The sequence below is a fragment of the Gymnoscopelus microlampas genome, assembly GCF_963454915.1.
Source record: "Gymnoscopelus microlampas genome assembly, chromosome: 5".
NCBI lineage: Eukaryota > Metazoa > Chordata > Actinopteri > Myctophiformes > Myctophidae > Gymnoscopelus > Gymnoscopelus microlampas.
The window spans coordinates 23,224,401-23,341,743 of NC_139942.1; the positions used below are offsets into that span (position 1 = coordinate 23,224,401).

The window sequence follows — 117,343 nt, forward strand, 5'->3', positions numbered from 1 at the left end:
GGGTCAAGCCTTAAGAATATATGCCCGTCGAAACCCCACAGAAGACTTCGCCGCCCTAAAAAATGAGGCCTTCCTACTAGACACTGAACATAGAAGAGAAGGGACTGCTGAAATCTTGTGCCATGCTGTTAAACCTGTCTCTATCCCAACACCCTCACAGGAATCTGAATGGAGAGAGAAACTGAAACAGGAGATTATGGAAGACGTCAAATCGCAAATGCAGGGGTTTACGCAGGAGCTCATGAAAGAGATCAGACCGCTCCTTCGACCCAACACCACCGATACACGACCTCGCGGTTCGCCTCCATCTGAACGACGCCGGGAGCCGTACCAACGCAACGAGTGGGATGAGGGAGGTAGGCCGATCTGTAGGAGCTGTAGGCAGTCTGGGCACATTGCTCGCTTTTGTAAATCTGACCCCAATCATTTAAACTAGTACGCCCTGTCGCCGAGGTCCGGGAGACAGGGGTGCAGCGCGCACTCGCCAGATCAAGGGCTAATGAAGTGTTTATTGGGGACTGTCCGACTATTGGGATCACTATGGGAGGAGTCCACTTAAGGGGGTTACTGGATACTGGGTCACAAGTCACATTAATGCAGCAAAGCTTATTTGAGGAAAAATTCTCACACCTAACGTTGGGAAATGGGCCCCTTGTTTTTAAATTACGCGCCGCTAATGGTCTTGACTTACCGTACACTGGCTATGCCATATTGGACCTAGAGCTGGAGGGAATGAAGATCCCAGGGAGAGGAGTTGTAATCGTGAAAGATGAACATTGTACTCAACCGCTGATTATTGGGATGAATGTCGTGAACGCTGTATGGCATGCCCTCTTTAAATGGCCTGGGAGGCCTGTGTTTCCATGTCAGCAGGGAAGGACGCTGTGGAAGGACGCATTCGCCACCTGTAGGAGGGTGGAGGCAGTGACGAACGAAGATGGGTCCATCGGTTATGTGTGGCCGGTCGGCCGGCGGAAGATTCGAATCCCCGCGCAGAGTGAAGTGATGATCTGGGGCCGCGCTTGGAGAGGACCAAATGGAGCGGACTACGAGGCCTTGATGGAAGCCTTGCCGGATGGAAAAGATTTGGGAGTGGCCCGTGCCCTCGTCACGGTGCGCCACGGACGTGTTCCCATACGAGTGTGCAACCCACACGCATATAGTCTGGTCCTGGACCGCCACCAGAAGCTGGGGAGGCTGTACCCGGTGGAAGAAGCGGATGTCCGAGGCGGCAGGGACCTGAGCCTGTCCCTGGGGACCGACGGAGAGGTGGAAGTGGCCGTAATCAGTGTGGAAGATGATGGACCACTGAAGACCCTGCCCGAAGAGATGGAAGTGTTGACGGAGCGTGATGACCTGCCGGAGGCGCAGAAGAGAGAGTTACACGAGATGTTGTGTCGGTGGAAGAAGGTGTTCGCCATCCATGACGAGGATTTCGGACGGACGGACGTCGTGCAACACCAGATACCGACCGGAGACGCGGCACCCATACGAGAGCGACACCGGCCGTTGCCGCCCTCCATGTACCGGGAGATGAAGACCCTCCTGAATGAGATGCTGGAGAAGGGAGTCATCAAGGAGAGTTGCAGTCCGTGGGCGGCACCTATCGTACTGGTCAAGAAGAAAGATGGCAGCTGGAGGTTCTGCGTCGACTACAGGAAACTTAACGCCGTGACGCACAAGGACGCCTTCCCCCTACCCAGGATAGAAGAGACGCTCACCAGCCTGACGAAGGCGCAATGGTTCTCCACGTTAGACCTGGCCAGCGGGTATTGGCAAGTAGGAATGGATCCCCGGGACCGGGAGAAGACCGCCTTTACGACCCCGCTGGGCCTGTTCGAGTTTCAACGCATGCCGTTCGGGCTTTGTAATGCGCCCGCGACGTTCCAGAGGCTGATGCAGCAGTGTCTGAGTGGTCAGGTGACAGAATCCTTGCTGGTATATCTTGATGACATTATAGTATATTCACCTGACTTCTCCTCTCATCTACAGCACCTCGAGCTCGTCTTCCAACGCCTGTGGAGACATGGACTGAAGCTGCGGTTAGACAAATGCAAACTTCTGCGGAGGGAAGTGCAATTTCTGGGCCATGTCGTGGACAAAGAGGGAGTGCGGCCCGATCCGGAGAAAGTGGTGGCAGTGCGGGACTGGACACCACCCTCAACGGTCCGCGAGGTCCGCGCGTTTCTAGGTCTAGCGGGTTACTATAGGCGTTTCGTGTCCTCTTTTGCTGCTATAGCACGACCCTTAAACAACTTATTGATAGGAATCCCAAATGACGTAAAATCCCACCAGTGTAAAGTCGAGTGGACTTCGGAGTGCCAGCGGGCGTTTGATGCGTTAAAGAGTGCCCTCACACAAGCCCCGGTGTTAGCGTATGCGGATTATACACAGCCTTTTGTGGTTTACACTGATGCGAGTGGCCGTGGGTTGGGAGCGGTTCTAGCCCAGGTCCAAGACGGTCACGAACGTGTAATAGCTTATGCAAGCCGCAGTCTCCACCCGACCGAGCAGAATGACGCAAATTATAGCTCGTTCAAATTGGAGCTTTTGGCCCTTAAATGGGCCGTGACCGAGAAGTTTAAAGATTATCTCACTGGCGCTCGATTCACAATATTCACGGACAATAACCCTGTTGCGCATCTCCAAACGGCTAGATTGGGAGCTGTGGAACAACGGTGGGCTGCTCAACTTGCGTCGTTTACTTTCGACATCAAGTATCGACCGGGCAAAAACAACGCCAACGCTGATGCCCTATCGCGGTTCCCAGTGCAGCCTGTAGATGTGGCGGCTGTACAATCGACGCCAGCAGCCCGGGAGGATGAGTGGAGAGAGACGCAGGATCGGGATCCAGATGTGCAGGTGGTGAAGAGGTGCGTGGAACGGGGGAGAGCCCCTAATATGGTGGAGAGGAAGAATTGGACTCGGGGAGCGCGGCAACTGTTACGCCAGTGGAACAAACTGATTATACGAAATCATGTGTTATATAGGAAGGTGACCGATCCTTATACCAAAGAACAATACTCACAGATCATTTGTCCAGGTTCACGCAGAGAGGAGGTATGGAGAGGAATCCACACGGCCGCGGCGCATGCTGGGTTGGAGAGGACCTTGGCCCAGCTGCGACGTCGGTTCTATTGGCCAGGCATGGAGGGAGCGGTGCGTCAGTTACAACAGGGTTGTGTCGCCTGCAGCCTGCAGAGGAACAGGTCAGAGCCTCGGGCCCCCTTACAACCCTTTGAAGTCTCATATCCACTAGAAGTAATAGCCATTGATTTCCTCACATTAGGTAGGCCTGCTGATGCGTGGCAAAACATTCTGGTAGCTACTGACTTATTCACCCGTTATAGTTGGGCGATTGCCACCCGAGACCAGACTGCGCACACCACTGTCCGTGCGTTATGGACGCATATTATCCAGCCGTTCGGCTGTCCGGCCCGGTTCCACTCAGATCGAGGCCCCAACTTCGAGTCCGAGTTAATGCACCATTTATGTCAGACTTATGGTATTGCAAAAAGTCGCACCACTCCGTACCACCCGGCTGGGAACGGTGGAGTGGAACGATTTAATCAGACATTACTGAACATGTTGCGATCACTAGACACTGATAAACAAGGAAGATGGAATGAGCACTTACCCGAGTTAGTTCATGCTTATAACAACACGATCCATAGTGCTACGGGTTATGCCCCCGCCTACTTAATGTTTGGCCGACATTTGAGGCGCCCTATAGATGTCCAGTTAGGAGTGCAGTCAGCGCAAGAGCGCATGGGAGTGGGTGGCTGGGTACAGGACCACCAACAGAGAATGGCGACAGCTTATAGGACCGCAGGGGAGAGGATGGGAGAAACGGCCAAGAGGAGAAAGCAGGTTTATGACCGTAGGGCCGGTATTACACCCCTATTACCAGGAGAGAGAGTGTGGATTCGAAATAGGAAGAGAGATGGCCAGGGGAAATTGAGTACGTGGTGGGACCCCGAGCCTTACGCAGTGATGGAACAGGTGGGAGCTACGGGGTTGGTGTACCGAGTCAGACCCGAGAAGGGGGGGCGAGAAAAGACCATACATAGAAATGCGTTGAAAGTGTGTGTAGCCCCCAGGTCGCCCCACGAGGACCCCCCAGCTGTAGTGCAGCCCGAGCAGGTAGAAGCAACAACGCCGCAGTATTATGGGTTTCTCTCCGTCCCGAGAGCACCAGATGAGCCACGGCGCTCGGGAAGAGCAAATATAGGCCAGCCACCCCAGAGGTATGGACATGATTAGGGACAGTTGCAGGGACTGGCAACGGAAAAGTGGGGGGGGATGTGACAGGGTCAAAGCAGGGGGGTGAAACCAAATTGTAACATTTTTTATTGATGATGAAAAACCTGTATTACGCACTTAAAAACATCATTCTCTTAACTATATTTCTGCACTGCATGTTTTATGGTTGACAATGTATTTCCCCCCGGTCCCCGAGCCACTTGACATTGGACTCCCCTATAGGCTGTGTGACATTGGCCTTGTGACAGCGGACGGCCAATGTCCCCAGGTCACGCTGGTGGCAGAGCGAATGAGGGCGGAGTAGGGTGTGGCCCACCTTATTCAAAAGTGAGCGCGAGCCACTTGCACAGGAGAGAGACAGGCATACAGGGCAGTGTGGAAGTGACAGCCAGAAGGGACGGTTGTGCACAGGAGGAGCAGACATACCACGGAGCAGAGGTGGGGAATACAGTGATCGCGGCACGTACCAAGCCACCAGCAGCGGACGGTGAGCAGACGGCGCAGTAGCAGCAGAGACGGGGAGGACAGACAGACGAACCAAGGAACGGAGGAGAGGTCCAGTGGCGATAACGTTGCGCGCTTCACACCCTCAAAGCCAGACGTACAGTCTGGCGGGCGAGTAAGTGTCCTTCTATGCAACGTTACCTTTATAAACCCACGGTCCTAAACCTCATATGTGAAATATACCTGAACAGATGAACTGGTTCTAGTTTCTATGATTGCAGGCAATACGCACGAAGACAAGAAGAGACAGTGATTCCTGGCCTAAACCCCCGCTCCAGTTAAACCCCATATAAGGACATTCCCACCTTTTGCATTGAACCGTGATGAGTATATGACATATAGCAATTGAATTGGCACTTGGCACTTTACTGCTTCAGTAATAGTTGGCACTTTAACGCTAAATTCATTATTTATTTGCTATAGTTTGCACAAGCCCTGTCTGTTTTTAGTGTTTGGTGATTGTCTGTATTCCTGTATTTTAGTTAGTTAGTGGGCGCATTAGGAGGTTGAGGTTTTAGAATTAGTGTTATATTTTGTTTATGCTTTTCAATATTTTATGGCTTATAGACGCCACTGTATTAGCTTAATAAAATAGATTACCTTTTTATACAAACCTGTTTCCGTCCAGCTTTCTCCAAGGGATATGTGTTGAAGTGTTGTTCTCATTTAAAAGTATTGTACTTACCTGGGTAAACTCGAACCTGTGAATAGCCTAAGAAAGAGTGTTACAGAGGACCCTACCTCTTAAATAAAAAGGTGGCGTAGTCTTGCAGTACCTAACAAACAGTATTATTCTCACAGTAATTACGCACCCCGCACTTTACCGTGCAACTGATATTTTATTGTTGTGAGTTTAATGTGTATTGTTATTTATTTATTATTGAGACAAAGTAAAGAGTGTCAGCATTCTAAAAAGAAGTGGCAAGTTACATGTGACAACCTGGCCACCGTCACATTTGTAGTGACTTTTTTTGGTCCCTAACAGTCATCGAGCTCTGGACTTAGTCAATTTATTTTTTCACCATTGTGTCACTACCGAAACGAAAGTTTGTCACTACCAAAACGAAAGTTAAATCCGAAAAAATCACTAAGTGTGGAGGCCAAAATCGTCCCCCCAAAAACCCGTTAGGAGTACGTTTCAGACAATTTAGAGTTGATTGGTAATTTTCGTTTCGGTAAAATTTATTTTACCGAAACGAAAATTACCAATCAACTCTAAATTTAACTTTCGTTTCGGTAGTGACAAACTTTCGTTCAGGTAGTGACACAATGGTGAAAAAATAAATGTATTTGTCTTGTTTGTTGTTCAAGTCAAAGCACCAGGAAGGCTGTATTTCTTGGCCAACAGTTAGCTCAGTGGGTTGAGATGCAGTATTCATGATCCAGAGGCCATGAGTTCAAATCCCACTGGTGTCTTTACTGTGATGCTTCCCTTTGCAGACTAACTTCTAGAAAAACAAGTTAAAACCACCAGGAAACCTGTAACTCTCAGCCAACAGCATAGCTCAACTGGTAGAGCGTCTGTCCAATAACATGACTTGACTTGACTTGAGTGGGTTCGATTCCCACTCGAGTCAAGTGTCCCCGCTAACTTGGGGCAACGGATAAATTGACTGATATCCTTAGTGATGCTCTCCTTTGCAGACTAACTTCTAGAAAAACAAGTTAAAACCACCAGGAAACCTGTAACTCTCAGCCAACAGCATAGCTCAACTGGAAGAGCGTCTGTCCAATAACATGACTTGACTTGACTTGAGTGGGTTAGATTCCCACTCGAGTCAAGTGTCCCCGCTAAGTGTCCCACACTCGAGTCAAGTCAAGTCATGTTATTGGACAGACGCTCTACCAGTTGAACTATGCTGTTGGCTGAGAGTTACAGGTTTCCTGGTGGTTTTAACTTGTTTTTCTAGAAGTTAGTCTGCAAAGAAAGCATCACTAACGTTATCAGTCAATTTATCCGTTGCCCCAAGTTAGCGGGGACACTTGACTCGAGTGGGAATCGAACCCACTCAAGTCAAGTCATGTTATTGGACAGACGCCCTACCAGTTGAGCTATGCTGTTGGCTGAGAGTTACAGGTTTCCTTGTGGTTTTAACTTGTTTTTCTAGAAGTTAGTCTGCAAAGGGAAGCATCACTAAGGATATCAGTCAATTTATCCGTTGCCCCAAGTTACCGGGGACACTTGACTCGAGTGGGAATCTAACCCACTCAAGTCAAGTCAAGTCATGTTATTGGACAGACGCTCTACCAGTTGAGCTATGCTGTTGGCTGAGAGTTACAGGTTTCCTGGTGGTTTTAACTTGTTTTTCTAGAAGTTAGTCTGCAAAGAAAGCATCACTAAGGATATCAGTCAATTTATCCGTTGCCCCAAGTTAGCGGGGACACTTGACTTGAGTGGGAATCGAACCCACTCAAGTCAAGTCAAGTCAAGTCATGTTATTGGACAGACGCTCTACCAGTTGAGCTATGCTGTTGGCTGAGAGTTACAGGTTTCCTGGTGGTTTTAACTTGTTTTTCTAGAAGTTAGTCTGCAAAGGGAAGCATCACAGTAAAGACACCAGTGGGATTTGAACTCATGGCCTCTGGATCATGAATACTGCGTCTCAACCCATTGAGCTAACTGTTGGCCAAGAAATACAGCCTTCCTGGTGCTTTGACTTGAACAACAAACAAGACAAATACATTTATTTTTTCACCATTGTGTCACTACCGAAACGAAAGTTTGTCACTACCGAAACGAAAATTAAATTTAGAGTTGATTGTTAATTTTCGTTTCGGTAAAATAAATTTTACCGAAACAAAAATTACCAATCAACTCTAAATTGTCTGAAACGTACTCCTAACAGTTTTTTGGGGGGACGATTTTGGCCTCCACTTAGTGATTTTTTCGGATTTAACTTTCGTTTCGGTAGTGACAAACTTTCGTTTCGGTAGTGACACAATGGTGAAAAAATAAATTTACTAAGTCCAGAGCTCGATGACTGTTAGGGACCAAAAAAAGTCACTACAAAGTACTACCAATCAACTCTAAATTGCCTAAAACATACTCCTAACAGGTTTTTGGGGGGACGATTTTGGCCTGCACACTTAGTGATTTTTTCGGATTTAACTTTCGTTTCGGTAAAATAAATTTTACCAAAACGAAAATTACCAATCAACTCTAAATTGCCTGAAACGTACTCCTAACAGGTTTTTGGGGGGACGATTTTGGCCTCCACACTTAGTGATTTTTTCGGATTTAACTTTCGTTTCGGTAAAATAAATTTACCAATCAACTCTAAATTGCCTAAAACGTACTCCTAACAGGTTTTTGGGGGGACGATTTTGGCCTGCACACTTAGTGATTTTTTCGGATTTAACTTTCGTTTCGGTAAAATAAATTTTACCGAAACGAAAATTACCAATCAACTCTAAATTGCCTGAAACGTACTCCTAACAGGTTTTTGGGGGGACGATTTTGGCCTCCACACTTAGTGATTTTTTCGGATTTAACTTTCGTTTCGGTAAAATAAATTTACCAATCAACTCTAAATTGCCTGAAACGTACTCCTAACAGGTTTTTGGGGGGACGATTTTGGCCTCCACACTTAGTGATTTTTTCGGATTTAACTTTCGTTTCGGTAAAATAAATTTACCAATCAACTCTAAATTGCCTGAAACGTACTCCTAACAGGTTTTTGGGGGGACGATTTTGGCCTCCACACTTAGTGATTTTTTCGGATTTAACTTTCGTTTCGGTAAAATAAATTTTACCGAAACGAAAATTACCAATCAACTCTAAATTGCCTGAAACGTACTCCTAACAGGTTTTTGGGGGGACGATTTTGGCCTCCACACTTAGTGATTTTTTCGGATTTAACTTTCGTTTCGGTAAAATAAATTTTACCGAAACGAAAATTACCAATCAACTCTAAATTGCCTGAAACGTACTCCTAACAGGTTTTTGGGAGGACGATTTTGGCCTCCACACTTAGTGATTTTTTCGGATTTAACTTTCGTTTCGGTAAACTAAATTTACCAATCAACTCTAAATTGCCTGAAACGTACTCCTAACAGGTTTTTTGGGGGACGATTTTGGCCTCCACACTTAGTGATTTTTTCGGATTTAACTTTCGTTTCGGTAAAATAAATTTTACAGAAACAAACAAAAATTACAAATCAACTCTAAATTGCCTGAAACGTACTCCTAACAGGTTTTTGGGGGGACGATTTTGGCCTCCACACTTAGTGATTTTTTCGCATTTAACTTTCGTTTCCAAACGAAAATTACCAATCAACTCTAAATTGCCTGAAACGTACTCCTAACAGGTTTTTGGGGGGACAATATTGGCCTCCACACTTAGTGATTTTTTCGGATTTAACTTTCGTTTCGGTAAAATAAATTTTACCGAAACGAAAATTACCAATCAACTCTAAATTGCCTGAAACGTACTCCTAACAGGTTTTTGGGAGGACGATTTTGAAAATCAGTAAGATAGACTTGAGAAGTGAATTCGAATTGAATCAGATTATACTAAGATACCTTCACAGGCCCTGGGGATCTTACTATAATCTGAGCTTCAAATTGGAAGTGAATATTTGAAAAATTGAGCAATATCTAATTTGGGGTCTGAAAGGAAAATCAGTAAAATAATTGTTTAAAAAGTGAATAGGAATAGAATGTGAGATTATACTAAGATCCCCTGACCGACATGCATGCTCGAGATTTTTTCTTTGAAATCATTTGTAGTTTTGGAGATATTTAACTTTAAGCGCCCCATGCATTGTTAATGCGGCAATGGACATTTAAAGGCAGGCTTACAACTGCATACTTACGCCTAGTAACCTCATTCATACTTTAAAATGTTCATCTTACTGTGGACATGTTTGCCTGGAAAGGAATATTTGAAATGTTGCATAGTTTTAGAATTGTACTCCTTTAAAAGTTCAGAGATTTATAATGGAGGCGGATGGAAGGTTTTGGGACCTCAAAAAAACACTTTCACCTAGAAACTCCATTCACAGTTCAAAAAATCCACCTTACTGTGGATATGCATCCTTGAGATGTTTTACTTCGAAATCATTTGTAGTTTTTGAAATATTTTTTCTTTAAGCGCCCAATACATTGTCAATAGCAATGGATATTTAAAGGGAAAAGGGTACAGACTTTTACAAGCTAATTTGACAGAATAAGTCAGAACCTCTGTGGTGCAATGGTTTAGATACTGGACTTGCAACCAGAAGGTTACCGGTTCAAATCCAACCAGGACAGGTTCCCAACTAATACCTGACTCTTGCCTTTATCTGAACTTTCACTGAAGAGCGTACAAGAGACCATAAAAAGTATGTACCATGGTGGAGCAGTGGGTAAGATTCAGGCCATGCATACTGAAGGTCCTGAGCTCAAATCCCGCAAGGACATCTTTGATTGATTGATTGAATATTTTATTAGGCAAAAGAATGTAAAACAACACATTTACATTTAAAATACTTTGTCTAACAGGTCCGTTCATAAAAGTCCTTGCGGACTTGTTTCCAATGAGGGCCTTTCTAACTTTTACTTGGGGCTTTTACCTTTATCTAATCTTTAAGAAAATTCCACGCAAGTCAACAGTACAGGTAAGGACCTCTGTGGTGCAGTGGTTTAGATACAGGACTTGCAACCAGAAGGTTCCCGGTTGAAATCCAACCAGCGCACTTTTCAAACTTTTACCCGACTCTTGCACCTTTATCTGATCTTTCACTGAAGAGCGTGCAAGAGACCACAGAAAGTATGAACATCAAATTTCTCTTTTGGGCCTTGAGTCTTGGGACTCAAGGCCCAAAAGAGAAATTTGATGTCTACTTGGATCTAATGCGTTCGACTCAAGACTCTTGAGTCTTGGGCCCTCTACTGGCCCTCTACTGGCAGTGACGTCACACTTCGGTGCTCTAATGTTGCATAGTTTCAGAATTGTACTCCTTTAAAGGAGTATATTTCTAAAACTATGAAACATTTCAAAGATTCCTTTTCAGGCAAACATGTCCACAGTAAGATGAACATTTTAAACTATGAATGAGGTTACTAGGCGTAAGTATGTAGTTGTAAGCCTGCCTTTAAATGTCCATTGCCGCATATTGACAATGCATGGGGCGCTTAAAGTTAAATATTTCCAAAACTACAAATGATTTCAAAGAAAAAACCTCAAGCATGCATGTCCACAGTAAGATGGAATTTTAAAATTGTGAATGGAGTTTCTATGTGAAAGTTTTTTTGAGTTGTTTTTTAGGTGCCAAAATCCTCCATCGACCTCCATTATACATTTCTGAACTTTTAAAGGAGTATATTTCTAAAACTATGAAACATTTCAAAGATTCCTTTTCAGGCAAACATGACTACACCACCCATTTTAAGCCTACCATCCTCCCACCTCATTAGACACCCTCCCACTGTAGGCCTATCATCCTTCCACCTCACTACACCACCCACCCACTATAGGCCTACCATCATTCCACCTCACCCCACAAACGCTTCACAAACACATTTTCGGCTGTTTTGACATTTCTGGGATGTGATCCAAGACCCCCTCTGTATAACAAAGTGAGGCACACATTTTGCCATAAGCATGTTTTAACTGTGTCTAGACAAATAATTTGACATCAGCAGTAGTGAAACCATCTGTAATTTAAGACATTTATAATTGAAACCACCACCAGAAATCATACTGTTTAAGTGCCTAAATTCCCCCAAATACAGACAAATGTTAAACTTCAATACACTATTTATGTAGATTTCATTTCTCAACGACTATTATCACAGGATAGTGGAAAACAAACTGAATTTCGATATCTGTTTTACTTTCCCACTTTTCCATGAATTATATTTCTTTTATGTGGTTCCTTTTGGGTTTATTTTCATATCCATAACCTGGAAAATTGTTCTCTCAACATGTTATTACAGGACAGTGAAAATGGGGATACTTTTCTCTGATGTAAACAGACATTTCCGTTCCATGTCATGTAAACCTGAGAAGAGGAATGGCCTTCTAAAACAGCCTGCCTGTAGACTCTCTGGAGCAAGATACGTCTGACAGGACATCCTGCTGGAGGCTGGAGGGCAGGTAGATCCCCACCGCAGCACAAACCTTACTCTTTTATCTTATGAGTAAACATATGAAATGTCGCACGTATTCCAATTTAAGACTTGTGCTCTTGGTGGCAAATCCATCTTATCAGCCCCAACATCTGAAACACTGTAGTGAATGTTTAGGAATTTGTGGCAAGCTACACATAACAGTTTTCAAAAGAAAACATCTAGTTTATATTCTGCCTGTTGTTGGAGGCGCAGATGCTAGTGAACTTCAAATCAAAGAAGGAGTTGAACTTCTTGCCCAGATATGGAACATGAACATAGCAAGTTTCACTTGACCTCACATTGTCCTCATCCCCTCCGGTCTGTACTGCATGTAATGTTGCCATTTTGCACTTACCCTCCATATGTCTGACTATGCAGTTGTTTATATTATTGTGTAGGCTTACTTAAAGCTAGAAATTGCTTTATATTTGACAAGTGTGTGACAACTTACCAAAGCAATGGCAGATGATTTTTTATGAATCAACAAAGATGTGTGGCTTGTACATCATCTTTTCAATTGTCCACTGACTATTTTTCCCGAGCACATTGAAATAATATACGTACTACTGCTCAGAAACACATCTGCTGTTGCTAACAGCACCGTCTTGTTCTACAATAAACATGTCAAGGTTTTACAACAAGCTCCCCTGACCAGCTGCGATGGGATGGTGAATTCAGATGTCTTTAAAGAAGGATGACGGGTCGGAGGATTGAGGAGTGGGGTTTAGAGGACCCGTGGAGGGGTGGACAACAACCGCCAAGAACACCCTGAATAATCTAAAGTCGGTCCAAGGAGGAAATATTCCTTCAACCTTTAAACTCAGTTGAGTGTTTTATGTTTTATAGCCTACATACTTCATATTTCACTGGTGTTTGCACATGAAATAAGAGTATTAAAAGAGAGGGTATGTATTGCCAATGAGTTTTGATGGGTCTGGTATTTCTTTCATGGAAAATAAAGACATAACTATCCATAAATAAACAGAAATATCAAATAATATGAATGGACATGAAACTGCATTCATGTATGCTGTTCACGGTCAGTGAGCTTCTCTTGTTTTACAGAAAGAAATGACATGTACATTTAAAAAATTCAGATTCACTCTGAAAGCTTGATTAACCATGTTCCTTACTCCTGTTCTTTGTAAGACTGTGGTGCCCCCTATTGTTGACCTGCTTAAATGGTCTTATCCTTAAAAGAAAAAAAAAGAGAGTGGGCAGTTCAGTTTTATTGTGATAGACTTCATAAAGCAGAGAAAGACAGTGAAGGCACTGGCAGAAATCAATATTAGGCCAGCTTGAGGTACAAGTGTGTTCGGAGCCAAGCTCCGTCACCCAGTAGTGGAGATTTTATATCGACATAATTATTTTTGTTTAATGTTTATATATAATTTTAAAGCTTTTAGTTTAGTTGTTTTCGTTTTTTGCTTCTATTTAGGCAAGACAGTGCAGAGAGACAGGACGTAGAGTGAAGGGAGAGAGGGAGAAAGGCATGCAACACATCTCCAGCCGGAATCAAACCAGAAACATTGCAATTATGTGGCCAACACACAATCCGGTCTCAACTTCTGGTGCATCCTAGTACAGCTACATAATTTCTAGCTTATATAACACCTGGGGAATTTTATAAATATTAATATAAACATATATATATATATATATATTTATATATGTATAAATAAAATGCATTTCCACTGCAAATTCATGTCAGAAAAAAAAAAAAACGAAAACGACTGATGTTAAGCTTTTACCGCACACTGTCAGAAGCTCTTCTAGAAGGGTCTCCCACAGGTATATTAAAATAATAGTAGACTTACACTCGCTCATAAATGCTCACATGGAATAATATATATTCATCTAGAAGACTGTGGCATATAATCATTATGTTTTACATTAACATCACTTACATGTGCATCAAGCGAATGGGCAATCACTCATGTTTTATTAATAGAAGCATAAGCATTCCTATAGGAAGACATATACATTATACACACACACACACACACACACACACACACACACACACACACACACACACACACACACACACACACACACACACACACACACACACACACACACACACACACACACACACACACACACACACACACACACACACACACACACACACACACACACACACACACACACACAACCACTGGGAGTGGTGGAATGGTGCTACTGTACTGTATGTAAATCCATTTTTCTGTGGTACCAGTAGTTGATCTAAGGCTAGAAATAAATAATATACAGTAACGCTTATGACTTTGAAATATATCTATTATGTCTAACACTTCCTTACCCACTCCCTCACTCCCTTCAGAACATTCCAGGAACTCAATTTAGCATTTTCATCAGTCTTTTATTAACTTCTCCCACGCGACCTAATCCTTTCTGACATGATTGTCCTCAGAGCGATGCCAAAACACTTTTAAGTCAACTGGAACCCATGACTCATTTACAGATGTGGCTTAAATAAACATGCTTCAACTTACAGGTGATAACAAGTCTTAAAAATGTGGTGTCTATGGCTGTAATTTCAGAATTCCACACTCCCTTAACGTCTGGTGAACTATATAATGAGAGGCGAGAAATGAAAGTGAGAAATGGACATAGAGTGGGCTGTGGTGATTTGTTCTCTGCTCTGGGAGAGGTATTCTTAATTATTATTTTTTTGCATTGGTTGCACTTGGCGAATGGACTTTTGGTGAATGGAATTTTGATATAATTAAATTAAGAACTAGAAGTATAGTATTTCAGGAGCTGTTGAAATGTATCCATGTAGTATATCCTTTTTAACTTTTACCACCACCTAATAATAATAACTCGAAGAAGCAGTTCCTAGAGAAACTGCTTGGGCTCGGTGAAAATAAAGAAAATATGTTTAGTATTTCAGAGGAATGTACCTTCAAATGTGCAACAAGTAGAAATAGCCATTGAGTAAAATAATTGATTTAAAAGCATAATTATATTTTAAAGATAATATTTGGGTACTTGTAACTTGTAAAGTTCAAAAGGTTTGAACAGAATAAGTGTTTGAGGTAGCTTTAGATGATGGTGCTGAAAGGAGGTGGTAACATTGAGTAATGACAAGGTAACGACAGACTGAACAAGGGCATGTGCAGGCGTTATCTGACCACTGAATTATGTCATATGTTAGATATTCACAGCGATCATCAGAACTATACAGATATTATATCAAGACTTCTTGGAATGCACTTTAAAACTACTGGTACCCACTGCCTACAGTCCTTGAGGACAATGCCCCACTATACCAAGTGCCCACCAATATCTTCCAAGTACGAAATGTTCATATGCAATGTATTTTTGGTTCAGAAACGTCATGCAAACTACCTGCCATAACCGATTTACTGAGCAGATATGGCCTCTTTCAACAGTCTACTAACTCAGTTACTTTTCCTGTAAGTCATAATTTATGTATTTTTAGATCATTTTCAAGACAAAGTGGTGAGATAGTCTGGACTGAAGGTTAGTATGTTGGAGGCAGTCTGTACAGCATGCTCAAGGCCAATGTGTCATTTCTTAATTGGTGCATAAGAAAACAAACATACAAAAATAAAGAAAATGAAATAGATTACAAAACTTGAGCCAATGAGTAAAATAAATATTCAACATCATATGCATTCTAGACTTCATAATCAAAGAACTGAAGTAGACAGATTATACATAGATTTACGGTCCCTACAGTATGTGTCTCTAAGCAACAAAACAGCTCTTTTTCGCAGCAGCCATTTTGACATGAAATAGTAGGGTAAACACAGGTGTTACCAATGAGACTAGAATGTTTTGTTTCATTCAGGTCAAACAGAGTCAGGGTGCCGCTATTGTCCTTGGATCACTGGAAAGGCTCTATTATAATAATTGAACCACCAATTGAATCATTGGTAACATCTGTGTTTACCATACTATTTCATGTCAATATGTAAAATATAAGTAATTAAAAAATAAAAATATTCCTGTGGTACACATACCCCAGCTTAGTCCAGTGGTGGACAACAAAGAATATACTCAAGTAAATACTTAAGTATTCTAAAGTAAAAATGACTTAATATTTTCTTCAATGAAAAAATAGTGAATATAGCAGATCGGCTATTTTCACTATATTTGAAATAGGGCTTAAGTAGTTAATTCATAATATACTTGTGTAAGTTTGGGTCACAAGAGTCCTTTCCTAGAAATGTTTAGTCCATAAGTACAATATTTCTATTTGAAATGTAGCGGAGTGAAAGTCAAATGCTTGCAAAAATAAAGGTACCGTCCGCCACTGCCTTAGTCACAAAAGTAATTCATCTTTTTATTGTCTGTCGAAACGGTTCACAGTTCCATTCTCCACAGACAAAGGCAGTGAAAGAGGTGTGGTTTGTTGTAAGTTGCCTTGACAACTTCAGTTGCAGAGAGAGAATAAAAACAACTTCCTCACTGTTACCAAGTGCACAGAACAGGACTCTGGTCAGGTGCATCTCATCGAGCTCTCCTCCCTTCTGCTCTAAACTTAACCAGATCTTTTTTTTCTCCTCCCTGTCATACCAGAGACACTTGAGAGAAATGGCTTTGAACACCACGTCTGAAGGCCCTTTGGAGAGACTGAGGCAGCGATGTCTGGCCAGGGGAGCTGCTGGGATCAAAGGGTTGGCAAGGCAAGTAAATCACAACAAATAACTTCTACCCATGTCTACCCATCCTCTGAAGCCAATAAATAGTGAAGTGAAGAGACAAAAACAAGGTAGTTATCAAATTTGAATCGACTATAATGCTTTATCTGATTAAACAGATTAAGACTACAGTTGCTGATCTGTATCACAGAGTTAACTGGAACAATTTGCTCCTCACAGGTCTCCGCCAGGCCAGGTAGTAGAAGTCAATCTTAGCCAATCAGGATGAAATATGAAAAATTTGATCCGTCTTGATGACATGACTATAGAGATAATGTGCACCGATTTGTGTGATGTTTGGACAAAATCTGTAGGAGTAATAGCAAGAAATGTTTTGCAAAAATCGGCCTGCTGATGGCCCTGTAATATTCCAATGTGAAAAGGGTGGCATTTCTTCCTCGACCTAGAGGGAATGTGCTTGCTAAGTTTCATGGAAATCGGGTGCTGCATTCATGATTTGAGGCATTTTGTTCAAAACATACTACTACTGCAAACTGCCTCCAGGGAGTGTGCGTGCACAGTTTCACGCCGATCAGTCCAACGGTGCCGGAGATTAGCTGTCCACAGACGGACGGATGAACACACACACACACACACACACACACACACACACACACACACACACACACACACACACACACACACACACACACACACACACACACACACACACACACACACACACACACACACACACACACACACACACACACACACACACACACACAGGACGCACGGACAGATAGGGGCGAATAGATAGTCGGCAAAAATCCAATCCTGTGTAAACAGAAGAAGCCCAGGCACCATTTTGAAGATGGAGTTGTGTGCAGTTAGTCTTTTTATGTCAGTGTTTCAGAGTGTTTTTATTTGCTTTTAGGCTCAAGGATCGCAATGTCTTTCAGTCAGTCTGCCCGTTCATCAATACAGCCAACTATTTGGTCCCAAACAACATAACTAGAATACTACTAATGAATTCTACTTTCATACTATACTAGCATACAAAATATCTCAAAATCTAATTGGTGGATTGCCATGAAACTTGTCCATCCAACACTTTGGTCCCAAAAAGACTATTACTGTATCTGGGGTGTTAGAGCAGCACAACCTCTAGGGACTAGTGGGGCTTGTAGACTCTTAAAGGGTTAGTTCAAATTTTTTGAGTATTTTCTGTAGGAAATACTTACTGTACCATTAATGTAGTGGTTGCAAAGGTATTAATTGATTGCCCGAGTCCCGTGGTCAGAGTTATGATCCGTTTCTGATAAATATGAATGTAGTTCCGGTAGATTAGTAGATTTGGTGGGGGCCGCTCATTAAAAATAAATACATTTAAAAAACTAGCGTCATTTGTATTGTTGACCTATTTCTACCATATAGAGCAGGTTTCGTTCAATTTCGACCCCTCTGTCACATGGTACTATTTTTTGTGTCATATATTTTGTGCGTGAGTAGGCTGCCGCGGCGCAGTGATTCTGGACACAAACATTAGTACCATGTGACAGAGGGGTCGAAATTGAATGAAACCTGCTCTATATGGTAGAAATAGGTCAACAATAAAAATGACGTTAGTTTTTTTAATTTATTTATTTTTAATGAGCGGCCCCCACCAAATCTACTAATCTACCGGAACTACTTCATATTTATCAGAAATGGACCATAACTCTGACCACAGGACTCGGGCAATCAATTAATACCTTTGCAACCACTACATTAATGGTAAGTATTTCCTACAGAGAATACTCAAAAATCTGAACTAACCCTTTAAGTCTTGTTTCGTTTACTTTACGTTTCTTTGTACAGTATTTTTCTTGTATTACCTAATTGTTTTATATAATTGGGGTTTGCTTGCTTGATTTTTTTTTTTAATTTTGTAACAATAAGTACTATGTAAATAAAATTATCTATGCAATTGTTTTTCTGGCAGGACCTTTCGTATCATGGATGATAATGGCAGTAAGTCCTTGGACCTCCACGAGTTCATCAAGGGTCTAAACGACTATGGTTTAGCAGTGGACATGGAAGAAGCACAACAGCTATTTGAGGCATTTGATAAGGACGGCAGTGGAACTATTGACTTCAATGAGTTTCTGAAAAATCTGAGGGTAGGTTAAATTGACATGTAAAACAAATCTTTGGCATCACCCAAAGAAGGTAAATGTCCATTTTAACTGGTATGTATGAGGTAGAACTTCAAGGATACTGTGAGTAATGGTGGTGCGGCTGTGAGACATTACTGGAAATTATTACATGGTGTGTAGGCCCTGCATATCACTGCATTCTGTGGTCTGCTATTTCTTGATAGCGGACTGCTGCTATGAATAACGGACCATTGCTATTTAGCCTTTTTTTGGTTATATTTTGTGCTGAATTATTGATTTTTCTAGTAAGTAGGTCTGTAATAAGCAAGATAATGAGCAGTGAGCTGGTCATTATTTCAAAAATAATCCCAGACAGGGTGATGCAGGATGCAGGTTTATTTTCCAATAATGACCGCCTCACTGAATATTATCCCACTTATTATACACAAAATATATTTATTAGCTTACAAGTTTCTGATTCCATAACAACTTAAACAGGGGCGGAGCAGCGATATTTAGAACAGTGGTCTGCTATCAAGAATTAATAGACAACTGAACGCTACGACTGACAAATCAGAATCGAACATTTGACAAAACCATGTAGTAATTACATTTAACTCACTTCCTGTGGTTAATGGGTCATTTTTGGTGACAGCCAAACCCAAGTTAGTTGGGTTTGAAATGTTCCTGTCTCTCTCTCACTGTCGCTATCGAAATAAAGGGTATAAAAAAATTAAATAAAACAAATCTGTGCTTTAATCTACTTCAGACTCCAGATCAACCAAACTTAAATTAAAGCAAACATTTGCTTTACAAGAGTTCCAACTTGTCTAGTATTCAAATATGTGCCCTATATCTGACTTGACCCATCGGCTAATCCAAGGACATTAAAACAAACCCTAGGAATTCTTTCAAACTTCTAATTAAACAAAGGTCTGATAAGAAAAAATGAGTCTACTCCATTTCATTGTCTCCATTAGTCAATGTCAGACACCAGGACAAAGGTGGTTCTAGAGGCCTTTAAGAAGCTGGATAAGACGGGAGACGGGGTGGTGACAGTGGCAGACCTGAGAGGGGTGTACAACGCAACACAGCACCCCAAGTACAAGAGTGCAGAGTGGACAGAAGACCAGGTGTTCCTCTGCTTCCTGGAAAACTTTGAATCTCCCAATGACAAAGATGGGAAGGTATACCAAATACTGCATACTGTCAATTGTGCTAATGATACTTGTTTGACGCAGATGTCAGTGACTTTTTCTTTTCTTTTTTGTAAAAATGTTATTTAGATAAACATGTTTCACATTTTACTAAAACATGACAGACAGATAATAGCAGTAAACAAAATGAAATAAAAAATACATTAAAAACTAAACAATAATACCCACCCACACACACCCTGAAAAGGTACAATACAGTTTACACATTAGCACTCATCAGGCCGTGGCCAGTCTGACAATTCAAGTCCCATACTCTTTAGGTCAAATAAGTAATTTGAAAGGCAACATGCAGTCTCGTGTCAAGTAAGTGAGATCAAACCCTGTTTACATTTAAATGTACCATATACGGAGTAGGATTTCCAGCTTGAAGTAGAATAAACGTATCATAAAATTACACCACTCAATCATTACTGATGGCAGAGCAGGTCTTTAACAACCACAAAGCCAGTTGCAAAGCGCCCATCCCTCTGGGTAACAGGATCTAAACAGCAGACACAACATGCCTCTGAGTTACCTTTACAATACCACGGATCACCATACTTTCCCCATGGGCTGTGAGTTCTGTAGATCAGTAGTCACTATATCCCATAGCGTTGACGGACAGCCATGCTGTGGTTTTAATGGTTGTTGGTGACTGTGGTGGTAGATGTGATTTGGGCTCTGCTTTGGGTGGAGATGGAGGAGTGACTCACAAGAGCAGTGTCAGGGTTAATTGACCAGCAGGTGTGTGTGTGTGTGTGTGTGTGTGTGTGTGTGTGTGTGTGAGAGAGAGAGAGAGAGAGAGAGAGAGAGAGAGAGAGAGAGAGAGAGAGAGAGAGAGAGAGAGAGAGAGAGAGAGAGAGAGAGAGAGAGAGCTCTCCTCATTGGATTAGTGTCCCAGCCTGAAAATGCATTTTATATTCAATTACTACTATCAGAACATGGAGCTATTTAACACTTATTAACAAAAATAGCACTTGCGCTACCTTTAAACGCATTACAAGCAGCATATATAAATATATCATTATCATTATTATATATGTCTGTCCGTCTGTCCAACACATCCGTCCCAATATGCCAAAAACTTCTGACTGGATGGCCATGAACTTTTCTATACACCTTTGTGCTCTCCAGATGTTTATCTGAGAAGAAATCCTACTGATGTAGTTGACCCCCTGCCCTTTCCTCTAGCTTCACCCTCTAGCACCACCCTCAGGCCAAAATTGACACATTTTCTCAAAATCTACTGGGCAGATTGTCATGACACTTGCTGAGCGCATTCTTCCCTGGAGAATGAACCCAACTAAATACTGGTGACCGACCCCATGGCCTTTCCTAGGGTATATTATTTTATTTCCCTCTAAAACTTTTTTCTAGCAAACCCTGGGGGGATATTACTTCTCTGCATTTGACCCATCCTATTAGGAGCAGTGAGCTGCTGCAAATGAGCGCACAGGGAGCAATTAGGGGTTCAGTGTCTTGCTCAGGGACACCTCGACACGAAGCCTGGAGGAGCCAGCCAGCCAACCAGGGATGTAACAGGGGATCTTCCCATTCCCCAGGCGGCCACTCTACCTCCTGAGCAACTGCCTCCCTATGTTATGTGTTGATCCGTCATTGAATAATATACAATACAGAGTATGGGTTATAGGGTTGGGTTATGTTGTCGAAAAAAATGTTTGCACACCTACAGCTACACCTCATGGCTTTTTTGTGGTTTTGGCTTTTTGTTTAAATATATTTGCAATTGGACCCATAGATCTTTAGTTGTCACAGTGTCCTCCTGGCCCTCTGTGGCAGGAGTTGCATTATAATGCACACATGCATTATAATGGCTGTTGGTTCAAAATCACTTGTTGAAACATTTTTACTCTGTACCCTTTCATTAAGAGCAAAGTTTAATATTTAGCTGTCACCCACGCCTCAAGTTCTTCCGTAAATCAGAACACAGTGTGTGTGTGTGTGTGTGTGTGTGTGTGTGTGTGTGTGTGTGTGTGTGTGTGTGTGTGTGTGTGTGTGTGTGTGTGTGTGTGTGTGTGTGTGTGTGTGTGTGTTTGTGTGTGTGTGTGTGTGTGTGTGCGTGCGTGCGTGCGTGCGTGCGTGCGTGCGTGCGTGCGTGCGTGCGTGCGTGCGTGTGTGTGTGTTGGGAGGGGGGGGGGGGGGGGGTTCTTCCACGCTGTTTTCACAAATGGCAGATTAGGACTTGGCCCTAACAAAAATGTTCAGCCTCGAGATCATGTGTGACATGAGAGCGAGACTCTGTGCTTTACTCTCTCTAATGAATGTCATATACTTACAGGTCACTGATGAAGAGTTTGTGAACTACTACAGTGGAGTGAGTGCCTCAATTGACAATGATGCCTACTTTGTGCAGATGATGAAAAATGCCTGGAAACTAAATTAATTATTTTGTGTGAAATACGGTATAGATGATAGATCACTTATGTAGCCTACAGTATACAGGCCAAATGTCGCCTGACAATCAACATATTTTGAAGTTGCCAAAACACAAAATATTATTATAATAAAATGATTATCCAGTTGTTTACAAATTTGTAGATTTATTCATTTCATTTCTTTGATCGCTTCATCTGGCCTTAGGGTTACTTTTACAGTTACAAAACAACAAACATATCTCAATACTGAGTGAACTGTTTCAAAACTCTTCACACAGCATGACAGCAGTATGTGGATGAAGATGTGAATGTTTTGGTGTTTGGATACAAAAAAGCATTCAACTGCATGCTTTCAAAATTCTCAGTCTCTCATATTTGAATATCAACCAGCAAAACTGAATCCCATTTTGCAAATGACTAGATCAGGGGTCTTCAATGTTTTTAGGCCAAGGACCCCTTAGCTGAGAGAGAGATGAAGCAGGGACCCCTACTACATATTGTATAAAATTGTGTTGCAGATAAAACTGTTTCATAGATAGCTTCATATAGTATCATGGTCAGTATATCATGGTCAGTATCATGCCAGTATCATGGTCAATATCATGTCAGTATCATGGTCAATATCATGTCAGTATCATGGTCAATATCATGCCAGTATCATGGTCAATATCATGGTCAGTATTAGCTCTGATCCATAGCCTAGAAGAAGTTCTCCTTAAAGGAGGAGTTCACCCAAAAAATGACTTATTTTCTATCAATTACACACCCCATGAAGCCTTGATTTCATGGATTATTATTTTTTTTGTGGCATTCCTAAGACAATAATTTGACGCGGGTGTATTTCCGGTAGGAGACACAAATAATCTACTTTGTGTCTCCTACCGGATACATTAGCCGGTAGGAGACGGGAATCAAATTATTAGCTTAGGAATGCGACAAAAAACAAAAAGAATCCATGGATTCAAGGCTTCATAGGGTGTGCAATTGATAGAAAATACGTCATTTTCTGGGTGAACTCCTCCTTTAAGGCTATGGGACTTTCGATTCTTTGCGCTCGCACCACAGGCTGCACAGCCTCCGGTCAATGGAATTTTTCTATTGACAAGAACTGTAGAGGGTGCAGCGCAATAACTAAATAATGTTTTCTTTCCGGTGAAATTTTGGCCAAGCCCTCCAGTGATTGGTTGGGGTTGCCTACTTAAAAGCACCACAGTGGTCATTGGCAACATTTGTAGTATTGCTGTCTCTTGCATGCTTGTGTGTCACTTGCCATCCCTAATACTCTGTTTCAGTTAACCTTCATTAAAGCTTAGTTGTGTAACAAACACAATTGGCCCGTGTTTGGGGGAGGGCAGCTGGGAGGGTGATAATAGTCACTGCACATACCTACCTGTCAGCAGGGAGTGTTGGGCGGGAGGAGCAGAATGAAGTCCTACGTCCTCCCGGTGGGGCTCCTCACTGGTAGGTAAGTCACTAGGATAGAACAGCAGTGACAACACAGAAATGTGTGTGGGGAGGAATCAATTGGCATAAAGACAGATAGAAAGAAAGAAAGATTTACATATTTACGTACCGTAATATGACATAAATATAAGGTGCTACAAAGTAACAATGTGATTCAGGATGTGGATTAAAAAGTGATTTACAGGGGTTCCCTGAGCCAAAAAGGATTGGGTTAGATAGTGTTAAAAACTTGAGATTAGGTTTAGATTATTTACTGAGCCATATGTCATTTTATTTGGTTATATATTCAATCATCATGTTTAAAGTATCGATCAATTTAGCATGGAGGTGCCCACTCTTCCTGTATCTTATTAGCCAAGCAGCCCTGTCATACCAAAACCATTGGTATCATACTGTCATGAATAGTCCATAATTGTGCAGTCTTTAATGCCCCCTAGTGTTGACCCAGTATGCTTAACCTTGGCACAATTTTTTTTCACATAGCATATTAACAAAATAATAGTTAGTCAACTCTGCAATTTGAATTCACTGCTGGATACATGGCTCTCCCTTATCTAGGTCACATTGTATTCCCACAAGAGCAAGATATTGAATATATGTAGCTTACTGTTACGGAAGTTGCTATTATGAATCAAGTGTTCAACAAGTGGGTCATAAAACCAAGACTAATAATGTGAATACATTTCGTATGTATTAGGTATTATTAACAATCTTATAACCAGAGGAGGAAAGCAAGTGCATTTGCTCAAGTACTGTACTTGAGTAAAATGTTTAGGTATTTTTTTACAATACCAGAGTATTTCCAATTTTCAATACTTTTACTTATACTCCACTATATCTCAGAGGCAAATATAGCTTTACTCCAGTACAATTATTTGGAACGTGTAATTTTGCGACGCATAGTTAGTTTGTAGATTGGCTATTTTCAAATTATAAAGTGTATGGGTGGTTAATGTATGTTTTGTAATAATAATCAAAACTTACAAAATAACTAGTAACTAGTAACTAGTAAAAGTATTGAAAATTGGAAACCAATATACCAGTGAAGAAAAAAAAAAAAAAAACTCAAAACTGTACTTGAGTAAATGTACTTAGTTACATTACGCCAATGATGAGTACTTTGACTTTTTATAATTTAAGTATATTTTGATGGAATACTTGTGTACTTTTACTCGAGTTTGAACACAGGACTTTTACTTGTAAGAGTATTTCTACTTTGTGGTGGTATTGATACTTATATTCCACCACTGCTTATAGCATTGGTTAAACTGTGTAACTTGCACGTAATCTGGGGCAGCACTTCTGGGGAGGGGGAGGGGAGGCGGGAGGGTCCCTTTGTTTTTTTTTCTTCATGTTACCTGTCTGTTTTGTGTTTATGTCTGTTTGTTTTTGTTTAAAAAAAAAAAGGAAGCTAAATGTACAACTATAACCTGTGCTTCACAATAAAAATATTTGAAATAAACTGTGTAACTTGCTGGAAAAAAATAAAATTGGGTCAGTCCAAAATGTTTTATTTTGTAAAGGGGCAGTCGGAGGAGTTGAGAAACATGGTGCGCTACGAAATGATAATATATTCAAATGTACATGACATTCAAGGGTATTACAGTTATCACTCAAAACGTTTTCCACACAAAATAAGTGTTCATTCAAACATGTTTTTCCCCAAATGAAAATTGATAAAAAGTTTCTATAATATTTTCAAAATAAAAAATATGTATCAACACAATATAAACCTTCAGGATGTTGGAAAGAAAAAAAAATTACATGAGTTACATGCAGAATGCCGATGGATGTTGAATTCATTTCTGGTTTGACAAAAATATTTTGACCAAAAAAGAAAAAAAAAAAACATGGTGAACGATGAATGCATCTTTATTAATCTGAGAACAGGTGAATCATTTTGCCCTCATTATACTCATGAAGTCATATTAGGAGAGCCAGCATCGTTTTTAGTCCTTTTATTCACTATAGTGTAGGTCAATAGGAAATATAAGAAACTGCTATCGTCAATGACTCAGTGGTCTTGGCTAGCCTTTACAAACAGTGCATATGTGTTAAAGATGCCTCGTGGAAACGACAGATAAATCACGGCAACACTTATTTTACAATGGCCTCACTCTAGTATATGAAGCTGTGTTCATCTACCTGTGGAAGAGAATAGTAAATAATCCTCCTGTGCATACTTAAGATGCAAATGTATTGATCTTAGTGAAAACTTAAACAAATTAGCACTTGCACTGTTAGGACAGGGTGGTTCTCACTGAGTACTAACAGCATAATGATGCACTTAAAAACAGCTTTTCATCAGTTAACACAAACATCTTTATTTTGTCAGAATAAGACCACTGTGAAATCAAGTGTTACACCTAAATTACACTTGTCAGATGCGGAGGACTTAAAATGTTGAAACGACCTGTACAGTTAGTCAAATACATCGTGAATGAAGCTCCTCTGGAAGTGTGTCTCCCGAGAGGCACAGCCGTAGAGAGTGAAGTAAAAAGGTCCCAAAGTAGTAGAAACTGCAGTCTTGACATGTGCCATACATTTTTCTTTTTCTTTTTAAATGTAGAGGAAAAACACCCTTACACTCATCAATATGATGAGCAGACAAGTCCCAAACCAAAAGCTTTGAAAGTCTTTTATTTTTGCTATCGAAAAAAAAAAAAAAAAAAATTATAATACTCGAAAACAAAAATAAAACACAAAACGGAGGGGGAGGGGGAGAGGGACAGTAACGACTCCAGATATTACGCTGAATGCAGAGTAGATGAAACTGCACGAGTTGGGTGAGACACTCCGGCACAGGGAGGGAGGGAGGGGTTATTTCCTGGAGCTAGACTTCTAAATATCCAAAAAAGTACTGGTCTGGAGGACCCACATTGGTCAAGGGGGGTGTCCATTGAGATGCCTACAGTAAAATGCCCCAACAGCAGCATTTTAGCAGCAGGCCGTCGTACAGCGCTGACGCTATGTGCTTCCTGCGGCTCCTTGCTGGCTCTCTCCTCCCTCTGAATTTCCTGTAGGGAAGGAGGAGGCATGAGGTGCTTGGCAAAGTTGCTATAACATAGGTTTGTATAATTAATCAGGTCAAGTATGGAAATCTCAGGATTGACTAACGTACTTGCAAAAGAACATAAGGCTGAAGCATTAACTGTTGGATGGAGCACTGTTTCAGTCAGACTTTGAAAGTATTCAAAGCTCATCTAGAGTTCCTAGCCTATAAACCAAAATGCACAGCAGACAAAATAATTGTATTAAACTTGAGGAAAATTCTAAGGCTCTGTATCTCATCCCCATCTTCTCTGCATTTTATAACATTTAAGTGCATAGTATATAAATGTGTGGGAAAAGCCATGTGAACATGCATCACAAATTAATCTCTCCTTTAAATTACAGATGGGCGAGATTTCACAATATTATCTTCATATAAGATTAGATATCGTCTGGGATTTTTTAAATTGTGATATATCTTAAAACAGTCTGTTTGTGTTCTTAAAGGCTTTATTACAAGTGATACAAACTTCTGAATATTAAACTGGTATATTCTGGACTAGCCCAGATTATACCCTGGGGTATATAACAGGCTAGCCCACTTTAACCCCAGGTTATTTTGGCCGAGGATGTATTTTGGGCTGTTACAACCGTTTGATTCTTGCCATGCCTCACCGGTTTGATTCTTGCCAGGCCTTACCATTTTCTGCATGTCATTCCCGCGTGTTTTGGGAACGTTAGGGACCGGTTACCAAACCCCGCCCCCACCCCAGTGGAATAAGGAGATTTAAGACTGCAGGAGCAGCTCTGTTAACCCCCGCATCGCTGTGATAATGATATAGAATATAGATGATATATAGAATATAATATATTGAGATAATTATTATTCTGGAATTGGTCGCTTTCATTGCTGTTTCTTCAGGGATTTTGTGGAACAGCCTCCCATCCACTGTTAGGTTCGCCCCCTCCCTGGACACTTTCAAATCCCGACTCAAAACACATCTCTCCTCCCTAGCTTTTGATCCACCCTACATTTTTCTCCATCCAGCCTGCACCCCCTCCCCCATGCTCTTATCTTGTGGTCTGTCATTGTTTTAACTTTTGCTGTTTTTGCAATGATGTTTATTTTTAGTTCATTTTTATGCTGTTTTTTATCATGTTGTACAGCACTTTGGTCAACCTGGTTGTTTTTAAACGTGCTTTATAAATAAAATTGACTTGACTTGACTTCAGCAGAAAACCATCCGTTCCTTTTCTTTATTTCAATGGATTAAGTAACAGCCGTCTGACAGCCTGCAGATGGATGGATCATGGATGCGAAAATTAATAATTCTTATCACCAAATGCCTAGTCTCAGTAGTCTGTCATATATCTCACGTGAGTAGCAAGTACTGTACTCGACTATTCCGACAAATTTGAACGGTACACACCGCAAACTGTACAGGAAAATAGGACATGTGAGAACGCCTCTCCTACTTTTAACTCTATGCTCCTAGTGCACAAAATCTGTCTTTTATATTGTGTTTTTTTTAGTAACAGTGTCCTGTCACTAACTGCGTGGCATAACATACAGCAAGGCCCACCTATGTACCTTTCAAGCAGGCGTGATTCAGCCAGTGGAGACAGTCGGGGGCGTGGTTTGCCAACCGGTGCCGTACGTTCCCAAATCACGCGTCATTCCCCTACTCTCGCTCTGTGATTCCCGTCTCTCTACTGTACCTATCAAATAAAGGCGCACAAGGCCCCCAAAAAATAAAACAAGCCAGCCCTACGGTCAACTCAGAGCCTCAGCTGAACCTCTTGCAAAGCCAGCTGTACAAATCTAGCATGGCATCAACAAACAGAGCAAGCAGCAGTAAAAGCAGCCAAAATCTGATTTCAGAACATAACATAAACGTCTGATAATAATAGTCTCTTAATGAAGCGTTATGGGTTGCAACCAGAGTGGAAGATGAAGCAGCCAAATCCTCACAAATGTTCTTCTGCTCTACCAGGCATATTGGCAGGTAACCACCAAACATAATTTGGGAGATTCTGTTAAATTCTACGAATATCAGGTTGGCTGAAATGATTTGAATATAAATTAAATAAAAAGGTTTCACACACACATCCCCTCTCTCTCTCTCTCACACACACACACACACACACACACACACACACACACACACACACACACACACACACACACACACACACACACACACACACACACACACACACACACACACACACACACACACACACACACACACACACACACACACACACGACTGACCTGTAGCTGGATTAGAGGCTGAGGCAGTGTTGGCCACCTCGTCCTCATCACTGTCCTCCTCATTGGATTGGGGCACCTCTGCCTCGAGGATGGTTGCTGCCGGAGCCTCAGCCTCCTGCTCCGCCCGGCTCTTCAGGGCCAGAATACGGTGGTGCAGCGCAGCGGCCAGCTGCCCTGTGTCTTTAGAGCTGGCCTGAGGGAACAGTGATGGCGAGTAAGTGAAACGTGTAGACACACACACACAATTGATGTGTGTGCCTTCTTCAGTGTGCCATTATTCAGGGATAAATCAGGTTACACATGATCATTGTTAAAATGATATTGCAGTGTACAGATTTTTTTTCCATCACAATCACATTTCTTTTGTCCTGTACTGCCCTACATTTTTGCTTTTTCTACTGTATTTGTTTTACTATTAAGACATAAAACAACCTTTTGTGGCGCCGTGAGTTCTTTAGTCTGACCGTTAGCATATTTCATGTTTGTGACGCAAGGCATAGATTTCATAAGCACTCATGGCTATAGTGCTAGGTTGTGTTTAGGACAGAAGCATCTACAGTATATCTGGATGGGCATGAATACAATAAAAAAACAAAACATATTCTCTTTACAAAGACAAGGAAATTAGATTGACAACCCAAGGAAAATAAATAGTCAAAGATACAAGAGGTAGCCACTGCTAGCTAACTATCTTAAAAAGTAAGCAATAAGTATTTAGATTAATTTAAGCCTTTTCCCCCCATGACAACAGCTGGCCTGCGGACGCACGCAGCACATTTGGACTATTTAGCCTAACTCAAGGTGGCAATGCCGTCGGGTCATATTGATTAGAGAAATGATGTCCAGATGTGTCCTGCTCTGCAAAGACCTTGTGGAGTCTCTTATTGAGTTGCAGGGCTACGACAGCATACCGATATTAGGAAGACCTTGACACCCTGGTCCTCTCGCTCTGTGTCCATGGCAGTGATGCGTACACTCTTCTCGCTGGCTTTGTCCACCTGCATCTGGGCCCACAGCTTGGTGTTGAGGATCAACCGCAGGCTGCCCTGGGTCCTCATGACTGGAGAGGGAGAGACACAGATATCCATCAGGATACTGAACTACATTTTTGTCTTTACCAGCCTAAATGTGTTCAAATTTGCGTATAAGACACACCTTAGGCTTAGACTACAACTGATTAGGAATGTAACAATATTATCGTTATCGCAATACTGCAGTAACGCAAATGACGCAATATTATCGTGGGCCCGTGACGATATCTAGATAGGTTTTTTATCTGTATTTAATTTGTAAAAATCTGGACCAGCAGTGGAAGGAGCTATGACCGTCTTCACAGTGATCATGTTCCTGCAGATTCGCTGATCTTTACATCTCAAGCAGATACGGAAGCGGCACATGCAAATTACCGGATAGGGAAAACGGGCTCTAGACCGGATCACACTGGTCAATTTGGAACAAAAGCCATGCTTTCCACCGTGGAAATCCTTTTTTCCTAGTACCACATGCATGGTGGTACCGAGGTTACGGACAAAAGCAAAACACTGTCGGGCAACAATCACTGTGGGAAATATAACCCTCATGAGAAGCCTCTTGTAACATTGCCGCCCAGAGAAGGTTGTTGAATCACAAAAAACTGTTGAAAACACAGGCCAAATGACACTACAAGAAGTCATTTGGCGTGACAGAGTAAAAAAAAAAGGTACGAACAAAAAAGAAAGTGCCATTTATTTAATTCTGCTGTGTGTTTACCTAGACGGGACTGTAGCGTGCCGTTTGATTCTGTGGATGCCATGTCATTGAGCCTCAGTAGACCTCGACCCCTCTCTATCCACGACTGAGCCAGCTTCTCAAACACAAATAACTTGCACTGTATCTAAGGAAACAAAGAGGGCAAACAAACCAGATATCTCAAAGCTGCTTTCACTGCATACTTAACTCTGTGTCAAGGACCAACGAATCCCACACCTGTAATACATTGCTTTCCGATTCCTCGCCCGTTTTCACATCGACTTTCTCTAAGATGCACTTCTTGGCTGTGGCTTTGGTGTACGCTGCTGCAGACTCCTCCAAAGACTCTGTCACACTGTTCACTATGTACGAAAAAGAAAAAAGAATAATAGGAAATCAGCACTTGTCCAGAGGGAAGTTGTTCATTTAAGCCTTATCGGAGCAATAACATTTATCAGTGCACACTCTCCAACGGGTTCATCTTAAAAAAGAGTGTCAGGGGACAGGTCTCCAGTTCTATACTTCTGCAGTAATACAGGTACATTGTTTTGTAGCTCCAATTGAGCAGGTTGACATTTAAACCAGTACCCAAATTTGACATGTCAATGAGAAAACAGAAAAACATCTGGGAAACAGCATTTTTCAACTGTCATGACTTCATGACTTATTTGCACAGAGATTTGTGGTATTAGTTTGCATTTATGACTACATTGTCTGAGGCGGTTTACCCTTCTCTGGGGTGGCTTCCTGCGAGGAGGACTCTGATGCAATAGCAGACGACACGTCTTTATTTTCCTCACTTGATGACTCACCCTTGGGGGGACTCTGAAAGAACACAAGGCAACATACCGCATTAGGATCTCATGCAAAAACCTGTCGTTAGGGGGCTTGGCAGTGTGGTACAAGAAAACTGACAAAAACAACAGCAGAAGAAAAATAAAACACAACTACTCACCAGAACTCGTTCAGACATGTTCTGTCCAAAGACAAATTTCGCTCCGGTATCTGCATTGTTTGTGGGATTTTTTGAACTGCGAGGGCAGAGGTGAAAAACGAGTCAATACAAATCAACTGACGACACTATGCCAAACTAGACACTTCATATTGGTGTTGGTTGTTTTCTGTTTGTATTTGTTTTTTTAACTGGAAGGGCATGAATAACTTAAAGCTGCAATCCATAACCTTTGTAGTGGATATGTTATGGTATGTTAATACAATACTAGTTCATACTCGGGAATGTGCGCAGTCTAAAGGTCCTTACACACCGGCGAATATGCGAATATACGCAAAATTCGGACTCGTTCCGAATAATTAAAAGACGCTTTTTTCGCTCCGCGAAACTGGTGTGGAAGCTTGCATTGACTTTATAAGGTTTTAAAAAAACGTATTATTCGCATAAAAAAAAAACGCCCCGGTGTGTAAGGACCTTAAGTATTTGCAGACTTTTAGTTATGTATGGGCAAGGCACGTGTTCGATGTCTGCCTAGCTGCGACAGTTACAACACACACGGTGCAGGTCCACACGGCTAACAAACAGCTAACAAACACACACACACACACACACACACACACACACACACACTATGCTGTCAGAACGAAATTCAAAAATAATTTCAATGTGAAAAAAAATAACCTTCTAATTTTATTTTATCATGTTTTTATTTCTTGACCTACCTATGCGAAAACAAATGCTTTCGTAACATCACGCATGATCAACAATAAAGTTAGAGTGCATGCACTGCACACAGAAAGTTAATATGAACGTCGTCGCTGCCACGCCACCAAACCAGTCTGTGTTGTGCACGCTCGGCCGGCGTGCGCCTGTGTTTGAGTGTGTGCGTGTGTCTCGTCACGCTGAGACTGTGACAGATCACCACATTGGTTCAGCGCAGAGGCAGGCAAGACTCCTCCCTCCCTTTCCCCCCATAAACCTCACTTGAAAGGAAAGTTTAAGAATTTTTCATAATTATGACAACAGCAAAGGTTTTTATGTAACATTGTTTAATGTTTACTCTGTCCGTCACTACAACGTGGACTATCAGCGCTTGGGACAGTGGATGAGAGCCTGTTCTCGTTAGGAAACCTAGGCTACGGGCTGCGGTCGGAACAGTGGATGGATCTTGCTACGATAGTACAGTAACTAACATCCATCTAAAAGTAGCTACTACACACCCATGTAAGTGAGAAAGCAGGTAAAGCACAGCCGCTTACAAAGCAATGCAAACCTGCTTGCCATGTTGTGAAAATGATCAGCGCCAATGTGGACTGTGCTTGGAGGTTCCGTCACACAAAAGCTTAAAGCCAGTGAAAATGAAGTGGTATTTCCACTCACTAAACATCCAAATCACACTGATAAACCAGTGGAGTTTATTCAATGTACTGTTAAGAGAACGAACTGCAGGGCCAACGTCGATAGCCACAGGGTTACTCTTATCAAAGAAAAAACGAAAATGAACCTAAATAAAAGCCATAACCCTTAACTTATATAGTTGGTTTCACTATTTTGTTTGGCCTGTTATTATAGCATTTGTATGTGTGCATGTGGGTGTTTATTATTGTACAACTATAAATTATTATATAATTACATTACATATTATACAATATTCGAATATTAAAAATAATAAAGCATTGAAATTTGAATGGGACTATAGAGGAAAACTGACAGCACTAACACGCGGTGCAGGTCCACGCGTTAAGGGGTCCGCGGACCCGACACTCTGCTCTGTTGCATCAGTGAGTAAAAATCACACGCTAACGCTGTTAGCACCAAGAGCTAACAGAGTACATCCCACTGCCTGGGGGACCGTAACCGTGACAACAGACCCCATGGCCGTGCATGCATGCGCAGTAACGGCGAAAACCGCGGCCGTAGAGTTAGGAGTTTCAAAAAAAACTCTAATAAACAGCTTGAATTTTGGAAAAGTGAAAAATATCGTTCCTGAGTGTGTGCACATGATAATAATCGTATGCAGATCAATTGCTCAACCCACTGAGGAGAAAAATGTGTTCAGACAGACAGAGGTTTCCTTAATTAGAGTTGGATAACTAACAAAACTGCGGTGGTTGGAGGTGATCTCCTACTGCTCTTCTATAGACATTTAGATCCTGTGGTCAGGTAGGACCACTACTGGTTGACAAGAGGTGAAACTCGCCTCCACAAATGTGCTTTCCATTATACGTAGCTCAAAAGTTGAAAAAATAGGCGCTTGCAAAAGAGACCCAGGTTCAAATCTCGGGTAGGACATGAAGGTTACAGATTGCAGTTTTAATGAATATAATGGAATTGAACTCAAATCAAAACAGTTGAAAGGTAACAGTCCTCCAACCTGACACATTACCTGGGGGTGGAGATGTATTGTAAGAAGTAATTAGTGCCTTCTGACTGAGAATCTGGTGCTACACCGTCCTTCGACTTGTCTTCTGTACTGTTCTCTTCCAACTAGAGAGGAAAGACATGTTAGTGGAAGCCCATGACAGAGGCAGTGTGAACCTCCCCTTGACCATGGGAATAAACACAAAACTTAAAGGCATTGTAGGGAACATTAAGCCTAAATTTAAAAAATATGTATATATATTTTTTTTGCATTTTTTCCCCTCTATCAGCCACTATATAATGATGCTGGGGTGTTTTCCTGCATTGAAACACAGGCCTCTTTCTGAAAACCTTATTTTCCCTATTGTTGTTGTTGTTGTTATGTTTGTCCGGGACGTAAGGAAGTCTATGGAAGTCTATGGAGGCATCACCCCCTGGTGGCCGGGAAACGAACTGCACAAACAAACAATGCAGGGAAAATACGGTTTTCAGAAAGAGTACTGTGTTTCAATGCAGGAAAACACTCCAGCATCATTATATAGTGGCTGATAGAGGGGAAAAAATGCAAAAAATATATATATAAATATTTTTTAAATTTAGGCTTAATGTTCCCTACAATGCCTTTAATTACTAAATACATTTAACCCATTTAGACCGGGGATGCATCTGTGTCATTTTAAGATTTATTTGGGCTATTCAAAAATAGCAGATATACAAGCTCTTGAAAATGTGTGCAAATCTTTGAATACAAAAATAATATTTTGTGTTAGGGACCCCCCAGAAGCAAAGATTTGAGTTAAAAAATTTCGCTTTAAAAGAATATATATATATATATATATATATATATATATATATATATTAACAAATTTGCACACATTTAAAAAAAATAAAAATAAATAGCAGATCTACAAGCTCGTAGCGCGGCACTCGGTCCCACGCTATGAGCTTGTATATCTGCTATTTTTTAATAGCCAAAGTGTAAATTAATGCTTTTTTAGCTCAAATCTAAAAATGACACAGATGCGTTCCAGGTCTTAAAGGGTTAAAGAAAACGGGATGGACAAAGCCATTTGGGGAATGGAATACAAATCACAACAGGGAGAGAAAGGCAAAATGTGAGAAAACCTTTGCTCTGTCTTTGATATTCTGACCGAATACAAAACTGGACGCTACGTCAGACTCCTTTTCCCCTCCGCTCCCATCTTTGTTGCCACTTGCTCCATCTTCCTGTTTTTCATGTTTCTACGAGGAGACAGACGCACATCATGGTCACTTCATCATAGCCAAATGCGTCTTTTCCATCTCGGCGGCACTTTTATTTATTTAATCATCTTAATGTTGTTATTCTTCACTGTGTTTTTATTCCGCAGCGTTAAATGTATAAATAAACTGTTGCAGCTGAGAGCATAGAATTGAACAGTCTGTGTGCCTCACCAGTGATTTGGCCAAGCTGGCCAAGTGCTCCGTGTTGTTCAGAAAGAGGGACTGGGTCCCATGTGCTCCGTCTGATGACTTCTTCATTCCGTTGGTCCCACAGCTGGAGTCTATGGGAGTGGAGGGAGGGGAGTGAGAGTGAGAGCTGATTTTACATGATACTCTGTAGCGACTGCACACATTTTCTGTGGCATTTGAAATAAGATCTGGTTATTTGATCAATCTATTTTCTGATGGTTTGGTCTGCCGCCTTATAGATCGAAGTGTGCTCAGTTTTGCATGTTTTCTGAGTGTTGCTTTAATTGTAGACAAACAAATGTGTGGAAAAAGGTTTAAATGTAGTTGCTGTGCACATCCCTACTTGTTATCCCTATGCAGACAATATTAACTTACTAAAGACAGAGCGCCAGGCACATCACAGATAAAACAGGTGTTCATTTATGCCAATGGTCTTAACATGCTGTAGCTTCTAAAATAAGACAAGGTTTTTGCTTACTTGACTCTGCGTGGGTCTTGGACGGTGGTGGCTGCAGCACGGCCGGGCGGAGAACGCTGCGCTGTTGCTCCTTGGGCTTCTGACTCGGGACCCCTGAAACACAAAGTGTTAAGACGTTTGGTTCTGAAGGTGGCATATGCATTCGAGATTAACATTTGACAAAGACCATAGCAAGTCAGAGCACATAGACGCTTTCTTCAGAGGTACATTTTTGCTTGCCCGAGCTGAAACGAACACACATTTTGAATTAGACTGATTTGAAGATCTTGATGTACTTTAGGGTTGCATTGTACGGTATAGGCTTTTCTACTCACTCTGCTGGTTTAAAGGGGATTTTAATGATTATGGCTTAATATCAACAATTTCTAAAGGTGCCTCTGATTGACCAATCACATTCAACTCTGTGAGACTGCAGACAAAACTTTGTTTATCTTTCTAGTTTTTGGACACCCCCCTCGCAGTAATTGGTTGGTTGAGACTCGATTGCAGCCTGGGTTTCATTCATTTGGGTCATTCAATGCTTTGCCTGTATGGCAACCACATCGAGTCGTTGAGGCCATATCGTTCTATTACAATTCTATTACAACTATGACTGTGGCTCAAGATTAATACTTTTGAGGAAAAAGTTGTTGAACTAGTGCAAGACTGCACAATTATCCTCACATGATCAATCACGCAGATTTTGAAATGTGCTCAAATTCCTGGCAGGAACTTTCCTTTCATTGTGTACATTGCTAACGCTAACAAATTTGCTTGGCTAAAAACATGTCATCCCTATTAATATATGCAGTTCAGTCTGTTTTTACTTAGCTACTTTTCCATTAAGTGTAAGTGTGGGTATTTGTGGTGAGGTTTGTCATTATTGGGTTCTTTTATAGCATACTTTAGTGTTTGCCTGTGATTCTTAACAGTGAAACATTCAATGTCTTAGCGAGCCTTCAAAATGTACGCACATATTGTGTCTACCCTTAATGCAATATCAATATGAATTCAATATATTAATGTACATTTTAATTTCAAGACAACCCAATGTGGAGCCATTTTAAAGAACAAAGGTCAGACCAAAAGGTACTTTAAGGTACTTTGCTCAATCTGAGATCAGCTGTAAGCACATGGAGAAAAGAAATTAACCACTACACCTACAAATCATCCTAGCACACACTTCTGCAGAATCTGCTTATTAAACGGAGCATTTCAAATAATATATAACTTGATCACCCACCTGAACTCGGTGCCTGTCCATGTATGAGAGTTGGTGGTTTTAAACGGAAACCCACAGGCTTCTCCTCTGGTGAGATGACACGAAGAGACAAAGCAGAAATTTAAAAGAAGAAAAAACCTCTAAGACTAAAATAAAATAAGAATAAAAAGGGTTACCCTCCATTTGCATTTACATCTTTACAAACAAGCGATTCATCGCCAAGGCAATGCTGTTGAAAACCTAGAGATGTGTTTTGGTCTTAATTCTGTGCCATAGTGTGGTGGCCTCGAGGGCCTCCATCATGGACTCTCTCCCTACTTCAGTGGCTTTATTAGGTCCTACCCAAGCTTTATTATAGGTGCTAGCTATATGCGCTGTAAAACGCCTGCACCGTCCATTGCAATTGACCAGTATAGGAATACTCCTTTGGCGCCTGAATTTCCCCAGCGGGATCAATAAAGGTCTTACCTTATCATATTAAACGGTGCAAATCAGAGGGACTTCTCATTGCAGTTTTGACTATGATACAGTACACCAATTTATGTTATGGCTCCCAACTGAAAGATCTTTTTTTTTTAAAAACCCTATCAAGTTCAGGGATTTTATTGCCAGCGAGGGTCACTCATCCTAAAAATGCACACACGCATGACACTGCAAGCTGCTACAGGTTTAGTTTGGTAACAAAGATCATGTTTCTAACACAGCTTAAATTACCATTCCAACAGATGTAAGTGTGGCTAACACCTTTCTCCCTCTCCGTCTCAGTTCTCACATCCATCTCTCCCAACATTTTCCTGTATTTTCTTGGCTCTCTCTCTCTCTCTCTCAGTACAGGAACGACAGGAGGAAATGGTTGAGCTGAGCATCACGACTCCTCAGAAACGAGACGATGCCTCCGACCTGAGTATCAACTCAACTCGGGTTCCCTGAGACAACTATCCAACCATTCGCTGTACCTGATACACCTTCAACTTAATGACTCATCCCCTCATCGACCCGACTATTCAACTGCTCGTCCGGACCTCGACCCCCTGATTGATATCTTCATCCTTGACCCCGGTTTTACCACTTCGGCCCAATTCATCCCCTCGTCCTCGACACTTGATCATCCCTTCCTCAACGCTGTTTTCAGTAAATATAGTTATTAGTTAGTTGTGATCCTTGTTAGTTAAAAGTCCATTAAATAACATATGGTGTGGCATATGTAATCTTCACAAGACGTTCACCCTACACTGGTTCTCAAAAGGCACGACTGCTAACAGCAGAGGCTGGCTAAAGGAAGCAAAATGAGTGGCGGTCTGAGATGCCTCACCTGGCTCAGAGTCAGAGTTCCCAGTAGGAGACTGGCAGAAACTTGAGGGCATGAACACATTGTTCTTGGGAACTGCAAAAGAGAGGACAGGCGTGATGCTCTGCATACAAATCACTGTCTAGATTACAAACAGTAAAAAGGAAAATGGCTTGCTTGCTGCTTTGCCCTTACCAGAATGTGAGGGTGGGAACTGCTGTGTTAACGACGAGGTTCTCTCCCTTTTCATCGGTGGGCAGTAGCTTCCCTCGTCTTTGTCTGAATCTGGGGAGGGGCAAAAACACACACAGATGACCCCAGCAGATGATTCATACTGATGTTTGTAAAACATAACAGAAAAGGACACTTCATTTGGACATGAAATTTACCTTCTCCATCCTCAGCACTCGATCCCTCCGCCGACCGCTGTGACAGAAGGCAACATATGGCAGATTATTTATCACAAATAAAAGTGTAGATGGTGCTAATGAAATGTTTTTTCAAATAGGGAAGAGATTCAGCATACAACAAAATAAAGATTGGAACTGCTGCTAGATACAAGCAAAGGCAGAGAGCACTGTCCCATACTGAGAATGAATTTAGCTTAGTTTCTTCTGTGCAACATCAGGTCAACAGATTTGGACATTTCAATTTAAGGCTTGTTCACTGTATTCCACATAGAAAGCTTAACCTAGCTACCATGCCAAAAAATACTTTCAAATAAATTGTGGGCGACAAGTGAAGGGGTGCAATCACACAGTATAGATACACATCTGAAAAACACAGGAAGACTTACCTTCTGTAGTTTATCTTTTTGGAAAACAAACACAGGAGGGGCTATGGCAGGCTTGTCTGTTAAGAGAAGATGTAAGCTAGTTATACAGGTTAAAAAGAAAAGACAAAGAATTATACTGCAATCAAGTCTGACAAGTTCCACTTTATTTCTGGAACATAAATAGCCCAGGCTATACCCCAGTAACATCTTGGCCCAGTTTTCCCATCAAAAATAGTTAAAGGGTGACTGCTGAAGCATTTACAAGGACTATGTAGTTTAAGGCAACACTCACTAGCATAATTGTCTTGGATGTTGCTAAGAATTGTGCATATTCAGGAAATTCAGTCTGACAGCAGCATTATAGATGCCTCAGATAGATGCCATATTGGATCAAAATACACTGACCTCTAACCTTCTTATCATGTAAATGGTAATCTTTAACAATAGTTCTCAAAAATGTGTTATGATAGCATCAAAATCAACCATTTTAACACTTTAACAGAACTCCTATTTTCAGACGCTCTTTGAAAAAAAAGAATTCAGATGGGGATCTGTGGCCAAATGCACGTCAATTTGGGGGTCCTTGACATGAAAAGGTTTGAGAACCACTGCAATATTACACTGTTTCCGCAGCAGATCAAATACATTTGTGGGTTTACTGTGCCACTTTTCTTGTGCAGCTGGCTATAATTAGGAGCCTGTGACACCATACTGCTTAGATAGCATCATGAATGATATCAAAAAGATAAGTGCCAAACTGAATTCAATCCAAAAGGGGAATGGGAGAGAACCTGACATGTTACTATAGAGAAACAAATACTGAATAGAAAGGGGCACTCAGTGGACTAGGGCTGCCACATTTAATCAAACTCATCAACTTAATCAACTATAAAATAAAATACATTTAAATAGTTATTTTTTATTAAATGTGATGGTGAAAGTTACAGGAATGCATATGGTGTGGATATGAAATGTAAACTTAGCTTATCATATGAACAGTCATTGTTTAGTTATCACTGACTTCTCAATAATACACATTTTTCACCTCCTCGTCACTTCAGCTTTGTGTGCAAGGGGAGATGAATAAAATAATGTTGTACATGTCTTTAAATACAGTGGCATAAATAGACCATGAAGTCCAATAGGGCTAGTTTAGAGGTTCTCAAACTTTTTAATTTCAAGGATCATGTGTGTACAAATTATTGGATACACAAAACATTTTTTTTTTTTTAAATCTACACGATTAATCAAAAAGGTAATCAATAGAATAATTGATAAGAAAATATTTGATAGTTGCAGCCCTACACTGGAGCGCAAATCTCGGCAAGAAGGCACAACTCTACCTGCCTCTGTGTATCGCATGCAATGATAGTTATCATTATGCCTATGTATGAAAAGGCACAGGGCTGGGGGGGAAAGGCTAGCTCTGGTCCCGAGCGTTAGCAGGTTCTCTCCAGCGCTCAGCCACGCACGGTGCTATTCCCATAGACAGAAACCTCCACTACCGTGTGAGGTCTCCGACTGTTTTTTTTGGGGGGGGGGGGGGGGGGGGGCTTCTATGCCTTTATTGATAAGACAGGTTGACAGGAAATGGGGAGAGATGGGGAGTGACATGCAGCAAAGGCCGTCGAACCCGCAACACGCTGTCAGGCTAGAATACCAGCCTCGGCGCCCAGACGGTTACACCAACCATCCGGGCCACAGTTTTACAATGTTGAAAGACTATTCTCCTTGGTGGGAAACGGCTCAGAGCTCCACCTTTTGTATAAAATCCACTTTTTGGGCAGAAAATAAAACATGTCCGCCAGTCGGAAAATATTTTATTTACTCAACTGCGCCCTCTACAGATCTGGTCAATATAAATGATCAACATTTCATTTTTACTACAGTTGGAGACCTCGCATGTTAGGTGAAGTTCCTGTCTATGGCAATAGCAGCACCATGCCTGGTAGAGCGTTAGAAAGAACTTGCCAATGCTCTGGACAAGAGCTAGGCAATGGCCATGTATGACAAAGGATGCTGATTGTTAATACCTTTATATTTGTACAGGGTCAGACTAGGAACACACACCAGGGCGTGAATCTAAGCAGACACCATGTCTGTCCAATTTGACAAAAGTAATCCAGTAGTTAAAGCAGACAGCCAAAACACAGCAACCTGTTGATCAGTCCATCTATGCAAGTAGGTATACACTAGAAAACTGCAAAATGTGGTTGCCCCGACATATGCCGTGGTGGGTTGCAGCCGTTGGGACCCAGGGAAGCTGTGGTACAGTTCAACCGTTGGCATTTCTGGCAGCCCCCTATGTCAGAATGGAAAAGCACATTTGGATGTGCGCTCTAGAGGCCCCTTAACATGCGATTACATTTTGGGGGTGATTGGACATTACGTCCACGATATACAATACTTTTGTAAAACATCGGCCCCTTCAACTACATTTGGAAGCCAATTACAGCTAAACAGTAAGGAATCTCAAAAAGCTGTTGACACATGACTCTCGAGACCATACCCAATATGGTTAAGATCAGTCCCAAAAAAATAATGTTTCTGTTTCCCATCTGTGGCGCCCCTTATGGTATGGATCATAGTTCAATTGCTTTTGGACCTGCGTTTCTTAGAGAGCCTTCAAAAATGATTGAAATGTGGGGAAGATCGGACAATGCATGCATGCTTTTTGGCATCCTTTGTGATACAGGCCCCTCCCACAGATTTAGTACGCCATTTATGGCCAATCGGTATGGAATATAAAACATCTGTATGAGACATTTATATCACATGAGAGCTTGTGTAGCAATTTTGGACAAAATCTGTATGAGAAAAGGGGTGTTTACTGTTTAGACCACATTACAAAATGGCGAAAAATCAAGTTATGCGGAAATGAGCATATCTTTCAGAGGGAGTTGCAAGAACCAAGGATTTAAGGGAAAAGGGGGAAATTGTTCAGTCTATGATGACCTACAACAAAACAATCAATCCTTGGTTTACTGGCACCGTACACAAGAAATTTGACGCTGACCAGTGTAGTAGTTTATGAGATTAGCCTCGAACACACACAGTGGTGAAAACAATATCTCTGGCCTTAGGCCTGGCGGAGATATTTCTGCACAGGACAACTTCTAATCTATAAACATTTTGACATAAGTCAGCCAAGCAAAAAAGGAACCAATTCAGTCAGGGAATTAAATTATATAACCAGGTATATTTCCACATAATCACAATAGATTGCCCAGGAGGATGCCACCAGTGATCACTTTAAACAATATTCAATCCAGACCAGTACAAAAATAATTGATATGAACTGTAATGGGGATGACATTAGATAAATAGCTTCCAAAACACTAACTGTGCTACATAAATATGAGCACATGATTCAGGTCAGCACTGATACTTTGCATTAGAACTACTGTAAACACTAGAGGAGCAACTATTGGGATCATCATAATGACAGTAGTTGCATTAACACCAAATCTGTCATGCCATATAAAAGCAACGGTTTGTTGTCTGACAGAGATAAGCCTATTTCACGAGGCTAACCCCATGGCTACTGTAGCTACACCCATCAAGTGCCAGCTCTGATGGAACAAGAATGCACTGCATACACGTGAACCTGAAGATAAATTCAGTATTCACCAATACTGGCGCAAACCCTCAAGGCTGAGCCAGATTACTGAATTATAAACAGAAATGAATGGCAAAAAGGATGGAATATGGAATATGCGACCCATATTACACAATTATATGATGTATCCTCACTGCACGCATCATGCAGTCCTCCAGATGTGTGTACATGCTTTACAACCGTAACCCAAATAACCCGCGTGACGTTCGTTTACATGAACTAACGTTACAAACATGTTTGCCATCTGATCCGTTCCAGCACATAGCCACTACCCCCCATCGGTTGTCTCCTGGTAGCTTGGCTGGCTAAAGTTAGCTTGCTAATGCGCTTGCAAAGCTGGCCCATGAGTCATCTCGTATCTCAAATGACACGCAATGCAACAACCGAGCTCCACAGAGCACATAACTGGAAAGTTGCTCAACGAGCATTACGACACTAGTGCAACATAGAAATAAAAAGGAAATGCCATCTGATCGTTCTTCAGTAATTAGACTGAGTCGTTCCCCCTGCTTTGGTTTACATTATTCCATCTACCCGCCTGAAATGCAACTGCAGAAACCTCCCCTCAACTAACTAAGTTTTAAACATTCACTAACTGATGTGACCTCTGGGAGACAACATTAACCAGTCAAGCCTACCTACTAAGCACCAAATCCGTCACTATTCTATAAATAACCCGGTGAATGCATGGTGCCAGGAGTTACTTAGCCAGCTAGCGGCGTCCTAACGGCACGCAATTTCATTCCAGGTATTAGCCGAAGCCCTAATGTAAGCTAACGTTTGTGTTGCCTTTCAAACGCAACAGAGCCTCAGATAAAACAATAAGTCCAGGCCGGTTAATAACCACAAAGATGCGTAGCTGCCGTTTCATTCACTGCCAGTGATATTGTCGTACACGTTTCGTGTATAAACGCCGTAGCCTTTGTTTTGTTTTCTCACACCGCCACTACTCACCTTCGTTTGCCAAGTCCGCCATTTTACTTCTACGCTCACACCCACAACCCACCGCGCAAAGAACACAAGTAGCAAAGCACTCATCTTCACAGTACACTCCAAGTCTAAGCCATTCCCCTGTTTAAAAGTTTTTATTTAATTTTACATTTGGTTATTTTATTGCAATGTAATCTAGATGTATCTACACATTTTTGATTGCTGTATTTTTTGTTATTTTTTGTTATTTTTTTGCTAAACCTGTTCTTCTAAGGCCAGGATTCAGGAACGATGCCCGTTGGGGACGATGCCCATTGGCGTTGGGAAAGCATGCCCATGGCCCATGGGCATGCTCCCCCCCCCCCCCCCGTTATGCAATACCCATTGTACCCGTCATGCCGTCAAAGTAGCCACAAAGTGCAGTCCCATATATATTTTTGTATTTCTTAAAATGTTGTCTTTTAAATAATATCATATATATTGTATCCTTTTTTATTTTGTCTTTTAAATAAAGATACATAAATAGATAGGGTATAGAACCTAACAAAGACAAAAATAAATAAATTACTAAGTTGTGCGTATTTTACTGTGAGAACTGAGGAGGCATTGGGTATGGCATCATAGGAGGTGGTGGTGGCTGCTGTGGGGCCTGTGCCTGGGGGAAGGTGAAAGGGGGATGCCTTGTACCATTCTGGGCACCACCAAAATGCTGGGCCTGAAAGTTGTTCTGGCCTCCAAAGGAGTTCCCTTAGTTGGTACCAAAGTTTGACTGTCCATTTCCGTTGTAGCTGCCTCGGTTGTTGAAGCCAGGGGCGGACTGGCTATTTGGCATACGGGTCATATACCCGGTGGCCCCCTGGGCCGCTGGGCCACCCGAAAAAGAAAAAAAAATCAGATATTTTTGCTCCCGTTTTAGGATTATTACGGTCATTTCCGGATCGCACGGCCCAATTATTAGTTACGTTAAAGTTTGGGCTGGGATTTTTTTTTCAGGCTGCCCCTAGCTACGCCACTGCCTCCACTGGCTTCAGCCATCTGGAGGAGCTTGGGGTTGATGGCCTGACTGGCCTCACAGAGCACAGCAACCAGGTCACCGGCCTGACTCACGTTGTTGGGTGTGAAGAAGGTGTAGGCCGCGCCTGTCTTTTGGCTACGTGCTGTTCTGCCGATACGATGGATATAGTCCTCAGAGTTGTTCGGGTAGTCATAGTTGATGATGAATTTTACATCCTCAACATCTAGACCCCTGGAGGCAACATCTGTTGCGATGAGGATCGGAGCATTCTCAAACTTGAACTTTTTGAGCACCGTGTCCCTTTTCTGTTGGCTCTTACCACCATGAATACCCAATACTGGCCATCCATCTCTACTCAGCCTCCTGGTGATTCTATCACACTTCCTCTTGGTCCCCACAAAGATAATTGTCTTGTTCTCCTTCTTGCTCATGATGTCCTCCAGCAGGCAAAGCAGCTTGTCTTGCTTCTCTCCGTCATTGCAGACATCAACAGTCTGCAGGATGTTGTGATTGGCGCTGAGTTGCAGTGCTCCGATATTGATCTGGACATATTCCCTTAGGAAGTCCTCTGCCATCTTGCGGACATCTTTGGGCCAGGTAGCACTCCACATCAGTGTCTGACGGTCAGGTCTGATTTGGCCTACTATTTTCCGGATCTGCGGTTCGAACCCCATGTCAAGCATTCTGTCAGCCTCATCCAAAACAAGATATGTGCATCGGCGAAGGTTGGTCTTTCCTGCTTCCAGGAAGTCAATGAGCCTACCCGGAGTGGCGATGCATATCTCCACACCCCTTTTCAGGTCAAGGATCTGCAGTTCCTTGGATGCACCCCCATAAATGCAGGTGGACTTGAGGCGAGAGGCTCTGGCATACTCTGTAGCCACCTGCTGGACCTGTTGCGCCAGCTCACGGGTGGGGGCAAGCACCAAGCAAATGGGACCATCTCCACTTTCCAAGAATGGCTGGTGGTTGATGTGCACTAAAGCAGGCAACAGATAAGCAAGCGTTTTCCCAGAGCCAGTCTGTGCAATGCCAACCATATCCTTGCCACTCAGTGCTAAAGGCCACCCCTGTGCTTGGATGGGTGTTGGTTCACTCCAGTTCTGTTTAGCGATCACATCCATCACATAGGATGGGAAAGAAGCCTCATGGAACTTCATGATGGGGTTTGGGCAGTCTCTTCCCTTCACTGTAACAGTATTGGCTCTCCTGTACTGTTCCACCTCTTGCGGTGATCTCCGGGCCACATCGGGGTGCTGCTGATATAAGCCCTCGCACTTTGGGAGTTCGTCAAGGTTCCAGTGCTTTGTGGGCAGACTTTTAATTTGGTTTCCATACTTGTTGTTACCACTTCCACCACGCCCGCCTCCGCCACTACCAAAGCGTGGAGGACCACTGCCATATCCTCTGTCTCTGCCACAATATCTGTCGGACAATCCACGCATTTTGTAAACAAAACGTAAAAGATAAAATAGAAAGAAATACTAATAATAGGTTTCAAACAAAGACCGGCGGACCACCGACTGTGGTCGTTGTAATGTAGTAGTCCCATTATCATAGTACTTGGAGCTGAGGCCAGGCTATGATGTCAGTACCTTACTATGACATCATGAAAACATGGATCTCCACATGAGCATCTCAGGAACACAGACACAGAGATCTCCATATATGGGCATAAAGGGACACAGAGACAGACAAACAGACAGACAGACAGACAGACAGACAGACAGACAGACAGACAGACAGACAGACAGACAGACAGACAGACAGACAGACAGGCAGGCAGGCAGACAGGCAGGCAGGCAGACAGACAGACAGACAGACAGACAGACAGACAGACAGACAGACAGACAGACAGACACAGAGATTTGTATTTTATTCTAGGTACTGACCAAATTCCCACTTGACATGACACACCAGTACACATGCTAAGTTGAGGCCGTATGGTCTGACGGAAATGAACTGCTACTAGTCATATAACTTTATTACCCCCCCCCCCCTCTATAAATGTTATTAACATTTATTATTATGTTGTTACAGAATGTCACATTTCTCTGTTTGGAAAGCCAATATTCTTCTTGGCTTTGAGAACATGTATGCTTATAGGCCTCTGAATGGACTGTTTTAAAGCTTGGCATTAGACCAGTAGTTAACTATTGTTAATAGTTAGTTAACTAAAATTAACAATAATAATAACAATATAATAACTAAGTATTGTTAATTATTGTGAGAATTGCATATTTTAACATATTTAGACATTTCTTTTAACACCAGATTAGGACAAATCTGCCATGTAGGCTGATAATTCTAGACGCAATCTTTACATGTACCACTAGATGGGGTAATGTAACTGGCAACAACAGATGCGAAACTGATTTAATTTAATGATCCTGATAACCTGATAGTCCTGATGTGGGTGCTTGACATTACATTTCTGAGTATGCTGCAACAGTAATATAAATTCCATGAGACCACCTGAAACTGAAGTGTGCGTACACAGATAAACCAAAATATTACAATTCTGCACCTTAGTGGAGATGTTTCCTCAGACCTAATTATTCTTCTGCTCTTGCTTTTCTGACTGATTTAACAGACCTAATATCGAAATACCAGGCAAAATGCTGACCAGTGTTTTGAATCACTCGTATTGCCAACTTTAATTAGCTGGCGTGTAGTTTTTATGAAACTCATGCCAGCTATATGTGTGCGTTGTCAACTTGGAACTTGAAGCTACATCAGTTATCTGGCTATATGAACAGCCTGAACTGGAATATTTCTGGTGTTTGATATTTATTGTAGTATGACCCATTTCCAGATGTAGACTATAGTTTTATAATTCATTCTCTATCTAGCATCATGATTTCCCTTCTTTAATAATGTAGTGGTGAATAGGCCTACTATTCAATATAATAGAATATAGGCTAATATTGAAGAAAGCCAAAATTGATAATTTTGTAGATGACAGGTAGCATTTTGCTCAGGTTCCCAATCAATACTATATGGTGTCAATGTCATAGCTACCAGAAAAGAAGTGTGGCAGAAACAAATCCATAATTATGTGGCCAGGAGGATTGGTAATTAACAACCAGCTATTCTAAAGGCATTTTAGGTGGATTCCAGCAACTCTATATGTGAAATATAGAGCTGCTGCTGTCTGCCTTGATCTATGGATCGTTTGATGTCTCCCCTCAGCTTGATACTGTTACATAACTGGAATATATTTCAAGCGAGGACGATAACTAACCCCTGGAGGGTGAAAAAGAAAAGGGGGGGGGGGAAAGTGTCACTGTAAACCAAAAATATATTTTCCAGAATCTTAAATATTAACTGTTATGCACAATGTTTGTTTTGAATTTATAGTTGGCTTCCACATGACAGATTTATAAGGCTCCATGACAAAAATAATAATAGGTTAATAATAATAATAATAACAATAATAATAATACATTATAATAATAATTACAGTGTGTGTGTGTGTGTGTGTGTGTGTGTGTGTGTGTGTGTGTGTGTGTGTGTGTGTGTGTGTGTGTGTGTGTGTGTGTGTGTGTGTGTGTGTGTGTGTGTGTGTGTGTGCTAAAACAATGCATTTTTAACCAAAGTATCTTTAAATGATTAAAACAAAACAGTTCTTGTTCCAGTTCTAAGATGATATGGCTGTTCTCCCCGCTGACAAATGTGTTGAATTTAGCAGTTTAATCAGGATGAAGTGTGAAACTGTGGACGAAAGAAAAGACACTACTGAGACACTCTCACATATATATACATACTGTACATACATACAAATACATACACATACATATAAACATACATACATACATACATACATACAAATACATACACATACATATAAACATACATACATACATACATACATACATACATACATACATACATACATACATACATACATACATACATACATACATACATACATACATACATACATACATACATACATACATACATACATACATACATACTCATATTTTGTGGTGTAAAACTTGTTACTTGCTGGTACTTCATTAAAAGTGTTATTGTTGTAACTCAAATTTTAAATATAATTATAGAAAAGTATTAATGTATACATTTTTATCCGGTGACATTTCTGATTTGTCAGGGGGGTGAAAATGTTGTAAGGTACTGTAGGTATGCAAGTCACATCCTCATTAGGAGGAGCTGAGCCCCCCGTCTGATCCTAGAATCGCCCCAGCTGGTAAAGCAAATTGATCTCAGTCTATAAGGTGAGACCCACAATATCAACATTGAAAATGTGTGGAGGGCACTATCCAGTCATTTTGCCATACATATGACCAAGACCCATAAACTATACTATGTTTTCACCATTTCTGATGATGATGCATGTGCAAAGTTTTGACATACAGTTTTTGAGAACCTTTGGACCCTCATAAATATGATTAATGAACAATAGTAATAATAATAATAATAATAATAATACATTTATTACAATAGGTATTTCGCAGCACCTTCTCTGATACACTATACATATATTGGTTTTTTTATGAGCCCTCCTTGTTGCTCGGAGAATCAGTTTGTTTTCCCAATCTGAGTTACATACAAAATAAATGTTAGATCATTATCAGAAGTTAGTCATAATTTATTAGTATCAGATAGGTGTGAGCCCAAACGTTGTATTTATTCAGACAAGTTTGGTGCCAAAGAAAAGATTCACTCGAATTGATTAATGGCTTCTCAGACATATCTCGTTTCAGATGGGTGAAAAAATGACAGCGACTTTGATTGGCTAAAGCAACATATCATATTGTCTAATGGAATGTTGACGACAACATGCTGTCATCACATGGACACCATCCAAGCTGGCTTGGCATTAGACCATCATCTTCATAAGACCATCATCACAATAACAAACATTATTTCCCATTGTTACCCTTCAGTGCAATTAATCCATCAGGATTCCCGAACAATGAACATGTAGTTCCAACCAGGAAAGGGGAAACTGTAGCCAAATTCATTCATTCATGCTGTTACCTGTTTTTTTTTGTTCGTTTTTTTTTGCCAAAATACCTTCATAACTCGTAACAGAACTGTGATTGAACCCACACAGCAAGGGCAAGCGGGAAGGAATAGTGCACAGATTACAGTGTGCAGGTCTGAGGTAAAGGTGTGAATAAATCAAACTGATTCAGAAGCATGTGTATCGGTATGGCAATAACTTGGCTCACCAGTTTGCTTTCACATTCTCCTCTTGAAACTCTGGGTGGCAAGTGAGAAGAGGGTAGACATTCTCCGAATTGTGCCACAGCACATGCAGCCATGGGATCACGGGAGCAACCAGTAACATCAACAACAACACAATCCTAGAGACAGAGGAAATTGAAAGGGCATGTCCATGACATGCCTCACTGAGTTCTAGCTGGGTGGATGCGAGAAAGTGAAAGAGTATAAACACAGAACAACACTATCAAATATCCACTCAGATGCTCAAAGACCATTAGTGCCTCTTAAGCTTTACAAAAAATAACAGAAATCCACTTGAAACCAAAACACGAGCGCATTTTTCATGAGTCAGTTGGAAAGAACATAGAAGGCTATGCTATGAAAATGCTGACAAGTACAAACTGTCAGGATGTGAAATGGACTAGCTTAGAATGGATTAAATCCATAGACGTTTCACAAAAACATATTATTAATCAGCTTGCCCTGTTGATCTTATGAAAAGATAAGATCAAAGTCACAAGGCTGGTCTGATGTTTGTGATGGGTTTAAGAATAGAAGGCAGCAGAGTTATCCTCAGTTTACTCATATTTTTATATTTCTAATATACCTTCTAAAATATTCTGAGTCTTAAACATATTTTATATAACACAAATACATTCTACAAGTATGTAGATGTTAGTCAAGAGAAGAGTGAAAAACCCAAATAAATAAATAAATATAATATCCAGTGTGTGTGCTTACACAGTGATAATAGGCACTGCATGCAAGACATTATGGGAATAATCTGATTTGAATGAAAATGCCCTTTTAAGATCATCCATGCCCATAATATGCAATTTTTTAGAAGGAGGACAAAAAAAAACAATATTTTTCACTTAGGAATTTGCCAACCATTTAGTTGCCATAACATCTCTGATGTTGAGGATCTGGCTAATGAGTTCACAATAAGGAATTATAACTCCTTATTCCTATCATAGGTTAGCACAGTGCCAAATGCAGCCAGTTCCTTTTACAATGTTTGCTTTCTTATTAATCATGTGATAGGAACCATAATGTGCCTTTTATGGTTTGATAAAACTTACCATAAACCATCTGCCGGGGACTTCCTTGTACAATAAAAGGCAAATGAAATGTAGGTACAGGGAGCTAACAATAAAAACCCCCAGCAAAGATCAGAATATTGAGTTTGTGGCAAACATAAACAGTTTCCTCTTTACATATGCCTATGATTTCCAACTGCAATATACTGTAATGATAATGAGTAGAGATAGTGGTCATGGAGGACAATTTTTACTGAAGCAAATAAATGCATGCAATATATGTACTAACAAATTAGCTAAATAAAAGTGAAGAGTTACCTAAATGGTTCTTATATGAAGTGGAAAAGTGTGCTAAATATTTCTCCTGCCTTATGACTCTTTTTGCACTTGATGTATACTTATTTTATGTTGTTTCTGTCTTTATGTGATTGTTATTTTATGTAGTGTACATTGCAATTGTGTTCTGTCCTGCTGCTACCCTGAACAGGGCTCCCTATAGTGAAAGAGATATTGATCTGTATAAATTAATGTTAAATAAAAAATAAAATGAAAAGACATTAGTCCTGTCAGACAATCAGATTCATTCCCTCAGTAAAAACTTTGATGGAAGTTCCATTGGACTGAAACTTTGAAAGTATAATCGCCTCAGGCAACTGAAAACTTAAATGTGTCAGCTTCCTAATGTGCCTTTTGGATTGCAGCCCATATTATTTTCCTGAGCTGGATTAATAGCTTGCATCGCTAGATCAACCCCTGTGAAACCATTATATGAATTACTGTTTTTTAGGGAGGCATTGTGAGACATGAATGTCCAGATTCAGCAAGAAAGTTATTACCACTTGAACCCTATCACATCCCTAGTTTGGGGTTAACATTTGCCAAAAATAGCAGATCTACAAGCTTGCATCTTATCGCTCGCTTATAGAGCGAACACAGGATGGGCCTAGTATATAGCCCTTGGGAATCCGATCAACTAAGTACAGGGTTTAAGTGGTTAATGACAAACCTTTGAACACTAAAAGGCTGCATATGCCAATCATGGAATCGTAGCTAGAACGGCATCCAAATTCAACTTGAAGGGGGAAAAAACAAGACTGTTCAGGCTCAGGTACAAAGGTGAGTTGCAGAAGCTTGGATGGAAATATGATACCTGGCAAAACACCCCCACCTTGCTGCTTTATAAGAGTACCTGACCTGCACGCGCAGCCAGAAGCAAGGAAAGAGCTACAAGCAATATTCTCTAGGAAAATTACAGGTGAGTAACATATAGCATTAGAAAACTAAATAGGCAAATGTATTTTTTTGTTTCAGGTGTGCTCAACAAAAATGAACTTCGGAGAATATGGAATAACAAAAAAGAATTGTTATGTTATTGTGCTTTTTATATTTATGATTTTCCATGAGATATAGAATCAAAACACAGCTTCATAAATAAAACGATGTGATTTGTTGCATTTAATTTAAGGCTGAAAGCAAACGTTGTAGGTTTAGCACTCTTCCTAAACAACACAGAATGCCAGACAGACAAATGTTTTAATAGGGTTTGCTAACAGCTACCATGACAAAGAGTTCAGAAAAGAAAGGAAAAAACAATACATAAAAAATGTAGTAGTAGCAATGTGAAAATTCTCTCCAACTGATAAGATTTATGGTTAATACTGTAATAAATTCATTCTGCCTTCTTTCTTTTGCAGAGTCAACTCTCTAGGCAGAACCATGAGGATCAATGTGCTATTCTTCCTACTCATGTTGGCATGTCTCTATGTGACATCGGCACAAGGTAAATTACTATAAATACCATGACTCAGCCTATGTAGCATAAACACGGAAGCATGGCATGGAAGCATGGAGAAGATATGGCCTCACTCTGTATGGAATTTTTGATACCAGTCGATTCCTGGCTTGTGTTTGTTAGAGTTAGACTACACTGACTCTATTTTCAAGGCATATCAAATGAAAATATGTTGTTATATTTAGTTGGTACTTATCATTTGACCCTGATTATTTACATGATTATTTGCAAATAAATGTTTATAGATACTGTCTGTAACAGTGCTGCATTTTTGGTCCTCAGGTTCCTATGAGGACTGTTGTCTAAAGTATGTGAAAGATGTCAGGAGAGGCCTGCAAGCGAGGGTGGTGAAGTACAGGAGGCAGATAGCAGATGGGAGCTGCAACATCCCTGCTATTGTGTAAATATATAATTTCATATAAAAAAGAAGAAAAATGGATAGATGATAACACATTAAAACATTGCTGTCTAGTTAATAAAATGAAAACCAATAATTTCCATTATTTGAAATCATTCTTTAGGTTCACAATGAGGAAGGGGCGCAATTTCTGCGCAAACCCAGACGCCAAGTGGGTCAGTGAGCTAATGAAGAAGATTGACACGCAGAAGTTCCTCAAGAAAAAGGTAATAACAATAGAGTGACTTCTGTCTTAACGATTGCATTTAAGTAAAAAACTGTGGTTGAAATGGATGCTTTTTGTTTATACAGCCCCATCATCCAAGGCCAAAGCCTGAAGGACGTCGCCTGCGACAATAGTTCCTAATATTGACTGAGTTCACCCTTGGCTGAGTCTTGTTGTAAATCAATATGACATTTATGGTGCCTCGCCCTTTGCTATTTGAGGGATATGACCATGAACATCTCTCTGCATTACTTCTGCTTTCAGTCGTGTAACGTTGCTGGTCAAAGGCTCTCTCTGGACACAGCATGGATCGATGTGTAATGTGAGTGTGGGGTGCAAATGTGAGGCTGTTCCAAATGTGAGTTTTTGTGTAAATGGTTGCAGGGAAAGCACTATAGGCAATTTAATCATTGGTGATAGACTGTGAATGATCTCTAATGATGAAAAGGGTATTCGATTGTGTAAAAATCTTTGTTTCAGGATCATTTGTAGCCTATCATTTCTTCTTAGAAGTGACCAAAGATTTGCTTTCCAACAAACAAGCAATTGCAGAATGTAAGCGACTTGGTAGAGAGGATGTAAAGGAGATTTTGGAACCTGAAGCTTAAATGTCTTGTTATTTATAGAAGCACAAAATCTCCAAGGCACTATAGACCTTCTTAGTAAAAGTGTGTTGACCAGCCTTGTCAATAAAGGCTTTTGAAATGATTTTGGACTCTCCCCTCCTTACAGTAGACTGCCTTGGACGATTTTTGTGTCTACAAATTTGTCTCCTGTTTTCCACTGAGAAATCCAATGTGATTTTTACTTACAGTCTTGTTATTTTGTTTGTGTATACTGTATGTTGTATCCTTCTTTTGTTTATATACCGTTCATGCTATGGAAATAAAGTAAGAATAAAGCTAAAAGGATTATGATGCAAGATTCCCTCTGTGAAGTTATCTCTTTATGTTTCACACATTACAATGCAATATCTACAGGTATATGCACGTGCGTACATATACACAGTCATAAATGCATACAATTATTATTACAATTCAATAATATTTTTCTAACCTTTCAAACTATATTGTTTAATAGCTGATTGCTAGCTTCCCTACCTTTCAAATAATGTCTCATGCTAGAAATTATTGGCACAGGGAGTACATAACTCAATATACAGGTCAGTGTTACTCCAATGGTTATTTAAGAATTGCCAGTTGTATTACCTCTAAATGTTAATAAACAAGCACTCATGTTTAAAGGCATAATTATTTTGTGCTGTGTGCCTGTGTTTACATAACAAAACAATATAATAAGTATGTCTTTAACGTATGAAAAGCTCAGAGAATTTGTTTATAAAATGACAGCAAAAAGAAACTTTCAACTTTGACCACAACAAATCGCTGTGTAAACAGGACAATAGTGAGCTAAGAAAGTTTCAACATGGAGCAGCTAAAACACTTGTTATCTCGAGCCTCCACCCTTAATATGGTAAATGGGCTTGCCTCAAATGCACTTTGAGGCTGCCATAAACGTAATGATCAGACGCAATCATGTACTTCTACTTTCACTTTAAAACAAATGTCCTTTATTCTGTGAAGAACGAAAGTCTGTCCCCATAAAGAGTTCAAGGAGAATATGACGCAATTTAACAAGTATATGTAACTTTTGTAAGCCCTTTGAAGTGTATTTACTTTCATAGTTTTTATGATACTAGTTATGTTTAGTAACAAGCTTAATCTTTTCACAAAATGACCACCATGTGATCTAATTTGCTAGTGTCCTGCTGAAAATCACAATGTGAGGTACATGCAGGGGTGTCGTACTGAGAAGAATACCCTTAATGTTTCAGTGGGTCCAGAGCTGGATAAGAGCCCTTGGACACGACAGATATACTAGGCTTGTTATCTCTCCCTTTAGGTGTGCAACACCTAAAATACAGCAGACGTTGGTAACAGCAAGGCCGGCCCACTGACAGCCTTACTGCCCTTATCCAATCTTGATTATGGCAATGTCCTGTTCGGGATACAAGCTCTGGACCAGCTTGTAAACTTTCAGTTTGGCAGCACCCAACCCTCTGGAACTCTCCTGACAGAGATTTGCCATGCCCCAACTCTCGCACCAAGCATATTTTGCAACGACAACGTATTCAGAAATGATATGTATTAACACACACATATACACACACACACACACACTCACCCCCTTGTGATGGGCGTACAAATGCATGTGTAAAATAGACAGCTACGGGGTGCTCGGGTGGCGCAGTGGTAAAGTCCCTGCCCACCACCACGAAGGTTGTGGGTTCAAATCCACCGTGGTGCATAAGGGAGGATGATATGTGCCACCACACGTACTCCTATGGGCTGGGGCGGCCCTCAGGGAGTGTTGAGCGGGAGGAGTAGGACGAAAGCTCTATATGAGTCAGTATACAACAGCAGCGACAACACAGAAATGTGTGTGGGGAGGAAGTAATTGGCATAACGACTAAATTGGGGAGAAAAGGGGGTAAAAAATAATTGGCTACTCTAAATTTTTAAAAAGAAAGAAAAAAACACAGCCATGAGAGCAGTGCATCCCTTCTACCATGGGATTCAAGACTGGGAGGCCGGCGAGGATCTCCAGCACACTTACCCTCTCTGCCTTTCCACTGGCAGTTCTCGGGCAGTCTTGCTGTCCGACCAGCCTTGGAATTGAGCCACTACCTGGACCATCGTAACCGAACAACTCTGCTCCTCCCATGGATAGCATGCCATTGCCGAAGCCTGACGATGGGGGAATGCTGACTGTTTGAAGTTCCTGGTGGTGTCATCAACAGAGAAGATGTATCGCTGGTCATGCTGGGCGGTGGGGAGTTGCGGGTGTCTGTAGCCCCTGGGGTTATTAGCGGAGAGGCGTGCTTCTCACGATTATCTCCATACCCCACAGTTACACATAAAAAATAAATGAAAACACAACATGACATCACACATAAATTTCCCTCCCAACACATTGCCATTGTAAACAATAATTCAGATTTACAGAGACTTTGCAACACCGGATGAATGCAAATCATATTTATTGACATTATCAGAGTAGCAAATCATAAAGAAACACTTTGGCACGGGCCACATTGCAGGATGAGTGTCGAGGCAGGTCTTGCCTGATGGAAGACAGGGGGCTCTGGAGCCCAGCCCCCTGAAGGTCGGGACCAACCCTGGTGGTTTATATGTTGAAGAATTTAATACCTAGGACCCCAATGGAAACAAGACCGCAAGAACTTTTTTGGTGTTATCCTTTTAGACAAAGTGTTTGACTGTACTCGTGCTGTTTTACATCTCTGTCTAATAAAATATTCAATCAATCAATAATCAGTGTCTGCTGCTTGGGTGGTGTGTTGGGGAGGTGGAGGTGGGTGACCTGAACGGAGAAGCACAAATGAGGCAGGGAAAGAGAGGGTGAGAAAGATTCCATTTAAAGGAGGGATCATGATCAAATAAAAGACAGAACCTAACGTGCCCAGGGCATGCTGGGAGGTCTCTTCCGGCATCAAGTTAAAAATGCTAAAATACTAGACATGTACAACAGCTAGCTAGGTTTGGGACAGTGAAGAAATGGCTAGCACTGACTGCATTGGAAACCTATGGTAGCTCCGACTGAACCAATTTCATCAATCAGTTCTCAGCAATGGTGAGAAATTACCAGATATATATTATATTATATATTATATATATATAATGTCCAAGTGGACAGAAATCATATGGCCTGATATAAATGTATATACCTATCTCATAGAGAAGCCCAGTGTTTATCCAAAGGAAATTCAGTGTGAGCATACACATCCTAACACAGCCAGCTAATTACCATGCAGATTTAAAAGCTGTATGGGAAAGGAAAGTAAGTATTATACTCTGTTATGTGGAATGGGTTATGTTACCTGCAAGCCTAGCCTTGGGTCACAAGACGGTCATCGACTCGGTCATGTCATATAATATATGACAGTCTTGTATCAAGGCTACCTGCAAGCCCAACCCTTAAGTTGATCAGCTCTGTTAATTTCAAGTGCTCCATAAAGGGCTGGCCAGCAGCTGGAACTAACTATAACCATCAATTTGTTCAGTTGTAGCAGGTTCAATATACCCATGTTTTCTTTTTTTTTGCTACTTAAGTTGTCTTGTACATTGGAAATTATATTAACATATTTGTATTGATTGATTATTACATTTTTCTATAGGTCTCCCCCAACACATGGCAGTTTATACAGTTTAAACACACACATGGGGCCCTATCTTGCGTGCCGCCTTACCCCTTATGCCTAAACCTTTTGGCATGTTTTACTATTTTGAAAAACATTTTTAAATAGTGAAAATATCCGATCTACATCGACACGTTGTGAGCTTGTAGATTTGGCAACGGCAAAACAGTTTAGGCATAAGGTGTAAGGTAAACTCAAAGCACCGCAATGGGTGGTTTTATTTGACTGATATGTTCATATATATTTTCATGTTAATATGCATTTTTGTCAATAAGAAAAACAACCAATCAATAAATCAATCAATCAAACAATCGATCGATTGACTGCCAGATATGCCCTGGAGAGTGCCGTTATTGCCCAAGTTGCGCATGCGTCTCTAGTTTCACTTCACAGAACCCTATTTAAGATAAAATGCAACCCCCCCCCCCCCCCCCCCCCCCAATATATTGGAGACTGAGTATAAAGGCCCACTTGTAACCTACTTATTAATGTGTTAAGTTTTAACTAGTATTACAGGGGCCTGCCCTGGGATGTCAGAGGGCCCACTATTGCACTACCTGTGCCCCTGTGATGCAGTGCTCATCGCATTACCTATAAAGGTATCAGTGCAATGATTTAAAGCCTACAGTTCCCGTATCTGATCTGACACCATGCTGGATAGCCTCAGAGTTTTACATGTTCATTCACATTGTTCTGTCGTAACTAGAAGTTATTCTTTTTCATCTTCGCAGGCACAGGCAAGAACAGCCGGGGCATGCCTGTACTGTTAATGAAAAACAAAAAACAAAAAGAAAACTACCTGTAACTCACAACATGCTGACGTTTAGACACTGATGGAGACTGATGAAGACTTGCAAAGCTCCAGTGACCATATTCACAGATACCCTTTTGTTGCATCTGTGTGCATAGTTGCTACATATTCACACACACACACACACACACACACACACACACCCACCCACCCACGCATGCACGCACTCACGCATGCACACCTATGCACGCACACGCACAAACACAAACGTATTTCCAATTTTCTATACTTTTACTTCTACTCCACCACATCTCAGAGGAATATATCGTACTTTCATTCCAATACAATTATTTGAAAACTTTACTTAGACCACTTGAGCCATATTTTATACATAGGCTATTAGATCTGCTATTTTCAAACATTTTAGTACTTTTACTTTTGGTAAGTATACTTTGATGGCAATACTTTTGTACTTTTACTCAAGTAACATTTTGAACACAGGCCTTTTACTTGTAACAGAGTATTTTTATATTGTGGTATTGCTGCTTTTTCTTAAGTAAAATATCTGAGTTCTTCTTGCACCACTGCACACACACACACACACACACACACACACACACACACACACACAAACATGCACGTACTTGCGCACGCACACACAAGTGAAAGTGTTTCTCAGACATGTTTACATTTAACAACGTTATTCCTGTACTCCACAATGATGTTACATGTGGGAGTTTGACTGATATCACATTGTTCTTGCAGGCAGAGGCAGTGAATGAGTGAAGCAAGAACTTCAGAAATGTCAGGAAAATTAGTCATGATTTTGTGCAACATGGTTAAAAGATTTTGACTACCTTAAAACACACCCCGCCCCCCTGTGATGTTTGGTGCACTGCTCCCCCAAGGGGAGCCCGGACCCCACTGGCAGTAACAATATATTTCCCATACTGGCAGATATTGGACATATGAAGTTTTTAAAGCATTATTAAATCATTGTTGAAGGGAATCATTACATGGGTGGTCAAAATGCTTGAGATAATCTCTCCCTACGCAAAGATGCCCTGGGGCAAGGCACACCTCAGTCAGCAAACACATAATCTCTCAAGACAGATTCAGAGCATCGCATCAGATTCTTTTCCCCCATTTTTTTGCCGATGGGTTCCCAGATTGGCCTACACATGACTTGGAGAAAATACTTTTACTAGAACCGCTCCATGTCACAGTTAGTAGAACGGTCTGTTAAAAGTCGGTTAGTCATCAGTTTCACAGATGACTGTTTCACTGATGACTAACACCCTTTAATTGTCTAGGTACTGTAGGCTGCCAAATATGCTGAAAGGCATATGTGACAGCTATAAAGTCACCAAATCATAATCCAGACTCATGGCATGGGAGCCTTAATGTTGATGGGAATTCTAAGTTACTAATGTTGGCCAACAAACTTAAGAAAGCACCTTGTTTGAAGGCCAAAGGCTCAAGTTACATTCAAAAAAAGAAAAAGATGGGTTAAGACCTTTTTTTTATCATGTTGATAGGCATATCATTACTGAGGTGAGGAATACCGTAAGTTATGCTCTCGGTTATGGCATGCTGGGGCGTTAAGAATAGTTGGATGGGACACAGGACATCAAGGGGACTACAGTGGAAATAAAGTAAGAATAATGCCTGATTTAAACCACGTTGCGGCACAAAATATAACTGATCTATAAGCTCACAACACATTGCAGTGTGATGAATTGTAAGCTTGTAGATCAATTATAATATTATTATAATGTTGACTTCCCTCTGTGAAGTAAACTGTATCGACATTACAATGAACCTGTGGAACAAAACTTAACAGTTGGAACATTTCAAAGAAAAAGTAGCATTTTAATAAATGACACTAGATATAGTGTTGAAGAGGATGCATACTGGAGTACCAGCAACATCTATAACCTTAACCTGTTTGAATCACATTTATGCTCTCACAGAATATTGCAAAACCCCCGGTGTGGTCTTGTTAGTGGTTACCATACATCTCCACAGTTCTCTCGATACAGTGTGTTCTTTATCCTATCAAAGAAAGAATCTCTGACTCAGAGTCAAAGCTCATAAAAATGTCTGTCTCACAAACTGATTTGACGTTTTTGAAATACCACTTGGCAGACGCTTATATTTAAAGCTCCTCATAGTACAATAAGTGCATGTTATTTTATTTTTTTGCAACGTTGGTCACAGGGGCAATGGGTTCCAAAATGCTGTTAGGGATAAAGCAAAGCTTTTCCCTTTAAGCGTGTAGGTCTGCAGAAACATAACCCATAGTATTTTTCCAGCCTGCTGTATGTAGGCTAATGGCCTCTTCTCTTCTGTCTACATGATGATGCAAACCACAGACGGCTGCTGCTTCCTCTGGTCAGTACTCCACCTCCATCTCCTCAGAGAGTCTTTGGGGCTGCTATGGCTCACAGCTTCCACAGTCTTCCTCTTCTGGATGCGGTGTAAGAGGATCCGGTAAGTGCCTGTGACGGGGCTCCTCAGGTCTTGACGGCTGTTGTTGAGGAGATGAATCTTGGTGATGCCTAATTCCTCCAGTGCCACCATTACCTCCAGCTCTACCTCGTTGGGGATGTGTGAAGGACTGGCCAAGTGTCTAGGAGTGAGGCCAGAGGTGGGGTATGCCTGGGGGTACTCAATGCCCCTCAGCCAATCGCTGGCCATAATCTGTGGCAAGCTGATGCGATCGGTGGGTGTGGGTCTAAGGATGCCCTTAATAATCTGCTGACAAGATTCAGGCACATAGTCAGGGATATAGTAAGAGCCCTGTAGGATGCCTATTTTCAGTTTATTCAGGTCGGTGGCATTGAATGGCAGGGTGGCAGTCACCATGAAGTAAAGCATGATGCCAAGGGCCCAAATATCCGTATACTGAGCGACAAAGCCTTTCTTTCTGAACAGCTCTGGTGCTGCGTATGGTGCAGAGCCACAGAAGGTGTTCAGGACATCACCGGGGCGGCAGGCCGTGCTGAAGCCAAAGTCGCCCACTTTAATGCAATAGGTGGTGGTGTAATAGACATTCTCTGCCTTCAGGTCCCTGTGGACAATGTTGCTATCATGCTGGGGGGAAGATAGAGAGAAGGGAAGAGAAATTTGAAGCAGGCTTTGCTTACATTGGTTCACAACAGACATGACCTGGGAAGGGGGGGGGTCTAAAGAACCTCATATTTTTGTCCAAGACAATACAGACCTCTGCTGAGACACTTCCATGCTGACTTACCATGTGTTTGACAGCTGACAGGACTTGAGCAAAAATGAGCTTGCTCTCCAGGTGTGACAGGCGCCCCCTAGTGCTGATACGGGAGAACAGCTCTCCTCCGCTGGCATACTCCATCACCAGATAGAGCCGCTTGAAGGTCTCCACCACCTCGTAAAGACGCACAATGTTTGGGTGGGCCAGCTTCTCCATGCAGGAGATTTCAGAGGCAAACAGTGCGCGTGCTCTCTTGTCCAGATGCCCCTTATCCAGGATTTTGACTGCCACTCTTTCTGGTCATTTCAACATAAAAGTGACAAGGGAAGGACAGACAGAGAGTGATGAGATCAGATGAGGAGAAGAAAACATATTCACTCAGGACATTCTTTCTTTGTTTCTTTTTCATTTATTAGTCTTCCTACAGAATATCACCTCAGCATCATCAGTCAGCCTTTACACAAGCTACATATATGGGAGCTCAAGACACTTCATAGGTGGATTAGCAGGTACTTGGCAGGTACTTGGTTGATGAGATTAGCCATTGTCTTCTAGGCATCTGGAATGACCTAGATAGGAATCCAATGAACTGCAGCGTGAGGCTGCAGCCATTGAGCTGACTAAAGAGTGAGTCTTCCATGAGGGGAGGTGTAGAGCCTGTATCTGACATCAATCATAAATGTTAAGGCAGGTCTCTGTAGTGAATCAATCAAGCCATGTTAACAAGTACTTCCCCCCTCAAGGACACGAGACAGGTAAAAGACAGCCACAGTGCAGATCACAGTATGGCATTTTAGAAAATCTCCTGCAGGTTGAGCTGGACAGATGATACATTGTCGCAGGGGAATGGCCCAGTGCCATTATATAAATAACAATACATAGGCAAAAACGAACATGAAGATGAATGTCTCTATAATGAAATAAGAAAAGCCTGCCCTGTCCCCACAAAAGTGTCAATCCTGTAACGGTGATGTACAACCCCTGGCAATCCCTGTAAAGCTTGCATACCTTCCCAGGATTGTATTTAATCATATATATATATATACTATATATATATATATATAACCCTTAGTTATTTAGTTTATTTTCATTGCGATGTTAATTGCCTGTCACTGTGAACATGAATCGCACTAAAAGTTAAAAAGGAAAAGGAAAAGCAAAAGAAAAGAAGAATAAAAGAAAAAGAAGAAAGAAATGCCTGGCAGCTAAGAAAGGATGGTCAAGGATTTGGCCACAATACACAGAAACATCTCAATGTCTTCCTGCAACATAAGGACATCTTTCTACTGCAGAATGTCCTTGACATCAGTCAACTTGATGTGTTTATGGCAGCACACTTGCGTGAGCACCAGGCATAACAGGCTCCAGACCCCTCCATAACCAAAAGGTCACTTCTTCAACTACTACAGTCCCTGCGACAATAAATGTGTCCGTCAGCGACCATGACTTGTCCTGGAGCACGTCACCAGTCAAGCATGTGACCCAAACCCTAACCATTTACCAAACTGAGATAGATGAGAGTAAAATAAAATAAAAACCCCAAAAGCAAAGGTTAAAATGTTTCTCACCCTTGGTCAGGTCATGAATCCCAAACCTGACCTGGGAGAAGTTGCCCGAGCCGATCTGCCCTCTCAGCTGGTAAAGCGCCACCCTCCGTCCGAACATCAGCTCATTCATCACCCTCTCTGAGTGTGTCAGGTCGTGGAGGGCCTTCTCAAAAGCATGCGCCGTCTGTTTCCTCTCCTGGTCCTCCTCTCCAGCCAGCTTCAACTCCTTGTTTTCCTCTGCTGTCATATCTACCTTCCCTCGGCCCTCACTTTCCTCTCCCTCCCTTGGGGGCATGAGGGCAGTGAAGTTTCTTCTTCGCAATGCAATCTTCTGATGAGACCCTTTCCCTGGGGGAGGGGAGGCATGAGCATAATTAAGAACGCAAAAGTTGCTGAATTATTTCCTGACAATAAACAATTAAACTCATTACTGAATGTGAACCAGGACTGTCGAAGCATAATACTGCTACAAGTACTCACATAACGGCTTTGCTTTTGTGCTCTTCTGATTCCTCTCAGCTCTAATGTTGCTTCTGCTGTTTGAAATCTTATGACTGGTCTCCTGGGTGCCCAAAAATGAACCCTAAAAAGTGCATTTTACTCCAAATGTAAGGAAGGAAAACATGACCTTCTTCCTTGTCCCTTCCTTGCATACCACAGTATAAATCCAAAAAGCAATTAGGGACTTTGTATAAAAATCACAATCATTTGTATTCTTTAGGAATACTAGATGTTCCAGGGCCAAACATAACTAGCCATCCAGATCCTCACTGTCCTCTCTGCAGAGCGCTGTGCTTGAACACACTTCACACAAGTTCACACACAAGTTCACTCCCTCAAAGTCTCTCCCCACACTGGCTCCTTCCTGAAAGTCCATCTTGTGCCTCTGTAATCCAGCCACTGTACTCAGCTCTGTAATCCCTAAATATGGGACTCCTTCCATGAGGACAGGCTTTGTGGAGGCTTGCTTAAATCCTCAGACAGCAAACCTACAGTATATCACCTGGCCCAGGTAGAAGTAGACACTGATGGTATTAGCTCTCCACTACAAACTACTGTCTAGTATTGTCAGGGTTAAGTGTTGAACGAGGACCCAAATGCAGACACTGAAGGCGGCAGGTAAAATCCAGCAATTTATTCATAAACTCAAAAACGAGGCAGGCAAATAACACTGAACACACATGGTAGACATATGAGGAACTAACAAAGAACACACTGAAACACAGGGTTTAAATAGACTCAGGGATAACAGGACACAGGTGAACTCAACTGACAATCAACACTGGGATAGGCTCGAGGACTAAGAGGACACAGTTGGAAACACAGACAAATCACAAGACAGGTTAGACAAGGCAGGTACAGTACTACAGGGGCGGACAGGAAACAATAGAACAAAACCACAAAATAAGAACCAGAAACACTTCAAAACAAGACACAGAAATGCATATCCTGACAAGTATAGTCCTAGAACATCATTAAGACCCAGGGGTATACAGATGAGGTCTTCTGTGGTTGACGTCCTTTGATTAATATGTTCATATTGATATAATTATGAGCTTTTTCTGATTGTTTTAGATTTTCCATAGTTTATCCATCAAATCGATAAAAAATAGACATTGTAGCAAACAGCCCTCTGTCACAATATCACACCTTTTAAGATGCTGTGTTATGCTGAAAATTGACACCTAAATCAGAATACAAACTAAATCAGTAGATACTCTTATTATCACATTTGAAGTTTAACCCTAAACATACAGGAAACAAAGAAGTGGGCCTCTCTGTGCACCAAACCTTCTTCTTGGTAGCAGCCCCCTAGTCTCGTCTGGTAAACCATCCCAGTCGCAGAATTAAATGGGACTGAATATTCACGCCACCGGGATGGTTTACCAGGCTAGGAGCCCCCAGTATCCCAGACAGAGACATGAAGCCAGACGGTCTGGAGGCCAGCCCCTGTGAGGAGCTGTCATTCCCCACAGACACTCTGTCTGTCTCTTCTATAGTCCTCTGATATCCACATTGGACCAGTGTGTAGATAAATTGTGGATTAATACTAAAGTGTGGGTCACTGCCATTTTAATTCATATCTATAGTCAAACTTACTTTATAAATGATATGTAAAATGCCTTATTACACAGTAATCTTGTAAATCTTGAAAAGTTTGCATCTCTTAAAGGCCGATTCTGAGATCAGACATCAGACCACTCAAAATTAAAACATTTGGAGACAGAGGTTTTGATTCTCAGAGGGTGATAAGTGAATGAGTGGAGTTGGAAGCTGTAACATCTCTTTGTATTTTGTATTCTGTATTGTGAGTTATAATGGATTAATAATGAAGTTACTTATGGCCCAGTCAAACATTTACAAAAAAGTCTAAATTGGGACTTGGTCTTCCACAAAATGTCTGTAATTGTAAAATTGAATAAAGATTAATTAATTTCTGGATTAATCATGGGTGTAATGTTACAGTGATAAGCTTGCATTCTTGGATTATTATTATTAATTGAGTGGCTGACACGCTAGAGAATGGGCAACAGGAACATCAAATAATTGGTTATTTCAAGATGCATATAGCGTACAAATATTTACTATTTCAGATTTAGAAAAAATAAAGGAAAACCTGACCAAAACGTACTATAATACCTAATGCTTACACATATTTTCCACAGTCACACAAAAGCTTTTGTCACTGCCTTGGAGGTGTGTGTGTGTGTGTGTGTGTGTGTGTGTGTGTGTGTGTTTGTGTTTGTTTGGTAGATGACTGAATTGTTCCAACTAATTGTTAACATAATCACAAATAATTACAACTACATTTTGATTAGATTATCAGCAAGTTAATGAAAGGGATCTACAAATGAAACTGCTGTTTGTAATTAACTTAATCAGTATCTGGGGTGTTGACGACCATGTGAACGATGATCCGTTGATCCAGGGGGAAAATGAGGGGATCACATTAGCATATCAAAAGGTGGCTAACTTCTAATGAAGATACACAGGCAATACAAAGTATTAGCAGAACACAGATGTCATGTCTTCTGTGAGATGTAATTATTTTGTAATATCATTATATTGTAAAATGTAGCTGAGAAAGACAAACAACAAAATAGGCATTTCACCTTGTAGAAAATGCATTCCACTGGTCTTTATTCCATCCTAAATATCACCCAAAGATAATGATGTGAAGCTAGAAAATACAATAATTTGTTTATTAACCCCTTTTCTCCCCTTGGAAAGACAGCAGCAAATGAAGCTTTGTGGTTTGTAAGGCAGATCTGCAAGGGCTGGCCATTTGGTGTCAATGTTGAATAAACACAAAGGTGCCAGGTCCCAGGGCCCCATGCTGATCTTGTTTATGTTTGAGCCCTGTTTTGTTTTAAGTCAGGGGTGCTTAACACCTACCCACTGAGATAAAAGATGATTAATGCCTTTGAATGAGGGGCGGCATTGGCTCAAGCCTACTTAAGCCCTTCATTAGGGTTCTTGATCCCAGTCAACACACACATGCCAGTCACCAGGTCTCCCACGGCAGAAACAGACAGGGGTGAAGAAGACACAATACTTTGAGAGGTTGCCTTTGAAGTGGTCCCTGCCTGTAAGAACTTGCATCCAACAAGGCATTTATAAAGGCAATGGGAATTTGATTCATTCTCACTTTTTCAACTCCACGCCACTTGGAAGGACCTTGTGCTCTGGTGACATTTGGGACTGAAGCCCAGTGAGCAGAAGGGAAACTCCACACCTGGCAGGGGAATATTAAGGACTACAACAGCAGCCATGGATGTACTGAAGCCATGTGTGCTCCTTCTGTGTGCCCTCAACCTAACCTGTAAGTACGGTTTGCTTTCTTCTGTTGTCCCAGTGCTGGGGCATGTACACAGGGCAGCTATTGTCTAACTCTAACTGAACAGACATCAGCCAGCTCAGATACAGGCCTATTGCCAGATAATTCCAATGTGATATGGCTGGAAAATACAGGTATTAGGAAAGCATTGACACCCTGAACTGAGCATGATTGGTGTGGTTATGTCTCTGTTTCTGCAGCTGTGGAGAACATATGGGATCAATTCACTTTCAGTTGACCCCCCCTTAAAGCACCAAAATATTTAAAGAATACTAATATATATACTAAACTATACTATATATATAATAGAAAAGAATACTCATTTTAAATGTACGCTATATTATCATTACACATACTAGCTCATGTGGCATAATTGAATAATTCAATGTTTTTCATTGACCAACACATTTGGTGGAATGGGGAATGGCTTGATTGAAATGTGAATTCACTTCCATTCTGCTGTACTGCATGTTTAAATTAGGGGAGTGGCATATTAATGATTTCACAATTCTAGTTGCTTAATTATTTATTGTCTTCGTTAGAACACATGCCAGTAGTACCTATGGTGATAGAACTTTTGAAAACAATATAAGGTTGTTGTTTTTTTTCTTAAAAACTGTCTGTGTCGGACCAGGTCACAAAGATACTGCTGTCATTTAACCAGTACTGACTGTTGTTATGTTACTATTCCTAGTGGCTGGAGTGTTGAACAAACATGTGGATCACAGGAACCTGTTTGCTCAGAGGGCATGCTGCAAAAGACAGAGTCATTTTGTCTACATTGGCCAAGGTAAAATACCATACACTGACTGTAGTTCTGCTCTAACTGTTACATTCCTTTGTATGCTTGCATTGTTAAATATGTTTTTATTACTTTGGATTTCTTACATAAAAAGGTTAAAACAAAAAATATATTTTTTAATTTATATAAAATTGACAGCTTGAATGCGCTAATAATATATAAGTAGCTGCAAACGAAGAAGATCATTTGTGAAGAAGGTTGGGATTATATGAAATAATATTTGATGTAATATTACACCATATTGTTTCAAATAACATTTATTTTACACATGTTCTTCTAGATATCTCTGGAAGCCCCATCACTGTGGACGTGGGAACATGCAGGCCACATTGTGGTGGAGCACCCAGGACATCACAACATGCAGCCGTACAGCCAGAGTACTCCAGATACTCCTCAATGCTGGAGTTTCTCAGGAACAAAAAAGTAAGTACTGGGGCTCTTGCAGTTTCCCAAAAGCACCACAAGGGGGCACTGTAACCTAACTGTTGTCGGCCAAGGAGTAAAATAACAACAAAAACACCAGTTGAGTTATCAGTGAAGTCTAATGATACACTGGCCAATTATTAAATCATATTCTATTATTTGATAACTAAATCATGTTTAATTAAATAATTGAATAATTGAATAGCTTAGGGAAGGAATAGGCTACACTTCAGCCGTGGTGACATGGCCCATATATTGTGTATAAAAGAATGATACAGATAGGCCGATACCCTTAACAATGTTTAGCCTAGGCTGCTATGCTGTTACACACGTGCAAGAACTATTTTAGTCCACAATTACATGTCTGGACTTTTTTAGCTGGAGACCCAAAAGAGAAATGTGATGACTCCCCAGGACCCAAAAGCTAGTGAAAATAGCAGATCTACACGCTCACAATGTTGCATCGCCATGCCTTGTGAGCTTGTAGATCGGCTATTTTCACTTTTTTATGGAAATTATTTGATTTATGAAATACTTTTGAAATATTTTGGAATGAATTTCATTGATGAAAAGTTGTGATTTTATTTTATTTTGATATAGAATATATATATTTATTTTAATGGAAGGCACAAAAACGGGGGATATTTACTCGCGACCCATAAAAATTGGTCCGCTACCCAAACCTGGGTCCCGACCCACTGTTTGGGGAAACAGTGCTCTAATGGCATTGCTTCTGTGTTACAGATGCGTGGAGCTGCCTTGTCTTCAGGCGGAGCAGCAGCCGCAGAGACGGTTGGGCATCGTCATTTACCTTCGTGCGGACCCAACCACGTGTGTGAGCCCACGGGGATGCGTGTGGAACGGGTCCTGCTGTTTGAGGGACCCCGCGAGGTGGAGGTCATCCAGGAGTGCCACTGTGAGATGAAGATGACGTCACACTGCGTGCGTGTGCCCGCCCTGCGGACCTACCTGTTCGAGACGCCGTATGAGACGGTGATCGACGTGGGCGGATGCTCCACCTCCAAGGGCTCACCAGGTGTGTAGACGTTCTACCTGTGTGAACCTTATTTTTAACTCTATGCTGCCTGTGAACCAGTGATGGAAGAAGTACTCACATGTATTACTTAAGTAGAAGTATCAATACTGCATTGAAGAAGTACTCTGTTACAAGTGAAAGTCCAGTATTCAAAATGTACTTGAGTAAAAGTACCTATTGGCATCAAAATTAAAGTAGTCATTATCCAGAACGTCCCATTTCACAAGGTCAAAATGAAAATTGGATATACTCCAATAACGTAAAAATAGCTCAACATTGTAGGCCTACTTAAAGGGATATTTCACTTTAAAAAAAACTTCGGGTCATTTTATCATCTACTCAGGCTTTTGTGAGCCCCCCAGACAGTTTTTAAGTTGCTTGATTCAGTATTTAGATATTTGATATTCATTTTATCAGACACGCCCCCTTCCTATACAAACCCATTATAACTTCAAACTCCATTTTTAGCATGTTAGATTCATCAAAAACACCCATCCTTGGTTCTGGTGACTCACCCTGCCCTCCTAATACGTGAGGGGGCCGTGTTTTTTTGATAACTTTTTTCATCTATTTTTAATATATTTTTTGGAAAATGAAAACAATTAAATACAATAAAAATATATATAAAATTAATGAAAAAATTAATCAAAAAAACACGGCCCCCTCGCGTATAGTTACGTTTTTTTTAAAGTGAAATATCTCTTTAAGTACAGTACTTGAGTAAATGTACTTAGTTACTCTACACCACTGCATGCTACCTGTAACCCCCCCCCAAAAAAAACGATAAAATAAAGTGGAGTGTGTAAAACAAAGCAGTGTAGGCCTTCACCCAAAGGCGCTCCTGGAAATGACCAACAGGTCTACATGGCTGATGCTTTTACTTCTGTTATGAACATGACATCATATTCAAAGTTTAACATTTCAATTCATAAATTCACAGAGGGATTCTCCTGTGTGCCCACTAAGTTTGGCTCGGCCCTGGTTGAGAGCCCTAATAACGCAGACCTCATCCGGACAGTGTCCACCTGTGAGATGAAAGAAAGCTGCTACAGAGTTCCATATGTGGAGTACTATTATGAAATAGTAGATCATGCTGATGGAATCAAAGAGGAGAAGCTGAAGGTAAAGTATACATTCAATATGAGCCTGTTTAATAAATATTGATTCAACTTAGTTGTGGATTTGAAAAAAGTCTTGATGGAAACTAGAGTTAAACTTAGGAGTGATTTCCAACTTATATAAATAATTCAAACCATCACTAACACTATATCTGACCATAAGCAAAAACCTTTTATCTGGGCACTTCAAACAGACTGCAAAATGGACACTACACTATATCTGAGACTGTCCATATGCAAAAAAAACATTTTACCTGGACACTTCAAACAGACTACAAAAGGGACACTACACTATATCTGAGACTGTCCATATGCAAAAAAACTTTTTATCTGAACACTTCAAACAGACAACAAAATGGACACTACACTATATCTGAGACTGTCCATACGCAAAAACCTTTTATATGGACACTTCAAACAGACTACAAAAGGGACACTGGAGCACTCATTAAGTCTGCACATTGCAGAGGTGAATATGCATACTTAATGAGTGCCCCAGTGTAAGGTATGGAAGTGACATGTTTGGTTAAAACAAAACATTTTTGTTAAAAGGTTAAAGCACTATATTCTGATAATAATCATTTGATAATAATCATTGTGTTTGTTCAGTTACAGGGGTCTCCACTCTCCAGCTCTTTAATAAACAGAAAATATTTTTTTCATGTGGGTTGCCAATTTCAACTAATCAGCAGAGAGTACCCATTTATCAGCTTCAATTTGATAGTATTCCAGTTCCAATTTTGGCTCATTTCTTTGTGTCATCACTTCCAATTTAACTTGTTTAATCTGTATCCTGTGTGCGTTCTCTCTCTCCTGAAATTGGTGTCCTAACCTGAAAATGCAGTTTCTGTTTAGTAAGAGCTAGAGAGACAGGGGGACTCCTGTTACTGAACAAACATTCCATATCAATGAGTAATATCAGAATGGCTATTTAACACTTATTTTAACAAAATAAATATCACTTACCCTACCTTTACTATGGGTAGTCTTGAAGTGCCCAGGTAAACCATTTTTGGCTTATATACTGTTCTTTGTTGTTGAGCACCAAATCCCTTGCATTTAAAAGTTGTCTGATGCTCGTTGGACTGCGCTTTTGGGAGTACATCTGTCCATTAGGACTAGAGTCATTCTTTTGTAATTAATAAAATGGGGAGGTTCTTGGTCCCAGCTTGGTGTGAGACACAGTAATGAATATCTTCATTCATCATGTGGGCCTGGAAGTCGGCAATCAATCAGCCGAATCCACTGTCTAGTGGCTGGCACCGCACACCAGACGGTTAAGAATATTGTCACACCCGACACCAATACACATTAAATGTTGGGTGATCGTTTCACCTTTTAAGAAATACTTCCCAAGAGTAGTAGTGGAAGATGAAGGCTATAAAACAAATTTAGCTTGTTATTTACAATGTCTTGAGTCTTTGTATCACCTAATGTTGTGACGATAGAATCTCTCCTTAAAACAGTAAACACAATTTAACCTGGTATAAAAAATCTGATTCCAAAAAGTGTGCATTTACAGATGTCCTCATTGCTCATTCCATTATCATAAATGTATTATTTATTCCGATGTTGTGTGCCTATTTGATGGAGTTAACAAAAAGTTTAAGTTTGGTTGATTTTACGGCTGTTGTGTTTGGGTCTCAGTTGCCTGCCCCAACCTCTCCTTGCACCTAAGGTGTGAGCAGAGAGCAAACACATGGTCCCTTGCAGGTGTCGAATCAAAGCATTTAGCATGCTGAACGGCAGAGATTCGGCTCACTCAGGAGGGTCAATATTTGTGGCCAGCTGTGAGTGGATAGACCTCTCACTGTGTTGCTAATTTTCTACAGGAAATAGACGTGGGCAGATGTTTGGGAGGCTGCACCGCAGGAAACCGATGCCTTCTCAGGTAAGCATGAACACAGCTGCCAGCCTGCTTGACACCATGTCCCTCCCTCCCCAGTCCTCTCAGCAGTAACTTGTGATCTCTGACACCTCAGCATGCAGGTTTGGGGCATGGGGAGGGATTATTGAATCATTCCTACCCAGTAAATTCCTAATCCCTAATTTAACAACTGCAAGAGTGAAACATAAGGGTCCGTTGTTACACTCTCAACATTAAATTAACACTCAGGATTGTGTTGTGTCCCCTTTTACTAGTTATTTTGTCATTGCTCCAAGGGTATTTACTTATTAGCCTATACTTGTTCATTCTTTCTGGAGATATATCACAGTAGATGTTCAGGCACACCTAGATTTTCAGGCATCTTTTCTCCCTCAAGTTTAAAGTGGTCTCCATATGTTACAGTATATACACATACATAGAGAACTATCTAATAATCGCTGTTCAGGCCATTCACATTTAGATTTCGCGGCCACTTTCCGGCCTGAAAATCCATTAGTGCCGATCAGAGCATTAAATCACATTTGTGATTTTTTTTTACCCATTAACATTACGAACATGATGATCACCGTCTACCCACATGCATTGTAATAGGATAATTGTAACATTTAAACTTGCATCTCTGTGATTAGAATAAGAGTCGGCATCACGTGAGCTTGTATATGAGCTGTTTTTGCTACTTTTGTGTGACACTATACAATGATGAAGTATAGGACATTAATTTGCCCAATTGTTTTTATTGTATTGTAATTTCTTTTTGTCATTTCTTTGCCTTTAGGAGTCCCTCTGATCAGGATATTTGCCACTTGTGGGCTGAAAGGCCATCCAGCTCCTGTGTTCCACGAGGCTATGAGAGCCACACATTCCTTAATCAGCATGGGCAGATTCGCAATGTCCTTGCCATCACCTCCTGCCTTTGTCAGAACTAAATAATGCACCCTCCATTGAACAACACATGAACTGATGTTCTAAGAACTTAATCCAGTGTAAATCGTGCTTTTATACTGTATAGTGATGTCTTTGTAGCTCATTGCCTCACAACAACCCCTAAACTTGATGTTCTGATGACTTAAGAATTTAGTTTTCTCAAATACTGCTGTATTATATGTAATATATGTAAAAAGATATATATAATAATTTTGTAAATAAAATTTATCTCATAATACTGAGAGTGAAAAATACATCTGTGCTTCCAAAATTACCGAAACCAAGGAACTTAACACACAAGATTTTAGGCCTACTTAAAGGGGTGTTAACTTTATTTATTTATTCACTTATTCATTCATTAGATTGAAATAAATGTTAAAAAGCTCTATATTCCTAGTGTTTATTCAGTTACGGGTGTCTCGTCTCTCTGGCTTTTCAGTACAGTGGTTCTCAACCTGTGGGTCGGGACACGCAGAGGGGTCCCCACATGATTTTTGGGGGTCCCCAGATGACAGTGAAGGGACAATTTAAGGACTTTTAAGACCCTTTTTGATACCTAAAACAAAATGAAATGAAAAAAGACCATTACTGCATCAAAAGTAATCAACTAGACTATAAAACCTGGTCAAACATTGGCCAGATTGTCAAATATATATAAGAAAGAGTAAAATATTTTGAAAATATCTGATCTACAAGCTGTGAGCTTGTAGATCGGCTATTTTCACAATATTATCAAACAAAATGTAATGCCTCAACTCCTATCCAAGAGCTTGTGAGGGTGGGGGGGTCCCCAGTTCAAATCTGATTCTTTTGGGGGGTCGTGACCTGACAAGGTTGAGAACCACTGCTTTAGTAGACAGAAAATACATTTTCAGGTACGAATACAAATGTTATCCAAATCCAACTCATGCAGGATACAGGATTGTGCAATTGGAAGTGATGATACAAAATTGGAAGTAACACTATACAATTGAAGCTTATAAATGGGTTCTCAATCCTGATTGGATCAAATTGTCACTGAACTGAAAATATATTTCCTGTTTATTAAACTAGAGAGATAGGGAGACCCTTGTTACTGAACAAACACCCTAATGATTAGCATATCTGAATATAGATCTTTAGCTATTGAACCATCAAGTTTTTTGCTTTGACCACAAAATATGACTTAGCCTACAGCACCTTAATGGCAAATGGTGATTAGCCTATTATTGTGACAATGCTTCCGTTGGAGTTTTCGTTGTAGGCTGGTTAATAAAATATAATAAAAAGCAATCCTGTAATATCTTACAGGCCTGCCTATCAATTTGAACAGTTGGGCACATGATAGACTGCAGTGGTGTAAAGTTACTAAGTACATTTACTCAAGTACGGTACAATTTTAAAGTATTTTTACATGGAGTATTTCCAGTACTTTTACTTCTACTCCACTAGCCTACATCTCAGAGGCAAATATTATACTTTTACTCCACTACAATTATTTGAAAACTTTAGTTACTTGTTACTTTGTATAGATTTTGATGATTATTACAAAACATACATTACCCACTTCAGTCATATATACATTTCAGCCATTTGAAAATAGTTGATCTACAAGGACACAATGCCTCCCAATGTGCATTGTGAGCTTGTATAGATCTGCTATTTTCTAAAGATTTGTATACATTTGAAAACTTGTGAAATGGGGAAATTCTACATCTGAGTACTTTCTACTTTTGGTACTTTAAGTACATTTTGATACTAATACTTTTGTATTTTTACTCAAGTACATTTTGAATGCCAGACTTTTACTTGTAAAAGAGTATTTCTACATTGCAGTATTGATACTTTCACTTAAGTAAAACAACCCCCTTTGAGTACTTTTTTCACCACTGCTGCCTATCAATTTGAACAGTTGTGCACACATGGACTGACTTGCAAAACACGTGGCCACCTGATTTTACAGATGTTCCCTTAGAAAGAACACACGTATACATCAAAGTTAATAGCTCCTTATTTTGATATCGTGGTGTGAAACAACAATTTGTGTACATCTGTGATCCACGCAAAAACAACATGATTTGCTCGCTAGGTGTCGCGTAAAAAAAGCCGTTTGATGTGTCAGCGTTTTACAATTGTTTTAATAGACAGGTCAATTCTTCAATGGCTGTTTTGAGTGAAGATGTGTGAAGATCAAAGGTACTAAATGGGACAGTTCTCCATTCCCCAACATCAGAGCGATATAGACTTTGATAAGCGATTTCAAACGAATTTGTACCTTTAATCTAGGCCAGTGACTCTCTAACTTTTTCATTTCAAAGGCCCCCAAATGTAAATTACACTGGACACTGGACTTTTATCTCTGGGACCCAATGGACATTTGTGTAGAGATATTCCTTTACTGTCTAACCCAGTGGTTCTCGAAGTGGGGTCCAGGGGGGCCCCCAGGGCAGGGGTCCTTGAGGAGTTATAGGTCTGTAATTCTGAGAGTGTACAAACGGTCCATTTTCAGACTCTCAGAGTCAGGGTTTTATAATGTAGACTGTGGCCTCAGAGTTAGAAAAGTACATCAAATGGCTTTATGGATATAAAACTGGGGGTCCTTGAAATTACAACGTTTGAGAATTAGGCCTACTGGTCTAACCTATTGACTAGATTACAGTGACAGTCTGGTTAAAATCCATGTACATTCTTTAGTTATGTTTACTTGTACATACATAATAAATAGTAACTTTCGATATTTAACTGGGCATCCCCTGGGACTGAGACTGTTCTAGGCTATATTTAAGAAAATGATAGCGAAATAACACATTAGGCCGTGTGAATAATAATAATAGGCTAATAATAATGACAACATGCGTATAGGTGCGCCTAGATGTGATGTCGGTTCATTTAAATAGCAAGGCCTGTTGCTAGCCCTGAAACATGACTGTCATATATTATATAAGTCATGACGAAAATTCAACCTGGTGTTTGCACTTTCTCCCCCTTTGAACCCGTACATCTACATAGACGTTCACATTTCAAATATAAAGTGCTTACCCTATGGCCACGGATGTTACAATTTTGTACGAGTCCTCAAAAGTACCCGTATATTCCGTATTGTTCAATAAAAAAGCATTTTAATCCGATCGGTGGCCATTTTCTCATAGAGATATAATGTATCAGAGTGCAATACACCCCCCAACCAATAGGATCGCGTAGCTGAAAGCATATGGTGAAAAAAATGAAAAAATGGCCACCAATCGGATTAAAATATTTTTTAGTCAACAATACGGAATATACAGGTAATTCTGAAGGCCCGTACATAATTGTAACATTTGTGGCCATGGGGTAAGCACTTTATATTTGAAATCCAAACCTCTATGTAGATGTACGGGCCAAAAAGGGAGAAAGTGCAAACACCAGGTTGAAGATCCGTCATGTCGTGTGATCCATGACTAGGCCTGCTGCATGACACATTTTTTAAATAAAAATACCGAATCAATGTTTATCCAGGTGTAACTTGTAGCCTAGAAGTGTTGTTATTTAAATTAACGATATGCAGCAAACAGCACGTTTAACTATGTATTGTAAGTAATTGGTATTCCTATAAGACACTCCACCCATTATTCTAACTTAATGGATTCATTTAGAAGCTGTTAGTCTCCCGTGGAGAGAGGACTTCCTAGAAACATCAGCTCCGTGTATTCTGTCCACGGTATTTGCATTTCCATTCAATGTAACGCATACATAAGATTAAATTATTCCACAATGTTCATCCTCCATAAGTTGAAATACGTTTCAGAACACAAATCTAGATTATTTGTTTTCAGTGGTGGAAAAAGTAGGCTACTCACATGTGTTCCTTAAGTAAAAGTATCAATACTGCAATGTATAAATAGGCTACTCTGTTACAAGTAAAAGTCCGGAATTCAAATTTTACTTGAGAATAAGTATTGGTATAAAAATGTACTTAAAGTACCAAAAGTAGAAAGTCTACTCGTTATGTAGAATGCCCCATTCCAAGTTTTCAAATGTATAAAAATCTTTTGAAAATAGCAGATCTACAATGCTCATTGTGAGCTTGCAGATCGGCAATTTTCAAATGGCCAAAATGTATATAGGCCTGAAGTGGTTAATGTATGTTTTGTAATAATAATCAACATCTAAAGTAACTAGTAACTGTTTTCAAATAATTGCAGAGAAGTAAAAGTACAACATTTTCCTCTGAGGTGTAGTGGAGTAGAAGAAAAAGTATTGAAATTTGGAAATACTCCAATAAGTTAGTAAGTAAAACATACCTCAAAATTGTATTTAAGCACAGTACTTGAGTAAATGTACTTAGTTACTTTACACCACTGTTTGTTTGCTTGTTTGTTTGTTCTTTTACATGAAGGCCTATTGTTGCCAGACGTGGAGAGAATGAGACTGATGAATAAAAATCTCCAATCGGGTGTGATCACACCTTGTTAACAGCGCCATTAGCTTCCCTTTATATTCACTGATGGGTGATTTACATTTGCGACCAAATAGCATCTTTATAGCTGTTTGCTGAGAGGTTGGAGACACTGATATAAAAAGTGGAGCCTCCTCCAGACAGCCTTCACACTTCACTCTGCAGGCGGTTGAGGCTCGAGGACATTTTACGCACAAGGAGACGTACAACTGCAGGGCCTTTCTTTCCGTCATGTTGCTTTTCGTGCTGAGTTGTTGTGCCATGGTCGTGTGCACCGCGGTTGCACGGCCCTCTCTGAATCATTTGGAAAACCAGTTAAAAGTAGAAAACGAGCCAAAGGAGATTCGCTCGGCGGCGATCAAGAGGCTCCTGGAGGTTTTTGGGATGGAGGATCCACCGATGGTCCGAGGCCACAAGCAGCCTCCTCAGTACATGCTGGATCTATACAACACTGTGGCAGACGTCAACGGCGTCACCAAGGACCCCTATCTGTTGGAGGGGAACACCGTTCGCAGTTTCTTCGACAAACGTAAGATATATATTTCATGAATGTCTTATGCTTGTTTAATCCTAACCCTAAAAAGTGCGTGATTCAGATTCTACTATACAACAGATGGAATGGCCTGTGTCTAACAATATTGTTTTTCTTTTTCCAGTGCGCAGTGATCAAGTTCAGTTCAGGTTCAATTTGTCCAATGTTGCAAGAACTGAGAAGATTCTCACTGCCGAGTTGCATCTGTTCAAGTTGCGACCCCAGACATCAGCAACGTTCAACAGACATCATTTCTGCCAGGTAATAGAATGCTACAATAACATTATATTAATCATGCTCAACTAATCAAATTCAGCATTTATAGTTTGGAAGTATATGTGTATAAGTGTGACTCAGCAGACATGCAATTAAATACTATATACAAAGTAAGCCTACCCTACATAGATGTAGGCTAATTTTGATATGAATCTACCTTCAAGCTCAAGCATAGAACTGATGACCAAACTTGTCCCCCCTTTTCCTCATTTAGGTCAGCATTTATCAACTCCTTGATAGCAGGAAAACGAACATTACACAGAAGAAGTTGCTGTCCTCTCGACTGATCCCCATCCACTCCACTGGCTGGGAGGTGTTCACCATTACACAAGCTGTAAGTATCCATATCCTAGGTCTGCACTCACTGCAAAATCCTTGGTGTCCATACTGAGGATTTTACTTTGTGAATGTGAACATAATTACTGAATGAATCTGCAATGATAACTTAATGACATTTTGTTCATATAAAAAGGTGCGCTCCTGGATGTCAGATGAAGACAGTAACCTGGGTCTTCAGGTCGTAGTGAGGACCCTTGCAGGAAGCCCCATGGACATGAAGCATCATGTGCGTTTTGCATCAGGACGCAACCACCATCAGAGCAAGCAGCCCATGCTGGTCCTCTTTACTGACGACGGACGGCGGTCAGCTACCCTGGAGAACAAAGGTAATTTCACCACTAAACTGATCACAACAATATCACTGTGCTTTCCATTCAGATCTAAGCGCTAGGCTATGGTGGGAATTGGATGCAGAAAAAATATTATAATGATGAGTACAGCTTGCTAGGTGCTTGTTTCTATGCTCCATATGCCGATAAATCTATAATACCGGTAGTAAATGAATGAAACCAAAGGATACAATGTGTGGCGATAGAACAGTGAGCTTGTAGATTGTCTGCTTTCGCCGCGCGACACTGTCGTAGAACGAAGTATAAAATTGGGCATAGTGGTTAATAAATGTCCTCTCTTCCACCAGATCCCAGTGACTCAGGGGACTCTCCCTCCCTGCCCCAGGGCCCCATGATGGGGGCGGCCTCCCGGGCTGCCCGCTCCCTAGACTACGACGAGGAGGTCAACATGCCAGCGCCATGCCAGCGACAGCCCCTCTATGTGGACTTTGAAGAGATCGGCTGGTCAGGCTGGATCGTCTCTCCACGTGGCTACAACGCCTACCACTGCAAGGGCTCCTGCCCCTTCCCCCTGGGCCAGAACATGAGGCCCACCAACCACGCCACGGTCCAGTCCATCATCAATGCTCTGAAGCTGACCAAGGGCATCGATATGCCATGCTGCGTGCCCGATCAGCTCTTCTCCATCAACCTGCTGTACTTTGATGATGAAGAGAATGTGGTGCTAAAGCAGTATGACGACATGGTGGCAGGGAGTTGCGGCTGCCAATGATGACATATCCTGTGTCTGGACAACCAATAGACTATTAACCAGCCACTGAGGACATTACACATGTGAACCAAAAGCTACAATGTGAAAATCAGTCATGTTTTATCAAATTGTAACAATCTATGCATATAGACAAACTGCTGTGTTTTTAGATGCAATGGTAACAGTTGAGTAATGTGCACGATGGCAAGTGGCATTGTAATATATGTAAATATGCAGAAATTATAATATATAGCTGTGAAGGAGGTGATATCCTGTGAAAGATGTAAATGTTTATATTTTCTGTTATGATATTAATTAAATCTTAATAAATGTAGAAAAACAAAAAACTAGAGAATTAAAATGGGTCCATTGACATTTATTTATTTTTGGTAGCGGGGCTACCCACTCGTGTCATTCACCTATTGTGCCCGTAGGTCCCAGAGTCCATTTTTGTCTGCATCAGTTTTATCTCTATTCATCATTTAAGAGCCCAGCAAGCAAGGCCCTCATCAACAGTAAAACAGTAAACATTTGCCAGTAAGGGCTACAATTGTTTGAAATATATATAAAAAACTAATTACATTAAAATGTACAACTATAAATATGCAATCTGTACGTTAAGGCATGTCCCTGAAGAGTTGGACAGTGACTTGTAAATAAGTCCAACTCTTAATCAAATATAATAGAACAGCTGTGAGGCAAAATACAAACTTAAAGCGGCACTATGTAACTTTTCTTTAATGAATAAAATGTAATTTGTCAAATCTGTATGGTAGAGTATGTTAATACAATATAATTTATACAATTGGGGGGTTATATTTTGTCTCCCTGCTCTTCTATTGAGACATTTAGATTGTGTCAAAGGTCTCACCTAGACACAGGATCTGACACAAATTTTGACCTGATGATCAAGATTCAATATCCCCCGAGAAAGCAGGCAGGCTCAATGGTAAAAATGTCAGCACTTGCACAGGAAACAGGGTTCAAATCCGTGGTAGAGTAGGAAAGTTACACAGTGCAGCTTTAAGTTCATAGTCTTTATTTACAAAGTCTCTATAAATCCTGACAGTTTATTCTTCAATCCAAATAGAATAGAGGTTCATGAACCCCTAGCCTAGGGGTACTTGCTGCTGGTACTGGAGGGGGTTCACAAAATTGTGAGGAAAATAGGATTTAATAATGAATACATTTTGTACACATGTAGAATGTCAATGAAAAGTGTGAGACTGAGTCTGCAGTGAGACTGAGAGAAACTATTTAAATAGTTTTGGAAAACCGCTGCTATTTGTCCCCAAAAGAGACAGCAAAACCCTGAAATATTGCTGCTCTGTCCACACAATGCTGTACCCCACCAACTGTTTACCTTTCCAATTTGTTTTATGTTTTTGACACTTGCTTTGGCAATGTAAACATGCCAATAAAGCTCATTTGAATTGAAATTGAATTGAGTTGAAACTGTTCCCTAGTTAGTTACTTTATTGACACAATTGTATAAAGAATTGGGTCCAAACAAGAATCGAAAAACCATGAATAAAAACTAAAAAAAAAAAAAAAGGTACAATACATTAAAATATACAATACACAACAAAATCAAATCTCATACAACAGGAGCTTTCTGTTGCTCCAAGTTCCTCTGTTAGTGGCCATAAAGAGTGAGCTCAGATCAGTAAACTCATGTCCATATTTCGCTCTGATGTCTTGTGTGAGGGGACACACCAGTATGTGCTGTTCGTTTTGTATACGAGTCTCACATTGACAGATACGCTGCTCAGGTGCGCTGCTCACCTACCCATTTCCACAAGCAGTCTATGAGAGGACAACCGAAACCGTGAAAAGGTTATCCTCAAATAGTCCTCAATGTAAGATGTACTGCTGGTGCTGGTTTAGAGTGGATGAACAGATAAATCTGGGTCGATGGCTCAGTATGTCTTGTATCTTGTTCCCTCTTTGGATTGCAGTTTATGAATCATGTCCCTTCGGTATATGATCTTGTTTCTCCATTATCTCAGATAAACGAGAATACATGACTTGGTTCTCCTTCTTAAGCTATTGAAGAACATACCATGAGGGGTCATCAAGCATGCCATTTCGCTGCTGTATTTTGGTGAAGAACCTGGCTTGCTTTTCTCTCACTAAGCTGGTAATGAAGGCAGTCCTGGTTCCAACAGACAGGTTAAATTAGATGTTGTAACCCTCACTACATGTCACTACATGTGTACCTGTACCCTACCTTTTTAAACTGAAATTAAAACATATATTCCTATTGCACAAAAATGTTAATCATAGGAATACTTCAGTTGAATCTTTGAGACAGAAGGGGTTCAGTACTCAGAAAAGGTTGAGAACCCCAATATAACATTGTTTAAAGAAAGCCAGCAGTGTTCATATTGTTGCTCCAACAGGGGGCATAACACTACAATCACAGACTGACCAAAAGCACAAATTCAGTACACCTTTCAGCATTCTGTTTTATCTACACTAAAACACAGCTTACATTGTGGTATTTCAAGGATCTCTCTCTCTCTCTCTCTTCTTTTTACCTTTCTATCCCATTAAGCTTGAAGAATTCACTGCCTATAGGCTATTTTGCTGCTAACAGCTGTATTGTACTGTATGTATGTATGTGTATATGATTATAAACATCTTGAACCTTAATCTTGGACAGTTAAAGTCAATATCTCCATACTATTAAGGTGGACATCAGTGCATCAATATTTGTGGGAGTTTGTCCGTTGACATTGAATAAGTGATGTGTGGGATCATACAATTTTTGTTTCAAATATTAAATCCAGATGAGGTTTACTTGAATGCGGTACAATTTACCCAAATCGCCATGGGTGCTGTCATAAAATAGGGCTTTTCCACGATTCCACAATATTTTAAGATGTTGCTGTATTGTGTTATTGGAGCAAGCTTTGCAGCTACTTCTCTATTACTAACAGAAATATTTGATTAGTGATAAGAGACATTTTAGCCACTGGTAAAGGATTGGAAACTTAGGCATTGGCTTAATGTAGCCAATGCTGATTAACATATACCTTGATCAGATCAATTAAGCCCAGAGTAATGGGCAGGTTCACCCTGGAATGGAAGTGCATTGCTGAGTGCCAATCCACATCTGTATTTTGCACACAACAGTGTGTCTGGAGAGAACAAAATTGAGTGTCTACAGGTAACGACTCTTCAATGAGTAGTGTGTGGATTTGGAAATGTTTTGTCTCTCTAACTGTCCAGCAGTAGACGTGCATTTGGACTCTCAGATCATTATTGCTTGCATGGCAGGGCCTAAAACCAACCATTGAATGCCTATGTCATGAACTACTGTTCAATGTAAGAAGAAAAGTATTATAGGAATAACATATGTGAATTATATTTAAAAGTAGATTGTCCGTTTAATATAATATCATAACAGATTCGTTTTTCAGCATTTTTGCTTTACTAAATATTTCACTGGAGAAAGGAAAGAGAGGGCTGCTACACAAAGTGGTGAAATGTGACAGGTCATGAGGAAAACTTGGCTTCTGAGCTAAAAAAATAAACTGTAACAGGATTACAGTTTGCAGATACAGACTGTACAGATTCCATTCACTGTCATATCTGATTTTTACTGCTAATTGTCAATATTATACTGCACTTTGATATGTTCATTTTACTGCCACCAATTCACTTTACTGCCAGGCAGCACTGGCCACTTAGGTGACTGTTTTATATAGACAGGTGAACATTTAAAATGAAAATACCATGTAAGGTGTCACAGCTTCAATGTGCCTTAGCAATGATTGTCCAAGTCTTCAGAACTCTACTGGAGGGATGTAACACCAATTTTATGATTGGTTAAAATAACGTTTTATTTGTTAAGTTAAGTTACAGAACACTTTAAACTGTTTTAGAATCGATACCTGTAATAAATGGAAAAAAAAATGTTACTCACTCAAATAAAAATAAAATAAGAATGTGAGGACCAGAAGAAAATATCACTTGGTCTTAACCTGTTAAAATCAGGCTTCCGTCAAATTTGAAGAGAACACTTCTTAAGGGCAAAATGACAAAACAGGTGCTGTTCCTGCAAATGTAGTAGTCCACAGTTTGCACAGAGAGAGTATTACCACCAGAGGGCGATGAAACCTTCAGAATGTGTTGGGTTGGTAACCCCTTTGGATACAATAATTATAAAAAAAAAAAAAATAGACATGTACATATTTTAAAATAATGGTCCAGAGATGTTTTTCTTCTGTTTTTCAGAAATGTTTTTTCTTATTATATATCTTGCATACTATATGCATATTTTGCATACTATTTCCCTGATTGATACTCCCTCCCTCATTTCCTGACATAGATTACAAACACACACACACACACACACACACACACACACACACACACACACACACACACACACACACACGCACACACACACACGCACACACACACACACACACGCACGCACGCACACACACGCACGCACACACACACACGCACGCACACACACACACGCACACACACACACGCACACACACCCACCCACCCACCCACCCACAATATACTGTAATAGGACCCTGACTCAGCTGTTTCCTAATGTCACCTATCTATAGTGACAGCAGCTACAGTGAGAAGAACAAAAGCTTGTCTCACGATAAAAGCGATGATATGAGGCGTACTCTGGGATGGTGATCCATGACCAGATGACTTGAAAAGATGTTGTTATAAGAGCTGTCAGTGGGCTTACTGGACAATGGACATTCTTACTATCTGGGTTCTCCAAGCAGGTTGATGGACATGGGTCGCTTCCTATTAAAAACAGTGGATCTACTTCTGTGGGCAATTTGCTACTGATCGGTCCAGCGGTTTGCGAGATAAGCTCCGGACACACAGCTCCACCCCTCTTATAGATGCTCAGACTCCTGCAGAGCCATGGTGTGAAACATCTGTATGACTGGAATAGAGAGAGTTTTGTTCTAATTTTGGCCTCACCTTGGCAAAAGAAATATGAACATGTTTAATTACATAAAATGTGTGTGTTGCACATGGAAGCTATTAGATTTAACAAGCTAATTTTAGCTCAAAGTTAAAAACAAATAAACAAACAAAATCCCAATACTTCCAATGAGAATAATTTAACAGATTTATTCAAATTTTAGTAGTACTGTACTTAACACTACTGTAGTTGTTATCCTGTCATTGTGCCTTATTGTCAGTTGTAGGAGACTATTCCTCCCTATAATCCATCTTGTTTGTTCACTACCTTTCCCTCCGGACATAGACCTTACCAAAAAGTTATTGCTGAAGCACAGAGTGGTTCAGAATGCTGTGAGCTTTTAGGGTTAGCTTAAGAAACTATTCTTTTCGTTGTTTGCTCATAACTCATGCGTATTATTTAAAAGAAAGGATGATGGTTTATGACTCTTAATTTATTTCTGGGGAGAGAGTATAGTGTTGTAACCTTAGCTAATACATGGAATACAAGAAAATGTCTGTCTAGCATGTTTGTTTTGCATGAAAAAGGGAAACTATTCTACTTCAAATAACAGCTATAAAGATTGGATTTTGTGCAAGTTTAGAACCCTTTTCAAACCATTACATTACTTATCTGACCTCTTGCCAAATAAATGCACAACAATGAAGTTCTCAGCTAAAACAATACTTGTCTACCATCAGAAAGCCTATTTATGCCCACTACAAAACCCTGGTTCTAAAGCATGTGTAACCTGAGTGCTGAGCGAGGCGTTGGCCATAGAGTTGCACTAAGGGGGTTGATACCACTCGGCATGATGCCGGACGACAGCCCCTGCTCATTGTCAAAGGGGCCGCTATTCACTTTGGAGAAAACGATGAAATGCTGCCATTATAATGGAGAACCAAAGGGCTCTATGGCTGCCTGACACCTGATACCCTCTTTGGCACTGGCACCCCTTCCTTTTGTCCCACTATTTAATATCTGACATATCCACAGGCTGTTCAAAAGCATTTCATGTTGGAGCTGCAATGGCCATGAGCTTAGGAATGTGTCTGCTCAGACATGGGGAATAAACAGTCCATCTTTACAGCGCAACAGCTAGATGCATATCAGGTCAGTGATAAACCTTTATACTTTCACTATGTTGGTCTCATCTTCAAAGAAGATACATTTTTAGCTTGCTGTTTGAGCCAAATTGCTCAACTCGGTTTGCACAGCACTGCTATTTCACCCATTGTCTAAATTAGCGATGGACAAATATACATCAGAGGTATTGACAGACTTGTCAAACTCCTTTTGTTGGCTCATCTGTTTGCTCAGAAAACAGACGAGACCTAAAGCAGTGAGAGGGACCAGGTGTTTGTGATGTCACAGAGCACAGCCTCCTGTTGGCCGTATTCAAATCAAAAGGCCCCAAAAGGAGGTCTGGTGGCATTTGTTGATTTAGGAGCTTTGGCTTTCACAGCCTCATCTGAAGATCTGGCCTCATTTGGAACTGGTCTTCATCTTTAGAAGTTTTCCAATTAACATCAAAGTAGCTACACAATCAAAGGGCTTTGCAGTTCAGAACAATTGTCATTCATTGCACATTATATAGATGCTCCATACAAATGACTGTAAATCTGTAGACATTTTGCTAAGGATATTTGTTTATATTGTAGATACAATGTATAAAGAACTATTACAACATAAAAAGGCATAGGCTACTGTTGCAAAAAAAAGTGTTATCCATTCTCATGTATCCCATATTGTTGGTTTCATGATAGTATGTCATTACATATTATATATGTTATAACATATATAATATATATTTGCAGGATTGTACATATTTTACAAGAAAGGAAATTCTCAGGTGAGTTCATTACTTTTAAAAAATCTTGGTAAAATGGTTCTGGCTTAATAACATAACACCAAATATTATTGTTGCTTAAAGTTTAACTAACAATATCAGGAGACCGATGTGATTTTACCTGGTCAGTGATCTAAATATACCCTTTTATATTTTTCCAAGTAAAGCACATTGTAATTCTCTCTTGTAAAAAATGCTACAGAAAGTGTGTGTGTGTGTGTGTGTGTATATATATATATATATATATACATATACATATATATATGTGTGTGTGTGTGTGTGTGTGTGTGTGTGTGTGTGTGTGTGTGTGTGTGTGTGTGTATATATATATATATATATATATATATATATATATATATATATATATATATATATACACACACACACACACACACACACACACACACACACACACACACACACACACACACACAAATGTTATGCAATGTTGTAATTCAATATTGAATGTAACATCTTTCTAAACGTTCCTTAACATAGGCTGTTCTATCGCTATCGGGATTTGGCACCACAGCTTGTGCCGCTTGACTACACCGGCCAGCCAGATGTGAAGCTACCATACGAGCTGATTGGCAGCATGCCAGAGCTGAAGGTAGATCCAGTGGCCCTCACGCACCCCACAGACCCCGCTCTCCCTGTGTCACTCATCAATAATTAATGGCCAACTAATCGACAGCGGTCCTTGACCGGTTATGTGTTACCCGACTCTTTTAAACTTGAAGAAAGTCCACTCGAGGGGACCCCAGTCAATTATGCGCCTCTTTACACACTGGGTCGAGCTTCAAACGTAATTTACCGTATATTGTCATACGACAGTGTCGAGCAACACAGTCGTACAACAAAGTATAAATTAGCTACTTAAACCCTAGCATATCCATATTCTGGGGGCAAAAGTTGGCAAAAAATAGCTACAAACAAAGAGATTTGGGGTAGACATAAAAAAGTGTTCCCCACTACTACAGTAACTCAGGTCCATTTCACTAAGATCCATTTCACTAAGACTAGAGGGTTTAAGTGGTTAGGCTTTAGAGACCGTATGAGAGTAGGGAGACTGTTGGGCTGTGAATGTTCTGCTTCAGTCATGCATTCATGTCAATTTAGGATAATGTTTTTACTGGATCCTCAGTATCTGCAGCAGAAAACTTTGAGTTAGGCTGCTGATGGCCGGTAACCAGAACGCTTACCACAAAACACGCTCGCCCCCATTTTTTCTCGCGGACTGCTCGCCCCCAGCGGTTCTTGGATTCTTGAATCCATTTTACTGAGGTTAAGTTTAGGAATACGTTTAGGGTTAGGTATAATTTTACTGAGGTTACGTTTAGGAATAAGGTTAGGTTTAAGCATAGTTTTGATGAGGTTACGTTTATAGGTTTAGGCATAGTTTTACTGAGGTTACGTTTAGGAATAAGGTTAAGTTTAGGCATAGTTTTACTGAGGTTACGTTTAGGAATGCCTGGTGGCGATCGTTCCGAGGTCGCCAGATTTGACCCGGGGCGAGCATGTTTTGGGACGAGCGTTCTTGTATTCCTGATGGCCTAGGGAAGAAATGTATAAGAAATAAAGGAAGTCATATCCTTTAGGCAATGTTGGTTTGTCTTTCTAACTACAGAAACGATTCACAATAGCCAACTGTACATGGCAATATAATACATACATTAAAAAACTCCAATCCAGTCACTAAACTCCAATCGCATCATGGTTACTTTTAAGAGCGGTTGTTTTCTCTTGTGATTAGGACAACCCATTCCGTCAAAGGATAGCTGAGGTATTCTCTGAGGATGGAGAAGGAAATATGACTCTGGATGACTTCCTGGATATGTTCTCAGTTCTGAGTGAGATGGCTCCACGTGACCTGAAGGCATACTATGCTTTTAAAATCTATGGTAAACAATAATTTCAGACATTTTATTGTTCAAATGATGTAGCCGCAACAATAACAAAAAGCCAAATATACTGTAGCATCTGATTCACATCAGGATTGGCTAAGGGAATTCTGTCTAATGCATTTTCCCCAAATCTTTCAAGATTTTAAAATGTTATGCTAAAGTACAGTAAATGGATGACATTGAATTGCATTGCCTGAGATGGAAGTGTCTTGTTTCTGTATCTATAGTACATTTTATTGCTACTATATCTCTGTCGGTGAAACCATATATGTCCAAAACTGTTACTCGTTACTTCTCAGGATTAAAATAAAAAAAATAGCAGATCTACAAGCTCAGCGTCATACGACGCTGTAGTATGATCAAGTCGGGCATTCATTTACGAAAAAACACAAAACATTTGAATATGGAGATAAGAGGTTTCTGCCCGACAGCAATGATATTTTTATATTGAATGTATTTTATTTATTCATTTCATCTTCTGCAGTAACAACCACAATGAATGTACAGATACTACACTGCCATAACTCTTGCAAACAGAGGGGCGACATTCCTTTTAAATGGAAGAAGCTATGGAGCATGATGGATGGTACAGGGAAAGTTATAAATGATTAACTAGCCCATTATTGAGAAGAACGGCCTGTGAAAGCCCAGTTTGTGCTCAGTGCCAGTGTCCCCCTAATTAACCAGCGCCGACAGATGAACTTGTTGCATACACAAAGTCATGGTCATGGGTCAATGAAAGTTTTCATCCATTATTCAAACCCAAAGGGGAAAAAAAGGAAGAAAATCTTCATTAAGAAGGTTTCAGCGAACTGTAATGAGGAAAACTAATGAACACGTGTAATCAGGGGCGGTTGTAGCCTGCTAGGGTCAGAGTGGCATTAGCGTGGGCAGGTAGAAATAATAGGTGTGTAACTTGGGCGGTAGATAGCAAAGAGGTTAGAGAAGCAGACAAGTATCCATTCCAGAAGGTTCCAGTCCCTGAACAAAACAAATGGCACATAACCATGGCAAAATGAGAAGCAGACAAGTATCCATTCCAGAAGGTTCCAGTCCCTGAACAAATGGCACAAAAAAATGGCAAAATGACAGCTGGCAAACAGCCAGATCCTGCCATTGTGCCCTCAGGCCTGTCCAGCTAATGGCTGTGTGTTTGTGTATGGGTATGTTGGATGCGGGTTCAATGTAAAAGATTAACTTATCCTTTGGGTAGTGTTTATATCTGATTTTATTCTAATTTATAAAGAACAATATGAAGCAGAAGAATTGGGAGGTAGTGAAGGTGCGATTCTACATTTGCGGCTACCCAATGATTTGAGTCAGTGGAGGGAAGATTGTTTGAACCTAAAATAAAATATATTTTGAACCATGACAATTATTTTCATTGGATGAGCTTAGTTCTCAAAAATTGATATACCGGTAATAAAATAATATATATCAACCTACCTACACTATCTATTATTCAATATTATCAGCCTCCAGTTTTTGGCAAAAAATGACAAATTGACAAATTCCCCCATGTCTTGTCTAAGGTATTTGCTATTGATTTCTCATATTACTCAAGCCATGTCTCTCACGCTCCGAGAGACACTGTGCAGTTGACAGGTCTGTTCAGATGGGGAGCGTGAATAGGCAGACAGGCGTGTAAACGCCAGGCGCTCTATGAGTAAACATGGAAACGGCTTCTGTGCCCCAGCCTGCTGTATGATTGCCTTTACAACTGTGTTTTCAGCCTATACTATAGCAACATTAAAACATAATACCTTCTGGAAGATTTTCCTGCATATGAAAATCCTGTGTATGTCCAGAACGTATAAGACTATATTTCAGGGAACTCACAAACGGCAAGCTCAGTCTCTCGCTCTCTCCCATGGTCTCTATCTCCATTGATACACTGGGTGTCACTCAGAAAAAAAGTTAAAGAAAATTCAACTCTGACATCTCTCAGGCCAAGGCCGCACACCCACCCCCACACACACACACACACACACACACACACACACACACACACACACACACACACACACACACACACACACACACACACATTGTAGGTGAATACTGAAACTCGTGGTGCTAAAGACTGTATGACCAACTCACTCACTCTGCTTTACTTCCGACAAGACTTCAACGACGACGACTTCATCTGCAGGTCTGACCTGGAGAAGACCCTGAACAGGCTGACCCGTAACGAGCTGACGGAGGACGAGGTGAGGATGGTGTGTGAGAAAGTGCTGGATGAAGCGGACCTGGATAACGACGGCCGGCTGTCTCTGGAGGACTTCCAGAACATGATTGTCAGAGCGCCGGACTTCCTCAGGTAGTCCTAAATAGTAATAATAACATTTAAATGGGGGGAAATAAGTTGCCTCAGTTTCAGTAGATACATTATATATATATATATATATAGTATACATATATATATAAAGCTGTGTTATTATTGTATTGTTATACAGTAGTGTTGTACCAACGTTCTTATTTGGATATAACTATAACTTTGACCACAAAGGAAACCAGGAATGAAATCAAACCAGTTCTATTTTAATTTCTCTCCACAGCACCTTCCACATAAGGATATGAGGCCATGGTGCCATACTTCCATCTGTCTTGAGGTCAGAGATGAACTGCAGAGACTGCTGCATCCTCAGATTATAGTATTTAACCTAATTTATACTTCATCGTATGAGGGGTGTCGAGTTTCGAAATTAGGGGTGTCGAAATTAGGCTTAAAGCAGGCATACTTATAAGCCTCCACGTCTCATGGAAATGATCAACACTACATTCATTTTCACCATACTGTGAGAGAGGACAACGCCACCAATGTGTTCTCTATTCAAAGTTTGACTTCTTATGCATTTAGCTGATATTATTACAAGCTTCATGATGCTGTAATCATTACAGTAAGACTCCTGCAAGCCCATGTTGTTTGGTCACACCTGTAAACAGCAGTGTTGAAATAATGCTACTCAGGTACTGTATATCCCTCATTGCCCCTTCAGTTCAAGGCTCATTAGTTATGACCGTCAACATTAGATTTGCGTTGGCATTTATCAGGCTCAGTTACATCCGTCCATAAAGGAAACATCTGCCAGAATATTTCAATAGGCCATAGAGGGCCAATGGAGGGAGACATTTGTCTCATTAAAGCAGTCACGCTCCATTGTGACACCATGAGGTCAACTGACAATGAGAACTTTCCGATATCATTCTGACAATTTGCACTCAAACCATTAAGGACATTTCAGGTGAAATAAAGATCTACCTTTTTCATTTTTAAGAATCTTATTTTATTAAATCAAAAGTACACATATCTACAAATTGTAGATCCATTTTCCATATGGTTTTAGAAAGTATACAGTACAATTAAAGAGGTTCTCTTTATGTAATGTGATATTTACAGCGGTTTACTTTGTTGCTCAAAATGTATTTTTTATTGTCCTGTGTTCTTCACATTTCAGTGAAATAAAAATGTGGTCACTTAAAAAAAGGGAATTTAATGACATGAATTTAATGACAGTCACTAAAAACCAAGAGGGGAAGCATTTGACAATAATGCTAAATACTACAACTAAATACAGTATAGCCAAAGTCTGCATTTTACATTTAAATTTAAAGCTATCCTTCAAATGAGGGAACCACAGTTTATCTGCAGCTTAATGGACTCTGGTCATACTGTACCAATCTTCCATAATCCAAGAACTAACTTTCACCGATAAACCACTACACTACAGTTTTCTATTAATGTGGGTCCCTATATCCTGTTTTGGCTTTAGTGCAACGAAACAAAATAACTGACGAAACACCCACTTTGTCAACTGTGTGTTGACATGGATGTCTAAAAACACTAGAGGTCCAAATTTCACAATGCATAGCTCAAATATTTGAGAAGTTGAGTATTAGGCATTAAGACAAAATGGTTGTGGTGTGGTAGTCATAAGGTCCTAGGATACTGAAAGGTGCAGGTTAGCAAAGAGGATCTCCTCTCAAATATTGTGCATCTTGTCGGAAGCTTGTCTTTTAGACAAGGAGCAAATATGGGAGGGACAAAAGAAAATGAGAGAAAATGCCATCAAATGAAAATGTTTAACACTCACCAAGAGCCAAAGTTTACATCACACATCTAATACATTTTAACTTGCATTTAAAAAATAAAATACTGTTTTGATTTTGGATGGTGACAATAGTGTGCCAATGGTGCCACCTAGCTGTCAAACAACAGACTGACGACTAACAAAAAAAGGTTTAGATTGATGTTGACTTGACTTCATAAGCCAAGAAAATATCACATTTTAAGTAAAGCAGAACCTGGCAGAGCAGTAGCACACAAAAGTTAGCAAATTCTCTGTTTTTAATGTCTATTATAACATATTAAGAACATCCTTCCCAATTAACACAGGGACCTTGGAACAAAAAGGCATGGAATAGCAAAAGAGAACATGTTCATTTATAAAGAGTTATAGTCAAATTGAAGGAATAACTAGGTATGCCCAATATAGCTACCATTATGGTCCATTAGATTATCAATTTGCTTGTGTTGCGAAACTATCACTTGGCACAGACTACACACAAAACACACGTTACTGGTAAAGTGCAAGGGGGATTGCATGGGTTAGACGAGGGAGGACACCTGTTCACACTGTAACATGTCAGTGACAATGCTGTCAGTTGATACCCAGAGTGAACTGCATACAGTTTTAATTGCTGCTGTTGAAACCAGAGACGTCATATAGCTTGAACGTGAATCACAGCTAACTGAAGGCTGCTGCACCTCTAAACAGGTCAAATACAATGCAAGCAAACATGTCTTTACAGTGGTCTAATCCATGGGTATGGATAGTAAGTACACAATAATATTGAGCAAGTACTTAATGCATTATTTATATACAATTGTGTAGCAACACAACCTATGTGTTATCGGGTTTACATACATGCTTACAATGGTGTTCCTGTGCTCTTGTAAGAACATTATGTATTAGGAAGATTTTTTTTTCTTTTTAAGGACTTGCACAGTATTATTGTATACTTACCGGGACTAACATTGTAATATAAAATGTTATCCATTGTAACAATGCTCTGCAACGCATGAGTTGAAATGTCTTTGATATAAGAACCTATTTTTGAAAACAAAAACAAAATCATGTAAAACTGGAATGTTGTCCTACTGTAAGTGGTGCCAACCAGGCTTCAAGCACTTGAAAGTTACTTAAGGCTTGGAGACACAGACGTGAGGTAAACATCTCCATCATCACAAAATAAGTACATGAATAACGTTCAGGGCAGGATGGAACAGGATTTTTTCTCTCTTACAGCTACTCCAAATGATTGTCAAGGACTACATGCAAACCAAAAAGGTCAAATTTGGTTGGATAAAGTACATTTTTGAAATCAACTCTTCGTTCCTTGACTGCATTATGCAACTGATTCATTACCCTGCCCTTTCCTGAAATAGGATGCAGATGTGCACACACACACTACACGTATAGCAACTGTTTCCTTAGACGACAAGCCAGTCAGCCTCTGGTTGGCATTTGCCACAAGAATGAGAGCAGAGGACTAATAAAAATAGATCTAAATATCACATTATTACAATCCCCAAATGTTTTAGATGAATTAAATATTTCCATTGTCTAATTAGGGGCTCCACCATTAAAGTTGTGCAACTAGGTGGGTGGAAGAATGACCATGAAGCAGAGAGACTTAACAACAGGAAGGAAGAGCCCGCCTTTCGTGTGATATGTAATATCTAGACAACACTCCCGCAATTGTCCTTCCCCAGTTACTAGGCAGTCCAACCCGTGGAGACCCTGGTGTTCTGCAAGTCAAAGGAGCTACAGCACCAAAAGTCTTCATAGGAGAACGGAGGGAGAGGCTCCCCTCTACCTGCCAGGACGACAGCTGGGGATGGACTGGGAGCACAGGCCAGAGTTAGGCAAGGACAGGGCGAGGAAGTAAAGGAGTGCAAGCACAGTCCAGGTGTTACCGGCCTGCTGGTGGCCGGCATCTAAGGCCCTCAGACCTCAGAGCAATGCACAGCGGAAGAAGCTGCTCTTTTTCTGAGGCTCAGAGATCTTGACCCCATGGCTACCCCCCTGCGGCGCGTTACCCTCCTGGAGGACAGACATTAAAACAGAAAGGAACAGGTCATCGTTCTGCTATTTTACGAGGAACTGAGCACATTGAAAGTAGGAACTGACTGAGCACACTGAAAGTAAGGGTTTCTTCAAATGGTGTCGTCGCCTAGCTCGAACAAGTTGTTTGGGTGCATTTCTATACAAACAAAAGTGGAACTTGTTGGCCTTAAACTATCTAAACCTCAGAACTTCAAAGTCAAAAGTATACATACTACTGTAGTGTATATGACAGCATAGCCATTTATATAATAGATATAACAGATAGATGTACGGAGTCAAATCAACTGATAAAAGGTTGTTCTCACCAATTTTGTGTCCATTTTAGATTTGATATCTCTTGCAAGTGTCAAAAACGCCTACAAGCAAAAACAAAAAGAGGAATGCAACTTGGTTAAGTTTCCTTCAAAGTTTTTATGCAAAACACACTTCACTAAGAGGAAGGGAACTCACATTTTCCACATTGATATTGGCCTTTGCACTGGTCTCCATGAACTTGATTCCATACTCTAACGCCAGCTGAGTGCAAATAAGAACAATTTATTTAAAAAAGGAGTCAGAAGTCTGGTCTCATCATGATGATGGTCACACACACAACATTTTCAAAATGATTCATCGGAAAGCCTCACCTTTTCTCCCCTCTCTTTCGACACTTGCCGCTTGTCGTTGATGTCACACTTGTTGCCGAGGACCATCTTCTCCACGTCTGCCGACGCATGCTGATTAAGTAAAAAGACAGACATAAACATCATGTCCATGCTTCAGTCTCACAGATTGTTTGAGTTCACGCAATGATGAGTTGCATTAGTGTTACCTCCTCTATATTCCTTATCCAGTTCTTGATGTTTTCAAAAGACTTCTCGTTGGTGATGTCGTAGACGAGCATGATGCCCTGCCATCACAGAAGAGAAAAAAGAAAAAAAAATCAAGTTCTTTCCAAAGACATAGGTTTTCGATTGAGTTGAAATGTCTTTTTTGGGGGTAATAGAGAGGGGGGGGATCTCGCCTGCCCTAAATGTAATTCCTGGGAACGCCACTGACAAGGATGCTGACCACCATAAATCCCATAAAGAAGTAGAAGGCAACTCTGACACTCACCATTGCTCCTCTGTAATAGGCTGTTGTTATTGTTCGGAAACGCTCCTGTCCGGCTGTGTCCCTGAAAACATGTTCAACATTTGACAGTTATGAGCACCAAAAAGCTTTTCATCCAAACTAAAGTAGTGCAATCTTGCGACATGTCTGAATAACTTACCATATCTGTAACTTTATCTTCTTGCCATCTAGCTCTATCGTTCTGATCTTGAAATCGATGCCTGGAGGGAATACAGGGACAACCACAATAGTTATTATAATCATAAAGTCTCTATGTTGATAGATATACCACCACCACCACAGACAGGGTTTAAGTTATTTAGTGCGTCTGGAACTATAGCCCAGTCATCAAGACAAACTGGACATTAGACATGAAGAGAAGGAATTAACTCGTATTACTGTCCAGCATTAATCAATCAGTGTTATTATGTATATCAGTGGTACTCAAAGTGGGGTCCAAGGACTCTCTGAGTTCCTTTAGGGGGGTTTAAATGGACCCTTACAAGTCTGTAACGCTGACAGTGTACAAATGGAACCAAATGGACCCGCCTTTGTACACTGTCAGAGTTAAGGATGGTCCTTCAAATGTAAAAGTTTGAGAACCATTGATGTATATCGTGACTGTGCGGTTTCAGTCCAGACTGTAGACTGAGCCCAAGTGGCTAACGTTGTGGGCTAAATGCTAGCTGTCAGGCAGCAGCTGCCGGGTGTGTGAGCGTTTATCACAACGTACGCGTTAAAATTAGCCAACCAGCTGCTCATGTTGTATTAAAAAAACAGACCTGACAATCATCATTTAACTGCTAATATGTCGCTAGAACATTGTCACGATGAAGTTATGAAGTTAAACCACTAGCAAACACCTGTATCACGTCACTGCTACAGCAGGAAACACAAGTAGCATACTAGTAGCTAGCCATGGATCACACGACGGTCGTCTTGTCACGACCGTCATGGATGAACTTCAACCTGGCGTTTGCACTTTCTCCCTTTTTGGTCCGTACATCTACTTAAACGTTAAGATTTCAAATATAAAGTCTTTACCCCATGGCCACGGATGTTAAAATTCTGTACGGGTCCTCAGAAGTACCTGTATCTTCCGTATTGTTCAATAAACATAATTTTAATCCGATCGGTGGCCATTTTCTCATAGAGTTATAATGTATCAGAGTGCCATACACCTACCAACCGATAGGGTCGCGTAGATGAAAGCGTATGGCAGAAATACGGAGAAAATGGCCACCGATCGGCTTAAAATGCTTTTTATTGAACAACACGAAATATACGGGTGCTTCTGAGGGCCCGAACATAATTGCAACATCAGTGGCCATGAGGTAAGCACTTTATTTATGAAATCTGAACGTTCATGTAGATGTACGGACCAAAGGGGGAGACAGTGTAAACACCAGGTTGAAGTTCATCCATGACAGCCATGTATCAGTGCTACATACTAGCTAGCGTAGCTTCCCTTTCCAGCACATAGGCCTGTCCCTCCCCGTGACAGAATATAGATGTTTTGTAAACACACACACACAAGGGTCAGTTTAGATTTAAAAAGACGTACCTATGGTTGAAATGAACGTTGAGTTAAAGGCATCCTCCGAAAACCTGAAGAGAACACAGGTCTTCCCGACGCCGGAGTCCCCGATTAAAAGTAATTTAAACAAATAGTCGTACGTCTTCGCCATTCTTGATATTGCGGAAATCCCGCCCGGCGAAGAAGATCTGAACTGAATGTACAGAAAAGACGCCCCCTACCGTTGGCTGACTCCAACTACTGGCTCATAGACATGACATTACATTACATTACAGTCATAGCAGACGCTTTTATCCAAAGCTACTTACAATAAGTGCATTCAACATAGGTAGGCAATGAAACTACTAGTCACCAGAAGTCTTATGTGCATTCTCTTCTAAAACAAGCAACTAAGAGTATACCTAGCGCTATGGTAAAAGTGCAATGTATCCTACTTTCTTAAACAGATGAGACAAATAGGAAAATCAAATGAGCAAGAGCTAGAACAAATAAGTGTATCAAATAAACAAGATCCAATAAAACAAGAGCTCGTACAAATAATTGTAGGCAAGGCAAGAGGAAGGGGGTAGATCCTGAAGAGGTGGGTTTTCAGCCTGATGGGCAGGGACTATCTGCTGTCCTGTTCATTCCACCACTGTATACACCACTGTTTCCCAAATAGTGGGTCGAGAAAATATGTCCCTTTTCCCGTTTCCTACAGATTAAAAAAATCAAATACTTTCCATAAATAAATAAATACAAAGTTTAAGAAGTAGTGAAAATAGCAGATCTACAAGCTCACAATGAAGCGACCCGTTGTGAGCTTGTACATCTGCTATTTTCACTAGTTTGGTCCTGGGCAAAAGTCTAATTTCTCTTTTGGGTCTTGAGCTACAACGTTTGGGAACCACTGTACTACAGCAATATACTGTACATTATTCGTTCACTTTAGTTTTTCAGCATAACACATGGCTGTAACTGGATACAGGAAGAGTGGGCATCTATACGAAGAGTGGGCACCTAGTGTTAAATTCCTGTAACACTGTAACTGCTTTTAAAGAGATATAGGATAAGCCAGATGTGATATTATTTCAGGAGCAACAATGTAGCCACACAAAGCAGGAGCACATTTAACACACATTTAGACTAGAGTACACCAGTGGTGCTTCTCAACCTTTTCAGGCTGTGACCCCCCCAAAGTAATCATATTTCAACTGGGGACCCCCCCCCACCATGAGCACTCGGAATGTGGGAGTATTACATTTAGTTTGACTCGGTTCCTCAGATAAATATTGTGATCTTGTAGATCTGCAATTTTCACCATTTTTGCCTTTCTTATTATTTGACAATTTGGCCAATGTTTGACTATTTCTTTTTTTCTAAATGTGCATTTAATTGCTTTTGACAAGTACATGGGAACATACAGTAGCCATAGGATGTCAAAAGTACATTTCTTTTTGTTTTTTTGTGCCCTTACATCTACCCCCCACCCCAATCCCACATGCAACACTCAGACATGCAACATACAATTACATAACTCAAAAGAAAGAACGAAAAAAAGAATCAATTCATAAGTATTATTTCCCTCGCTATCCCTCCTGGCCCTCCCCATGGTACATATGGAGTAAAAAGGAAAGTAGTAATCCGTTATTTTGTCCTTTTAGCATGTATTAACCTAGAGTTTGTCAACGTGTCGATGGTGGTGGTTGCTTTATCTGTCCTGTAACGTCTTTAATAATTAGTTATATGTTTAATCACAGGGCCCCATACCTGATCAAATTTGATGTTTGACCATTTCTTATAGTATAGTTTGTTGATCACTTTTGATGCAGTAATTATTTTTAGGTATTATTAAAAAGGTCTTAAAAGTCCTAAAATTGTCACTTCACTGTCATCTGGAGACCCCCCAAAATCATGTGCGACCTCCCTAGGGGTCCCGACCCAGAGGTTGAGAACCACTGGAGTACACTACTACACACAGAATGATCAATTTATTTAGCTCACACTCAAACTGCACGTACTTGCATAAACACACTCATGCGCACACAATGCATCAATTGTTCCATGATCAGCTTTATTTTATTTTTTGTCTACAACACAATTTACAGCACCAACATTGAATTTCACGTATTGGTAATGGGCCCCAAAACATTATAAAAACATAAATATAAAAAAGGTGGTGGGTACATTTTCACAGCCAAAAATAAGCATGGGGACCTGGTTACAAAGAATGTACGGAATGTTGAAAATGAAAATATTTTAAACAACAATTATCACTTTAAATAACCATGGGCCATTGGTTCTTCCCCTTTTCACTCTTCCTGATATTTTCACAAGCTACCCAGCTCTTGGAGTGTTTGGTCCAGGACTTGGTGCATTTCCAGGTTCTCGTCTTTTGCACTTGTGAGGTTCACTGAAATAAAGTGTTGAGATTTAAAACACAACAATGCCTAACATTAGATAACAAATAAATATCCATACTTGACAAATTAAATTGGCTATTAAATTGAACGTTAATGAAAATGCGTTTACAAAATATGAGTGCACTGTATTGCATTCATTTTGCATTGCATTTTCATGGCCAATTATGTAATGCACGCTACTAACATTGGCTTTACTTTGACAATTTGGTTACAACCAACGTAAGATTTGAGCCAAATAACACGAAAAGAAAACAGAAAAGGTACACCAAATTCAAAGGACTGAAACCAAGTAAGATAGATTAGAAATATCTTTATTGAAGCTTCATATTGACAGAAAGATGAAAGAAAGGTAAACAGGGAAGAAACAAAGAGTGAAATTGTTTCCAGACAAGGCAGGAGACACAGGAGGAAGAATCAAAAAGCCAGCAGATTTCATACACTTTACAAGGTGTTCATATCATTGAGGGCATGATCCAGCTCCTCGCTGATAGCCTTGAATTTCAGCTTCTGAGTGTACAATTCATCTGCAGGGCAGAGAGCAGGCAGGTGGAGCAGGGTCAGAGGAGAAAGTAGAATGGTGCAGAAGTGACAGGGAAACAATGGAGAGAGGGAGATTGAAAGAAAGTTAAGAATACTAAAAGTTTGGAAAAGTTAAAGTTCAAAAGAGAAATATGGCAGATCACCACAGGAATGAGAGGGGGGAAATGCTATCTTGAAAGAAATCAATTAAGCGTACCTTCTAGGTCATCAATGGTCTTTTCCAGTTTAGCGACTGTCCGTTCCGCGAACTCAGCACGGGTCTCAGCCTATGGAAAGACACATGCTAACTCATCTACTGAACTCATCTACTGCACAGACAGGACGTGCATTGTAAAGACTGCATTCCACTTAAAACACAATCAGGAAAGACATGAACTTGCCTCTTTGAGTCTGTCGTTCAGCACCTTGATCTCCTCTTCATATTTGTCTTCTTTCGTAGAGTACTACAGAGACAGAGGTTATTGAATAAAGTTATTTCCAATAACAATCTATTATGCATTAGAATATGCAAAAGAATGTCTCGGAACTTATACACCAGAAAGCACCAGAGAGAAAACCACACAATAAAATTAGTCACACAGCTTACCCACATTTATATGTGTGTGTGTGTGTGTGTGTGTGTGTGTGTGTGTGTGTGTGTGTGTGTGTGTGTGTGTGTGTGTGTGTGTGTGTGTGTGTGTGTGTGTGTGTGTGTGTGTGTGTATATATATATATATATATATATATATATATATATATATATATATATATATATATATATATATATATATATATATATATATATATATATATATATATATATATATATATATATATATATATATATATATATATATATATATATATATATATATATATATATATATATATATATATATATATATATATATATATATATATATATATATATATATATATATATATATATATATATATATATATATATATATGCTTTATGGTAAATGATACCGACTGAGATAAGTTACATTGATGGAAGATACTTTTTAAGAAAAGAAAAATGCTTAATTATTAATGGAGCTCCTAGCAGTTTAGGATCGGAGCAGGACCACACCTGCAATCAAGCCACCTCCAGTAAAGTCACTTCCGTTCACCTATAAATGCTCACCTAAGCCTCTTCCCCATCTCTTCGATATCGCATTCTATTCTGCACAACTCCCATCCACCCTGCTACTCTCCCCATTTCTTTTTCTCTCTACTCTTTGCTGTGGGGGTTTGTCGTGCCCGGGAGCTATGGCTGGCCCCCTTTGAAGCCTCCCAAACGCAACAACTTCGTCATCGAAGACTGATGAGAAGTCCCTCGCCTTTCCATCCATTTCATTCTTTTTCTTCAATAAAATCCTTTAACGCATATTGATTGGTAGTGTGGTCCTTCTTGCCAGTGAATTATTCCAAAGATATGTTTATTGTATATTTGTATGTTTGCTTTGTATGATGATCAAAGATTTCATACATTATCACATGTGTTTTTGGCACCTCTGATGAAGGAAATGTTGCTGGCTCACCTTGTCAGACTGAGCCTCTAGAGACTTGAGGTTGTTGGTGACATTCTTCAGCTCCTCCTCCATATCGCCACATTTTCTGCATGATTGAAGAATTATGTCAAAATGAGCATTTACTGAGCTTGAATGGGTTTAAATTATGTTGCACAATGTATGACTAAGAGAGTAGGTCTCCCAGTCAAAGTATGACTGACAGGGAGTGGATTTTAAATGAAATACTATCGCAAGGCAAGGCCTTAAGGCGATTTGTCATTGTCTGTCTGTATCATCAAAGGGACATTTTACTGCACTTGGTCTAGACAGTGAAAGCATCAATATGTACTCATTCCAGCTGCTGTGAGGTGCCGACCACCTACACTCTAGCAAGATACTGTAACTATTAGTATTTAATAAAGGCCATGTTAAAGGCATGTTATGGTATGCTTAGAATGGGAATTATCACTTAATAATTCAAAACACCTCAAATGAAGGAGCACTTAACCACATTTGGGCATAACGGAGTATTACATAGCATGTGACAAGTAATTAAAAGTGTGGACATTTTTAGGAAGTTACTCAAGTAATATTTTGATATGTACAGTGGAGAGAGACAGAAATCACAGAGTAGGGGAGTGACATGTAGCTAATGTTCCAGCCAGCCGGGAATCGAACCAAGGACTCGCTGTCAGGCAATTGAGCCCATGAGGTACGTGCGCTAACTACTTGGCTCCAACTAGGGTAACGTTTTGCCGCTCGCTGAAGAGGCACAGTCAACGGTTTTCCACATGCTATGTAATACTCCACAATGACACGATTCTGATGTCAAAAGTTGGCAAAGTGCCCCTTTTAGTTTTTAATATAGACAGAGAAATACACACATATTGGATATCATCGCGCTCACACACACACACACACACGCACACATCCTTACAGTTCTGATATTTCTGCCCTCTCCTCTGCTCTCTCCAGCTCACCCTCCAGGATGACCAGTTTGCGGGCAACCTGAATTGGAAAAACAAGCAAAAATGTCATTGTTGAACAACAGAAGATGTAAAACCTGACATCACTTTTTCGCTCCTTTATGAAGTAATTAAAATAAGAAACTTCTTGCGTTTACCTCCTCGTATTTGCGGTCAGCCTCCTCAGCGATGTGTTTGGCTTCTTTCAGTTGCATCTCCTGGATCTCCATCTTCTCTTCATCTTTCATTGCCCTGTTCTCAATCACCTTCATGCCTCTGAAGGGGAACAACATACGCACAGTGAGACATTATCTCTAACATTTAGTTTTAATATAAAGCCACCCTCATGGCTAGTTTGATTTCAGGTCATGGCTACGGTTGAAGTATCATATAAGTAAAGAATGTTCCCTAGAATGTGGAAAAACAAAAACAAAATATAGCTGCAAGCAGCGATAATATGGGGCCAGGAGAGAGAAATGATAATTCCTTTAACAGGTCAGTTCATGAAAGTCCTTGCGGTCTTGTTTCCAATGAGTGCCTGTGAGCAATTAGGGGTTAAGAGTCTTGCTCAGGGACAAATTTCATTTCATCGACACATTTGCTGACCTGGCCTGGAATCGTACCTGGGGCAACCAGAGTCTCTGGCTCCCTAGGCGGGCTCACTAACCACTCAGCTATGGCCACCCCTCAGAGAGAGAGAGAGAGAGAGAGAGAGAGAGAGAGAGAGAGAGAGAGAGAGAGAGAGAGAGAGAGAGAGAGAGAGAGAGAGAGAGAGAGAGAGAGAGAGAGAGAGAGAGAGAGAGAGAGAGAGAGAGAGAGAGAGAGAGAGAGAGAGAGAGAGAGAGAGAGAGAGAGAGAGAGAGAGAGAGAGAGAGAGAGAGAGAGAGAGAGAGAGAGAGAGAGAGAGAGAGAGAGAGAGAGAGAGAGATACGGAATAGATTGAAGAGACATAGAGAGAGACAAATGGAATAGATTGAAGAGACAGAGAGAGAGACATGGAAACGGAATAGATTGAAGAGAAAGACATGGAAATGGAATAGATTGAAGAGAGAGAGAGAGCGCCATGGAAACGGAATAGATTGAGTCATGTTTTTTGCATTTCAACTTAAATGAGTCTGCATCAAGTGAGGCTTGAACCGGCAACCTTACGGTCATGAAGCACTCTTAGGTAGCTGCAACACTACCTATAGTGCTATATCTTTGTCCAGGCTGATATTGTCTGTTGAGGATCACAAACTCTTGCCTTCTGTCATGACCCAAGCCCCTGTTTCACTAACACTAAGATCACTCGTTCATAAACCATTTACCAATGAAGAAATTGTACATCTCCTCAGAACCAAAATTAGTGAAAGTAGCCGATCTACAAGCTCACAAACCATTAAAAGTTGTCAGATTGTACATTGGCTATTTTCACAATGAAGTATGTTATACATTGAAAAAAGATACTCTCATTGCTATCTGAAAAGTTGTGAGATTGTAGATCAGCTGTATGTAAAAAACACTCAATTAAGTATTTCATGTTATCTTTAACAATTGCAGATGTATTCATTGATAGTCATGTTGTGTGAAATGCAACTTAGATGAAGTCTGCACCAAGTGAGGCTTGAACTGGTGACCTTCAGGTTGTGGGGCACACATTTAAGCGAGAAGCCACCAACAGACAAGAACCTGTGAAAAAGGAGATCACACAGATCATACAGTTTCACGCAAATAGCTGAAAAATCCTGGGTTTAAGTGTTTTTCAAACTGCTCAAGATTGCGGACAATCTAAGGGCGGTGCTTACTGGTCAACGTGATAGATGTGTTCCTCATTAGTCAAGGCACATGTGTAAGCAGGTCTAATGGCTGTCGGCCAAACGAGGCATGACTTTTGCCTGTTTAAAGTTTCAATTTTCAAAAAATTGCTATAGCGCCCCCGTTTGACCAATTGGAGTAAGATTGGTTTCAGTGATATTTGGAATGGCCCTTTACATTTCTGCAAAGTTTCAAAGAATGGTAAGTCTGCATGTATGTGTTAGGGGCAGATGAATAATTGTCATAAAACTGCAATATTCATTGGCTCATTAAAGCTTCATTTTTTCACTTATGGAAGATATTTTGCAAACGTTTTTTGGTATAGGTCCAAAGTTCATGTGTAAAAAGTTTCGTGCAGATTACTCAAAAATCCCAGGAGGAGATAGGTTTTAACTGTTTTTCATATAATTCCAAATGGTGGGAGATCTAAAGGTCAGAGGTCAAAAGTCAGAGTGTGAAAGTTGTTCAGCATGAGGAGACGCATGTGTGCATCGAAGTTTCATGGCTGTAGGTCAAACACGGCATGAGTTGTACCTGTTCAAAGTTGGCATTTTTCAATTGAGTGCTATAGCGCCACCTTTTGACGAAAGATTGTGAGAATTATTTCTTGATCGTTTTTCATGACCATCTATCATATGGCCGAGTTTCATAAAAAGCGACTGCACGGTTCAGCCAGAACTGCCAAAAGTGGCAGAAGAAGAAACGGAATAATGCGAATAACAATATGGGTCCATGCTGGAAGCCTGGCCCCATAAAAAATATGCTTCAGTGAAAAAAATATTTTCAGTTTTGATGAAGCATAAATTAGACTGGCGCTTAAGGCAGTTTGTGCTCTATCTAGAAGGCCCCAGGTGCAAAAAGTGATGACCTCATAGGATGACATCCTCATCATATATAACCCTTGCCCCTCCCACAGGGCAAAACACCACTATACAATATATGCTCTGGCAACACCAAAGAATGAGATTAGGTCAAATTTCATGTTTTTCAAGAGACAAATGGGCAGTCCAATCCCCAAACCACTTAAGCCCTCTATATAAAACAAATCATAAATAGCAGATCTACAAGCTATACAAACTCAACGCAATGTGACGCATTCCAGAATTTGTACTTGATTTTTCCTATGCCATGCCGAAAATAGGTAGCTCAGGGTTGATGTGCTAAAGTATTTACTTTTTCTCATTTGAGGCTAGAATGGAAGCCAAGTAAGGAACAGAGCGGACAGAGGTGATAGGACACAAGAACAGCAGTAGGGCTCATTCTTGTTTCAGTTTCATTGTGAGATCTAGTCTGTTCATAATTCCACAGTAGTGAAAACAAAAGGTAGTTTTTCCCAGAACTCCCACTTGTATGAACGGTCCAGTTTGTGTTCTACTACTGCCAGTAGTGTTGGTTCTAACCTCTCACTCTCATCTGCCGCCTTCTCCGCCTCCTCCAGTTTCTGCAGTGCTGTAGCCAGTCTCTCCTGGGCTCGGTCCAACTCCTCCTCTACCAGCTGGATCCTACGGTTCAGACCTGCCACATCGCCCTCAGCCTGGGGGGAGGGGGCACAAAGAGAGGTCAGAGGTTAACCAGCAATCCTGAAAAACTTGAAGGAGCTTTTGGGCAACCTGCCATTACTGTTGAAAACAGACACAGTCACACACAATCCTTACTTTGGTCTATTTACTGTCAAAATTTGGTATCAGGGTAAGAATTTGTTTATGATTAAGCTTTTGGGTGTAGAAATGTCTCAAAATGTTTTATTTCAAGAATCCCCATAACACGGACAGCGAGTCCAATGAAACTAAATGGACCCGTGCAGGGGGTCCTTGGACCCCACTTTGAGAAGCACTGGTCTAGACTCTAGAGGATATTAACTATAGAAAAGCAGCTGACTGTGTGTATTTGAGCAGCTGACTGTGTGTATTTGATCATCTTTACTCTCTTGAGTCTTTTTTGACATTTCACTAAAGATGGCAAATAGTAGCTGACCTTTTTAACACGGAACTCAACCGTGATCAAGTAGTACCACCATCCTAATGTAATGTCAACATAGTGGCTGTGTGTTGTAGAGTAACAGCTTGTTACTTTTCAGCCTGTTTCCTGTGGGACTGATAACACAGATCAGTTCTCTTCCTGTGTTGGCTACCAGGGTGGGAGCAGGAGGAGAGTTGCTCCTCTCTCTCAAACCCCATTCATTGTTCACAATGTTTAATATCCATAAAGGTTTAGCAGCCTACTTGACAAAGGCGACGCCTAGTTATTTTATCACACAAACGCACTTTGAACGGGATCATCTATAAGACATCTATTCGCACTCTAAAGACTTGTTTGTTATACTTTCGATGTCCGATATGATGACCTTATGTTACAAGACATTGGCGTAAAAAGTAGCCTAGGCGAGGCTGACGCGCCCTGACCAGGATATTCGAGTTTATGCTTCGTCGTACCGACTGTGTCGCTCGCAGAAAATAGGCGATCTAAGCTCACAGCGAGTGGCAAATGCGATGCCTTGATGCAGTGGTGGAAAAAGTACTTACGTTGTTTTACTTGAGTAAAAGTATCAATACTGCAATGAAGAAATACTCAGTTAAGTAAAAGTCTGGAATTAAACATTTACTTACTTGTAAAAGTACAAAAGTATTGGCATCAAAATGTACAAGTACCAAAAGTAGAAAGTACTCATTATGCAGAATGTCCCGTTTCACAAGTTTTCAATGTATAAAAATCTTTTGAAAATAGCAGATCTACAAGCTCACAATGCGTTGCATCGCGATGCATTGTGAGCTTGTAGATCTGCTATTTTCAAAAGGCCGAAATGTATATAAAGAAGTGGTCCAAATCTACAAAGTAACTAGTAACTTAAGTTTTCAAATAGTGGAGTAAAATGTTTGCCTTTGAGAGTAGAAGTAAAAGTACAGTAAATACTCCAGTAAAGTAAAAAAAAATACCTCAACATTGTACTTAAGTACAGTACTTGAGTACATGTACTTGGTTACTTTACACCACTGCTTGTGAGCTTGTAGATCGGCCTTTTCAAAGTAAGTGACACTCCCCGGGGGCGCTAGACCACGGTACCTGCCCAGACTTTTAGCCATTATTTTCATCATAACTTCAACAATGTTTCACATGTAACTCGCGGGAGATCTTTAAGTTCTTAATGAGGAAACGGCATCTCACTCTTTCGCGTGATTCTCGTTCCGTGTCCAGATCTCTTTGTATGACCAGCGCTCGATCCTCTGCATCATCCGCCTGTTGCTGAAGGGCTTGGATCTTCTTCTTAACCGCTTCCATTATCCAACGATTTGCTTCTTCTTTCTTTTTACAAGTAGTTAAAACAAAGAATGCGACAAGAAAAGGCAAACCCCGGCCCCTTCGAAGCCGATTCGGGTTCTTTTAAGGATAAATCCCACCCGATCTAAACGAATCTAACAGTTGATGAGCGAGTTGCTGAAGAAAAAAAGTTGTCCTACTACTGTTTCATTAGACGCAAAACTTCGTTAGGGAGGAATTCAAGGAAGTGCAGATAAAGGGTCGGGAGTTTCCAGGAAATTTATGGTCAGATCCTCCAATCCTGGGAAGAAGCTCGTCTCTAGATGACATCATAGTGACGGTGGGAGGAAGGAGGCTGAAGCTCCTAGCCTTTTTTTTTCTCTCCACAAAAGAGGTGTGTGAGGAAGGATTTGACTCTGCCATTGTGGACTTATATGGCATGCGTTAAAGTGTTGCTTGGTCTGCATTTTTTATGCACTGATTAGTTTGTGTGTGTGTGTGTGTGTGTGTGTGTGTGTGTGTGTGTGTGTGTGTGTGTGTGTGTGTGCCAAGTATGTGCCCAGACAAGTCAGTGCAAAACAGAGACTCATATACTAACTACACCCACTTCTACAAAATGAAAGAAAGGCCGTACGGAGGTTTACTTCATAGGAGGCTCACACACTCACAAAGGACTTGGATCTCTAACCTCTCTAACAAGGGCTCTTAAGTTTCATCTTGGAATGTAAATTGATTTGGTTGCAGGCATGACCTGCAGCCATTGGGTGGCGACACATTCTCTCTACTGACTGACCCCTTCTAAGATCTATTATGTAGATCTGTTCACTAGTGTGCTTTTTACTACCTCCAACACCTATCTGTAATGTATTCTGTATATATTGTGATTAGATTTGATTGTGTTTTGATCACACACAATAAGTCATAAGAACATTGGGATTCAACATCACATAGGGTAAAGAGTTTGTGAGCAGATGGTTTAGGTTATCTGTGTCAGACATGGTTGTAAACTGACCTTTGACATCAGAGCCCTTATCTTTCAGCGATACAACGCTGGCTTGCTTTCATTTGACACAAAGATATTTAGGTCATGTTTCACAAACACGTGACGTGAGCGCAATTTAAATAAGGCCCTTAATAGTATTGAAATGCATGTTTATCATTAGTTGAATGAACTCAGCCAGGCCAGATCAGCTACTATCTGACTAACTCTTTACTGATAGATAAATAAGACTAGAGTGGTGAAATATTTACTCAAACCGCCCCACTGCCCTTCCTGTCTCGCCCAGCTCTCACAGGAAAATGAGTATGCCACAAACTATTTGTTGCAGAGGGCAAGAATAATGCCTGAACCAGTTTGAACAGACATGGTTGCGTCTGAGGCTGAGCAATATAAATGTGATCATCTGATGTGACGGTTATTGTCAGTACATCAATCACATCCAGTGGTACGTACCTCATAAAAGCACATCATTTATGACGGCATATTGTGTAGCTACATGCTGTAAGGCCATACAAGGGGAGAATGTCTGCGATATCCCCACAGGAAAAAGCCCAGAGCATTGATTTCATAAGACACTGGAGTATGGGTTCTCTGTTTGCTTAAGCTGCATTCCAAAGATTCCTGGGTGGCTACAGGGTAGCCAAGCTTGAGAAATAGCTCTGTTACAGACCACTGTATGAATCAATGGTAATTAGCAATAAATGAATACATGTGAAGAGAGTCAGTCATCTAAAGGATCAACATTTGATTGAGTTTTTTTTCATCTTCTTCAAATCAGTCCTTTGAGAGAAAGTTGGATTGTGTTCTGCCAGTTCGGGTGTAATAGCTGCTGTTAGAGCAGATTCAAAAATGGAGGCCTGTAACATGGACTTTACCCCTAAGTAGTTCTTAGTATGTGTTTGAGACGGATATGCAACTAATGTCTGTCTTTAATGTATACAAATCTCAGGGACTTGGCCTTGAATGGGCAATCCTTTCGCTAATCTACTGTAATTCGAGAGGCAATCTATATTATGCGTCCAAGCCAAAACAGTGAGTCACTGTGGGAGTGTGGGTTATAAAATCATCTGTGACTGTGATAACCGAGTGACTTCAATGTCTTTTCCTCTCCTCATTCTGAGGCAAGAGATGTGCTGTTTGTACAGCTTGAACTTGCCTTTACAGGTTCTACTATTTAGTTTGGAATGTTAACTGGTTCAACAGACCGCTAATTGTATATGACCAAACCCTGAAATGGTTGATGATGCTGTGAGATGACTAAAGGCCAAGTGGGTCGGGGCTCTTCTAATTCGTATGACTGATTAATTGATTGTAGTGTGATTGATTGTTTCAGACAGGTTCTTGCTTGCTTTATGGGGCACTTACGTCTGCGGCCTTTTTCTCCGACAGCTCCAGTTTCTCCTGCGCATCCTTTAGGGCCTCAGAGTACTTGTCCAACTCATCCTCTGTTCCCTTCAGCTTCTTCTGCATAGCAAGCAGCTCATCCTCCAACTAAAGGAAAGAAAACCAACAAATAGGAGGAAGTCAGGAAGGATCCAGCAATAACCTATACATCATTTATTTTTTGGAATAACCAGGAACATTTTTGCATGACTACATCTTCACTGTTCAGTAAAAGCCACTGTATGGTGCTGTGATATTTGTGAAATTCATAGTCAGGGATGGCCAGGTTTGGTATTTGTCAAGCGAATGAGATTTGGAATGTTAATTACCGTAGTAAGAGCTTTCAGACCGTAGCCACTTAGAGGGACTTGGTTAACACCCATAAGTAGGGGCTTGATAAATACCAACACAGATTTCTCCCTGCTGTTTCTGGATGTTTTACCTGGTTTGCTGGGTGTATTGATACTGAGGACAAATAACATTTGTAGTGTTTGACTCTGAGGAAGACACAAGTTGAAACCTCAGTTACCCCTGCAAAATAATAATAAAACGTGCAGACCCAGTCGAGTGCTCCAGCATTTTATTTGGGTAGTCTCTTCTGTAGTGCCCAGGTGATTTTCTTCTTATAACATTTGTAGCGTAGTTTGTGGCCTGTCTCAGTCTCATCATGCTCTGAGGTTGACTCCCCCACTGGAGCCAAGAATAGCAAAGCAGAGCATCACTTACAGTAGCACTGTTTGACTCCTTGCCACCAAACACGCTACAAAGCTCTGCAATAATCTTCTAGGATTTCACCAAGGACTTGCTCTTGATGTCAAGATCTGCTGGTGAGTGCATGTGTCGGGGTGCAAGTGACAACTGTCATGATGAGGGGACCTAGGCTGGATTCCTTCCATTCTTTCTAATGTAGATCCTAGCTTTGCTTGTGTCACACCAGCTTCCCCACGCTCTGGCATCCCCGCCCTGTTGACACCATCTCCCACAGTGCCGTAATTGCCTTGACTTAGACGCCTCATGCGTATTATTACACCTCTAACTTCTTGATTTGCTCGTCTCATGTGGTTCCACGAGGCATGCTTTATCTGTACAGTCACACACCTCCTTGAAATATCAAGTCATGTACCATTGCCTCACCGCTGACAATTTTGATGATGATGCGATGCGAGAGTGTGGACTAGCCAACACCAACTCAGGACTCCTGAATGAACGCCTTCCACAATTTTACATTTGAGAATTGTAATCAAATTTACAGACCCACCTACCCTTAGCTCAGTCTGAGGTTGCTCCATGGTTTATGTTTTGTCAAGTCCACACATTTGTTTTTATTACATGTATTTGAATACCCTTTACAGGACTTAATTCTGTCATTTGTTTTATTCAGTTTTTCTTAACTTTAGAATTTTTGTAATGTTTATGAGTTTATAAAATGAATGGGTTTTAAACCTTAGTCTTGCTATTGTGGATTATGATTTATTATGGTTATCATGTTCCTTGATTGGAAAGCACTTGGGTATAAACTCCTGTTGTTAAATGAACAATATAAAAAAGATGACTTGAATAAGTTGATAATCAAGTCTTAAAACTAAATATGGGCATGTTGATGTTTCTGGGCCCCCCATTTCCATCATTCCATGTACCTCTCCTAATCAGTTGTAATATGTTTCCTGTCCTCACATGCCCCTTCGTAAGCAATGAATCTATGATCACATTTATAATGTTGGTGTTATAGAGTTGGAAGTGAAGCTTATTCTAGTCGAGCTAAGTGATGCTGCGTCCCCAGGGTCCTGTAACTCCTCACCACCACCACCAAAGTGGTCGTGGGGAGCAGAGCGGCAGCTGGGTTAGTCAGATAGTATTCTGGCAGTGCCGTTGCTTCCATGTCTCAGTAATCCCTTTGGTGTACTCTCAGTATGTGATGTCTCTAGCAGCCATCAGTCTGCCATTCTGTTTGTATGTCCCTGTGGGGCATCCTCCTCATGGCCACCAGGAGAACACAGAACCTCAGCTGTTCTCTGTTAATTCTGGTAGCATCATTTGTTGCTCTGAGAGATGTTTGACATTTTAGTTTTTTGGGGGAGGCCGGTGGGAGGTGGGGCGGAGGGTTTCTCTGCTTTCTCTCTCAACTGATTGTAATGTTATGGTTCGTTATATAAAATATAGAAAAAGATAGGTAGGCTATATGAGACATTTAAGTGAAACAGAACGAAATGTTATTATCCTATGGTGGAAGTGAATTACTGTAATCTTTTAAGCCGTTAAATTGAGCATTAGAGAAATAAATTCCTTCCTATCCATAGTCTGGGGTAGAAAGTAGAAGGTAGACAACACAAGTAAAGCATTCTCATGCTTTGACTCTCATCCCCCCCATTGTTTTTTTCCGACTCTGTACATATAGTGTTATTTTTCTGTATTTTTGTGATGATATTGAACTGTTTGGTGCTACTATATGTTTATGAATTGAATACCAAGGACCTCAATGGAAAAAAGACCGCAAGGACTTTTTTGGACATACCTTTTAGACAAAGTGTTATTAACTGTACTTGTGCTGTTTCTTTACATTTCTGCCTAATACAATATTCAATCAATCAATCAATCATTAGAATATGAACTACAGACAGCACGTCATATACACATGGTTTACATGTCTAATGCAATGTCACACTCTTAGTGATTCCAGGACAGTTTCAACACTGACTGGACCCATCCATCCTGCAAACCCCACCAGTCCCACCAACACAGTCTCACCAGTTTGCACTTATCCTCTGCTGCCTTTTTGTCGGACTCGGCCTGCTCTGCCCTGTCGATGGCGTTCTCCTTGTCCAACTTCAGCATCTGCATCTTCTTCTTTATGGCCTCCATGGTGACGGTTTAGATTCCCTTTGAGTATCCCTCGCAAAAGGTCCTGATAGAGAGGGAGAAGCCAGTGGCCGCAGGAGGGGAGGAGAGAAGCAGAGACGAGAGTGGAGCAAAGGAGGAGAGGATGCAAACTGAGCCCTCAGTACAGCTCCTGCTGCTTTCAACTTGACTGGAGGTTTTGGAGACGGCCCCAGTCCCCAGTGACAGCCCTTTCCAGACGTCTACCCCTTTTTGCCAATCCCCGCCCTGGCTACCCCGAGAACTTACTATACCCCCCCACCCCCCCGCCCGCACCACCACCACTGCTACCTCCCCTCCTTGCCCTCCCCTCCCTGTCTAATCTAAACCTCTCAAAAGCTCTCAGGAGAAATGGCTCAGTATAGCGGCTCTGGCAATATTCGGCCTATCTCCTTATTTGGATTGTTTTTTTCTTCACCTCCTTTTTTCCTTTTTTTTTAACAAGAGAAGAATAACAGATAGTAAAGAGTGAGGCCCAAAACTCAGGAAACCCAAAAGGACCTTGTTTCAATTAACAGAGCTGCAATCGGAGTCACTGAACATTCCATTTGCTCTATCGGACCGGTTGTGTGCGCGTCGATGTTGCTGCAGAGGAATGTTCAAAATTGATGTTAATACCAGAGTTGGTTGGAAAGGACATAGTTGTCATTCTAATGCTGAATGAAAAAGAACTGTGTGGAAAGAAAGGATCCAGCCAAAGAAAATGAAGGGAAAGAGCCTACTGCACGTCCTCTACTTGAGGCTTTTACAGTCAAGCTACAAAGGCACAAACTACAGCTCTTCAGCAATTAAGATCTATTTAATTACTACTGGCTACATTTAGATTGGTTTCCAGTAATTCCTATGGCATTCGGTATAATTGTACTCGTCTTCCAGAGTGGTTGGCATAGAAATAAATTGTATGATAGTTTAGACTTTAGAGAGACCAAAGTCTTGATACTATATGTTCATCTGTAACCCACTTACACTTACACAAACGTTATAAAAGTCTGTAAGGAAAGACATAGAAGATCTAACAGTGCCGATGACAGTGTTTCACCCAAAAAGAAAGAAAGAAAAAGAAAAATCAATATGACAGTACGATAAAAAGCAACAAGCGTATTGAGCAATAAACAGAAGGGGACATCAAATAAACTACCACAGTCCTCATGACACTAATGATTAAAAAAAAGTGACGTGGTATATTTGTACTTACATGGGTGTATGTTTGTGTGTCTATATAGTCACGTCAGCCCTGATGGGTATGCTTGCTTTGCAGCTTAGCTTTTACCAGTAAGCTTTAGCTACGAATAAGGAATGGCATTGGCAAAGACAGCAATCCTCAATACAGCAACACAGTGACACATGCTATGCCATGAAGACAAACTAGAAAGCATTTGTGGTTTATCTGTAATGATAATTTTATGACTACGAACCAACAAGTATCATAGCCTATCACAAGAACATCCCTTCATTAAGTTGACCTTAAAGTCAAGTTTTTTTTTTTTTTTTTTTTTTTTAATACTTTATTGCAGGTTCGTACATTACATTACATGCTATTGATTTCATTTGTCTTACAAGTTCTTTACTTGTTTCATTAATCCTGCATCATTTTTTATTTTTTTATTACATATAACAACAAAAATGTACACACAAATGGAAAATAAAAAAGGTAAAATAAGAGAGTAAAAGAAAAAGAGAACAAAGGAAAGGAGAGGGGAGGGGGAGGGGGGTAGCTTTCCTGCGGTACTCCCTAATCTACTTTTACACTTCATGTATTTCTGGGTCCCATTTACTCCAGTTTCTTTCAAATTCATCTCCACGGTTTCTCATTTTGTAAGTAATTCTTTCCATCTCTTTAATATTTTCAACTGTTATTTTCCAATTATTAATAGATGGTGGGTTTACTTGCAACCATTTCCGTGTGATTTGTTTAAAGTCAAGTTTTAAGCGAAAATATTGAACTGTCTTTCCACAACCCAACCAATGATGACTTTAGATATAACTATACTCAACGCATTTAACAAGCATTGCTAGATGTTCTATTGGTCAATTTGATGGCACATGTGTTGTTGTTTGTACAAGTATTTATGTGATGGTGACCCCTAGCTGCAGGTCTTGTTTGTCCACTCAGAGGTCACTGTCTTGGTACACGGTGGTGGGAAACTGACGCATGTAGCAGGTAAACCCCACCAAATGACATCATGATCTGTCCTTGCCCACAGACACTTGGAACATGGGAAGCAACTATGTCACACCATGATGTTGTGTCTGACTCTGCGATGATGACAGAAATGACAGGTGTATCGCTAGAGAGCCTTTCCTCTGAAATGGATTGTCTTGTCTTGTCTTGGGATTTGATTAGTTTTATCGCATCTCTGAAGAAAAATGCTACCTATTCTTACAAAAGGTTTGTTGAACACATTGTGTGTTAATTATACAGTTATTATGTTATCTTGAGAGCTTTGTTTACAACTTACCATACAAATTCTGTTTTTGAGGACAAACTTTTGAGAATATAATGAGATGTGATTTGTTTCTTCAAAAATCTATACATAGAGTTTGGGAATTTTAAACACCTCTATGTCTCAAAATGCATATCTTATGTTATGCCTGAGGAGTGTTATGAATATCCCTGCTAAGCCCCTGTACAATTTGCTGTAGATGACTCTGAGGTCTTAAGCTTGGAAAAGAGCCAAAACCATGTCAATGGGTACCCAGATGCGCAACTTGTTTACTCTGGTTTATCTACTGTCCAAAGGTATGTGCAAAATTGCAATTCCCCTCTAACCAGCGTAAAGGAAATGTAGGCCTAACCTTTTTCGGCATATGTTTATAAAAGCCGCCACAGCAACTTTACTATAGCTTTTACAATCGTGAGTGAACTCAAGCTTACAACATGGCACACTTACTTGCATGACATGAGTAGCAACTGTATTGGATCTCTGCCTTATATGGTATGTGTGCTGACTGACACACTGTCATCACTATACATTGCTCAAATAACATTGTGACTAACATACTGAATAGTGAGTTTGATAACATTAGTTTTTGTACTTTCTAGTAGTTTTTATTCATATACCAGTTCCATTAAGTAAAGATAACAAGTATCCTCCTCAGGTGGGGGTTGTATAATACACAAAGAGACGTTTGGACAAATAAGTATCAATGTCAGTGAAGAACAAACAGAGAAGGGACAGACAGAGTGAGAGAGACAAATTGTGGCAGAGAGAGAGAGAGAGAGAGAGAGAGAGAGAGAGAGAGAGAGAGAGAGAGAGAGAGAGAGAAGCAAATATAGATTGAGAGGTAGAGTAAAGAGAGCGAGAGAGAGAGGGAAATGGAGCGTGTTGACTTGAGTGGTAAGGGAGAGAAATAGAGAGGGAGTGAATCAGACAGAGAAATCAGAACCCTCCCACAGGAAACCGAGCTCAACTCCTCTTCTCCTTGTATGGTAAAAACTCCCCCAAAAGCCACAGGATCGCCTTGGGAGTACAGTCAAAGTACTGCTAAGTATAAATCACAAAGCTATGGGAACAGTAGAGTAGATTGTGAGTGTGTAGTTAGCAGCATACTGTATATTATTGAGTGCTGCTGTGAAGAACGGATTGACAATCTGTTGTTAGTGTTTTTTAACCAGGTGTTTGTAAGAGAGGTATTGGGACACACATAGACTAGTCATATTTGGTATGTGCTCATTGATATGTGTGAGGTGTGTGACGGTACTGGGATTTGTGCATTTCTTTTGGGTTATTTGGACGTACAACATCAATTATATTATCATGGGCGTAGGTTTCATTTATACTTTAGATGGAACACACCACTGTCCACTGCACACGCCATAAAACAACCAGACAGGTTGCTTTTAGCCAGTGGGGATGCTAAAGAAAAATGACAATATTCCCTCGACTCTCCTCACACAACATTTACAAGCTGTTCCATGGTAGACCAGTTGTTCTTAAACTTATTTTTTATGTTGAGGACAATGAGGACCCCTAAATTGTGTTTGGCCACGGACCCCGATCAAAACATATTTTGTACCAGGGACCCCCTATACAAGATTTGTGTTGTTGAAATGTTTCCAAAGTATTCCAAATTCTTCAAATTTTTCAAGATATTTTGAAAATAGCAGATCTACAAGCTCACATGTCACATTGCGAGGCGTTGTGAGCTTGTAGATCAGTATAGCCAATGGGTTAAAGTGGTTAAACCCATCTTTGATGCTACATTAACAACTGGAACCTCCTGGAACCCCCTCAAGGACCCCTGGGGGTCCCCGGACCCGACTTTGAGAACCGCTGTGGTAGACTTCACAGAGTTCCACTGCATGTCCTCTGAAACCATCCCATCCATCACAAGTGCTGTCTGGAGTCTGGACCATGCAGACAGTGTAAGCAAAACCAGAGGCGAGCTTTGTTAAACAAAGTCAACCTA

At 40.6% G+C, this 117,343-nt stretch overlaps 10 protein-coding genes across 13 annotated transcripts; 5 read left to right on the plus strand and 5 right to left on the minus strand.

Annotated features, from left to right (window-relative positions):
• The first annotated feature begins 16,335 nt into the window (after positions 1-16,335).
• On the plus strand, positions 16,336-22,254 carry capsla (calcyphosine-like a). Its single transcript, XM_084058293.1, has 4 exons — positions 16,336-16,521; positions 18,461-18,638; positions 19,595-19,801; positions 22,110-22,254. Exons 1-4 carry the CDS (start codon positions 16,430-16,432, stop codon positions 22,212-22,214), a joined length of 582 nt encoding a protein of 193 aa, XP_083914419.1. The 5' UTR covers positions 16,336-16,429; the 3' UTR covers positions 22,215-22,254.
• Positions 22,255-25,165: 2,911 nt separating this feature from the next.
• ranbp3b (RAN binding protein 3b) lies at positions 25,166-43,796 on the minus strand. The gene is made up of 17 exons (XM_084057290.1): positions 43,745-43,796; positions 39,193-39,248; positions 38,786-38,822; positions 38,592-38,681; positions 38,421-38,492; positions 37,130-37,195; positions 35,908-36,000; positions 35,412-35,521; positions 35,103-35,219; positions 34,003-34,103; positions 31,620-31,695; positions 31,393-31,489; positions 30,902-31,026; positions 30,686-30,809; positions 29,848-29,996; positions 28,937-29,129; positions 25,166-26,687 (listed from the first exon to the last, which is right to left on the minus strand). The coding sequence occupies exons 1-17, from the start codon at positions 43,764-43,766 to the stop codon at positions 26,638-26,640; spliced, it is 1,578 nt and encodes a 525-aa protein (XP_083913416.1). The 5' UTR covers positions 43,767-43,796; the 3' UTR covers positions 25,166-26,637.
• Positions 43,797-44,683: 887 nt separating this feature from the next.
• Positions 44,684-46,180, minus strand: LOC311044991 (putative ATP-dependent RNA helicase DDX5; the record flags this gene model as incomplete). Its single annotated transcript, XM_084056800.1, has 1 exon — positions 44,684-46,180. The coding sequence occupies one exon, from the start codon at positions 46,178-46,180 to the stop codon at positions 44,684-44,686; it is 1,497 nt and encodes a 498-aa protein (XP_083912926.1).
• A 5,974-nt stretch (positions 46,181-52,154) lies between these two features.
• On the plus strand, positions 52,155-54,294 carry ccl25a (chemokine (C-C motif) ligand 25a). Its single transcript, XM_084057330.1, has 5 exons — positions 52,155-52,226; positions 52,666-52,751; positions 53,046-53,163; positions 53,285-53,387; positions 53,473-54,294. Exons 2-5 carry the CDS (start codon positions 52,688-52,690, stop codon positions 53,518-53,520), a joined length of 333 nt encoding a protein of 110 aa, XP_083913456.1. The 5' UTR covers positions 52,155-52,226; positions 52,666-52,687; the 3' UTR covers positions 53,521-54,294.
• Positions 54,295-60,705: 6,411 nt separating this feature from the next.
• LOC311044992 (serine/threonine-protein kinase NIM1-like) lies at positions 60,706-64,006 on the minus strand (the record flags this gene model as incomplete). Its single annotated transcript, XM_084056801.1, has 4 exons — positions 60,706-61,449; positions 61,610-61,878; positions 63,151-63,477; positions 63,886-64,006. The coding sequence occupies 4 exons, from the start codon at positions 64,004-64,006 to the stop codon at positions 60,706-60,708; spliced, it is 1,461 nt and encodes a 486-aa protein (XP_083912927.1).
• A 2,796-nt stretch (positions 64,007-66,802) lies between these two features.
• On the plus strand, positions 66,803-73,322 carry pnhd (pinhead). Its single transcript, XM_084058138.1, has 7 exons — positions 66,803-66,952; positions 67,662-67,757; positions 68,050-68,192; positions 68,937-69,228; positions 70,169-70,350; positions 72,179-72,237; positions 73,010-73,322. Exons 1-7 carry the CDS (start codon positions 66,901-66,903, stop codon positions 73,158-73,160), a joined length of 975 nt encoding a protein of 324 aa, XP_083914264.1. The 5' UTR covers positions 66,803-66,900; the 3' UTR covers positions 73,161-73,322.
• Positions 73,323-77,803: 4,481 nt separating this feature from the next.
• admp (anti-dorsalizing morphogenic protein) lies at positions 77,804-79,781 on the plus strand (the record flags this gene model as incomplete). Its single annotated transcript, XM_084056802.1, has 5 exons — positions 77,804-78,101; positions 78,229-78,365; positions 78,595-78,714; positions 78,853-79,045; positions 79,357-79,781. The coding sequence occupies 5 exons, from the start codon at positions 77,804-77,806 to the stop codon at positions 79,779-79,781; spliced, it is 1,173 nt and encodes a 390-aa protein (XP_083912928.1).
• A 5,011-nt stretch (positions 79,782-84,792) lies between these two features.
• Positions 84,793-91,155, plus strand: cib3 (calcium and integrin binding family member 3). Its single transcript, XM_084057402.1, has 6 exons — positions 84,793-85,827; positions 86,532-86,566; positions 87,062-87,173; positions 88,317-88,464; positions 90,592-90,787; positions 91,026-91,155. The coding sequence occupies exons 1-6, from the start codon at positions 85,777-85,779 to the stop codon at positions 91,045-91,047; spliced, it is 564 nt and encodes a 187-aa protein (XP_083913528.1). The 5' UTR covers positions 84,793-85,776; the 3' UTR covers positions 91,048-91,155.
• A 1,376-nt stretch (positions 91,156-92,531) lies between these two features.
• On the minus strand, positions 92,532-97,407 carry rab8a (RAB8A, member RAS oncogene family). Its single transcript, XM_084056493.1, has 8 exons — positions 97,255-97,407; positions 95,851-95,911; positions 95,694-95,754; positions 95,410-95,487; positions 95,225-95,314; positions 95,049-95,114; positions 94,904-94,954; positions 92,532-94,574 (listed from the first exon to the last, which is right to left on the minus strand). Exons 1-8 carry the CDS (start codon positions 97,376-97,378, stop codon positions 94,485-94,487), a joined length of 621 nt encoding a protein of 206 aa, XP_083912619.1. The 5' UTR covers positions 97,379-97,407; the 3' UTR covers positions 92,532-94,484.
• Positions 97,408-99,259: 1,852 nt separating this feature from the next.
• Positions 99,260-113,126, minus strand: tpm4b (tropomyosin 4b). 4 transcript variants are annotated; one of them, XM_084057764.1, is made up of 9 exons: positions 112,805-113,121; positions 110,042-110,167; positions 105,822-105,955; positions 102,786-102,903; positions 102,600-102,670; positions 101,693-101,768; positions 100,550-100,612; positions 100,366-100,435; positions 99,260-99,619 (listed from the first exon to the last, which is right to left on the minus strand). In XM_084057764.1, the coding sequence occupies exons 1-9, from the start codon at positions 112,916-112,918 to the stop codon at positions 99,537-99,539; spliced, it is 855 nt and encodes a 284-aa protein (XP_083913890.1). In that variant the 5' UTR covers positions 112,919-113,121; the 3' UTR covers positions 99,260-99,536. The 4 variants fall into 4 exon arrangements, with proteins under 4 accessions (XP_083913890.1, XP_083913892.1, XP_083913891.1 ...); XM_084057765.1 differs by lacking the exon at positions 99,260-99,619 and adding an exon at positions 99,925-100,153 and having other exon boundaries at positions 112,805-113,126; XM_084057766.1 differs by lacking the exons at positions 110,042-110,167; positions 112,805-113,121 and adding an exon at positions 107,584-108,028.
• Between the last annotated feature and the right edge of the window lie 4,217 nt (positions 113,127-117,343).

Coding starts and splice junctions, on each gene's coding strand:
- capsla (XM_084058293.1), top strand. CDS start 16,430: ATGGCTTTGAACACCACGTCTGAAGGCCCTTTGGAGAGACTGAGGCAG. Junction 18,639..19,594: donor AGTTTCTGAAAAATCTGAGG/GTAGGTTAAATT, acceptor TGTCTCCATTAG/TCAATGTCAGACACCAGGAC. Junction 19,802..22,109: donor CCAATGACAAAGATGGGAAG/GTATACCAAATA, acceptor ATATACTTACAG/GTCACTGATGAAGAGTTTGT.
- ccl25a (XM_084057330.1), top strand. CDS start 52,688: ATGAGGATCAATGTGCTATTCTTCCTACTCATGTTGGCATGTCTCTAT. Junction 52,752..53,045: donor CTATGTGACATCGGCACAAG/GTAAATTACTAT, acceptor TTTGGTCCTCAG/GTTCCTATGAGGACTGTTGT. Junction 53,164..53,284: donor TGCAACATCCCTGCTATTGT/GTAAATATATAA, acceptor ATCATTCTTTAG/GTTCACAATGAGGAAGGGGC.
- ranbp3b (XM_084057290.1), bottom strand. CDS start 43,766: ATGGCGGACTTGGCAAACGAAG. Junction 36,001..37,129: donor TGGACAGGCACCGAGTTCAG/GTGGGTGATCAA, acceptor TTTGTGTTTCAG/GGGTCCCGAGTCAGAAGCCC. Junction 29,997..30,685: donor CACGCTACAGTCCCGTCTAG/GTAAACACACAG, acceptor CTCCCTCTCCAG/TCATGAGGACCCAGGGCAGC.
- pnhd (XM_084058138.1), top strand. CDS start 66,901: ATGGATGTACTGAAGCCATGTGTGCTCCTTCTGTGTGCCCTCAACCTA. Junction 67,758..68,049: donor TTTTGTCTACATTGGCCAAG/GTAAAATACCAT, acceptor ATGTTCTTCTAG/ATATCTCTGGAAGCCCCATC. Junction 72,238..73,009: donor GGAAACCGATGCCTTCTCAG/GTAAGCATGAAC, acceptor CTTTGCCTTTAG/GAGTCCCTCTGATCAGGATA.
- rab8a (XM_084056493.1), bottom strand. CDS start 97,378: ATGGCGAAGACGTACGACTATTTGTTTAAATTACTTTTAATCGGGGAC. Junction 95,912..97,254: donor AACGTTCATTTCAACCATAG/GTACGTCTTTTT, acceptor TATTCCCTCCAG/GCATCGATTTCAAGATCAGA. Junction 94,955..95,048: donor CCAATATCAATGTGGAAAAT/GTGAGTTCCCTT, acceptor TTTTGCTTGTAG/GCGTTTTTGACACTTGCAAG.
- cib3 (XM_084057402.1), top strand. CDS start 85,777: ATGGGGAATAAACAGTCCATCTTTACAGCGCAACAGCTAGATGCATAT. Junction 87,174..88,316: donor GCAGCATGCCAGAGCTGAAG/GTAGATCCAGTG, acceptor TCTTGTGATTAG/GACAACCCATTCCGTCAAAG. Junction 88,465..90,591: donor CTATGCTTTTAAAATCTATG/GTAAACAATAAT, acceptor ACTTCCGACAAG/ACTTCAACGACGACGACTTC.
- tpm4b (XM_084057764.1), bottom strand. CDS start 112,918: ATGGAGGCCATAAAGAAGAAGATGCAGATGCTGAAGTTGGACAAGGAG. Junction 105,956..110,041: donor CGGAGAAAAAGGCCGCAGAC/GTAAGTGCCCCA, acceptor CCCTCCCCCCAG/GCTGAGGGCGATGTGGCAGG. Junction 100,436..100,549: donor TGAACGACAGACTCAAAGAG/GCAAGTTCATGT, acceptor GTCTTTCCATAG/GCTGAGACCCGTGCTGAGTT.